The 141316-nt window shown below is 50.8% G+C and overlaps 2 protein-coding genes and 1 long non-coding RNA gene across 5 annotated transcripts; 2 read left to right on the forward strand and 1 right to left on the reverse strand.

Moving 5' to 3' along the window:
• The first annotated feature begins 19980 nt into the window (after positions 1-19980).
• On the forward strand, positions 19981-45544 carry LAPTM5 (lysosomal protein transmembrane 5). 2 transcript variants are annotated; one of them, XM_021528391.4, is made up of 8 exons: positions 19981-20189; positions 26683-26776; positions 33554-33630; positions 34739-34867; positions 36773-36898; positions 37550-37645; positions 41810-41902; positions 43953-45544. In XM_021528391.4, exons 1-8 carry the CDS (start codon positions 20103-20105, stop codon positions 44025-44027), a joined length of 777 nt encoding a protein of 258 aa, XP_021384066.1. In that variant the 5' UTR covers positions 19981-20102; the 3' UTR covers positions 44028-45544. The 2 variants fall into 2 exon arrangements, with proteins under 2 accessions (XP_021384066.1, XP_021384067.1); XM_021528392.4 differs by having other exon boundaries at positions 19994-20189; positions 36776-36898.
• A 3840-nt stretch (positions 45545-49384) lies between these two features.
• Positions 49385-54989, reverse strand: LOC146765575 (uncharacterized). Of its 2 annotated transcripts, none has more exons than XR_014949952.1 (3): positions 54853-54989; positions 52431-52511; positions 49385-49503 (listed from the first exon to the last, which is right to left on the reverse strand). It is a non-coding gene; the product is annotated as an uncharacterized LOC146765575 (long non-coding RNA). The 2 variants fall into 2 exon arrangements; XR_014949951.1 differs by lacking the exon at positions 49385-49503 and adding an exon at positions 51318-51451.
• Positions 54569-75462, forward strand: MATN1 (matrilin 1). Its single transcript, XM_085559894.1, has 8 exons — positions 54569-55197; positions 58719-59065; positions 63414-63636; positions 67252-67377; positions 67652-68065; positions 70458-70610; positions 73815-73893; positions 75278-75462. The coding sequence occupies exons 1-8, from the start codon at positions 54894-54896 to the stop codon at positions 75327-75329; spliced, it is 1698 nt and encodes a 565-aa protein (XP_085416020.1). The 5' UTR covers positions 54569-54893; the 3' UTR covers positions 75330-75462.
• Positions 75463-141316: the final 65854 nt, after the last annotated feature.

Consider the following 141316-nt stretch of genomic DNA (forward strand, 5'->3'; position numbering starts at 1 on the left):
GAACTGTCATTCCACAGCCACTTTTTATTAAGGTTCCCATTTTTTGTCCACAAAAGCAAACACACAAAGAGGAAAATGGGTGTTTGGGTGGAATTTTCCTTCTTCTGTGAGGCCTGGCTGCCCAGAGCAGCTGTGGCTGCCCCTGGATCCCTGGCAGTGCCCAAGGCCGGGCTGGACATTGGGGCTGGGAGCTCCTGGGATGGTGGAAGGTGTCCGTGCCATGGCAGGAGTGGGTGGATGGATTTAAGATCCCTTCCAACTCAAACCATTCCACCATTCCGGGATCTCCAGGACAACTCAGCTTCCCAAAGGGATCTCTCAGGGCCTCCCAGTGTCCCTCCAGAGGAGAAATGTCCTCCTGACATTCCCTCCCTCATTTTCCAGGCACTGTCCATGCCTTGGGTGCCCTCAGGGTGCTCCAGGTGAAATAAATTCTCAAGGAATTCAGTTGCACCCAGGATCTTTAGGGACTCTGATGGGAAGTTGGACACTTCTGGTGCCATAGGCCTTAAACCCCCTTAATCTGCAGGTAAATCCAATTCAAGTCCCATGGGATCAATGGGTTCTCTGTGGAGAGGGACATTTTGTGTCTCTTTGAAACCTCTGACCCCACAGTGGCAACTTTTTAGTTGAGGAGCTTCTTCCCAATTCCTCTTCCCAAATCCCTTGGGGAGGTATCACATCTGGGCATCACTGCTGTCATTCCTGGCACATGGAATCACGGAATGGTTGGAGTGGAGGGGACCTTAAAGCCCCTCCAGTGCCACCCCTGCCATGGCACTGTCCCAGGCTGCTCCAGGCCCCGTCCAGCCTGGCCTTGGACACTTCCAGAGGTGGGAATCCACAGCTTCTCCATGCCAGGGCCTCCCCATCCAGGTCTGGAGACTTTTCCTGGTCTCTGAAGTGTCCCCGGAGCTTGAACACTGCAGAAAACCAAACTGAGGCTTTCCAGAGCTGGCCTAAGGTGATTCCTGCTTCTTAGGGCTCCTCCTGATTTTCATCACCATTTCCAGAGAGTCTGAGAAGGATCTGCCCTTGCTGGGTGCAAAGGGAAGTGATTTTGGGCAGTTTTGGCTGTTCCCATCTGAGATCTCCATGTAGGATCCCAAATATCCCCCAAAAGTGGAATGTGCATCAGCCCGGGGTGAAGGCAAACTTGGGGTTCAGAACGGGTTTGAGCTCTTCTCGGAGCAGAACCAGCTCAGGATGAGACCTTGGCCCCAGGAGAAGCTCAGCAGACACGTGGGAGCAGCTGGGGAGGAGCAAGGAGCCAAAAGAAAAGGAATCTTTCCCTGGAAAATGAGGGGGTTGAACCTATCTTTGACCTTTCCCCAAATCAGGAACCTTCCCCTGGAAAAACAGGGGGATTGAGCCCTGTGTCTGACCTTTCCCTGGGAAATGAGGGGACTGAACCCATCTTTGACCTTTCCCTGGGAAAAAGAGGGGATTGAATCCAAACTCAAGTCTGAACCTGGCCTTTGACCCTTCCCAGATCAGGAACATCCCTCAGGGATTTAATCCAGCCACAAGTCCCTGTGAGGTGACAAATTCCACCCCTCCTTCATCATCCCAGCCCCCTGCACCGCCCCCAGCCCCAAACTGAGGGATTTGGGCTCTCCATATCCACAATCCAGAGGCAGCTGGATCCAAACTCTCCTGCTGTGGGTTCGGTGCTGGACAAGAGGCTCTTTTTTCCCTTTCCAGCCAAACCTGGATGAGCCTCACCTTCATTCCCTGGGAGTCATTCAGGATTTGTTTTCCCAGATGTGTCCCATCCCTGTCCACACTTCCCTCCATTCCCAAGGAGGGGCTGGAATGAGAGCCCAGGCTCTGGGAGTGAGGTGGGAGCCAGCCAGAGCTTGTCCTCCTGCAGATTCCCACAAAAACATCCCAGGGACAGCCTGTCCTCCCGGATCCAGGTATGCCATGTTTGCATTTAGTCTGGAATTAATTCAGTCCTGTCTTTCAAATGCAAATATTCAGGGAAGAAATAACCCCAGATTTTTGGGGAATGTGTATAAATAACAGATATAAATATATGTATATATTTTCCCCTTAAGAAATGGGTTGTGCTCAGACTGTTTTCAATCCCACAGCATTCCCAGGTGAACAGGACATGAAAATGTTTCTTTTTCTTATCTTTAATAAATATAAATAATTAAAAACTGGCACTAGCTGAAGCAAATTCTGCTTTAAAAGCTGCTGTTTACTCCTGTTTTGATTTTTCCTGGTGAGCCTCCCAAAAACCAGAAATGATGCGACAGAAGGATTCAGGAATCAGCAGTGTTTGGAAAACATCCCAAAAATAAGGCAGGATCTGCTAATTAGTAATTTTTGCACCAGGAGCTGGATGCTCTTGGCTCTTCCAACCGGAGATCACCTGGAATTCTTGGATGCTCATCATTGGATGTGATATTTCCTCTCCATTGGATGTGATATTCCATGATTATCCCATTGATACATGGAATTCCTGGAGCTACAACAGCGCTTCCTTTCCATTGGATATTCCATTGTGATATTTCATATCCTGCTTCTGCCTGAGGATGTTCATATCCATGGAGAAACCTCTCCTTTGACCCGGTAAAGTGGTTTTTAGGTGGATTTCTCATCCCCGAACTTGTCCATTTCTCCCTAAAAACTCATGGCATGGTGTGGCAGAAGTTTCACACCCTGATTCTATCCAAGGATGTTCATATCCATGGAGAAACCTCTCCTTTGCTCCTGTAAAGTGGATTTATGTGGGTTTCTCATCCCTGAACTTGTCCATCCTTCCCTACACACTCATGGCAGGAGTTTCATATCCCAGTTCTGCCTGAGGATGTTCATGTCCATGGAGAATCCTCTCCTTTGCTCCTTTCTCCCTTATTTCGATGCTCTCTGGATCTCCCTTTGGATCAGGCACCGATTGATCCATTCCTGGCAGTTTTCCCATGTTTTTTCCAATTCTCTGAGCAGCAGGAGGAATGTGCTTGGTGTGGAGGGGGCTCTGGTGTGGGAATGATGGGATCCAGGCCTGTCCCTGGCAAAGCCAGATGGTTCCGTGAGGGTCCAGCAGAAATTCTGGGGGTCTGGGGCTGGAATTGTCCCTGAGCCGTCTCGGGATGCCCAGAGCAGCAGGAACGTGCTCCCGCCCCGCAGGCAGCAGCAGGAGGTGTTAATTCCCTCCTCAAAGAGGTTTGTTATGGAACAAGATGTCCCAAAGCCCCTTCCGGCCATCCACAGGGACCGACACAAATCTCCCTTTGTGTGCCCTGGAGCTGCTTTTCCAAAATATCCACCCCAGGAGCCCCTAACCCTGGGAATGTGTTCTTGGACTTTTCTTTGTGTTTCTAGGACCTTTTCCTAGTGCCACAAATCCCTCTGGGGGCACAGCTGGGATCTGTTTGGATCAGAGTCAGAGGCACCACGGAGGAAAAGCCACACTGAGGTTCCATTCATCTGCTCCAGAGGCTGGGAATGGTCAGGATTTTTAGGGAAGGGCTCTTGTTCTCCTGCCAGAGGCTGCTGATAAACACTGGCAGCTCATCCGTGCCCAGGGCTGAACCAGCAAACAGCTGGCACCTCTGGATGTGGGGCAGGAAGGTTTTGGGGTTTGAGGGCAAAGGTTTGGGGGAAGCTGGGAAAGCCGGAGTGACTGGGAAGGGCAGGAATTCCATCCCCAGCAGGGATGGGACACAAGGAGAAGCCACTCAGGGGTTTGTGGTGGCCAGGAAGGTTTGGTTGGTACAGTCAGAGTACCAATAAAATCCAAACATTCCTGGGTCAGCCTGTTCTGTTTGGATCCGAGATGCTGATGGGGGAATTTTGCTGTGAGCCCAGGGGGTGAGAGCAGAAGGGAAAAACAAAACCCCAAAACCCTGCGGTGAGTTCAGGACCCTCTGCCTCATTCCTGGCTGTGCTTAACCACAAACAAACTCCTGTAAATCCATTTTCACCCGGCTCACTCCCACCCTTCGTGTCCTTGCTGGCTTCTGGGAATGCCAGGTGAGTTCCCAGCCTGAGGTGCAAAACCAAGAAAAGCTGTGAGAATTCATGGAGAGGCCAAGAGCTGATCTCCAACCCAAACCTCACTGCTCCAAGCCTGGCCCTGCAGCCAAGGTTCTCACCTCGGTGAAAAGCAGAATTTAGGACTGAAAATGAGGGGTTTTGGTGAAATGCCTGAGTGGGCTGGAAATTCAACCCTTTGCTGCCCTCTCCAGTGCATTTTCCTGTGTTTGTCCCAGCATGGGGGTGCTGCATTCCCATGGGATGCCACAGGACAAGGGGGTGACAGAGGAAATGTGAGAAAAACCCCAAAAATCGGCAGAGTTCCTGGCCTCAGCCTCGCCCCCACCCCTGAGACCTCAATTGCAGCTGGTTGGGAACCCAAAAATCTTGGGAACCAAAAAGTCCTGTGGCTGCCAGGCCTGGATGTGGAACTGATGGTGGGGAAGAGGGAGAGCTGGGAAGGAGCAGGGGAAAGGTGTTTTAAGGTGGTTTTACTTATCACTATTATTTTCTTAGCAATAAATCCAATAAAAATCCCTAATTCCAGCCTGGTTTCCCCATGATGGAGGGATCCCACTACATTTTGTTCCATTTTCTCTCCCTGTCCAGCTCCGAGAGAGGCTTTGGTGGAGGTTTGGTGTCGCCAGGGTCACAACAGAGAGGGAAGAACTGGCACAGGATTTGATTCACTCAATCCTCCAAAAAACCAGATTTGCTCTGGTTTTGTGCCAGGAAAACCTCAAACTCCATAGGAATTAGGAGGAAAAGTAATTGATATTCCAGGCTTTTCTTCCCAGAATAATTCCATATCTCCAGTTTTGCCCTGCAGCTGTGGGGGATAATGGAGGGACCTGGTCCGAGGTGAAAAACTTGGATCCTTCAATGAAGAAATTAAAGACTGGAACCCCTTTTTGGAATGGAAAGGAACCACTTGAACTCTCTCCAAAAATAAATTAGCTTGGTAAAAAAAATTGAGAAATAAATAGAGCTCAATTGCCCATGGAAAGGAAAATGAAATCAGATTTGTTTTCACTCAAGGGTTGTGGTTGTAGGGAAAATTCTTAAAAGGAAAACTCCAAATTAAGCCATAAAGAATGATTTTACCACTCCAGATCCTTGATTTTTTGTGGATATCTGGCTGTTTCCTTTTCCTCTCCCAGCAGAAAATTAAAGCAGATGAGACTTAGTTACGAAGGGAAATTTTGAGGTTCTAAATGGCCAAACCCAGCTTCATCAGAGGTGGAATTAATCACAATTAATTACATCTGCAGAGAATGGATTCAGCTGTCCTCGACAGCCCTTAACAGATCCTGCAGGGAGGCCTGGCAGTCACCTCTGCTCTGGGGAAAGGCACAAAATGTTGGGAATATTTCCCAGAGGGACACAGCTCCCTCTTTCCCAAGGATGGGAGGGCGCCGCAGGTCAGACCTCAGTGGGAAAAGATCCAATTTATTTAAAACCCCAGATTTCCCCATTTTCTTCAGTCATTTCCACCTCAGTCTTGCCTTTTTATCAGCGCTGTGTTGAACTACAGCCCCAGAAATGACCCAAGGCACCATGAAAGGCTTTAGGGAGAAATCTTAAATGGGAGAAATCTTAAATAGGAGAAATCCTAAATAGGATTCCCTACCGTGGGAGAACTGATTCCAGTGTGTTCCACATCAGTGAATATTTGCCCACCTCCTTTTGTTGAGTGGCCTGGTAAAGCTCTGGGGTTTGTGGCAGCCAGGCTGGAAATGGGATCGGTGCCTTTGGAATGTCACCATCAGAAATTTCCCTTTTGTAGGCAAATCTTTGAGTGGAGAGCTGGGCAAAGGAGGTGCCATGATCCAGGTTCCTATGGATCACAGGAGGTTCTTTTTGGGAAGAAGGGTGGGGAATTCTGTCACCTTTATGTTCTTGACTGAAAGAATGGGATTGAGGAAAATCCCTGAATCCAAGTGTGTGGTTCTGTTCCGGAGTGTCACAGCTGCTGGGGGGGGGCACAGACCAGTGAAACTCCACCTTTTCTTCAGAGCCACAGGAAAATCATTGGACCTGCTGGAATAAAAGCCAGGAAGAGCAGGCAGGCAGGACACAAGCTCAGAACCTGCTCTGCCCCAGGGCACAGGAATGTTCTGAGAGAGGAAAATCTCAGATTACTCCTGTTCCAGGCTGCTTTGGCAGCTCTTGGCCTTATCTTGGGTGCACAGCCCTGAGCACCTCCCAGATCCCTTTTATCTCCTCCAACTCCCCCAGTTTGCATCTCATTCCCCACCTGGGCACTCCTGCATCCCACAGATGTGCTCAGAGCCTGCATTCCCTGCTCCAGATCCCACTGGGATCACCTTGACTTTGGCAGGAACATCAGAACCACCCAAAGCATCCCCTCAGAAATCCCAAACCTGTTCCAAATTGCTGTGTCCATCCCAGCCTCGCTGCACTGGTGGGTCCTAAGGACACTCACTGCTAAAATCAGGAATTACTTCCTCTCTGCATGCTCTCCATTCCCTGGCTCCTACAATTCCACATTAATTCCTTCCACGACTCCATAATGTTCATTGAAGCAAACATGAAATTCTGATTTTTATTCCGTAGGTGCTGCTCGGGAATTTTACATTTGGAGAGGTCAGTGAAGATTTCCCCCGCTAATGCCGATGGCGCCGCCGCTTTTGTTTGGGAAAGGCTTCATCCAAACAAATCCTGTTCTGTGAACAGCACCATTAACACTGGGATTTAGGGAATTTTGGGGAGGTGAATGGCACTGGGGTCAGGCTCCACTCTGTTTTCCAGAGCAGAATCCTGGGCACTTCCGAGGCTCCGGATTTTGGGAGCGAGGCGCCAGAGGATGATTGAGCTCCAGCTGTGCCGGACACACTTGGTGTTCATTCCCAGTTAAAGCAGGACACGAGGAAGGGGAGAAAGACGGGATACAGGGTTCAGATGTCTGGGACAGGAGAAGGGGCGTTTGTGTTCCCAATCCTGGATTTGATGGAGCACCAATAAAAGAACTGGGAGGACAACAATGGAAAATAAACAGAATTCAAAAGCAGATTTTAGATAAATTGGAGCCCTAATTAATGGCTGTGACAGCAACACGGCTCATCTGGGATCAGCAAGACAGGACAGCTCCTATCGCCCTTCCAGGACCTTTTGTTTGTGGGGAATGTGATGTTGATTGGGAAGGTCAGATGAAGACTCCTCCCAGGATTCCTGTAATGTGGATTTGTGATCCTCCCTTGGACGTGTCAGTGGGGCTTTCCAAGAGTGTCCTCTTTGGGGTTTTGGCGCTCTCCAGAAATATCCTCTTTGGGGATTTCCAGGAGTGTCTTCTTTGGGCTTTGGGGGCTTTCCAGGTGTCTCCTCTTTGGGGTTTGGAGCTCTACAGGAGTCTCAACCTTGGAATTTTGGAGCTCTCCAGGTGTGCGGGGTTTTGGAGAGTGGCTTCTCCACGGGTGGCCTGGGAGTACGGAGAGGTCAGCTCAGGGATTCCCAGGATTCCCACCCCGACCCTTTGGCTTGGCAAGGGTGGAGCTCTCCCAGCAGAGGCTCCTCTGAGTGCAAATCAGGAATTCCTCAGGGAAAGCTGCCCCTGGCACCAAACCCTCCCTGCTGGAGCTGTGGAGCTGCTGCTGAGCCAGGTTAGGAAAATTTGGCTATCAAAATTTGGCTCAAATCCCAGAGAGAGCACAGAGTCCTCTCCCCTCTGTGTCCATAATTCCTACAGTCACTCCCTTGAGGGGATGGGGTTTTCCCTCAGCAGGAATTCCCTGTGCCCATGGGATGAATGGATGGATGGATTTGTGTCCAGGGACTGCATCACCAGAGCCAGCAGAGAACTTGTCCCATGGGCTCAGATCTCCAAGGTTCATCCCTGGAGACAAGAGAACCTAGGAATCCTGAGGCACTATCCCAAAAAAAGAGGCAGTTGGACACAGAGGTGACACTGGAATAATTTAGGGAGTTTTTTTGGTCTAAGAGATTTAACCATTGGGGCAAAAAAATCCCACCTATTCCCATTTTATTACAGCTGCTTTAGAGGAACAAAACTTTTCCCCATAAAAACTTCATCCTAGCATTTAAAAATTAAATTTGCCAAACTTTTAATTCAGTGGATCCAGCAGGGAAGGGAGCAGCCCCAAAGGCTGGATTGGGATTCCAAGGTTTGGTTAAACCCAGATCCTTCCTCGTGTTCAAAAGGCACCAGGAAAGGAGGAATTGCCAGAATTAAATTCTTCCCAGGCTCCTGGGCTGAGTTTCAACCTCTGAGGAGAAAACCTGGAAATCAAAGTAGGATTTTGGACAGGCATCAGCATCAGAGGACACTCCCAGCTGATAGGCCTCCTCCAGAGCTGCTCCCAAACCTGTAGAACATTGAAAATCCATGGGAACAGCCAATGGGTATGTAAAGAAGGGATATTTCTATTCGGAAAAACTTCCTATCAGCACCACCTCCAGGCCCTCCCACCTGGATCCATAAAAATAAATGAAGTCATCAGTGAATTTCATGGAATCTCCACTCCCTTCTCCTGCTGGGTTTATAAAAAACTCTGCTCAGATCATTTTTCTTGGAGTGCAGAAAGGAGAGAAAGTGCCAGCTCTGTGTTTTGTTCTGGCTCAGACTGTGCTGCTGCAGAAGAATGGATCAGTAATTGCCAAATGTTTCCAGCTATTTTTCCTCCTTTTCCTTCACTGAAATCTCAAAAAAGGTCCAATCAGCTCCACAGTCCCACAACTGCATTGAGAAGCTCTCAGAGAAATTCCTTTCAATCGTTTTGAAGAACTCCTGATCATGGTTTTAAAATTATTATTATTATAAATTCCAGTCCTGGGGATGAAACTGCCTCTGATCATTGAGGGGCTTCACCTAAGGTCCATTGCTGTGAAACTCCCTGTGATCACTGAGGTTTTTAAGCCAAGGTCCATTTTAATGAGGAATTCTTTAAATCTGAGGTAGTTCCAGCCCAAGCTGACATCTCCACTCTGCCTCACTCCAGCTGGAATTTATCTGAACAAGCCCCGTCCTAAAATTCACCATCAAATTAGATTTTATTCAGCATTCGTGTTTCTGCTTTAGGTTAAAGCACTAAAATGACTCAAATAAAGGTACCCATGTGAGGGCTGAGTGCTCCACTCCCAGAGAACCCTTTATTTTGCTGGAAAAACTCATATTGGAGTAAAATTTCTCCACAAAATTTCACCCAGATTGAGTTTTTCAGGCAGCAAAGCACCTTCAGAAATGAGTGTCAGAGTGGGCTTGGGGCTCTGGGTGAGCGGGAACCCTGAGGGTGTCCCTGCCATGGCAGGGGTGGCACTGGCAGGTCCCTTCCCACATCACCCATTCCACGATCCCATGAGGGATGAGGAACCTGCCCTGCATGGGGGCACCTCCAGCTGCTCCACTGAAATCCCCGCAGGATTTTGGGATGAGGATGTTTGGGATGAAGGAGGAGAGCAAAGGAGGGCTCTTTGTGCAAACCCCAGAGCTGCACCCACTTCATTAAAACCAAATCCAAATCCCACCCCAAGGCCTCGTTAGCCCAGCGGGAGCAGGAACGGGAATCTCAGCCCCTTCTCAAGGGGCTGCAGCATGAATTCCATTTGTTTCTACCCAAGGTGGAATTAATCTCTGGCCAGGAAATCATCCTAAGGCCTCTCCCCTGCTTCAATCCCTGCAAGGCCTCCGTGGCTCGCTCGAGTAATCATTGATTGGGTTCTGCAGAGAAGCTTGGCTAATTGCAGCTGGGAATGACTCAAGTGTGGGGCCTTGGGCAGCGCTGAAATTTGGAATTAAAAAAGAAAGAAAATCAACCCGAAAGGATTTAAAACTGTGGTGTCTTGAAAAACCAGGCTGTCAAAATCTGGTCAAGTGAAACATTTAGATTTGATTGCCGCAGGGTTTTTTCCCCATATATAACTCAGAGACATATTCCGAGGTCAAATGTTTTCTCAACCTGAGGAGGTGAAATGTTTCATTCGGAAAATGGCAAAACAAAATGTTCCCGTTCTTGTATTTGTGGGTGGATGATTTTTCTTTTTAAAAACTCTGCAAAGTTTTAATGCTTTTGTAGAGAGCTACAGCTTCTCCTCAGCTGAGTTTTGGGCTTCAAATATTTTGGTTTAGACTTCAGCATTTTTTGTGATCTATGGTAAAGGTGAGGCACCTGCACAGGGGCTCTGTCACCAATAACTGTGGGAATATTTGGAGAACATGGATTGTTCTTAACCCTGCAGAAAAGATGGACGTTGTGTGATCTGTGCACACAAACACTGAATTTAAACAAGAATTTGGGATTGGGAGTAGGACCGGGGACAGCGCAAGAACTTGCAGCCCCATATTCTTGATGTTTTCTTGTAGGAGTGGGTGAAAATGCTGGGAATGTTTCTCCCAGCCAGATCCAGAGGGTTGGGATCAGCTGGGACCAGCTGTGGGGACAGCCAGAGCCACTCTGTGCTGGGGACCCTGCCAGCTCTGGAAGCGGCAGGTGGGACAGCAGTGCCACACTCAGGGACATCCCCGTGGCCAAGACAGCCCAGGGTGACCCCGAGGTGCCACCTCCAACCCTGACCTGCCCAGCACCCCCTGCACTGAGGCAGAACAGAGCAGGGATGGGGCTGTGCTGAGAAAATCCCCCGAAAATGGGATTTACTGTGGAGGGGCAGCTGTGGGGAGGACCCTGCAGGGCAGGGATGAGCAGGGGCTGGAGCCCCGCAGAGCACATGGGGTTTCCTCTTGGAGAAGGATTTCACACCGAGCTTTCTGAGGGGAACAAAAAGGTGTTGCTTCTGCAAAGTGCTCAGCAGCCACCAGCTGGGTCCCTTCCCATTTCCTGGGAGAAAACAGTGCAGGGATCAAAGGCGAAGTCTCCTCCTCCTCCTGTATAATTTTATTCAGCTGCTCATGTTTAGCACAGAAAAACTTCCCTTTCAGGACAGGGTGGATTTACAATCCCATTTTCCTTCCTTCCCTACAACTCCTCCACCTGCACAACAGTTCCAGGAGCTCTTCACTTTTCTGAGCTCGGTGTAAAGCTCCCAGTGCTTGAAGGGGCTTCACTCTGCTGCCCAGAAATCCCTGTTGTCCTGCATTTCCTGGCTATTGCTGCTGGCCATGCCTAGTTTCTTATAAAAACATATCAGGAGTTTCTCTCCCTGCTGTGAATCCATTTGGGAATGGGACCAGGAGCAGGAGCAGCCTCCCTCCCCACAGGCTCGAGGAACGTGGAAACATTGGAGAGGTCACCGAGTTACCCACACAGCGTGTCCTGCCAAGCTTCATGCAGGAACTCTCACCTTTTCTGGTGCCTTCTAATAAATCTTTCGGGGTTTGCAGACAGAGCCACAGCCATGCTCCCTCTCCACCTGAATAGTCCAGTGGTTTCTTGTTTTCCCTTTTCCAGAGCAGACCAGGGGTGGAAAGGTGGGAATGGGAGGGAATTGCAGATGTGGCAGTGCGAGAGGAGGGCAGGCTGGGCACAGAGCTCAGGAAGGGATAAGGTTTTTCCCTGGTGATTAAATCCCAAAAATATCTTGTTTTCCCACTGTGGGAAAAACTAATGGAGCAAATGTCCTGTGGTTTGCAGCGGGCAGGGACCAGCCCTGGGCTCCTCTTTGCCCTCAGATGAGGTGAGTTTGGCTCTGGATGTGAACCCTCTTGTGGAGTTTTGTCTCCTGGCCTGAGCTGATCCCTGTGCTGGAACAGGACCAGCACACCCCAGCATTCCCAGTCCTCTGGAGCTCAGAGGATGCTCCCAGGGATGAGCTGCTGCTGCAGGAGCCTGGAGCTGTGTTCCAGCAGCACTTTTTGGGGTTGTGGCTGCCTGTGGGATCATGCCCCATGTCCCAGCCCCCTCCCAGGCACAGCCTGCCAGCCCTCGGGGGCTCCAACCCCTCCCTGTTTTGGGGTAATCTGCTCATGGTTTCTGGGGCATTGTAAAAGGGATCCCTCTCTTCCAGTAAGTTGTTTTGAGCTCCAGGCTCCTCACTCAGGCTCTTCCATGCAGGAAGAATCCCAAATATCTCAGACTGGACACTCAGAGTGGAAATCAGCTCCAGGCAAAGAGCAGTATTTTGGGACAACCTGGGATAGTGGAAAGTGTCCCTATCCATGGCACGGGATGGAACAGGATGAGCTTTCAAACCCGTTCCCATCCCAACCATCCCACGATCCTGTGTGGGAAGCTGAACCCAGCATTTAATTTTTAAGGCTTTATCAAGGTAGGAGGATAGATCCATGAATCCACCATTAATAAAAATAAAACAGCAGCAGTGGTTAATTGATTTATCCTTGCTGGGTGAATATTGCAGGGAAGCTGCTGCCTCCCTTCAAACCAGAGGATCGTACTGTCCTCGCAGAGCTGTGTGAGGGAAAGCCAAAGCTGCCTCCATCCAGCTGAATGAAAACAATGGACTTTCACCTCTGTGAGCACTTAAATATCCTCCAGATTATTATTTTTTATCTCTGAGTGAGGCAGGAGCCATGCAAGCTAATGGATAAATCCAGGAAGGTGGATCCACAGGGAAGCTGCGTGGACATCAAGCATGGCAAAGCTGCCATAAAATATAATGAAGGAATAAAGCAGGGAAGAGGCTGCCATAAATCCTAAAGCAGGGCCCAGCGTGAGGAGAAAAGGAATAATAAATGGCCAAACACACATCAGCACAGACATAAAGCATAATGAGCTGCTGGCTAAAAGTCACATTAATGGAGAGGTTCTGTTGTCACTCCTAATAAGCAAAATGATAATTTTGTCTTTGGAGCCCTCAGAGAGCCTCTGGCTGCTGCAGGAGGGGTTGGGATTTCTCACTCAGCAATGAATGATTTCTGACACCTGCAGATCCTTCTGCTGGATGTTAGGAGCAGCTCTAAACCCCTGCCAGGCTGGGAACATTTGGTGTGGGGCTCGGGGGGGTTGGACACAGCAGGACAGGCTGGGGACACAGGGCAGGGACAGGATGGCAGCTCCAGGTCCTGGGAGGGTAAATGTCAGATTATGCCCTTTTCTGACCTAGAGATGGGGTAACTGAGAGGTGTTTTAAAAACTTTTATTCTGTTTTCAGTCTCATGAGAAGGGTGAGAAAATACAGATGTTAAAATTCACACCATCACAATCAGAAGCCAACTATTTCCTGATGACAACACATTAGAAGCATTTCTTGGCCTATCAGCTTTAGCCGCACCATGCTGTAAATGCCCAGATAAAATATTTGGAATATTGGAACATCCAGGCCATGCACAGCCCCCTCCCCAGGGAAATCACTCGGGTTTAACAAGGCCAAGTCTGGTGCTGCCCCTGAGATGGAGAAACTCCTGGGATGGATCCAGTTGGAGCAGCCCTGGGAGAAGGATTTGGGGGTAGGAAGGGTGAAACTGGACATGACCCAGCCCAGAACCCCTCAGCCCTGGGCTGATCCCAGGGGGCAGCAGGAAAAGGGGATTGTGCCTCTGTGGCCCTCTCAGGTCAGACCCCACCTGCAGAGCTGCCCCAGCCCTGGCACCCCCAAAATGAAGGACCTGGAGCTGCTGGAGAGAGCCCAGAGGGATCCACGGAGCTGCTGCAGGGCTGGAGCCCCTCTGGAGCCAGGCTGGAGAGCTGGGGGTGCTCCCTGGAGAGGAGAAGCTCCAGGGAGAGCTCAGAGCCCCTGCAGGGCCTGGAGGGGCTCCAGGAGAGCTGGAGAGGGACTGGGGACAAGGATGGAGGGACAGGACCCAGGGAATGGCTCCCACTGCCAGAGGGCAGGTCTGGATGGGAGATTGGGAATTGGGAATTGTTCCCTGGCAGGGTGGGCAGGGGCTGGGCTGGAATTCCCAGAGCAGCTGTGGCTGCCCCTGGATCCCTGGCAGTGCCCAAGGCCAGGCTGGACACTGGGAGCACCTGGGACAGTGGGAGGGGTCCCTGGGGTGGGATGAGCTTTAAGGTCCCTTCTCACCCAAACCACTCCATGATCCCATAATTCTGTGACCTCTGTAGAAAACCCCACCTGCTCCCCTGTCCCCCAGCACTTCCAGCTGGGACCTGGCAGATCCTGTGATTCCATGACTGCACAGCTCCCCACCTCCATCCCACCCTTTGGGCCGAACTCCCTGTGCAAATCCATTTGGGGTTTTAAAAATCCGTTTCATTCCATCAGGGCACTCCAGGAGCAGAAGCCATTTCTCACGCAGCCTCTCCCTTTTCCCTGGCAGCAGCAGAGCCGGCGCCCGCCAGCTTTGCAGCAGGAATTTGAGGGGGCAGCCCCCGTGCCAAACTCTGGCCGGGATTTATCACACCGCTGGCAATAAATGCAATATTCCCCTCGCTGGGGCTCTCATGTTGTTTGGCTTCTCGTGGAGGGTAAATCTACTGAGAAAAACCTTGGGAGAAGCCAATTAGGAATGTTATAAATAATAAATATAGCAAATAGATTTATTGTAAATATACACATATAAATAAAAATAGAATATTAATAATTCTAAAAATATATAACTATATAATATTTATCTTGAAATTATTTTACTAATAAACACTTATATAATAATTATATATAATCTATAAAATATAGATATCTATATATAATATAAATATATATAACAAATAACAAATATACAATATAAATACAGCAATTGGCTTTCACATTTATAAATTTACTTTTGTTTTGCAAGGTATTATTGATGACAAAAATCCTGATATAGTACAATTTGTAATTACTGCTTTTGATAAAGTGTAATCTGTCAGTTTAAGTATACATTGTATAGCTTTTATAAATAGTAGTGTAATACAGTGTAATATATACTATTATGTGTTGCAGTACTATTATATAGTGTAAATAGAGTGTAATATTTACTATTATATGGTGCAATACTATTATATAGTGTAAATATAGTGTAATATTTACTATTTCAGACTATAGCATAATAGAGACTGTGAAATGTTGAAATGCTTTTTCATATAACTAACTCAGAAAATGGTGTAAAATAATTAGGTGATTTCCCACATTCGGGGACTATCTTATCTAAAAGACAAGATAACGGAAACAAAAACCACAGTACTGAAAAAAAAAAAAAAGAAGAAGAACTGGCCCTTGTTGTCAGGGAGTGAAAATACAACAGGATGGAACCACAAGAAGAAATAAAATATATTAGTTTAATCTACAAGATGTCATGAAGATGAGTCAAAGTTTAAAACTAAGCAAACGAACATCTAAACTCAAAAGAATGTTTGAATATGCACAAAGTTCATGAACATGCATGTACCCCTGTGATGTAAGAGTAAATAGAGAACAGGGTTTAAGTTAAGGTGTACTTTTGCAAAGAGCCAAGCACCCCAGCGCTGGATTTTACCCCTTTTACCCCTTAATAAACATCTATAAAAATTTCCAATAGTGAGCTGTGTTTGTCACAGGAAGGACAGAGGAAACTTTTCCAGGCCTGAGCAGGACTGGGAGCTGGGACAGGAGATTTGGGCAGGAGCCTCGCCTCGCCTGACTCTGGGACAAACTTGGGAATTTCCTCATGTGGCCAGCACGTTTCTCTCCCTCTCAGGATTTTTCATAGAGCAGCACAGAGGAAAGAAAGAGAAAACAATTTCTATTCCTGCTCCTTGATTTTTCGTATGTGGAATGTGTTTGGAGAATTGTTTACCTGGGGTGAGTGCTGGGTTGGATTCTGGTGAGGATTGTTTGAGCTGGTGGCCAATCCAACCCACCTGGGGCTGGGCTCACAGAGAGGGTCACGAGTTGTGTTAGAGAAAGTAGTGTGTAGTTTTAGTCTCTTCCTTTTAATATAGTATATTAATGTATTTTAGCCATAGTTATAATAAAGAAATCATTCAGCTGTCTGAATTGAGTCAGACATCAGCATTTCTTCCCACTGGGTTCGCCTGCGTTTACAATACCCTCGAGCTCTGCTGCCCACCTGTGAAGGTGGCGCAGACCCGGAGCTTTGTGTCCCCACCCCGCCTCTCGTCCCTTCCGCAGACCAGCGGCCGCCCAAACCCCTCCGAAATGGGCAGAAAGGGTTCGGCAGGGAAATTTCATGAGTCCCTGCCAAACCCTGACATTTCACCCCAAATCCCCCCCACAAATTCCCCAGTCACCCTCAATTCTCTGCCAACCCCACCCAAACCCCCTCTAAATTTCTCAAATCCCCCCAAATCCCCCCAAATTCCCCCACACCCCCTCAAGTCCCCTCTAAACCTCCCCATGCCCCCAAATCCCAATAACCCTCTCAGTTTCCCCAACCTCTCCAATCCTCCCCAAATCCCCCTAAACCCCCTCAGCCCCCCCAAAAGTTCACAAATCTTCCCAAACTTCCACAAATGCTCCCCAACCCCCCTCAAATCTCCATGACCCCCCCAATCCTCCCCAAATCTCCCCCAAATTCCCCCCCATGGATTTTATAGTTCTTTACTTTTTATTTAAGCATAGATATTTATTTGCATTTTTATATTTATGTATCTTAATTTAATATAATAAATAAATCTATCAAAATGCATTATTATATTATCTTAGGGTGACTTTATGATGCTTGTATCCCCAGCCTGTTCTGTTAACGCTGGATATGAAGTTTAACCTTTAAGCCTGGTTCCGAGAGCAAAGGGTGGAGAACCAGTTAGAGGAGGGGCAGCTTCAATTTATTTTCTAAAGAAAACCACTTCAAAAGTTTCCTCCCAAATTTGCCCTAAACCAGGACATATATTTACATTTATTTATATGTATTTTATTTCAGATGTTTATATTTATCTATATTTAGATAATATTATATCATATAATATGTATTATATCTATTATATCTATTATATCCATTATATTACATATATCTATATTTTTATTTGGTGTATTTAGATATTTATATTAATATTTTAATTTTATTTCTTTAGAAAATATTAAGTAATACATAGTCTATTATTTATATTTATATTTATATTTATATTTATATTTATAGGTATATTTATATTTATATTATTTATATTTATAGGTATATTTATAATTATAGTTATAGTTATAGTTATAGTTATAGTTAGTTATAGTTATAGTTATAGTTATAGTTATAGTTATAGTTATAGTTGTAGTTATAGTTATAGTTATAGTTATTTTTATTTTATTTAATTTTATATTATTTATTTATATTTATATTTTATTTTTATTTTTATTTTTATTTTTATTTTTATTTTTATTTTTATTTTTATTTTTATTTCTATTTCTATTTCTATTTTTATTTCTATTTCTATTTCTATTTCTATTTCTATTTCTATTTCTATTTCTATTTCTATTTCTATTTCTATTTTTATTTTTAAATTTCATTTATTATTGGCATGCTTGTATTTATTTGCCATATTGGATTTATTCCCAATGGCTGCTCCACCCTCCAGCCCAACTTTCCTTGAGGAGCAGCTCACACAGGGCTGGGAATTTTCCCTGTTTTGGGGACAGGGCACAGGGCCTGGTCCCAGCCTCTCCTGGTGGGAGATGCTCTGAAGACGTCTCCAAGGAGGAATTGCAGCTGGAATTGCTGCCAGGAAGGAGTCACGGACAAAGCAGCACGAAACACCCCGGATCCATGTCCAGCCAAGGCTGCGTCCCCTTGAGCAGAGCAGCCTGCCGAAACCTGGAGTGCCACGGGGACACGGGGGTGGCACCGCCAGGCCTCGGTGGCCTCCAGGCCCCGGAGCGCCCTGGGCCCAGCTCTTCCCGCTTTTGTCAGCCGTAAGAAGACTTCCGATCCCTGGAGATGCTCCCCACCCTGAGGAACATCAGCCAGGTCACTCAGGTCAAGGGGCCTCCGCAGCCTGGACTTCCCTCTCTCTCTGTGACTCCCTTGGACTGGCCTCTTGTTGTCATCGACGTGGAAGATTGCTTTTTCAACTTCCACTGCATCCAGGGGATGCTCCTGGATTTCCCTTCTTGGTTCCACCCATCAGTAGAGGAGAACCACTGCAAAGGTTTCACCACGAGGTTTTACCACTGGACAGCTTTGCCACAAGGGATGAAAAACTTGCCTGCTATTTGTCACTTTTTTGTGGCAAAAGCTTTGTCTCCAGCCCGACAAAACACCCATAATTTTACACTACACGGATGACTTGCTCGTTGCAGCACCAATTCGACAAGAAATGGAACAGACTTGTGTCTGTCTGTGTTTGTTTTTCCACAGCCGGAGCTCAGTTTGGGTCTGGAATGCTCGGGCACACAAGGAGAGCTCTGTGTGCCCTGAGGGGACAGGGGCCAGAGCAGAGGGCAGGGGCAGGCTCAGATCATAAACCCGCTTTCAGATCTGCAGGAAATCATCCTCCTGCATCTCCTTCCACAAACTGCCTTGGAGGGGAAGCAGCCCCTAGAGAAAATGCATTTCATGTGGCGGAGGCAAAGCCAAGCCTATTATAAATGAAAGATGCTCAAAATTATCTATTTTTAAAAATAAACCTTATTTTTAACCCTATTTATTGGGGGTGGAGGCAGCCCCTAAAGAAAACACATTTCATGTGGGGAAGGCAAAGCCAAGCCTGTGTTTGCATCTGGTTTGTAAAGGAGAGATGCTCAAAATGATCTATTTGTAAAAATAAACCTGATTTTTAAGCCTATTTCGCGTGAGTGGATGCAGCTCCAGGGGTGCTGGTGGATGTGGTGCCCTCAGTCCTCACCTGCAGTTTTGTGATTTCCCCTCTGGTGAAAAGATTTCACCTTCCTGCTCTACCAAGGATCCATCAAAGAATGTTTGCAGCTGGATTTATTTATGAAACACTCAGGTGAAATCTCTGCATTTAATTCCATAAAAACAGCCAAGAAGCCCCTCTGCTGCATCACTGCAGGGATGCTGTGCTGGAACACTGCTAGAGGCACCAAGCAGCAAATTCAGGGAGGGTTTTTGGGATGTGAAACCCACAAGAGCTCATGGGAATGTTTGCCCAATTCTCATTTTATTTACCTGCATTTCCCTCCTGGAGAGCTGTCCCCTGCTGGGACACATCAAGCCTTTGTCAGAAGGCCCAAAACTCAGAACAATCCACTCCACAGGGGTCTAAAGAGGGAATTTCTGTCCCATGGGGTGGGGGAAGAGGAAAAGAAAATTAAAAATGGGATTTTTTATGAGAATGGTAAAAAATCTCAGTCAAAGAGCACATTTTGGTTAGTTCAGGAGGAGGAACACCCCGATGTCCTGCACAGTGACAAAGCCACCACGCTCAGATCCCACTGGTTTCATTCCCAGCAGATGAGGCCACAAATCACATCCCCAGGAGCTGGGACCAGAGCTGCAGATCCCTCAGCCAACACTGATGCATTAGGATTTTAGCTGTTATATTTTTCATCTATTTGTAATCCTGCAGTTCTGCAGTGTATAACTCCAAACTCCACGTGCAGTGTGAGCTGCTGCTTCCCCATTTTGGGCAGACACAACAATTCCTCTCCAGGCCTGGCAATCAAGGACACATCACTGCCTCAGGGCCTGAGAGATGGAAACAAAAGTGAGTTTGGGGGGAGCAAATTTGGAGTGAATAACTTCATTACCTGAAACTGTAATTGGAAGATTAACCCCCAATATGCAAATGGCCCAAACCTGTGACCCATGGTCCATTTTTGGGTGTAGCCCCTGGGGAGCTTCATCTGCCCTAAATGTACCTGGAGGCCCTTCAATAAATATGACTGCTTTTTATTCCCTTAAGTCTGTCTGGCCTGTGGTTTTAGGTAGCTCCAAAAAGGCATTGACACCCTCTGCCCTCCTCCTCCTCCTCACAGAGCCCAAGGCTGCTCCAGCAGCACTTCCAGGGAATGATGCCTTTGCTGGTAGGGAACAGCTCCAAAGGGAGGAACTTGGAGGCTTCATTGCAAAAACAGCAGGGTGAGTTTGAGGTGAAATTCCTGGCCTCTGTTTTGTTCCTGAGGATTTCTGCAGGACAAAGCCCCGTGCTGCTCCTGATGGTCCTCTCCCGACACCCCGTGCTGGACACAGCACTGGGGCCCTGATTTCCCAGCTGGATGTGCTCAGAAAGCCCCCCAGTTTTGCTTTCTTTGTGATTGAGAAACCCAAAGGCCTCATGTGACTTTGTAGATGACTTCACACATTCAGAGAGCAGGAAGGAAGCCGAGCTGCTCTCACTTCTCTTTCTGTGGGGTGGCTGCAAATCCAACCTCATTAACTCAGGAGTGCTCAGAGGGACCCGAAAATGACTGCCCAAACCCCACCCGAGCCCCCCAGATGCTGTTGCTTCAACATCAAGACAGCGACAGTGGCCCTGGGCATCTTCCACATGGTGAGTCCTACAAGGGGGCAGGAACAGGGAGACAGGAAAAGAGGTGGGACCTCTCCAGGAGGTGCATTGTTGTGGGTTTGGTCACAGGGTTCCCTGCCACTGGAATGTTCTCTGTTCCCAGGAGGAAAACCCAGTGAGTTAAGAGGGATGAACAAAAGGTGGTGGGGGACAGGGAGAAGTGAAATTCACTGCACTGTGGGGGTTTGAATGATTTTTTCCGGGCTCTGCCAATTGGAGCCCAGGGAAACTCGCTCTGCTTCCTGATTTTCTGCTCAGTGCAGGGCTCCTACCTGAGAGAATCCAGAGCCTGCCGGGTGGGAAAGGGCAGCACTGGCAGTGGGAGTGTGGGAATGGGGCACTGGAGGGATTTGGGGGCTGGATGAGCAGAGGGTGATGGGCAGAGCTGCCTCCTCTGGGTCTCTTTTGGTTTCCATTGGGATCATGGCTGTGTCTAGAAGCTGCTCAGGGCAGGGATGGCAGAGCAGGAGAGCCTGGAGACCCCTCTCTCCCACGCTCCTGGCTGCACTGAGGGGCTTTAGGTGCTTTCAGCCACCCTGAGGATGTGGTTGCTTGCATGGCTGCTTTATTAAAATAATCCCTGTGCTGCTCTGGGTGTGCACAGTCAGCATTTGGGAGCCCTTGGGGAGGTAACGGGGCTCTCACAGGTCCCTGGGACAGCAGAGCGGGAGCTGGGGACCTGCAGCCTGCAGAAATCCCATGGGAATGGCAGCTGTGGCACAGGACGGTCCCCCCTCTTCCCTGGAGCAGCAGGAACTGTACCATCCCTCTTGCCCTTGGAAACCGGGGTAATTTTTGGATAAGTCTTGTCTTAGTTTCAGAGCGATCACACAATACCAATCATTTTTCCCCCCTTCCTCTTCTCTCCCTTTCTGATGGTGCAGCTGCAGCTGGGCAGGGGGAGGGGAAGGGAAAAGGGGATTTATACCTTCACTAATTTGTTCCATCAGTGCTGGGGCTTTGGATCAGGATAAATTCCTGCTGCAGGTGCCAGGGATGAATCCCAGCCGTGCTGGGTGAGAGCAGTGCCACCAAGGAGCTCTCAGTCTCTGTGGCAAGGTCTTCCCCTCCCACAAATCAGCTCTGCCTCGCTGCTGATCTCTTCAGAGACAACTGGAATAAATCCTGGGCGTTCTGGAGCAGACGGGGAGGAGGGGGGCAGTGAGGAGGGGACAGGGATGTGTGATCAGCAAACTCCACTGGCTGTGAGGAGGTGACCTGCAGGTGACTTTCAAAGACAGCACTGGGGAGTTTGTGCTGCTCTTCAGGCCTCAAGGTGTTTGACAGAGAGATTTAAGATCAGGGCTGGAAACCTGTTCCAGTGCAGGAACAGAATTCCCTTCCTGCTGCTCCTTGATTGGAGCCAGAGGAGCCTTGGGAAGCCTTGTCTGGCCTCAGCTGCACTCCAGCTCCTCTCTTTGGCAGCTCTGTAACTCACAGAGCAGAAATTCCCCTCTGGAACCCTCCCAGGTCCTGTCCTCACCTCTGGACACAACTCAGGTGAGCTCAGAGTGGCATTCACTGAGCTCTCACCAGGCTGGGGATGACCCAGGGGTCCCACAGAGCCTGAGCTGCTTCTCCTGGAACAAATCGACCAAGGAGGCAGCAGGAGAAGATGAAATGTTGTGAAAGGAAACCAAATGAGAACTCAAAGCACTCCTCACTTCATCCCCGGCTGCCACAAGAGCCACTTGGAAACTCAAGAGAGAAAAGGAGAAGCTCTGACAGGGCAGTGGTTTTGGGCGGTGTTTTTTGTGCTGGTGTCCCCAGAACAGCCCAGCACCCAGAGCACCCTGTCCCTGTCCCCATCCCTGTCCCCATCCCTGTTCCCATCCCTGTCCCTGTCCCCATCCCTGTCCCTGTCCCTGTCCCTGTCCCTGTCTCTGTCCCTGTCCCTGTCCCCATCCCCATCCCTGTCCCTGTCCCTGTCCCTGTCCCTGTCCCTGTCCCTGTCCCCTGTCCCTGTCCCTGTCTCTGTCCCTGTCCCTGTCCCTGTCCCTGTCCCCTGTCCCTGTCCTTGTCCCTGTCCCTGTCCCTGTCCCTGTCCCCTGTCCCTGTCCCCTGTCCCTGTCCCTGTCCCTGTCCCTGTCCCCATCCCTGTCCCTGTCCCCGTCCCCATCCCTGTCCCTGTCCCTGTCCCCTGTCCCTTGTCCCTGTCCCCAGTGGCTCCTGTTCCCCACGGTTTCAAGATCCTCTTGCAGAAACCCCTGCTGTGAAACAGAAGAGGAGCAGGGCCACGTGCAAAAAGATAAATCACCTGGAGATCAGTCAAGCTGCAAATATTTCAGGGAAAAAAACAACAAACCAAACATGGCCTCTAAGAGCAGTTTAACCCCTCTGCAGCTGCAGCAGGATTGTCCCCAGGGAATGGGGGCTCTGTGTGTCAGATTCTGCCTTCAAGTCACTCTAATTTATCTCCCTTGATTTAATGACTGGATTTATCTCAGTCCTACATTATTTCATAATATTCTGTATCATGGAATCCTGGAATGTCTCGAGCTGGAAGGGATCCACAAGGATTCTCAGGTCCAGCCCCTGGCCCTGCCCAGACCCCCACCAGCCCCACCCTGGGCATCCCTGGGGCTCTGGCAGCCTCGGGGCCGTGCCCATTCCCTGGGCAGCCTGGGCAGTGCCAGCACCTCTGGGGGAAGAACCTTTCCCTGAGCTCCAGCCTGCCCTGCCCTGGCCCAGCTCCAGCCGTCCATTTCTGGGGATTCAGATTTCTTCTACCAAGAACTGTGAAGTTTCCTTTGCAGACAGGCAGCAAGAAGATGGGGATTACTCCAGAAGTTCCAGCTCCACGAGATCAGGGATCAGAGATCAGGGGAGTTGAGTACCTGGAAGTGAAATCCTCTGATTTAAGGGAACTGGGTATTTTTCTGTGTGAAATGAGGTTTTGGTTTCTGTGGGAGCTGAGGGTGGATCTGCAGAGGGAGTAGCTGAGCAAGGAGTGCAGGGCAGGCACCACATCCATCCTCCTATTTCTTCCTCCCAAAAGGCCCCTCTGCAGAGGGTTTGTCCCCTTGGATGTGCATGCCCTGCAGGAATAAGGAAGGCTCCCCAGCGTGCCAAAGCCAGCTGCTGGAGGGTGTCCTGTGCTGGCCTGGCTCTCCATGCCAAGGGAAAGGCCTGGAGGTCTCTGCTGGCGGCTCACAGCTCAGTGCTTCTTTCTTTCTACACAAGATGGAAAACTTTAAACCAACTTCTGCCTTAAAAGTCTCCCGAGTCTCTGAGGCTGGGCTGGGGTTTCCTGCCATGTCCTTATCTTGTGTGACTGCACTTGGTCTGGGTTGTGTGGCTCATTTCCTCACCAGCAAGGAAACCAGGGCCTCGTTTTTCTCTGCAGACATCAGAGAGGGTTCCTCACGCTCAGCTTCAGCCTCTGGATCTGCTGGATGGGATGGGGGAGTTTGGGGTTTGCTGTCCTGCTCTCACCCACTCCTCTTTCAGAATAAAACTGATATTTAGGGCCCAGCTTATCCATTTTGCTCAGGCCTCCTTTTAAGTGGAACCTGAAAGATCAATTTCTGCCCGTATTTCCCAAGCTGGCAATTGAGGGGTTGGACCAACAGCAGAAATAAAGGCAGCAAAAAGTGTTTGGGAGCCTGAACATGAAACCTCTCAGCCACCTTGCAGTCAGGTGTGATCTCCATGCGTCTTCATTAAGAGATCCCTCTCCTCCCAAGGGGTGCCAGCAGCTGTAAAGACACTTTAGATCGATGCAATTTCATCCTTGACAGGGTTCAGAGCTGCCCTGGGAGCTGAAATACTGTTCCATTAAGCTGAACTCGTGTTAACTTTGTCGTGTCCTCGTGTAATGAGATCTGGATATTCCTCTTTTTCTTGCCAGCTCATGAGCAAATTGCAAAGTTCATTTACTTAATTGAAAAAAAAGGGAAGACAGCAGAGTGACTCTTGAACAAGCTGGTATCAGACAGGCCCAGGGAAAACCTGATACATCCTTCCTTCTCACTCAGACTCCGGACAGAATTTTAAATTCAGAGGGACGGGGTGGGCCGGGGCTCGCAGCCCCCTCACAGCCCAGCGTGGCTGGGAGCGCCACAGTTGCGGATGCTGCAGCTGGGGGCTCAGAAAGTTGGTGAATTTGGTTTGAAATTATTTCTAGGTCTTCTGCGGCTGACACAGAGGCAGAGGGAGGGGCTGTGCTCAGCTCCTGTCACCTCCCAGCCTCGCTTCCCCCTTTCTGGGACAGGGCAGAGCCTTCCCTCCCATAGCTCCTTTGCAAGGGCAGCACAGCTCCCCTGGCTGGGCATCCCCGCTGCCCAAAGCGTGTCTGGATCCCTCTGAAAACCCAGACCCACCCTCTGCCCAGCCCCAGCCCGTGCAGCAGCTGGCTCTGGGCTGTTCCAGCAGCCCCAGTTTGCAAACGCAAGCCCAGACCACAGCAGTGCCACTTCCTCCTCGCCCGCGGCGCTGCTCGGGCTGTGGTTGAGGTGAAAGGTTGGTGCAGCTCTGGTGGAAAAGTTGCTTCAGCTCTGCCTGAGCAGGTGCTGATGTGGGGGGCAGATAGGGCCAGAGGGCTCAGGGTCACGGAGAGGGGCAGCTGGAGGGACCCCAGGGACACTGGTGCCACTCCCTGCTCCTGCAGGGCCATCCCAGAGCTCAGGGCACAGCAGGGTGTCCCTGTGGCTCTGGAATGTCCCCGGGAGGAGACTCCAGCCCCTCTCTGGGCTCTGCTCAGGGCTGGCACTGCCCAGGGCAGCTCCTGGGCTCAGCCCCTGCCCGGGGCTCTGGGGCAGAGCTGGGCCTGGAGCAGAGCTGGGGCTGCTCTGCCCTCCTGCACACAGGGACGGACAGGGATGGACAGGGACAGACAGGGACGGACAGGGACACCCTCAGGAATAGACAGGGACAGCCAGGGACATCCTCAGGGATGGACAGGGACACACAGGGACAGACAGGGATGGACAGGAATGGACAGGGATGGACAGGGACAGACAGGGACAGACAGGGATGGACAGGGATGGACAGGGACAGACAGGGACACACAGGGACAGACAGGGATGGACAGGGATGGACAGGGACATCCTCAGGGATGGACAGGGACACACAGGGATGGACAGGGACAGACAGGGACACACAGGGACGGACAGGGATAGACAGGGACATCCTCAGGGATGGACAGGGACAGCCAGGGACAGCCAGGGACAGACAGGGGGACATGGGGACAGGCAGGGACAGACAGGGACACGCAGGGACATCCTCAGTGATGGACAGGGACACCCTCAGGGATGGACAGGGACACACAGAGACACACAGGGACAGACAGGGACATCCTCAGGGATGGACAGGGACAGCCAGGGACAGCCAGGGATAGCCAGGGACAGACAGGGGGACATGGGGACAGGCAAGGACGGACAGGGACACGCAGGGACATCCTCAGGGATGGACAGGGACAAACAGGGACACACAGGGACAGACAGGGACATCCTCAGGGATGACAGGGACAGCCAGGGACACCCTCAGGGATGGACAGAGCAGCTGTGGCTGCCCCTGAATCCCTGGCAGTGCCCAAGGCCAGGTTGGACTTTGGGGCTTGGAGCAGCCTGGGACAATGGGAGGTGTCCCTGCACATGGCAGGAGTGGGATGGGATGAGCTTTCCAATCCCTTCCTACCCATGGGCAAATCCCTTCCAAATGTGGGCAATGGTTCCCACATTTCCCATGGAGCAATATTCCCAAATATTTCCCGTGGATGGGTTGGAGGCTGCTCTGCTCAGCTCAGCCCCCAGTGCAGGGTGCAAACCCCTTCCTGCAGAGATTTCCCAGGACGGCAGCAGGGAATGACCCAGCAGGGAATGACCCAGCATGTTCCATCCTTTCTGGGATTCCCTGATTCCATGGCAATCTCCTAAGCTGGATGCAGACATCCCTGGGTGAGTGCAGAAGTTCAGGGCCAGGACTGAGCCTGCAGCTCTGGACCTCCCTCCATCTCCCAGCTCATTAAGGTCCAGACAGAATGAGACCTGGAGGCTTGAGGTTTGATGGTCCACTTGGAAAACCTGGGGAAAATCATTCCAGTTCAATGTGAAAAAGAACATTTTGAGATTTTCCTCAAATAAGGGAAAGAAAATGATGGTTTTGTCAATGGAGTGGCACAGCTGCTCTTACAGGGAGATCTTTCATCTTTTTTGTGTTTCTTTTTACTCTTTGGAATACTGGTATTGCATTTTCCTAGACTCTGGAGCAAAAGGCAATTTCAAAACATGAAACCAGGATAAAAACCATTGAAACAAAACTCGCTGCCTTTGTCATTTCTCCATCTTCCTTCTGCTGGCAGTTATATCCAAAATATTAATAAACTAATAGCTGTTGTCTCAGAATTTCCTGGGATTTAAACGCTTTGTGTTCGGCTCACTTGGAGACGCATCCATCCAGCATTCCCTGGAAATAAATTGACTGCTGGGAATTGGGTCCAAGGTCCCTGAATTGTGTTTTTTGCTTTGTTCTCCAGGTCATGAGCATCCTGCTGCTGATCGAGTATTCCCTGGAGGTGGCCAATGGGAAGGGCTTCTGCAAAGACCTGGACAACAATTACTACAGAATTGGTGGGTCCTGGGAATATTGGGAAGCAGCTGTGGGGCAGGGAAGGGTCCCTCAGTCTTGCATTGCTTTCTCTGCCTTTCCCATCAAGGAATTTGGAATTCTGGGTCAACAGCTCAGGAAGGAATTTAGGCTCTCTTAGGGTTTGCTTTAGGCCGAGGCTGTGTTGGAGATCAATGTGGAGCCCAGAGAAATTTTTATTTCAGAGGAGCAGCCCAAACTCTGCAGCACCTGCAGAGTCCTTCAGCTCCCCTGGAATCTCCTGTGGGTTCCCCTGGCAATCCTGGTTTCCCTTCCTCTCCCTTTTCCCCAGCTGTGGATCATTCCAGCCTCACACATACTCCTGACCTCCTTCACGTTCTGGGCATTTCCAGGGAAACACTGAAGTGTCCCAGAATTCCTCAATGGACAGAGAGGACAACTCCCACCCCACACTGATCTCATGGATGTGTGGGCTGTGGGACACTGCCACCAACACACCAACACCCCTCCATGCCATGGAGCCATTGCCATGGAGCCATCCCTGTGGAACCATTCCCATGGAGCCATTGCCATGGAGCCATTCCTCTGGAATCATTCCCATGGAACCATTCCCATGAAGCCATTGCCATGGGACCATTCCCATAGAGCCATTCCCATGGAGCCATTCCCATGGAGCCATTGCCATGGAGCCATTTCCAAGGAGCCATTCCTCTGGAACCATTGCCATGGAGCCATTCATGTGGAGCCATTCCCATGAGACCATTTCCATGGGACCATTTCCATGGAGCTATTGCCATGGAGCCATTTCTGTGGAACCATTCCCGTGGAACCACTGCCATTGAGCCATTCCCATGGAGCCATTCCCAAGGAACCATTCCCAAGGAACCATTCCCAAGGAACCATTCCCATGGAGCCATTCCCATGGGACCATTTCCATGGAGCCATTCCCATGGAGGCATTTCCATGAAGCCATTTCCATGGAGTCATTTCCATGAAGCCATTCCCATGGAGGCATTTCCTTGAAGCCATTTCCATGGAGCCATTTCCATGGAGCCATTTCCATGGGACCATTTCCATAGAGCCATTCCCATGGAGCCATTTCCAAGGAACCATTCCCATGGAGCCATTCTCATGGAGCCATTCCCATGCAGCCATTCCCATGGAGCCATTCCCATGGAGCCATTTCCATGGAGCCATTCCCATGGAGCCATTGCCAAGGAGGCATTCCCATGGAGCCATCCCTGTGGAACCATTCCCATGAGACCATTCCCATGGGGCCATTTCCATGGAGCCATTCCCATGGAGCCATTCCCATGGAGCCAGTCCTGTGGCTCTCCTGCCTCTCAACTGGACAGACTCACACCACCCCTCCCTCCCCATGGCCCCCATTCCCAGATTTTCCCAGCCCCTGGTGTATTTTTCCAGAGCATTGGTGGCTGGAAGAGGCAGCCAAGCTATCCCATAGCTGACAGTTCCTGAAGAATTTAATTCCTCCAGGAGGAAGCAGCTCAGATCCTTGCAAAGACATGGAGCAGCCTCATGAGCTGCCATCTAAGAAAACAAATCCCTCAAATATTGCCTAACCAGGATGTTCTGCCGGAACTGTTTGGAAAAAAATGTTCAGGTGGATTTTCCTTTCTTGAGTTCTTTTTCCCCGTGAAAAACCACGATCTGAGAGAACGCTGGGAGCAAAAGAAGGAACCCAGGCCCCCTCCCTGCCCCATCCATGCCCATGGAGAGAAAACACAACCCCTGGCAGCCAGGAATTGCTATTCCCTGATTCTCCAGAGCTGAAAATTCCCTGTATGTGGAGGAAAAGGAGGCTGAGTATGGGTTCCTGCACATTCCAAACCCTCCTGTCCCCAGGACAGGAGTCAGAAATAGGGAAAAGCACCACACCAGCAATAGGCACTGCCTGGTGAAGTAATAAAAGCTGGATTCACGTTTTTCCAAGGAAAGAGGCAGCACTGGGATCCCCAGGGTGTTTGACATCAGCACTCAAAGGTTTGGTTCATCCAAGAGAATCATGGAATGTTCAGAGTGGAAGGGATTTTAATCACCCAGTTCCAAGGGGAAGGGTATCAGTGAGCAAAAAACGGGAATTTAGGTGAGTCCTGCTGAGAGGAACCCAAGCAAGGGGAAGTGCAATGCTTCTCACATTTCCCATGGAGCAATATTCCCAAATATTCCTGTGGATGGGTTGGAGGCTGCTGTGCTCAGCTCAGCCCCCAGTGCAAGGTGCAAACCCCTTCTGCAGAGCTTTCCAAGGAAATAACACAGCAGGAAATGATCCAGCAGGGAATAACACAGCAGGGAATAACACAGCAGGCTCCAGAGCCATCTCTGGGATCAGCACAAGGATTCAGGGAGCATCCATCCATCCATCCATCCATTCATCCATCATCCATCCATCCATCATTCATCCATCCATCCATCCATCCATCCATCCATCCATCCATCATCCATCCATCCATCCATCCATCCATCCATCCATCCATCATCCATCCATCCATCCATCCATCCATCCATCATCCATCCATCCATCCATCCATCCATCATTCATCCATCCATCCATCCATCCATCCATCCATCCATCATCCATCCATCCATCATCCATCCATCCATCCATCCATCCATCCATCCATCCATCCATCATCCATCCCTCCATCATCCATCCATCATCCATCCCTCCATCATCCATCCATCCATCCATCCATCCATCCATCCATCCATCCATCCATCATCCATCCATCCATCATCCATTCATCATTCATCGATCATCCATCCATCCATCCATCCATCCATCCATCCATCATCCATCATCCATCCATCCATCCATCCATCATCCATCCATCCATCCATCCATCCATCCATCCATCATCCATCCATCCATCCATCCATTCATTCATCCATCCATCCATCCATCCATCCATCCATCCATCATCCATCCATCCATCCATCCATCCATCCATCCATCCATCCATCATCCATCCATCCATCCATCCATCCATCCATCCATCCATCCATCCATCATCCATCATCCATCCATCCCTGTAAAACGTGTTCCCACTTCCAATTTTTATGGGAATTGAGGAACATGATGCACGTGTGACCTCAAGTGTTTCCTTCCTCTTTCAGGGTTTGTTTGTTTTGCTGTTTCATGGCAGTTTTTGGGTTGGGTTGGCTTGGTGTTTGTTTTGTTTTTGCTTGTAGTTTTGGGAGTTTTGTTTGTTTGGTTGGTTTTTTTGGTTTTGTTTGATCGTTTTTGTTTGGTTTTTTTTTTGTTTGTTTGTTTGTGTATTTTGGTTTTCTGTTGGGGTTTTGTTTGGTTTTTTGTTTGTTGGTTTGGATTCTTGTTTGCTTGGGGGTTTTGTTTGTGTTTTTGTTTGGCTTTTTGGTTTTTGTTTGTTTGGGGGTTTTTGTTTGTTTGTTTGTTTGGGGGGTTGGAATTGAGGATTTTTTTTTGGTTGTGTTTTTTTGGGTTTTTGTCCATGGCACCAAGACACCCCTGGTGCCAGCAGGGAGGATGACTCTGTTTCCTGGGAACAAACGGGAGGCAGCCAGCCCATGGAAAGTTGTTTTCCCTTGGTTTTTCTTTTCTTCCCATTGCTTTGTGTTTGCGGGGTTGTGGAAGTTTTGTTTCTTTGTTATTTTGTTTGAGGGGGGGTTTGATCCAGGTTCTGCTTGGAAAATCCAGCTGGGCAATTAGCTGGCAATGGCTGCTTCCCAATTAATTAGGGATCCTGCCAGAGAGCTGGAGCAGGAGCCCATGGAGAGAGAAAGGCAGGAAAATGTGTCTGTGCTGGACCTCAGAAAATCCTGGGATAAGGAGAGAAACCCTCTCTGGGCAAATTCCTGAGTGCTGGTGCTGGACAAAACCCAGGGGAAAAGGCCTTGGGAGATTGGGTTTTAGTGGGATTGGAATTGGCTCCTTTAGGAAAAAGGCTTTGGGAATTTGGGATTTAATGGGATTGGGATTGGCTCCTTTAGGGAAAAGGCTTTGGGAGTCTGGTTTTTAATGGGATTGGGATTGGCTCCTTTAGGGAAAAGATTTTGGAAGCCTGGTTTTTAATGGGATTGGGATTGGCTCCTTTAGGGCTGATCCCACAAAGGCTGAGTCTGGCTCCTTTTTTAAGATCTGTTTTGGGTTTAGGCTGTTCCCTGTTAATCTTTGGCTCTTCGTGTGCCACATCCCAGCCTTGGTTCTACTCCCCTGTTCCTCAAAGGTGGGGTTGTTGTTCTGCCTTGGAATTCCAATTGGAATGCTCTTTCCCACACCTGTGGGAGCAGCAGTGGCTGCCTTTGGAGGGAGCTGCCACAGAGCTGCTTTTTGTGCTCCTGATTTTCTCCAGGAAAATGCCTTTTCCCCCTCTCCCTCGGGGTTTGCTGGGTTTGGGGGCTCTCTCTTCACTGTTCATGGAGATTTCTTCCTCCTCTGGGTCTCGATTCCCACAGGCTGGGGAGGAGCAGCCATCAAAGAGCAGTCATCAAATCCATGATTTCCTTTCCTACCTGCGGATATTGTGATCTCAGAGCTCTCAGTGTTGTGTTTGAATGGATTTTATCTTTAGTAATTTGATATTTACTGGATTACTGATTCCAGTCCCATCCCAGTGTTGTTCTGAATTCATGGAATCCAGACCTGCTCTGGAAAATGACATCAAGGCCACAGTTTCCTTTCCTGCTCAGGATATTGTGCTCTCAGAGCTCTCAGTGCTGTGTTTAATGGGGTTTGTGTTTAATCACTTCATATTTACTGAATTATTGATCCCAGTCCCACCTCAGTGCTGTTCTCAACTCACTGGGGTTTTATCAGGTTATGAAGAAAAGCTGATTCCTTGCTTTGCACCATCACAGCCCTCCTTTCCTGGTACAGGGTGAGTGGATAATTCAGATCATTCCCTGTATCCCACCCCTCCAGATGGCCCCAGTCCCCTCAAAATCAGCTTTTTTGGTTCCCTGGGGGGTTGCAGCCTCCCCAGAGGGTTTTTCCCCAAAGCCTGAGGAAGGAAGAGGCTCCTTGTGCTGGGGAGAGGAAGTTCTGGCCAGAGCTTCTTTGCACACTGAAAGTTTCCCATCAGCAAAGCTCATTTCTGAGGAGATTTAAAGAACAGACAGCAGGGGAATTGAAAATCCCTTTTATATCAATTTAAATGAATTTAAATTGCATTTAAATGAACTCTGTCAGCAGAGGGAGGATGGGAGGGGCGGTGCTGCTGCTGCCACCTGCCCAGATGTGGCTCAGGAAGGTTTTCAACAAACCTGGAATTGTTCCAGAGCTTCTCAGTGACATTTTTAGTCCTTTCTGGAGCTGGGGGTAGATTTGTGTCCCTTTAGCCTGGGGGGAATCTTTGCATTTCCCCCTAAACACAGCAAATGTCCAAATTCTGATAAAGTTACCATTGTCAGGGTCACCTGCCTGAAAAACAGGGACAGGTTTCTCTGCCTTGACTTCTTTAGGAATCATTTTATCCTTTTGGCAACAACTCCCCCCTCCACCAAAGAAAAAACAAAACAAAAAGCCAAAAAATCCCAAAACAAACAAAAAGCAAAACAAAAAAATAGATTTAATTAATAAATATTTACTGTAATAAAGAATATCCCCTTATAGAAAGGGAATAAAGAATGATTTGGGTCTGCCCAAGCACTGAAATCTTCCCTCACCAAAGGGGCACCAAAGCTCCAGGTGAACACCCAGAGCTGGGGGAGATGGAGATGCATTTTCCTGGGGAAAAAAGGGTGATATGGAGCAGTTAAGGATTTCAGAGCAGCTGGAATGTGACTGGGATTCTACAGGCACGATTCCCAGAGTTCTTGAGAAAACAGTGGGGGAGTGGTGTATAAAACAATTAGGCACTGGATTTATTCATAGTTGCATGGAATATCCTCAGTTGGAAGGGACCCCAAGGACCATCAGTGCTATGCACCTATGGGAAGGATCAGCTGTTTAAAAAAAAAGACAGAAAAATTAAAACTTTGGGTTTTTTCTAGCAGAATTAAACCCTTTCTTGAAGCACTCAGAAAATGAAGAACCCAAACTGGCCAGTGCTGATTTAAACTCAGGTGAAACAGAAGGAAAGGAGCTGGAGGGAGCTCTGGGAAAGGTTGTGCAGAGACTGATAAAAAAAAAGCAGCAGAGTTTTGCCTCTGGAGAGGTGAATCAGCAGCAGGGCAGGCTGTGATTGCAGGAGGGAAAATTGCTTCCAGGCAAAGGTAGAGCAGGAACTCTGTGGGTATGAAACATCACCCTCAAAACAAAAGCAGCTGCCAAAAATCACCTTAAACCCCCTCACATGGCATTTTGAGGTGTCACTTGCATCCCACAGCTGCAGGGTGGGGGAAGAGATCCCCCCCAACCTTCCCTGGGGTGAAAATTCCTGCTCTTCTCTGAGAGGTTCTGAAGATCCTTCAGCATTTCACTGCTTGTTCCTTCATCTGCCTTCCAGCCTCTAAATAATTTCCAGCTCAGGGAAATTTTGATATGAAATTTGGCTCAGAGCTAAGAGCCAAAAGCCCTCTGGGTTTTTTAATACTTCATTTTGTAGCCTGGGATATTAAACATTTCAGGCCTTGGTTCCCTCAAGCTCACAACCTACAGCACCTGGTGGATACAGGAACTTCAAAGAGAGATGAAAAATGGGTGTAAAAAGAGAAAAGAGGGTTAATTCCAGCTGCATGGCAGTAATTCCTGCACAGACACAATTCTTTGTGCCAGGTTGAACCCTCTCTTAGGGGTGTGATGGAGCTGGGACATCTTTTGGTGACGTGGTGATTCCTTTTATTTTTTTTATCCTTTTCAGCTGATATCACCACCAGTTTCATGCTGATCCTCATGTTGTTCGTCATCAGCTTCCACCTCCTGCTCGGGGTGCTCAAGGTATGTTTCCCACAAATGACCCTCAGGGTCTGGATGGTGCTCACTGGAATGGTGGTCAAAAAAAGCAGGAAAACCACCCAGAATCACACAGGAAAAAAGGCAGATAAAAATCACAGAACCACAGAATCACACAGGAAAAAAGGCAAATTAAAAATGTCTCCTGGTCCCAGAGGGAGAGAGGGACTGGTTTGAAGCCTCAGGTTCCTGTGAAAAGCTTCAAACACCCAGATTTACCAAATCTGGGCATAATTTCCATCGGAGTTGCATTTGAAGCTGCTAAATAAAGGAGATTTTATGATTTAGAAAGGTTTTCTTGCCTCATTTCCTTGCCCTGTTGCAACTCAGGTCCCATGAGAGAACTGTCACTGCCGTGCTGCAGCTGGGACTCATCTCCCAGTGCAGGAGGAGGAATGACCAGGCCTGGGGCTGGAGACCCCAGGAATCTGATGGCAGAGCTCTAAGCATTAAACCCCACCCAAATAACCCAGTTCTCCCTCTGCAGAGGTGAATTTCAGGGACAGCTGGATGTCACCTCTGATAGGAAGTGCTAATGTCACAGAGTGAGAATTCACAGAAATTTTCCAAAGGGGTGAAAAAAGTCAGCATTGATGCCCTGTTTTCTCTGGATCAGTGGTCATTGAAATCAGAAATTCCAGGGAAGTGTTAATTCTTGGAGCACCATCGAAGGCGCTCCATTCCAGGTGTTGCCAGCTGGTCTCATTTCCCACTTGGAATGGAAATAACCATTAAATATTGTCGCACTACGACACGAAATAACTCACACACCCTCTCTAAGATCAAAAGAGTAAATGGAAGTAACTTTTATTTCTGATTTCATAATACATAGAATTATAAAAGTGACAGTGGATTGGAAGAAGAAATTGCCACTTCTCCAACCACACTGGTCAAACCAACAGTCTATCAATTCTCTTCTCCCACACAGAAGAATGCAAAACAATCATTATTTACATGAACAGTGTGTGAGAACTCCAGTAGAAATATGTAAACATCAGAAGGCTTTTAAAATAACTTTAAAACTTTTAAAAGTACAGGGTGACGAAATACAATGGTTATATAATAAATAACCATCACTGCTTTTCCTTCTCAGAAGAGGGAGCGGTTCCTGATCCCCTTCTTGGCTCTGCAAGTCATCGATTTCCTCCTGAGCCTCCTGACCATGTTCAGCTCCTACATCCAGGTGCCAGCGATCATCTCGGTGTCCTCCCTGGGCCACACGGTGGGTGACAGCTCCTCCTCCTTGTTGGAACCCTCACTGAGAAATTCAGACTCTGTGCTGCCAGGCACTGACCCCCAGGAGAACTCTGCACTGACCTGAGGCCGTGGAGAGGCTTCCAAAATGGAATGGCAGAACTGGGATTGTGGGGATGGAGTTTGAACAGTAGTGTGTGATATCACAGGGTGGGAAACTCAGAGTTTGAGGGTTTAGAATGTGGTAATATTTATATGAAGCAAAATAGAGGTTGTGGGGTGGAGGCTGGTCTTCCTTCTCCTTCTCCTTCTCCTTCTCCTTCTCCTTCTCCTTCTCCTTCTCCTTCTCCTTCTCCTTCTCCTTCTCCTTCTCCTTCTCCTTCTCCTTCTCCTTCTCCTTCTCCTTCTCCTTCTCCTTCTCCTTCTCCTTCTCCTTCTCCTTCTCCTTCTCCTTCTCCTTCTCCTTCTCCTTCTCCTTCTCCTTCTCCTTCTCCTTCTCCTTCTCCTTCTCCTTCTCCTTCTCCTTCTTCTCCTTCTCCTTCTCCTTCTTCTCCTCCATGGGTTTGGGCAGTTTTCTGCCATTGGATAAAAAAGTCCTCATGTGGGCACGGGTGGTTGGTTATTGGGTTAAAAGTGAAAGTAATTTAGGTGTCATTTCTTGGTTGGACAGTTTCTCCTTAAAAGGCCTTGTAGAAAGAGAGGCACAGCTCCATTTCCAGTGTGTCAGAGTGAAGTGCTGCAGAACTCAGGGTTTGTGGGACTGTGACAGAGATAAGAACTAACAAACACCTGAGTCCAAATGAGAAATAACATCTCACGATTTAAGCCTGACCCTGGCAGAAAAGAAGCAAAGATTCTGCACCTCCCAAGGGCTCTTGGCTTTCCTGAGATGAGGAATGCATGGAATGGAGGATCATTCCTTTGGGGTGGTTCTTCATGGAATCATCTAGGTTGGAATGAAGGATCTTTACCCTGGGCTGTGGTTTGTCATGGAATCCTTTAGGTTGGAAAATTCATTTAGGGTCCTGGAAGGGTGGAATGAAGGATCTTTACCCTGGGCCGTGGTTCTTCATGGGATCCTTTAGGATGAAAAAGACTTGTAGGATCTGGAAGGTTGGAATAAAGGATTGTTACCTTGGGCTGTGGTTCTACATGGAATCCTTTCGTTTGGAATAAAGGATCATTATCATAGGCTGCAATTCTTCACGGAATCATTCAGGGTGCAAAACACCTTTAGGATCCTGGAAGGTTGGAGTAAAGGATCATTGTGGTTTGTTATGGAATCCTTTAGGTTGGAAAATGCACTTAGGGTCCTGGAAGGTTGGAATAAAGGATGGCTACCTTAGACTGTGGTTCTTCATGGAATCCTTTAGGTTGGAGTAAAGGATCAATATCTTGAGCTGCAATTCTTCATGGAATCATTCAGTATAGAAAAGGCCTTTAGGATCCTGGAAGGTTGGAATGAAGGATCATAACCTTGGGCTGTGGTTTGTCATGAAATCCTTTCATTTGGAAAAGACTTAGGATCCTGAATCCAGATGTGAGGTGGTTTCTCCTGGCTAGACAGGATGCAATCCTTGGAGGCAGAAGGAAACCAGTGGCAGCTGGGATGTTTATCTTCCCCTGTCTTGAAATGTTGATTTTCTCCTGGCTTTGAGGGAGGTGGCTCTGGGTGTGCCCCCGACAGGAGGGGTTTGCTGGAGATAAACTGAGATTGTCACTGCTCTGGCCAGGGGCTTCTGTGGAGCTCAGATGAAGCCCCAGAAACAGTTTGGTCACTCTTTGGGCCAGCAGAAGGGAAGGTTTGGGTTGAGTTTAAGGGAATTTAGTGGCTTAGACTCCATGTGAAGCAAATACAGGCTCTGTGTAAAGTGTGAATAATCTGCAGAAGTGACCCAATCCTGTGATTGTAACCCAGTTCCTGTCCCCTCAGCAGGGCCACGCCAGGACTCCCCTGCTGGCGCTGCAGCTGCTGGATTTCTGCCTGAGCATCCTCACCCTGTGCAGCTCCTACATGGAGGTGCCCACCTACCTCAGCCTCAAGCCTGTGGACAGTGGGGTAGGTCTGGAGCCAGCTCTGCTCATTTCCCACACTGGGAACTCCTATAAATTCCCATTCCATGGCTGTGCAGCTTCTCTGGAGCACCCCAAGCTGCTCAGTTTGACAACAAAGATCGTTTTCCATGTTCTCCCCAGCACTGCTCCTGACTGACAGCTCCTGTGTTCCTTAAAAATAAACCTTGTTTCTCCTTATAGGGGTCTGATGGATGCAAATTGTGGAGCTGCCTGCATGGAAAATGCCTCAAATTTCATCTTTATTAAACAATCTTATTTAATAAGTCCTACCTCAGTGTTGTTTTCAACAGATGGAATCATCTCATTCCTAGGGAAGGATGGAGACACTGATTTAAGGCCCTGGTATCACAGTCCCAAGTTTCCCCCTCCAGAGAAAAGAGCAGGAAAATCCCAGTCTGGTGGCAAAAGTGGAAATTAAATTTTTAAAAGTTAATTTAAACAGTGCTTTGCCCAAGGAGTGGAAGCAGCAAGAAGAAAACAATACCCCTGTGACGCTGCTGCCAGTGAAAATTCCTCATTCCTTGTTCTGTCTGAACCTTGGACCCCTCTCTGTGGGTGCCCCTGGCAGAGGGAATGAGTGTTTTGGGCTGACACCTGAGTGTTTTGGGCTGAGACCTTCTCCCTTTTCCCCCAGGGCTCTTTGCCAGCCCTGGAGAAGCTGCCAGCAGAGGAGTATGCCAAAGTGATGATCACCTTCACCATCGCCTTCGTGGCTGTGCTCATCCTCAAGGTAAGGACTTCCTCCTCTGAAGTGGGGCTTCTCCAGGAAAATTCAGCTTTAATTCTCTCCCAAATCTGCCTTGCTGGGTGTCCTAGATTAGAGGAAATTTGGGAGAAAACCTCTGGAAGGAGCCCCCAGAAAACAAACCCCCACAGTCCCTCCTGACTCACCTGGTTTGGGAAAAATTTTCTCTGAGAGAAGTGGAAAAGAACCTGTTTATTTAACAAACAAAGCACTCCCCAGCAATGAACAACACCAGATGACAAAAAAACCCTTTCACCACTCTGCAGAGATGAACAAATCCAGAAAGTCTTTCCTGGGAGTGGCCGCCGGGTCTGGGCGCTGGGGATTGCTCTGGGCACTGGGGATGGCTGCTGCAGATCACAGAGCGCAGGCTCTGGGTGCTCCTCGGGGTTCCCAGGTCCTGTCTGGAGCAGGTTGGATGGTATTCAGGAAAGGGAAAGGGAAAAGAAACAGTCCAGGGAAAGAATTGGACTGCTGAGCTAAACTAACAAGCAAAAGCAAAGGCAAAAACAGCAGCAAGAGCAAGCAAAGCAAAGCAAAGCAAAGCCAGCACCAGCCTCTTCTAGACAACAGACCATGAGGGAGGTGAGCCGGCTGATAACAAGACAAAACAAACCTTCACTTTCTGAGTCGGTTCTGAAAGCACAGAACAGAATTATCAAACACACACAGAACACACGACTGGGGATACAAACACCATAACGTCACCCCATGACACTGGGCTCTCCTCAGGTGTGGGAAACTTTGAGATAAGAAATGCTGACTTAGAAATGCCATAGAATAGACTTTGTTGAGAGAGAAGTGGAGCTAGAAACAAGTTTCAAAAGACAGCCTTGCAAATAAAACTAGATGCTTTGGAGAGGCAGAACTATGAAAGATGCAGTGCAGTAGGGCCCAGGAGGGATAATTTTAGGTGATTGGCTTGAAGGCATTTACAGCACGGTGTGGCTAAAGCTGATAGGCCAAGAAATGCTTCTAATAGTTGGCTTTTGATTGTGATAGTGTGAATTTTAACATTGTATTGTCTCACCCTTCTCATGAGACTGAAAATGGAATAAAAGTTTTTAAAACACCTCTCAGTTACCCCACCTCTGGGTCAGAAAAAGCTTAATCCAACACTTGGGCACAGTGGGAGCTGTGCCTCCATACGGTTTATCCAAATCTCTGTCTTTACTCTTCTGTGTGAGTTACGAAGCAAAATCCCTCTTACATCCCCAAATCATCACTGTCCATTCCTGTCAAGGAGGAGAAAAAGGTCGAAAAAACCACAGCAAAGTCCCCTGCTGTAAAGTGCCCAAATAAATGAGATTATTGAGCAGCAGGTGAGATCCTTCAGTGGGTGAGTGGCTGTGCCCTCTCTGATGGGAGCAGGGTTCTGCACCCTGATACTCCCAAAGTTCATTAAAGCCAGGAGCTAAGCCCTGCTGGTGCCTCAGGAAGCTCCACTAGAGACGGGTCTTATTCTTCTGTTGCTTCAGTGCCTCAGAGAACTGATTTTTCACCTTCAGGCCCACGAAGAAAACCAGAGTCTTGCAGGTACTTGGGCAGAAAGTGCTGCTCGTGAGCTGGAAACCATTTTCTCCTCTGAGCCCTCCAGGTGGGCCAGATAAGCCAGTGGGGAGTGGAGAGTTTTGTATGGATGCACTCCAGGCATGGCTTTAAAATCTCTTTTAACATTTGCACGGAATGTGCAGCCGGAACAAAGATAACCCGGAGCCCCAGCTGGCAGGAATCTCCCTGCCCTGGCAAATGGATTAATTGGAATTTTCCACAGCTTTACCCACAAAATGCTGGACTTGCAGTGGGTTTTTGTGTTGGGGTTGTAAGAGGAGGGGTGGGGTGTGAAAATAAAACCCCAAAAAGCCACCAGGACTCCCATCCTTTAATCCCAGTGCCAATCCCTCTCCTCTTCCATGGGTAAAATCCCATGGAATTCTCTCCCTGCAGCCTCCCAGCTCAGGGCAGCAGAGGGCTGGCTCTGCTTTACCTGTGGCGGCAGAATCAGTTCAGAATTCCATGGAAAAATATTCCAAGGGCAGGGTGATGCTGCCATTGCACCATTAGGGCAATTCCACTCTGCATCCGTGAGTGATCCTAAATCCATGGGCTGAGGGGGTTGGAGGCACCTTTAGGTTCTTCTCACTTCCACTGTGCCAGGGGCTCCAGCCTGGCCTTGGACACTTCCAGGGATGGCAGGTGGGCAAGTATTCCAATTTATTTCCCTTTGGAATGACAAAGGCCTCCAGTACCACAGGGATAAGAAAGCAGAAATTAAGGGGAATAAAACATCCCCTGTGATTTTGATTTATTTCAAAACCAAAATCGGGAAGTGCATTCCTTTTTGTACTATTTAAATTTATTTCAAAATCAAAATGGGGGAATGCATTCCTTTGTTGCATGATTTTGAGGTATTTCAAAACAAAAATCAAGGAATGCAGTCCTTTGTTGAGTGATTTTTATTTATTTCCAAACCAAAATTGAGGAATGCATTCCTTTGTTGTATGATTTTATTTCAAAACCAAAATCAGGGAATGAAGTAGTTTGTATGATTTAATATCGAAACTAAACTCAGGGAGTGCATTCCTTTTCTGTGTGGATTTTATTTATTTCTTAGATTTATTTTTTTAAAGACTTTTTATATTTCTAGGATTTTTTTCATGCATAAGTGGAGGTTTTTACCCAGTTTCTATGACAGCTCCAGATTTGCTCTCTGGATGAGGAGGCTTTGGAAGCAGGAAGGGTTTTGCAACATTCCCAAAAGATGCTCAAAGTTTGGATTTACCTCCGATCTCTGGAATGCTGAGATTGATTTTTTTCAGCTCAGATATTTCATTCATTTTTTTCTCTTTCTCTTGGCTTGGCGGCAGCACAGACAGCCCCCATTGTCCTGGGCATGCTTAGCTGCACAGCCCAGGTTTGGGATCTGTGGCTCCCTGTGTTCCCTGAAAATCCCAACTGCTCCCGAGCACCTTCCCAGGCCAACACAAACACCAGGCACACGACTCGTGCTGCTCGGAGCAGGGAAAATATTGATTTAACAGGGCCAGCCCCACAGACCCCGCTTATTTCCCTGGGCCACAACCCCTCAATCAACCCTTTTTCCTCAGAAAATGGATAAATATCCATTTATTGCATGGATAAATCCATGGGGTGCCAGAAGGTCCTGTCAGGGAAGTGTGAAAATGGGATTTTGCTGAATGAAGGGATTTTTGGGGCAGTCCTTGTATCTCTGTGGAGCCTCTGGTGCTTTCCTGAGGCAGCCAGACTTTGTAACCTGCTCTGAAAAACGACATCAAGGCCATGATTTCCTTTCCTACCTCGGGATATTGTGATCTCAGAGGTCTCAATGGATTTTATGTTTAATCATTTTATATTTCCTGGATTATTGATCCCAGTTCCACCCCAGAGTTGTGATGAGATTATTTTATGTTTACTGGATTTTCAGTCCCACCTCAGTGTTTTGAATTAATGGAATCCAGAAATTATAATGTGCTCTGAAAAATGATATCAAATCCACTATTTCCTTTCCTACCTGTGGATATTGTGATCTCAGAGCTCTCAGTGTTGTGTTTTAATGGATTTTATGTTTAACCATTTGATATTTACTGAATTACTGATCCCAGTCCCATCCCATTCTGAATTCATGGGCTCCAGACTTTGCAACCTGCTCCGAAAAATGACATCAAGGCCATGATTTCCTTTCCTACCTGCGGATATTGTGATCTCAGAGCTCTCAGTGTTGTGTTTGAATGGATTTTATCTTTAATCATTTGATATTTACTGGATTACTGATCCCAGTCCCATCCCAGCGTTGTTCTGAATTCATGGAATCCAGACCTGCTCTGGAAAATGACATCAAGGCCACAGTTTCCTTTCCTGCCCAGGATATTGTGCTCTCAGAGCTCTCCGTGCTGTGTTTAATTTGTGATTAATCACTTCATATTTACTAAATTATTGATCCCAGTCCCATCACATTCCCAGGGAAAGGTGTAGACACTGATTTAAGGCCCTGGGATCGTGGTCCCAAATTTCTCCATCCAGAGAAAAGAGCAGGAGAATCCCGGGCTGGTGGCAAAAGGGGAAATTCCCTTTCTGCCCTGCAGTGCCATGGGAAAATGTCCTTTTCCTTCCCTTTTCCCTCTTTTCCAGGCCTACATGTTCAAGTGTGTCCTGAGCTGCTTTAAGTTCATCAAGGCCAGCAGGAGGGATGAGGAGAAAGTGGAGCCACACACAGTGGAAAAGGTGAGGAAAAGTGAATTTACCCCGAAAGTGGAGCCAAAACACTGGAAAAGGTGAGGAAAAGTGAATTTACCCCGAAAATGGAGCCAAAACACTGGAAAAGGTGAGGAAAAGTGAATTTACCCCGAAAGTGGAGCCACGCACAGTGGAAAAGGTGAGGAAAAGGTGAATTTGTTCCTGGAAGTGGAGTCACAAGCAGTGGAAAAGTGAATTTTCTCTGGAATAACTCAGCCCTGCAGCTCCACCAGCAGAATTCCTACAGCAAAGGGATCAGCCAAAAATCCCCCAGGAATTGCACTACCATTTCCACAAGAAGTGGAAAAGGGGTGTAAAAATGAATTTATTCCTGAAAATGGGCTCAAAAGCAGTGGGAAAGATGAGGAAAAGTTTATTTATTCCATGAACAGGAATCCTTTAGACTGGTGATCCTTATCTCTCCTTTTTTTGGGATCTGATAGAATTTCCAACCCTTCAAATCCCCAGTAGCAAGTGGCAATAATCAGCTTTTAATCACAATATATTAATTTAATTTTACTTCTGCATAAAACCTTTAAAGTCAATGTGCAAGAAGGTGAAAGACAGGCATGGCAGATAAATTCCTGATCCAGGAATTTGGGGTTAATTCCAGCGGGACTTTGGTTTCCATTGCTAAAAGTGTTTAAAAACAGCTTTTTCTTCATTTTTTCCGTCAGAGAGTTTGGGATTTTCAGTGTTGGAAGGATGGGTGGGAAGGAAAGAGGGAGGGACACGGAATGCTGAGGGGTTGGGAATGCTGAGGGATTGGGAATGCTGAGGAGATGGAATGCTGAGGGGATGGAATGCTGAGGGGATGGAATGCTGAGGGATTGGGAATGCTGAGGGTATGGAATGCTGAGGGATTGGGAATGCTGAGGGGATTGGGAATGCTGAGGGTATGGAATGCTGAGGGATTGGGAATTCTGAGGGATGTGGAATGCTGAGGGATGGGGAATGCTGAGGGATTGGGAATACTGAGGGATTGGGAATGCTGAGAGATTGGGAATGCTGAGGGGATGGAATTCTGAGGGATGTGGAATGCTGAGGGATAGGGAAAGCTGAGGGATGGGGAATGCTGAGGGATGGGGAATGCTGAGGGATTGGGAATGCTGAGGGATTGGGAATGCTGAGGGATTGGGAATGCTGAGGGATTGGGAATTCTGAGGGATGTGGAATGCTGAGGGATGGGGAATGCTGAGGGATTGGGAATGCTGAGGGATGTGGAATGCTGAGGGATTGGGAAATCTGTGCCCCTCTGCACAATTCCTCAGCTTCCCCCGGGAATGAGGCTGGGGTTCCGCACAGTCAGGAGCCTTGAGCCATCCATTGTGCCGGGAACGGGGGCAGCACTGGCACACGGGGGATCCAAGCCCCGCAGGCCCCAGCTCTGCTGGATTTCTGCCCCTCGTGCCCCAGATCCCAAGCGGTTCCCTGTCCCTGCTTGGAACCAGGCAGAGGAGCCCTGGTGTGTGGAAGAAAACAACTCTACACTTGTCCAAGTTGTGAAGTTGGTCTGATTTATTTCAGTGTTGGACACATGCGGGATCGCTCCCCCAAAGGACAGTGCACCTCTGAAATTCTTGAGTCTATTTTATCCCCTAACCTCTTGCATATGCATAAAGTTTCACGACAGGTTCATGCATATTTATTTCCTAGCCCCGTTTCATATTAAAACTGTCTCATCAGTTTTTATGAGCCTGTGCAGTTCTCTAGTAACGTCGTTGTAACATTGCTGTGTCTCCAACTTAGCTTTAGTTTTCTTTTTAAGGCTGGTGGGGCCCCTCCTTATCTCTCTTTAATTTAGAAACTTGTGGGTTTTATAAGTAACTTTAATTTTTTTTGTTTGTTCTGTAGGTTTTCTGTGAGCACAGTAAGTTAGTACATGAAATAAGCTTAGCAAGCTATAGACAAAACAAGTTAAAACAGCACTCTTGAGCTAAATCTGAATTAGTTTCTCCTTCAAGTTGGATTTCTAACTCTCTGTCTCAGCCCCCCAGGATGAAATCCCTGTGATGCCATGACCTTTGGTCTCTTGCAGGCCGTGCTGCCGTCCTATGAGGAAGCCCTGGAACTGCCTTCCAAGGACTGTCCCCCTCCCTACGTGACCATCTGAGCCCGGCCTGGGGGAGAGCTGCACCAGGCACTGCTGCTGCCCCTCCCCGCGGAGCCCAGAGCTCACCCAGAGCCGCTCCCAGCTTTATCCAGCCACGTCCTGCCAGGGAACTGCGGGGCCTTGTCCCCCAAAACTTCCTGACCCTGGCACCCCAAGTTCCTGACCCTGGCACCTCAGTTTATTGACCCTGTCACCTCCATTTCCTGTACCTGGCACCCCAAGTTCCTGACCCTGGCACCTCCATTTCCTGACCCTGGCACCCCAAGTTCCTGACCCTGGCACCTCCATTTCCTGACCCTGGCACCCCAAATTCCTGACCCTGGCACCCCAGGTTCCTGACCCTGGCACCCCAAGTTCCTGACCCTGGCACCTCCATTTCCTGACCCTGGCACCTTCATTTCCTGACCCTGGCACCCCAAGTTCCTGACCCTGGCACCTCAGTTTATTGACCCTGGCACCTCCATTTCCTGACCCTGGCACCTTCATTTCCTGACCCTGGCACCCCAGGTTCCTGACCCTGGCACCCCAAGTTCCTGACCCTGGCACCTCCATTTCCTGACCCTGGCACCCCAAAGTCCTGACCCTGGCACCCCAGGTTCCTGACCCTGGCATCCCAAGTTCCTGACCCTGGCATCCCAAGTTCCTGACCCTGGCACCTTCATTTCCTGACCCTGGCACCCCAAATTCCTGACCCTGGCACCCCAAATTCCTGACCCTGGCACCTTCATTTCCTGACCCTGGCACCCCAGGTTCCTGACCCTGGCTCTGGTTGCCGTCCCTGGAATCTGGGATTTGGCTGCCGTGGGTGCAGGGCTGGCCTGAGCCCTGCCAGCTTTGCTCTGTGCCACGAGGATGGTGGATCTCCTCTGGCTCAGTCTGACCTTTAGGAAGTGGGATTAAGGGATTGTCCTGGTGTAGGGCAATCCTGGGAGAAAAGCTTCTAAAAGGGTTTCTTCTAGAAAACCAAATTCAAGTGGTTCCTCCCCTAACTGGCTAAAGAAAAACATTTTCTTGGAGAAAAGTGGAAAAAACTGCTTATTTAATAGGCAAAGCATTCATCAGCACAAAAAAATGAACAATATTAAACAATAAAACCTCTTGCCACTCCAAAAAAGGATGAAAACCCAGAAAGTCTCTCTGTGGGCTGTAGTTCAGCTCACTCAGTCCCTTATCAGTCTCTTATCAGTCTCTTATCAGTCCCTCTGGTGAAAATGGAAAATGGAAATGCTCCATGGGACATGGAAATCCCATGTCAAACTATGACAGGGATGCACAGGGAAGGAATTTTCTCTGGGATAACCCAGCCCTGCAGCTCAAGCTGCAGAATTCCTACAGCAAAGGGAGCAGCCAAAAATCCCTGGGAATTGCAGCCCTCACCCTGTCTGCTTGTGGTGATTGACAGCCACCCAGAATATCCAGCTCTGCCTTTTCATACCTGACTGCATGCATTTTTCTGTGCTTTTATATCACTTGGAAAACGAGTTCCAATTAAAATAAAAATGTTAATGGCTTACAAACTGTGAGTCTGGTTTCTGAGGGTATCTGATTGCTGAGTGAAGGAAGAAATAATTTGATTTTTAAAAAATATTAGTGAGCAAAAAATGGTGCTTTGACCTTGGCCTGATCTTTCTCATGATTGTGCTGCTGGCAAAGGAAAAGCTGATATTTCTGTTTTGATTTCCTCTCAAAACCTGCCTCTCTGCCTTATCAGCAGGGATAAGGATCCGTGGCCTGACTCTGCTCAGCTCAGGCCCTGCAGATGCTGCTGATGGTGCTGCTATGTCCCTGGAATTCCACACCTGCTCCCCTCTGGGGATCATTTCCTGCTCTTTTCAAACATCCCAGTGGGAAAAAAGTGGGGTTTTCTCCGTCTTAAATAAAGTCTCCATTCCAGCCTCATCCAGAGCTTGGACCACAGCCCGGGGGCTGCTCCACTCTGAACCACCACAAACCAGGCTTCAATGGAATATTTAACAGCAAACTTCAGTGGAATGCTTGCAGAGGATGAATAAGAAATGTGCTGCTGCCGCTGCTCTCTGCACTCGATGTGCATTTCTGTAATGGGGATGAAGAGGATGATGTTGGTTGTGTATTTTCCAGGTGATTTTCTCATTAAGGGGGGATAAATCCATTTTTCTGTGCTCCATCACCTTGTTCTGGGCCCCAGGAGACTCCTCAGCAGACCTGGAGTCTGGAAGGGTTCCCCAAATGACATCTCAGTGGCTCCAGTGCTTTTAAACATGCTCAGAAATCACCCCAAAATGCTCAAACCTGTCCAGTCCTCCCAGCAGAAAATCAGTTTTCTGCCCCTATGTCTGCCAGTTGTTTAACTGCACCCAAAGAGTGAGAGAGCAACTCAAAATTCAACCAGAAAACTTTGCAGGAGAGCCCAGATTGTTGCAGCAAGGCCCATCCCAGTCTCCTGCTTTATTCTGTGGAAAGATTGCATGTGATCTTTGGATTATTAATTGATTACTGAGCCCTCCACACATCTCGGGTCCCAGCAAGGACCAGGCTGGGTGCTGGAGCTGTTCTCATTTCCCTCCTCGGCTGCTCCAAGCCAGGCCTGGAGGGGGCCTGGGGATGGGCTGCCAGGGTGGAGATTCCCTTTGGAAAAGCACAGCCTGCCCTAAACATTCCTCAACAGTGTTTTTTAAATTAGAAGGTTTTGGGTATGTTGTAAAAGGTAAGTTTTAGAGACAGAAATAAATTCACAGAGAGTTCTCAAAATCTTACTGAGATAGTAGATGAAGGTATAGAGACAGAAGAAGGTTTTAAATTAAGACCTTAAAAACAATGAGACTTTTTAAAACAATGACTTATAATTGCTATGAATTATGACTTATGCACTTTAAATTGACTAGACCTTCACAACATTAACATTGCTGTATTGTAATATAACTATGCTTAATACAAGCAAAAATGATGCTTTAAACAAGTAATAAGCAGATATATTATAGAAAAGCTATGAATTAAAAAGTAGATAATAAACAACAAAGTTATGGAAGTTTCTTTTTAGTTGAACCAAGAGACGGTATTGTGGGAATCCTTAAAATCAGAGGGTTTTGGGCACGTTGCAAAAGGCAGGCCTCAGAGACGGCAGGATGGTGATTAGAGCTAAGCAGTAGCTATAAGATTCATCAGCAGAAAAATAATACAAGTAGAAAGAAAGGACAAATAGAACAATGGTCTGTGTATCAACATTTGGGTAGAATAACTCCCTAAGCTGCAGAAAAGTGTATCTGGTGAGATATTAGGAATTTTTAAACTTAATGACGGTGCTCAGTGCATTGTACCTTAAGGTTTACAAGCAAGTATTGTGTTCAAAATAAGCGAGCATTGTTTTAACCAAAGGTACGTGTGGTTATAGTGGTTGTATAAAACTACTGTCAATATACTTTTGCTCTGTGTGACTGGTCAAAGAGTTTATAAAGTAAGTTGTAACATTAAGTTCTTGGTCTGCTGCCTGGGATGTGAGCTGCTGGCATCTTCCCATTGTCATAACCCTGTAATGAGACTGATGCTAAAAAGTAAACAGCTCGAGACGTGTTCCTCAGCAGTCCCATCCCATCTGTGACTTGTACACAGACCCCCAGCCAGCGATAATCAGAGCCTGGGGTGGTGTGGGACAGCTCGGGGACATCCAGCCAGGCTCCTCCCACCAAAACCCCATTAACTGGCGCTGCCCAAACGTGAAATGTTGGCAATTCTCTTGGTTTCCAAACCAGAGGAGGGCTCCCCAATGTGACCCTACTAAATCCTGTTAAAACCTCTCCTCCACCTCTTTCAGTGGTTCAGATTCCCCCTCTAATTAAATTCCTGTTCATAATGGGGGATGCTCCTGGCTGGTGAGTGGCTGCAGCAGGGTAAATCAGCCCCTGGGCCTCTTGCTTTAACTGGCTTTGATAATAGAGCTGCAGTAGCTAAAATATGGCCAGGACGTGTCTGGCAGAGCTGGGCGCAGTTTCAGTGTGGGTTCACACCTGGTCTCACTGAGCCGGGCCATCTCCTGCCCAGGGCCGAGCTTTCTCTCCAGAGCTCAGCATTCCAGTATTCCAGTTCCTGTGAGAGCCTCCGAGCCCCCAAACCTGATAAAATGCATGGATTTATTGTCAGTTCCCAGCCAGGCCAGGGCTCGAGACAGGACGTGGGCTTGGGTTTCTGAAATGCCACAGGGCTCAGCCAACACAAACTGAGCCCAGCCTGGCCCAGGCTGCTCCCAAGCCCCATCAGGGTTGGGCTTGATACTGAGAAAAGACACTTTTAAATACCCCTGTTATTCTGCTTTGGCTTCTCCAAACTGATTTATGGATGTGCCCCCAGCCCAGGCTGAGACCCAGCTCATGCAAAGATCTCAGCGCTGCTCCAAGCTGGATTTTGGTCAGGGCAGAGGAGAAATGAGCAGCAGTTCTCTGGAGCAGGGTAAGATTGAGCTGATGATTGAGCTGAGGATCTCAGCACTGGCAGCACAGATAAATGAGATGGTCTTGACTGAGCCAACAACATCTGGAGTTTGGTCATCTCCAGGGATGACCAAATTAAATTCCCTGGCTGCCTGTGGCTTTTTCCACCCAACAAAAGCTCCAGCAGAAAAGGGGATTTTGTGGAACATTCCTGCCAATGGAAGTATTTTACAGCGATTTTGGATGGGCTTGGAGCAACCTGGGAGAGTGGAAGATGACCCTGCCCATGGCAGGAGGTGGCTCTGGATGGGCTTTAAGATCCCTTCCAGCCCAAACTACCCCAGGATTCTGGGATTCTCTGATTCCTGGGATTTTTGTGTGCCTTTCCTTGATCCATCAGATGTTTTGGGTCAATCCCCTTGGAGAAAAGGAGCTGCCTACACAGTGACCACATTTGCAACTGGTAAATCTTATCCTGCTGTTCTTTCACAGAATCATCAAATCGTGGAACATCCTCAGCTGGAAGGATCTACAGAGACCATGGATCCAACCCTGGCCCTGCCCAGACCCCCAGCAACCCCTCCTGGGCATCCCTGGGGCTCTGGCAGCCTCGGGGCCGTGCCCATTCCCTGGGCAGCCTGGGCAGTGCCAGCACCTCTGGGGGAAGAACCTTTCCCTGAGCTCCAGCCTGCCCTGCCCTGGCCCAGCTCCAGCCGTGCCCTGGTGCTGTCCCTGGCCCAGGAGCTGCCCCTCGGGAGGAACTGCAGGTCCCTGAGCTCTTTGCTCCATCTGGACACTCTAAGTGCCCTCAGCTGCTCCAAACCCTTCCCCATCTCCATGTCCCTTCTTGGCTGCTCTCTTGTGGGTCTCAGGTTCAGTCAAAGAAAGAAACAGAGAGTTTCTAGCCAGGCAGAGGCCTGGGAAAGTGCCGGGAAAGAATGTAAATAATTCTTTATCTCTCTTGTTGTTCACATTGTTTATAGCTAAGTTCTATCACTGTGCGTCAAGCACTCTGCACCAGTGCTGTGGGTTGTTTTCACTTCAGGTCCAATGGATTTGGTCCTTGAGTAGCTCTGTAAAAAAGAGAGGGGTATTTGAATAAACTGGAATTTTACTCTCACAGCCTTCTGAATCAGAGTTCTCTTCATTTCCGTCCTGCCTTGACAGCGACACTCTCCAACACCTTTAGACCTTTTTTCTATTGTGACACCCAAAACTGCACAAAGTTCTGGTGCCATCCCAGCCGTTTCTAGCACAGAAACAACCTCAGGGCCTCCTGGTCCAGGCCGGAACTGAGGAGTGGCGCAGGTGGAGAGCTCCAGGTGTGGATGGAGGAGCAGAGCCCTGCAGGTGGCCAGCAGGAGAGGCAGGAGCCGTGCCCAGGAGGCAGCTCAGTCCCAGGGGAAGCTGTGGGCACGGGGAACAAACAAAAATGATCCCTGTGAAATAAGTGTGACCCATAAAACACACAAACAAGGCCCAGCCATAAACAGTGTTTGCTATTTCCAGCAGCAGCCCCAGGGATATTTGCCAGCTCTTTGCAGCTGGAAGGATAAACAGAAATTCCTTTGATCCTGACTCGGTGCAGGGGTTATTTTCAAAGCCACTCCTGCCTCCCCAGCCTTTCCTTTGCATCATTTGTTGGATGCTTTGCTCTGCCCCCACTGCTAAAATTCCACATTGCCAGGGTGGGAAATGGGGATGCAGGAGGTTGGGAGGGGTCCCTCCATCCCTCAAACCAAAACAGAAACATTATGAGGGTAGACCACAAGAATTGGAGCTTTTGTCATCATTTCTCCACAGGTGAAAAGTGGAGCTGGAAATCCAGCTCAGAACATTCACCCGGAACATCAAAGAAAGCCAGGAATAGGCAGAAATTAGGGAGCATTTTGTAAAACCTTGGAGCTTTCTGGAGGTTGGAGGGCAGCAGAACTGTGTTTACTACAACTCCTGGGTTTGTTTGGGATGAAAGAAAAACCAGCAGCAAACAACTCAGAGTTTGGCTGCTGCTCCCTTCCCAGCCTTTTCATTCTGCCTCATCTGTGGGACTTGGGCACCCTCCAGATCCCTTTGGAGAAGAATTTCTTGTCCAGGGCTAAATTAAAAAAAAAAAAAAAAAAAAAAAAAAAAAATCTAGTATTTAACTCATGGCATTTTTAAGGTTGGAAAAAGCCTTTAAGACCCTCATGTCCAGCCACAGTCACCACTAAACCACACCCTAAAGTGACCAATCCACAGATTTTTTTGAGCAGTTCCAGGGATTTGACTCCACCACTGCCCTGGGCAGACTGTGCCAATTCCTGACCACCCTTTCCATGATGAATTTTTTTATTAATATCCATTCAAAACCTCTCCCAGCCCAACCTCAGGTGATTTCCTTATCCTGCCTTCTGCTGGAACTCCACTGGAAGTTTGGGAACATCTTGAGATCCCTGATTTCCCTTTTCCCCCCACCTCAGAAAACCTTCTAATTTTTCTGGGTCATTTCCATGTCCTCAGGGACTGCTGCTGCATTTTGATTTTAACACTTGGGCTCACTCCAGGGTGAAATTCACAGCGAGATATTAAATGCAATCAGGGGGTGTCTATTGGAAATAGGGAAATACAAAGCTAAAGTGCAGTTTTGAACTAAAATTTGAGCAGAACTAATGGCATGAGTGCAATGCTGCTTCTAAACAAGAATTGTCAGTCCCATGGAAAATCCAGTGCTGTTTTTCCTGGCTCTTCTCAGCTGATCAGCATTCCTGGGAAGGGCTGTGATGGTGGAAGATCTTCATTTACATCGTTTATTCCATCGGAGTTATTTGTGTGATGACAAATGAGGAGCTGCCACCTCTCCCAGCTTTAATTTTGCCTTAATGTTTTTATTGTAGTACTTTCAGGACTTATCCTTAAGCTGGGCTTTACTTTCCCTGCCCCAAGACTGGCAGATTTGGCACTTTAAAGGTGAAGGGGTCCAGCAGAGTGGAATTCTGTCACTGGGAACTGGCAAACCAGGGATTTGCAATTCAGGAAATTCGTCTGGAAAACAACAGAGGAACTGAAGGACAACAAGAACCATGAGGAAACCATGAGGAATTTGGGGAATCTTGCAGAGCTTTCAAAGTGAGGGAAACCCACAGCTCTCTCCTGCCTGGTGCAGGTGATAATTCCCTGTGCTGGGGAGGACAAACTGCAGCTCCTGAGCTCACGTTGGAGTCTTGGAATCACAGAATTCCTTGGGCTGGAAAGGACCTCTGGGACCACCAAGTCCTTCTGTCCCCCAGCACACCAGGGCCACCACTGAGCGTGTCCCCAAGGGCCACCTCCAAGCCCTCCTAGGACGTACCAGGGATGGGAACTCCACCACTCCTTGATTCCACCCGAGCCAATGCTTCACAACCCTTCCCTGAGAAAATGTTCCCAAATACCCTGAGCCTGCCCTGGCCCAGCCTGAGGCCGTTCCCTCTCCTCCTGTCCCTGTTCCTGGAGCAGAGCCCGACCCCCCGGCTGTCCCCTCCTGTCAGGAGCTGTGCAGAGCCACAAGGTCCCCCTGAGCCTCCTTTTCTCCAGGCTGAGCCCCTTCCCAGCTCCCTCAGGGATTCTCCAGCCCCTTCCCAGCTCCCTCAGGGATTCTCCAGCCCTTTCCCAGCTCCCTCAGCCCCTCCTGGGGCTCCAGCCCCTTCCCAGCTCTGTTCCCTTCCCTGGACATGCTCCAGCCCCTCCAAGTTCTTCTTTTCCAAAATTGCCCCCAAAATTTGAGGTGTGACCGCATGAATGCCCAGCTCTGAACCTTTTGCCTTCAGCAGGAGCAAGGTGGGACCAAAATTTTCTGGTTCTCCACCAGTAGAAGGAAAGGGAGTATTTGGTGTTTTAGAGCATCACTTTTGGAGTCAGGAGCCATGGATTTGAGGGTGTTGGAGGAGAGGCAAAGCCTCCCCGTGCCAGGACATGTGAAGGCCACAAGAGCAGCAGGGCCATGCTGGGGCCAGCACGAGCCATTCACAGTTCGTGTGTTTACCTTGCAGGCAGGCTGGGGAAGAGCTCGAAATGCATATTTTCCTCCTGAAATATTGACTCCAGTGTTCTCCTTCTCAGGGGCCTGGGGAGAAATGATGTTTCATATTTTAAAAATAAACACTGCTTTTCCAGAGGCATCAATGCAGCCCCAGAGCTCCCAGCACACCTTTGCCTCTCGCCCTCTTTTCAAAGCTTTAATGCTGCTTGTGTGCCACAAGCTCTGCTGGTGAAAAAATCCACCTGAAATGTATTTATCTTTGCTAATTAACAGCAGAATGACACAGAGCAACTTTATATTTTCCCCGCAAGAACAGCCATAGAGGCTTCATTTACGGAGGGCTCTGAATGATCCCCATTCATGGGGAGCAAGTGCTGTCTGCACCAAGAGATCCTTGTATGCAGGGCAGGAAAACAGGAGAAACCCCAGGCCAGACAGGTCCAGGGCAAAATCTCCCAAATTTCAGGATTTTATTTCACTCTGGGCCCTGACAGTCATAAATGGATGGTGGCAGTTTTATGTATTTGGGGAGCAAACTCTGTGTGTGTGAACATGGGAGGGGAATGTTGTGTTTGCACTGCCCTAAATCTGTGATTTTATAAATATATCCATGAAAGCATCCACAGAGGAAGGGAAGGGGGTGGAAGGGGCCTTAAACCCCACCCAGTGCCACCCCTGCCATGGCAGGGACCCCTCCCACTGTCCCAGGTGCTCCAGCCCCAGTGTCCAGCCTGGCCCTGGGCACTGCCAGGGATCCAGGGGCAGCCACAGCTGCTCTGGGAATTCCAGCCCAGCCCCTCGTCACCTCACAAGGAAGATATTCCATCACAATATCCCACCTAATCCTACTCTTTTTCAGTTTGAAGCCATTCCCTGTCCCTCCATCCCTTGCCCAAAGTCTTTCTCCAACTTTCCTGCAGCTCCTTCAGGCACCAGAAGGTCTCAGTGAGGTCAGCCCAAACCTTCTCCTCTCCAGGCTGAGCAATCCCAATCCTGCCATCCTTTCCTCATGGCACAGATGCTCCGTGGAGCATTTCCTCCTCCTGACTGAAAATCCCCAGATTTGTCAGCTCCAGAGCTGGCTGAAATCCTAGGACTGATGCTGTGGGAGACAGTGGGACAAATCCGTGCTGATTTTGCATGAGAACATTGCCAGATTTTGATATTTTAATTAACATTTTTAATGTTAAAGAGTTAAGAGGAGCCTGGGAGCTTCAGTGAGGACAGGGCCTTCTTTGCCCTCATCAAAGAGCCTTTCTCCCCAGGAGCTCCCAGGCTGCTGAAGAGCTTTTGGAGGAAAGAGAGAGTCTGGATAAGGGAAGAGAAAGTGTGCTTTGAGTTAAAGGTACTTTGCATGGCCCTGCACTCACACAATGCAGATTAAATGGATAAGGGATCCAAGGATGGGCTGCAGGAAAAGGTGAGCAGAACCTAATCCATGCGAGGAGCAGGGCTTTAATCAAGTGACAGCAGTGTAAAACAGTCGTTAAAAAAGAAAAAAAAAAAACAGAAAAAGATGCAGTGCTTTGTGGCAAAGCCATCATTAAATCTCTCTTTCCCTGCTACCAAATCGCCCTGCTGCTCCTCCACAAAGGACGCATCGATTTCGCCTCATTTGCAGCACCCTCAGCCTTGGTGGCCGGTTGAGGCTGTCGGGTTTTCTGGCAGGAGCTGCATCTCCCTCGTGTGTGCGGAGCTGAGCGCTGCACTGCCAGCTCAGACAACCCCCCAGCTGTCTGTCCGTCTGTCTGTCCGTCTGTCTGTCCGTGCCCAGCCTCTCCTGTCTGTCTGCTCTGGGCTCTGGAGCCCGCTCTGCTCACAGGGGCTCAGCCACACCGAGGAGCGCCTGTTCCTGCAGGAAAATTCTTCTGCATCCCGGATCGTCACCCGTGCTCCCGAACCCTCCCCTGCTCTCCTGAGCCTCTGTCCGCCGCTGCTGCTCTGAGCAAAGCCCCGGATCCCACGGGATGCTGCCCTTGGCACAGCGGGGACCGAGAGGGGACCCGTGTGCCGCCGTCCCTCCCTGGGCTCTGCAGGAGGGACACACGCCTGCCACCCCATCCCTCTGCCTGTCTGCGCCGCTGCTCTGAGCCTTCCCCCACGGCAGGGATCCCAAAGTGATCCCCAGCCCTGCCCTTGGCACAGCGGGGAGCGGGAGGGGACCCGCGTGTCGCTGTCGCCTTTCTCCGGGCTCTGGCGGGGGAAGGACGCGAGCCGGGACCCCCTTTGCTTTCCTGCGCCTGTCTCCGCCGCTGCTCTGAGCCAAGCCCCGGATCCCCAGGACGCCGTCCGCCCTTGGCACAGCGGGGACAGCGCGGGGAGCCGTGTGCCGCTGTCCCCTGGCTGTCCCCCGGCCCCGCGCAGCTCCGGCGGCCCCACCCCGGCTGCTCTCAGTGCTGCCACTGTTCCGCGCCGCGCTCCCCACCTTCCCCCGCTCCGGCGGAGCTCCCGGTGCCCTCAGCAGCAATGGGGCCATTGTGGGGGCCCCGGGGGCAGGGCAGGGCTGGGCATCGCCCCCTCCCCACCCCGGAGCAGCATCTCTTCCTGCTCCTTCTTCCTGCCCCTCTCGCCTCGCTGCCCCCCCGGCCCCGCCGTGTCAGGGGCTGGCTCGGAGCCTCCGCAGAAGGGCAGGTTAATACCCGGGGCCAGCGCTCTGCCCCGCACTCCCAGCCCGGCTCCGCCATGGCCAGGATTTGCTGTGCCCTGCTGCTCTCGCTGCTGCTGCTCCTGCACGGCCCGGGCGCCGGCGGGGCCCCTCCGCAGCCCCGCGGTGAGTGGGGACCGGGCTGGGGGGCTGCGGTTCGGGGGTCCCTCTGTGCCTCCGGCCGGGCGCTGGGCACGGGGGAGGCAATGCCCAGCAAGAGCCGGGCCAGTGCAGGAGCTGTGTCCAGCGTGTGCCCAAGGCAGCGGGACCTGGGGCTGGGGTGGCTCCTGTGGGACAGCCCGGCTGGCCCCGGGTCACCCCGTGGGGCTGGAGGAGGCCCAGGTGGGACAAGGGCTCTGCCTTCCCTCCCCTCTCCAGCTCCAGAGGGGCTGGAGCAGGACCTGGCCCGGCACCCAGGGCCACCTCCCGAGCAGGAGGTCTGGGTCGGGTTGCTGGGAACGGGACTTTCCTGGGGTTTCCTTCGTCTGTTCCTGAGCGAATTCCTGCTCTGCTTGGCTTCCCAGGTGGGCAGTAGGGCAGCCAGGAGCAGGTGAGCTGCCTGCTCTGCAGCTTGCATGGGCTCCAAACTCCATCCTGGAATGAGTGCAGCAGGGGCCGGACACCCAGGAAAGGATGGACATGCACGGCAGGGACAGACACCCAGGGAAAGACGGACACCCAGGGAAGGATGGACACCTGGGGCAGGGATGGACACCCAGGACAGGGATGGACACCCAGGACAGGGATGGACACCCAGGAAGGGATGGACACCCGGGACAGGGATGGACACTCAGGACAGGGATGGACACCCGGGACAGGGATGGACACCCGGGACAGGGATGGACACCCAGGAAGGGATGGACACCCGGGACAGGGATGGACACCCAGGACAGGGATGGACACCCAGGAAGGGATGGACACCCGGGACAGGGATGGACACTCAGGACAGGGATGGACACCCGGGACAGGGATGGACACCCGGGACAGGGATGGACACCCAGGAAGGGATGGACACCTGGGGCAGGGATGGACACCCAGGGCAGGGATGGACACCTGGGGCAGGGATGGACATGCAGGGAAGGGAGGGTCTGGTCCTCAAGAGCATCTCTGTTCTTCCCCGGGCTCCAGGCAGCCCAGGAATTTTTGGATTTCCCCAGAAATCATTGCAGGAGAGGCAAATTCAGCTGCAAGGCCAGACTTGTGGGAATTGAAAATGTTTGGACAGGGTGATGATGATGATGGCCCGGCCACAGCCATGGGCAGCCTGAGCTGTGCAGGTGTGAGTGACTGCAGAGGTATCTGGGGCTGAGGGAGGGGGGATTCAGATAAACTGAGCCCTTTCTCCTCGGGAATTTGGGAAAGGAGGGTTCTCTTTGCTGTGCAAAGCTGGGAGACAGAGCAGTGACTGAGCTCAGCCTTGCTGTGAGCAGTCAGCTCTCTAAAATAAACCCTTTTTAGTCCTGGGCTACTGCACTGTTCTCCCAGGGTTTAATGGATATGGCAAAGATGGCCTGAGAGGAATTTTCTGCTGAAGTCAGCATTAATTAAGCTATTCCTGAGTAATTTCTAGTGTGGATATTGAAAATATAGAGGAAGATTTTATTTCTAGTTTAATCCCAGTTTTAACTAAACTATGCTGAGTCAAGGTGTCAATCAGAGCAAGTGACTGTCACCTCCTGGAGAGAATGGGCCTGTCCTGCAGACCCTGACTGTGGCTGAAATCCCAAAAAACTCCCACCTGGTATCCCTTCTTTACTCTTTCCTTCTCTAAAATAAACTCCACTCTCATAAAAAGAGCTTAAAAATGTTATTTAGGGCCAAATCACAGAGCAGAAATAAATAAAATAGATTGACTTAAAAATTTTCTATTGGCTCCAGCTGTTCTTAGGGAAATAAAATAACTTTTCCTGCTTAGTTTGTCACTAAATCCAGGGATGATTCATCAGCACAAAGGGGGATTTGTGTTTTATTTCTGGAGGAATTAATTGAGCCTTTCCCTTGACCTTCATTTCTCACCTGTAAACTGGGCACAGGCAACCTCTGGAAGAGGGATTTCCAGTGCTGCAGATGGATCTCCCTGGGAGCTTTCCTCCTCTGCAGTGAATTATGGGGGGAAAATTAAATTCTTCCATATGGGAAAATGTTAAATTGGATTTTAGCGGGAATTAGAGCTCCTGACAAAGTGACCATTGCCTGCTTTGCTCCCACCTTCCCAGACCTTCCTCGATGTCTCTCAGGAAACAAACCTGATTATTTCTTCTGTGAATCCATCACTGAGTATTTATTTTTATCTGCCTCAAAGACTGAAAGCCCCATTAGATCTCACACTGAGGACCAGCTGTAATATTTATGTCATCATTTGGTGCAGATTTGTTGGCCCAAAAGCTCACACTTAAAAATCTGTCCACAGAAATCTCCTTTATGACAGGAACTCCCTGAGCCCTGCAGAAATCAAATATTAACAGAGCACTTGACAGAGACAGGCTAAATGAGGAGAAAAAAATTTAAAATAACAGCATGGCATAGATCTTCTGGGGGAAATGGGGACATTCATTTAGGAAATCATAAAAAAACACCAGGCCTTTTTTTTATGTCTTGCCACAGCTGAAAATGAAGATGGAAAATGTCATGAAAGCGAGAAATTAAAATAATAATAATAATAACAATCATTCCGTTTGTTGCATTGCTGATGCCTCCTGTTTATAGCCTCTCCTTTACACTGTGGGTATTCATGGGGCTGTAGAGATTAATTATCTATTATTAACTATCAGTTATGGGTTCCAGATTTCTCTGCTGTTTCCCCGTGACGGATGTGAACCAGCTCTGTGCTGTTACTGGGGTTTGTTATTGGTGCCATCACTGGGGAACAGGGGTCTGGCTCCTGCTGTGCTGGGAATGTTAACCCTTAACCTGGGAATGTTGTTCCCAATCCCGGCTGATTTCTGAGTGTTGTGCTTGGTTCTGGGCCCATTCCCATTAACAGATATCTGTGGGGATTGTTTATCCAGCTCTGAGGTGCAGTAATCCCTTTCCAGCCTTTTTTGGGTGCAGAAATGCAGCACAGGTTTCAGTCCACAGCTTTATCCCTCCTTCCCTTTCTTCCCTTCCCTCCTTCCCTCAGTGCGGCCATTCAACTCCCTTCCTTCCTTCCTTCCTTCCTTCCTTCCTTCCTTCCTTCCTTCCTTCCTTCCTTCCTTCCTTCCTTCCTTCCTTCCTTCCTCCCTCCCTCCCTCCCTCCCTCCCTCCCTCCCTCCCTCCCTCCTTTCCTTCTTTCACAGCTTTTTCCCTCCCTCCTTTCCTCTGTCTTTCCCTCCTTCCCTCTCTCCGTGCTGTCATTCCGCACATTTATCCCTCCCTCCCTGCCCCAGGCAGATGAAGTTTCCTGCAGCCCTCAGAGGCACCCTGGGGTGACACGGGACACCCTGCTCTCCACAAGTCCGTGTCACTCCCCGGGAACTCTGCTTTCCTAAAGGTGCTTCCCTAGAAAAGCACAAAGAACGTTTTAAATATCCAGCTCAAGCTGTGAAACAGAGAAAGGACAAACCCACAGCTCCTCTCCGCTTTACCAGCACCGACCTCTCCCTCCCAGGACACTCTGACACTTTTCCTTCTTTCCCTTTGATTTCCGCTGTCCCTGCGGCCCCCAGGCACCCTGTGCAGGACCAAGCCCACGGACCTGGTGTTCATCATCGACAGCTCGCGCAGCGTGCGGCCGCACGAGTTTGAGAAGATCAAGGTGTTCGTGTCGCGCGTGATCGAGGCGCTGGACGTGGGCCCCAACGCCACCCGCGTGGGCGTCATCAACTACGGCAGCGCCGTGCGCAGCGAGCTGCCCCTGCAGGGTCCCCAGAGCAAGGCGGCCCTGCTGCAGGCCGTGCGCAGGATCCAGCCCCTCTCCACGGGCACCATGACCGGCCTGGCCATCCAGTTTGCCATCAGCCGCGCCTTCAGCGCCGCCGAGGGCGGCAGGGCCAGCGCGCCCAACTTCAGAAAGGTAAAAAGGGTCTGGTTCCTCCAGCTCCTTGCTTGAGACTCATCGTGGGAGTGGTTGGGAAAAGCAGAAAGAGGATTTTCTTTCCGGGCTTTGGTTGTCTGTAGACACCTGGGGGTTGATTGTTGCAGGTGGAGAAACTCTGGGAGGTGCAAACCAGAGGTTTGGAAACCTCCAGGAAGTTCACGCCTCTCAATCCTTCTTGGAAACCTCTGGGAGGTACAAACCCCTCAGTTCTTGGAAGCCACCGAGAGGTTCAAACCTCTCAATTCTTGAAGATCTCTGGGAGGTTCAAATATCTCCACTCTTCTTGGAAACCTCTGGGAGGGTCAAACCTCTAAATTCTTGGAAACCTCCAAGAGGTTCAAACCTCTCAACTCTTCTTGAAGTCCTGAGCGGTTCAAACCTCTCAACTCTGCTTGGAATCCTCTGGGAGATTCAAACCACCTCTCAACTTTTCTTGGAATCCTCTGGGAAGTTCCAACCTCTCAATTCTTGAAAACTTCTGGGAGCTTCAAATCTCTCAGTTCCTGAAAAATCTCTGGGAGGTTCAAGCCTCTCAATTCTTCTTGAAAAAGAAGCTCATCTTTGGGGCTTAGTGAAAGAAAACACAAAACTCATTGTAACGTGTTCAGTCTTAGTCTCAGTTTTTGTTCTAAATGCAGTCTGACAGTTACACACAACATTGGCCACCCCTGCAGACTGGAGAGACATTTCCACTGAGCTGTCCATGACAGCGCTGGATCCTCATCTCGGGAATCTCTTCCACCCCATTCACCATCCCTCTCCCCATGCACTCCTTTCCTGCCAGACAGCTCCCCAAGCCTTGCTGCTCCCTGTCACCTCTGGTGTGTGGAACAAACTGTCCTGGATTTCCAGTGTCTCCTTGACACCTCCTTTCCTGGACAGCTGGAAGAGCTGGGAGCAGTGAGCTTTGGGGTGATTTATCTAAGGCATTAAAGAAAAGGGGAAAAAAAAGGGAAATCACTCGTTTTCCCTCTCGCCTTCCACTCCGGAGCTGATCCAAGAGGCAGAATCACAGAAGGAGGTTGGGAGGGGTCTCTGGAGCTGACCCTGAGCTCCAGAGGGGCTGCCCAGGACCATGCCCAGGTGGCTTTTCAATGTCTGCAAGGTGGAAAACTCCACAACCCTTCGTGCTCTTGGTTCCCTGGTTGTTTTTTCTCTCTTTGCCCTGCCCTGAAGTCCACCCAGCTTCTCCCTTCTGCTCAGGGTGATCCCATCCCTTGCCTGGGAGGAGGAACAGTTCATACAGGGATTTAGGGAGGTGAAGCTCCCAGAAACACCGGACACGGTCCTTTCTCCTTCCCACAGCAGAAATCCAACAAATCCTCGTGCAAATCTGGTTGTCAACATCCCAAAACATCACATGGTGCTTTGCTCTTGCTTTGTGCAGTAAATGTCACCCCCGGAAATGCAGTAAATGTCACCTGCAGGGAAAAGCACCATTTGTTTCTGGAGGAGCTCCGAGAAAAACCTGCTCCCACCTTCCTCAAAACCCACAGGGAGCCCAATTACTTTCACCTTATTTTTTTAGGGAAGAACAAATAAATTGGCAAATTGCTGAGCAAATCCAGGGCTTTATGCAGCTTCCTGCCTGATGCTCCTTGGAGCGCTGCTGGAACATCACGTTCCCAGGGCATAATGAGCCATCACTCCCTCATTAGCTGTGGGATCGCCGGGAAACGCCTGCCCGGGCTGGGAGTACCTGGGAATGCCAAGGAATGCTCAGGAATCTGAATTAACCAGGAATAAATTGTATCAGACCACGTGGGATTTCTGTCTGACAGAAGGATGAGGATCCAGAATGTCAGGAATTGACAGGGAAAGCTGCTGGTTAAATGAGCAAAAGGTTTGACCTTGAAAAGCAAAGTTTCTGAATTTTATCAGGGTAAAATTGAGGATCGGGGCAAAATTCAGCTGTTGGAGGCAGCAGAAGGTTCACCTTTTCATAATTCCCCTCACAAGGCTGAGCAGTGCCAGCCTCCCCAGGATCCAGAGGCTGCTCCTTCCCTCCAAGCCTTTCCCAAACCAGGCCCACACCAGGACTCAGCTTTTCCACTGGCAGGGAATTACAGAGATCCTCAGACTGCAAATAATTTGGAGGTCGGCTTGAAAATAATTTTTTCACATTGACTCAGGCTGGATGTAGGGGAAATATCTATGGCAGGAATCCTAGGAACAAAACAGTATTTCCTGATGATTGGGTTAACCAAATGTGATATTAACAGATATTTTTGCACTCTTTCTGTCAGGCTGTCAGAGAGAGGACCCCGAGCTTCCTCTCACTGTTACATTCATTTTCCCCATGGGTTCTCTGATTAATTCCTAATCCTGACTCCGTATCCAGAAATTTTGTTTTTCTCCAAGAGCAGAGTAGGAAGCAATGTAAATTTTGAGTCTTTTATGGCAGATTTCCACACAGAGGCATTATGAGGATCTTTCCACCACAACCAGGTGTGGACACTGCAGCCCCATCCTATTTGGGGTTTATCTGGGCTCGGGCTTATCTGGGCTTGGGTTTAGCTGGACTCGGGTTTAGCTGAAGATGGAGAGGAGCTGATAAAACCTGGAGAATTTCTTGATTTAGGAAGAGAATTGCAGAAGGACATACGGCTGCTGCCAGGATCTGCTGGCAGGGTTTGGTCTCTGATTTGATAACACCTCTGATCCCTGATTTGATAACTCCTCTCATTCTGTGATTTGGTAACTCCTCTGGTCCCTGATTTGATAACTCCCCTTGTTCCCTGATTTGATAACGCCTCTGGTCCCTGATTTGATGGCTCCTCTTGTCCCTGATTTGATGACTCCCCTGATCCCCGATTTGATGACTCCCTCATTCCCTGATTTGATGGCTCCTCTTGTCCCTGATTTGGTGGCTCCTCTCATTCCCTGATTTGATGACTCCCTCGTTCCCCGATTTGATGACTCCCCTGATCTCCGATTTGATTACTCCCCTCATTCCCTGATTTGATAACGCCTCTGATCCCTGATTTGATGACTCCTCTCATTCCCTGATTTGATGACTCCTCTTGTCCCTGATTTGATGACTCCCCGGATCCCCCATTTGATGACTCCCTCGTTCTGCCAGCCGGGCTTTGCGGGCTCTCCTCGTCCCCTCGCAGCTGGAGCCGCAGCTGGAGCCGCAGCTGGAGCCGCAGCTGGAGCCGAGGCTGAGCCGAGGGCTCTCTCTCCTGGCAAAAGGCTCCACTGCACGGATGGATCCGCTCCCGCCCCAGGAAAACCCCGGGGCTCCTCGGGCACACCCATTCCCCCCACAGCTGCCACAGCTGCCTTTGCCTTTCTTTTGCCACGCTAGAAGAGCAAGGACTGAATTTATTTATATTTTCCCCCGTGGAAGAACCAGTTACGGAATTATGATGCTCCTGGGAACTTTTAATTGTGCATCCTTTAGGAAGTGCAGATAAACAGCTGAAATGAGATTGTAAAGCCCCACATTTTCCCTGTTCCTCCTGGTTTTTCCAGAGGGGAAGCTCTTTCCCCATTCTGTATTCCAGCCCAAGCCATCCCTTTGGAGTTGGCAGTGGTGTCACTATAAATCAGTTGTAAGGAAAAGTGGCAGGGGCAGAAGAATTGGCAAAGAGCAAGAATTCAGGTCTTGTGACATAGTCTCCTTCAGAAGAAAAATAAAGAGGAAAAGGGACAAACAAGGAGCAGGACTCTGAGAGGCTTTTAACTGGTTCAGGGCACCGTTTAATCCAAGCTGAAATCCAATGCCCATTTAAACCAGATGCCACTTTAATGCTGGGGTTAGCAGGGGTGGGGTTTAATCCCTGCTGTTTATTTTGGAACAGAGAATCACAAATCCTGGCAGGCCCTGACACGCAGCGTGATCTCAGGCCTCTTCTCCTCTCTCCCCATGGAGATGGCTTCAGTTCCATCCTTCAGCTCCTTCACCTATAAATGGGATGAAGCCTTCATCTCACATTTCCATGGCATTTCCTGAGATGCTGTGAAGTCCCACACTCAGCTGGGCTTGTCCTGAGTGTCCCTGAAGATCTTTAGTTTGGCTTGAGCTCAAGTTTGTTTAAATTAAAACATACATTTTAATTTCGTTTCCTTAGAGGGGGATGCAGCAGCTGTCCCTTGGTGAAACAATCAATCCCTGGCAGTTTAACTTTTCCAGCTCAGAAAGAAACTAATTCCACCTCAAAAAAAGACATTGGTGTGATCTCCAAAGTATGGGAAAAGCTGGTGGGATTCCCTTTTCCCTTCATTTTAGAAATGCAAACCCCACCCTGGCCAGTTCCACCGGCACTGTGGAAATATGAACATGGACAGCAGTGCCCAGCAGCCCGTCCCTCCCCTGCAGGTGGCCATCGTGGTGACCGACGGCCGGCCCCAGGACGGGGTGCAGGACGTGTCCGCCCGCGCCAGGGCCGCGGGCATCGAGATCTTCGCCATCGGCGTGGGCAGGGTGGACATGGGCACGCTGAGGCAGATGGCCAGCGAGCCCCTGGACGAGCACGTGGACTACGTGGAGAGCTACAGCGTCATCGAGAAGCTGACCCACAAGTTCCAGGAGGCTTTCTGCGGTGAGTCCTGGCGTGCCCAGCCCAGAGCTGCGGGTCTGCAGCCAGGAGTGGGGAATGGTTTGGGTGGGTGGGACCTTAAAGCTTTGCAGAGAATCCTGGAATGCTTTGGGGGGGAAGGGATTGGAAAGCTCATCCCATCCCACCCCTGCCATGGCAGGGACACTTTCCATGGGCAGGGACCCCTCCCACTGTCCCAGGTGCTCCAGCCCCAGTGTCCAGCCTGGCTTTGGGCACTGCCAGGGATCCAGGGGCAGCCACAGCTGCTCTGGGAATTCCAGTCCAGCCCCTGCCCACCCTGCCAGGGAACAATTCCCAATTCCCAATCTCCCATCCAGCCCTGCCCTCTGGCAGTGGGAACCATTCCCTGGGTCCTGTCCCTCCAGACCCTTTTCCAAAGTCCTCCTCCAGCCTTTCCTATGGAAGTTGTACCTATGACCACCCTTCATCCCCGTGGAAATCAGGGGTTCTTTGAAGTTGCCTTTCCAGAACTGCAGGGTTTTGTCCAGGGAATTTCAGCTTTTTTTTAAAGAAATCTCCAGATTTCACCAGGACCGGAAAGTTTGTAAACACGATCCACTGAAGGCACTGAAAAACAACCTGGAAAAGAGGATTTTAGCACAGCTGAAATCACACCCTTTTTGGGGCAGTTGAGAGAATTTGTTTTGTAATTCCCCCCACCAGCGTTGTCTCCAGAATTCCCAGTTCAGCTGGGATGGTCCCAGTTCCTGCCAGAGGCTGAGCTGCCTTTGCCTGATGCTGCTTTTGGGGTTGGGAACCTCATGGGGCAGGAATATCTCCTGGCTGGAGCAGGATCTAATTCCTCTCTGCATATCAAAGGAGCCCGAGCATCCTAAAACACCATCCTACAAACACCACCCTATAAACACCATCCTACAAACACCACCCTATCAACACCATTCTATAAACACCACCCTATAAACACCATCCTATAAAAACAGCATCCTCCAAACACCATTCTACAAACAGCATCCAATAAAGCCACCATGCTCCAAACCCAATCCTCCAAAACCCATCCTACAAAAAGAGTATCCTACAAAACAGCATCCTACAAATGCAGCTTTGCTCCTACAGGACCCACTGAAGGACTGGATGTGTTTTATTGCTTCCAAATGTGCCCCAAGGTAGCAGGAATGGCCATAAATCCCCTTTTCCTGTCAGCAAGAGAGGCCCAGGGGCTTCTCCCTGCCACTCCCTGGAAGCCAAAACGTGTGGCAACACTTCCTGAAAGGTGTGATCCACCTGGAACCCCAAACAGACACGGCTGGGCCTGAAGAACTCCCAGTTTCTGAGAGGTGTAAAATCTCCTGGTCCAGCTCCCAGGCTGAAAGTGATGAAGGGGAGCAGCTTTTTGTCATGGAAGATTGGCTCCTCTGTGGAAAAGAGGGAAATTTTGGATAGTGGATTATCTTCAGGTGATAACACAGAATGAGTCAGGTGTTATCAGGTGTCACTGCAGCAGCAGCTTCTGGGAGAGGGAATAAACACTTCAGCCAAAAGGAGGGAGAGAGACGGAATTTGAGGAGTGGAATCCAGGCCATGAATATTTGTGGAGTTTGAATTGGCTGCCCTGGAATCAGGAGGCAGCAGTGGTGCCAAGGTGTCACCATGTGGTTTGAAGCTGTGGGGGAAATCCTTTCTGTGCCTCCCTGTGCAGATGGCAAAGCTCTTCCCATGCAAAGGCCTGGCAGAATGAGGGGAGCACTCAGATTGCTGCAGGGAGCAGAGGACAGCCCTGGGGGAATCCCAAGCCCCTGCTACCATGTTCTTCATGTGCAGCTGCCCTAAACCACCCCAGAGATGAGCCCAAAGCCCCTGCTCGGGCACAGCACAGGATTTGTGGGATTGGCAGCAGGGATTGTGCTTCCCACAGCGCTCAGCAAACTCATGGGGAAACAGGAAACCCTTGGTGCTCCAGCCAGGAGTGAGATTAGCCAGAGCTGAACTACAGGCAGCTCCAGGGGCAGGAACATTCCCAAGGCTCTGGGCTGGAAGAACCTACCAGTGCTGGCACAGCCACGGGAAGTGGAAAAGCCAAAAACCGTACAAAATCTGAGTAGAGCAGAACACAAATAGCTCAAAATAACAAACCTCAACTCGGAAAGACTCTGCTCCACTTTCCATTTGTTTGCTCCAGCCCAGTGCCTGGATTTCTGCACATTTTTCCCTGGCATTTGGCACTGAATTTGCCTCCCCAGCCCTGTTTGCTCTGCAGTTTGTTCACCGCTCTGGTGGCTGTGACAGCGCTGGCACCCCCAGCGCCGCTGGCTCCTGCTGCTGCCACTCAGCAAACGCTGTTTGCTCAGCATCCCCGGAGCCACCGCCAGGGCAGGAGGGCAGCAGGAATGTTTGGAGAGCAGAAATCTGAGAGCTGCACACGCAGGGAGAGCTCTGAGGCGAATTCCAGGTGTGTTCACACAGGAGTGCTGTCCAGGACGGGCAGCTGAGCTCCCTGCTCAGAACTGTACTGCAGAGCTGCAAAAGTGGGACCCAGCTGCAGCTGGGACCCACACCTCACACAGAGACTTTCAGAGTGAGGTGTGCTGTGATTTGCCCCCCACCCAGCAGGGTTTGCCCTCAGGATGGGGAGGATTTCCAGTCCTGGCTGTGCCGTGGAGCAGGGAGACTTGAGGGGATTTCTTACTTGTCTTTATGCCTGTCCTGGTTTGAACAGCCAGGTGTCTGCTAAGGAAGGCAGGAGCCTCCCCAGAAATGGGAAATGTAAAGCCCCTTCCTCTGAATTATTATAATTTTGAAATTAAGGGGCTCTCAGGCAGAGATATGGAAATTGCAATAACAGTTCTTTACTAGGAAAATTAAAAATACCAATGCAATGGTACAACCAAAGCCGTGCCAGAGTCAGAGCAGCCCTGTCCCCTGTGGGTCAGGGAGTGGCTCAGCCCCATCCCAGGGGGGCTCAGCCCTCCTGCAGTGCCAGCTGTGCTTCTGCTGGAGCAGGATCTGCACAAGGGGGGAGTTTTCCTTGGAGCTCCAGGGCTGGGGGAGATGGGCCTGGGCTCCTCTGGGAATGCAGGGGGATAAAGCTGCTCCTCTGGGAATGCAGGGGAAGGAAGCTGCTCCTCTGGGAATGCAGGGGAAGAAAGCTGCTCCTCTGGGAATGCAGGGGAAGAAAGCTGCTCCTCTGGGAATGCAGGGGAAGGAAGCTGCTCCTCTGGGAATGCAGGGGGCAAAGGCTGCTGTGCTGTTCCCAGGTCAGATTGGATCCAGGTAGGAATGCTTGGCTCCTCCCCTGGGCGCAGCATCTCCCCATGGATGATGGAATTTTCTCAGCCATGCAGGGACACTCAGTGGCCATGGACAGCAGAGATCTCCTGGAGGGAGGATTGGCTGTGGGAGAGAGAAAGAAAAGTGCCCAAAGAGCAGCAGAGCCCTGTCCCAGCTCTCACAGATGGGACAGAACATACTCCCCCATTTCCAACCTGAGACATTTCCTCAGCCACTGTTCAGGACCAATGAGCTGTGTCCCACTACAAAGCAGATTTAATTTTGGGGTTAATGTGGGGCTGTGCAGAGCTGGCTGTGGGTGGGGAGTCCTCGGGCTGGCCCTGCTTGAAGCCCCCCATCCTCTCCTTGCAGTGGTGTCTGACCTGTGTGCCACGGGGGACCACGACTGCGAGCAGGTGTGTGTCAGCACCCCGGGGGCCTACAGGTGTGCCTGCAGGGATGGTTTCAGCCTCAACAGTGATGGCAAGACCTGCACCGGTACGTGAGGTGTCCCGGAGGGGAGGGTGGTGACAGCACTGGGATGTTCTGCTTGGGGAAGGCAGAAAGGGAAGCCCTGCTCATACCAGCCAGAATCACTTTCAAAATATTGCTGTCACTTCCGGTTGGGTTTTAATTGATTAACCCCACAACAATATTAATTAACAAATTAATTCCCACAACAGTAAATGGCATTAGGGTTCTATTTTTCTACGTCATTTATTGAGGCCTTTGCTGCTGTTTGCTTCTCCCCTCTTCTCGTGTTTTTCCTCAGCTTGCAATGGTGGCTTGGGCTCTGCTCTGGATCTTGTGTTCCTCATCGATGGCTCCAAGAGTGTGAGGCCTGAGAACTTCGAGCTGGTGAAGAAATTCATCAACCAAATCGTGGATTCGCTGGAGGTGTCGGACAAGCAGGCCCAGGTCGGGCTGGTGCAGTACTCCAGCTCCGTCCGGCAGGAGTTCCCCCTGGGGCAGTTCAAGAGCAAGAAGGACATCAAAGCAGCAGTGAAGAAAATGTCCTACATGGAGAAGGGGACCATGACAGGCCAGGCTCTGAAGTACCTCGTTGACAGCTCCTTCTCCGTCATCAACGGAGCCCGGCCGGGGGTCCCCAAGGTGGGGATTGTCTTCACTGATGGACGCTCACAGGATTATATCTCAGATGCTGCCAAGAAAGCCAAGGACTCAGGTAGGGCTCCTGAATCCCCAGGGGCTTCTTTCTCCCTTGGCCCAGGCAGGACTTCTTCCCTGGATCTGTCCCTTAGGATATAAACAGGTCATAGTGAGCAATTCTGGGGAGATATTCCCTGACTATCCTCGCTCAGAGAGAACTTGGAACTCCTCAGTCTTGGTGTCAGGTGCACCTTGGCTTGCCAGGAACTGGTTTTAATTCCCTTCTGTGTCTTTGGAGGAGTTTCTGCTGGCCAGGATAGAGTTCCATGCCTTTGGAATGGGATGGGCAGGGTGGAGTTCCATCTCCTGGAGTGGGATGGACAGGGTGGAGTTTTGCCCTGTGGAATGGGATGGACTGGATGGAGTTCCATCTCCTGGAGTGGGATGGACAGGGTGAAGTTTTTCCCTGTGAAATGGGATGGGCAGGGTGTAGTTTTACCCTGTGGAATGGGATGGACAGGCTGAAGTTTTTCCCTGTGGAATGGGTTGGACTGGATGGAGTTCCATCTCCTGGAGTGGGATGGACAGGGTGAAGTTTTTCCCTGTGAAATGGGATGGGCAGGGTGTAGTTTTACCCTGTGGAATGGGATGGACAGGCTGAAGTTTTGCCCTGTGGAATGGGTTGGACTGGATGGAGTTCCATCTCCTGGAGTGGGATGGACAGGGTGAAGTTTTTCCCTGTGAAATGGGATGGGCAGGGTGGAGTTTTACCCTGTGGAATGGGATGCACCCAAGTCTAGTTGCTCCACACAAATATGGAAGGAAGCTGCAGAGGGAATTTAGAATTAGGAGGTTCCAGCACCTTTAATGTTGGACAGGGCTTGGAGCAACCTGGGATGGTGGAAGGTGGTGGAGCAGGAGGAGCTCTAATGTCCCTCCTAACCCCAGCCAGCCTGGGATTTGCCGGGGTTGCTCAGGAAGCCCAGCCCAGCAGCAGCGGCACACGGGGGCAAAGACAACGAACACCAGGATTTGCAGGGCCAAGCATGGCTTGGCTGCATCAGCCTCAAGGCCTGGAGAAGGCAAAGAAAAAGCAATAAAACAACAAACAAAGCACAGACATGGGTTAAGGAGGAACCCAGGCACATTAATAAGGAACTTTTCTCAGCTGCTGTTGTAGGAAAAGCGCTCAGTGGCCACTCGCTGATGAATTCCTGTGTCTGAGCCCCATGAAATATTAATGCCTTGAGAGCTGCCCCTTTGCTGACCCGCTGAGCACGTTCCCAGTCTCTGACACCCCTGTGTTAAATGGATCCAGCCCTGGGAATTCATTCAGGAATTGCTGAATCCTTCCCTTCCTTTTAACTTCACTCTCCACCACTAGATGGGACTCGGGGCCAGCACATAACCAGAAAGGTCAGGGAGCTGGTGAAAAAACAATGTTTACAAAGCACTCTGACATCTTACAGGGCTGTTCAGCTCTTATAAAACAAAAGGTTCTTATAAAGTGTATTTATAGAATTTATTCCTCCCTGGTGATAAAACTTTGTGCCTTGTCTCTCCCTCCTCTTTTGTCCCTGCAAGGAAATCTCTTATCTCTCCATGAGTTATTGCTGTGGGATAAACAAGTGCTTAAAATGAGACTGCAGAATTGTTCAGTGATCTGAGCCTTGGAAAAACAGCACATATTTGATATATCCAGAGAAAGAAAGGCAGAAAGGGGAGCAGGGAAATGTTTCCAGTGCCTGAGCATGGACAGTAGAGACAAAGTAGAGACAAATATTTTTAATCAGGGCTAATTAATACCACCAAAAATGGGAAAATTGCATTTCAGTTCAACAGAAACAGGTTTAATGCAGATCAATCAATAGAGCAGGACAATCCCTGGGCAAGTTCTGAACTCCCAGGGGAGGCTGCAATTTTAGACAGAGACTCAGCTCAGTTCTGCTGACCCCAGGTCTCCACTGCAAGGGGACTTTGCCACTCAGGGCTCGTTAACAGGGGTTGATTAACAGTGGCTGAGCCTGTTCTGGAAACTCCCACTGTTTCCTTTGGCTACATTATCACTTCCAAATCAGTGGGATGGTGTTTCCATCACATGTCCTTTCTTGCATCTCCAAAACCTCGTTCTTGTTGTCATTACCTGGGAAATTCTGCTTAAACTCTGCCTGTAAAAATATTTTGGTCCCTGTTTGACCTGGCTGAAAGGAGCATCTCCAAAACCTTGTTCTTGTGGCCACAGTGCCCACGGTCTGGTAAATTTTAATAAAATCTCTGCTTGTAAAATTATTTTCACCCTATTTGACCTGGCTGAAAGGAGTCTGGAATAGAGGGGGTGAAGGGTAATTGTCAGCTAGGATCTGGAGCTGTGTGGGGCCTGGGGTGCAGGGGGTGGATGAGGGTGCCCAGCCTGGCAGGGGTGGCACCGTGCCAGCTCCGTGCTGCTGACAGGATCCCGTTCCCGGCAGGATTTCGGATGTTTGCCGTGGGAGTGGGCAACGCCGTGGAGGACGAGCTGAGGGAGATCGCCTCAGAACCCGTGGCTGAGCATTATTTCTACACTGCCGACTTCAGGACCATCAGCAAGATCGGGAAGAAGCTGCAGATGAAGATCTGTGTTGGTGAGAGGGGACTGGGGTTCAGCCACAGAATCTGAACAGCTGAGGAACGGCTGAGGGAGCTGGGGGTGCCCAGCCTGGAGAAAAGGAGACTCAGGGTGACCTCAGCGCTCTCTGCAGCTCCTGAAAGGTGCCTGTGCCCAGCTGGGCTGGGCTCTTTCTCCAGGAGCTGACAGAACCAGAGGACACAGCCTCAGCTGCCCCAGGGAAATCCAGGCTGGGTGTCAGGAGAAAGTTTTTCATGGCAAGAGTGACAAAGTTCTGGAATGGCTGCCCGGGGAGGTGGTGCAGTCACCATCCCTGGGTGTGTTTGAAACAAGCCTGGATGTGGCACTGGGTGCCAGGGCTGAGTTGAGGGGCTGGGCTGGGCTGGACTCGATGGTCTGGAAGGTCTCTGCCAACCCAGTGACTCTGTGAATTCTGAAGGGTGGAGCAGAGGGGTGAAAATGCCCCTCCAGAAACTGCCAGGTGAAGATCTGCGTTGGTGAGAGGGAATTGGGATGGAGGGGTTTTGCCCCAGTGTTTGAAGGCTGGAGTGGAGAGAGGAAAATGCCCTTGGAGAAGCTGCAGATCACCAGTCTGTGTTGGTGAGAGGGGATTGGGAGGGAGAAGAGGGATGGAAATGCCCTTGGAGAAACTGTAGATGGAGATCTGTGCTGGTGAGAGGGGGACTGGGGATGGAGGGGTTCAGTCAAGGCTGGAGAGAAGGGATGAAAATGCCCTTGGAGAAGCTGCAGATCCTCGATATGTGTTAGTGAGAGGACTGGTGTGAGAAATGCTACTCACTTCCAAGAATTAAAAAGGTTTATTAAAACCTGATCAAAAATACAGCAGAAGACTGAATAGAGAAAATATCACAGCACAGGAGCAGAGGGTTTCCCCACCATGTGCTCACCACACAGTGCAGGTTTCACCTTTTAACCCTTCGGCCCCTCCCAAAGTTCTGTCCATCGACTCCTCCTTCGCTGTCCAGGGCTGGGATCACTTCTGACATCCTGACTGGGGGTCAGCTGCTGCCATGGTAACGAGCCCCCCTCCCAAATGTCCTAGCTTCCCCGGCTATCCCATGAGAACGATGCAAAAAGGGGGAGGACATAATTATCAATCCATAAAACTTCTCTTAGCCTATACATAATATTTGCCCTTTAATTCTGAGAGTCAACCATTTTATTACTCATTGGTCACAGCTGGGATGGAGGGCTTCAGTCAGTGTTTGAGGCTGGACTGGAGGGGTGAAAACGGCCCTGGAGAAGCTGCAGGTGAAGATCTGTGCTGGTGGGAGGGGGATTGAGGATGGAGGGGTTCAGTGATGTCGGAATCTGAGGTACTGGTGATTCTGAGATTGTAAAAGTCTCTGTCCTTCAGCCCCGCTGCCAAAGCAGAAGCCATAATTGGTCTGTGCTGGTTTCCAGGTTGTTTATTCTGTTTATCTCTCACATGTTCTGCTGCCCTGCCCAGCTCTGTCCTGCAGGGCAGCGTGTGGGGCTCTGCCCTCAGTGGGATGTGACAAACATTAAATACCAGAAACTCCCTGGGCTGGATTTACAAGAACGTGCCAATATCTGTCACCTACGTTGGACAGTGTGTCCCCAGCCTGAACCAACAGAAAAATGCCAACACCACAGTGAGACATGGAGGGCATGAAGAAGGAGAAAAAGGACAAGGCACACCCAATTTCCTCCATCTTGTGTCCTTTGGACCCCTCATCTAGAATCCTAAAATTTTACTTTTGCACCCATGCCACACTTAATTATTACTTCTATCAAACACTCAGAGCTTGTAATTGATCCTGTAAGATTGAAAACTCTTTTCCATGGACAGAGATCACAGCCAGTGTCTCTGGGGGCTCTGTCCAGGGGGTTCTTGACCCCTGCCAGGGTCCCAGGGCAGCCAGAGGGATGCCCTGGACTCACACACAGTGACAGCATTTGCAGTCTGGAGTAGAAAGATGAAAATGCCCTTTTAGGTGACTGTGATAAAAATCTCCCAGTTCTCAGTGTGTGGAGCTGACAGAATGCACGGGAGCATCAGGAGACATCAATATTTTGGGTGGTTACCTGAGATGAAGCAACCCCCACACCTCAACCTCCCAAATCCCCTTCTCCTTCCTTTTCCCTCCGCCTTTCTGCCCTTCTTTTTCTCCAGAAAGGATGAATTTGTCTCCAGGTTTCTAAAGATGGGATTTCCTTTCTCCTGGAGAAGCTGGAGAGGGATAATACCCGTGTCTGCAGAGCAAGGATTGCAAGGCAGAGACTCTTTGACAAGTCTCATTAAAAAATTAGGATCAATCCAAAAACAAGAGGATGGGATCTATATGAAACCCCCAACAAATTGTACTTTAAAGTCATTCAAATACATTTAAGCTTCAGCCTTCCAAAAAAAAAAAAAAAGTAATAAAAACTGTCTTTTTAAAATATCAATTTGGGTAAATATGTTTACATTTGATTATTAAAAATAAAAGGAAGGCAAGGAGATATTTGCTTTTTTTTTTTTTTTTTCATTCCCAGTGCCAGCTTGTATTTCTCAACAGCTGCCTTGAAATCTTCTGTTAATCTCCAGCTTTAGGTTACACCTGGCTGGTTTAAACCTGTTGTGTTTTGGTGCAAGTGATTAATGTCCTTTAAAAATTCTGTCTTTTATTGACTCCTTCTTTTGCTCAGCTCAGAGTGGCCTTGTAACCCCTCCCTTTCCTTCCCAGCCATCTTTTTCCTCCTGTTCCAGTCTAAGTTAATTTTCCTTGAAGAACAGATGTAAATTAGTGACATAAATTAGCAAAGTGATTAACGCTCATGGACTGGAGTCCCCTCAAGGACTGGAGCTACTGAAGCAAAGCTCAAACCAGTCTTGATAGCAGCAGTGTCTCCAATTTTTATTGGATCTTGTTGGGGAGACAGAGGTTGGTTTTATTTGGTCAGACTCTAATTTTAGGGCAAACTTGAAGCACCAGGAGCAGAGCTTAGTGGGTTTCCAGAGAGATGGGAACCCAGGAAAGACTTCTTATGGCTGAAATAACAGAAAAATGTGACATTCTCTGTTCATCTGAGGTTAAAGCCAGAAGAGATCAATCAGATAATTAGAAATAATTATATTTGATTTCCTTCCTATTTCTGACATAGAAAATAAGAATTGTTCTGTTTCACTGGGCTCAAGGATTTTGATTAAGTCAATTTTTGGTGCCACTCATCCTCTTGCTGTTGTGACCCACAGAGGAAGATCCATGTGAGTGCAAATCCATCGTGAAGTTCCAGACCAAAGTAGAAGACCTCATCAATTCCTTGCAGCAGAAACATATCCTTTGGAAGTTTGGGAAGTTTGGGTCCAGAGGGACCATGGGGAAGGTCTGCTCCTGGGGGAAGGAGGTGGGATGGGCTCAGGAAGGTGGGAATGAGGCACCTGGGGGACTCTGGGCTGGTGACAAGGTGGGGGTTGGTCAAAAGTTGGACTTGATGTTCCTGGAGGGCTTCTCCAAGCTCTGGGATTCTGGGACTGTGGGGAGATGGGGCTGCAGGTCCTGAGGCAGCTGGAATGGGAGGCAGGGAACTCCTTCAGAGCGAACATCCACCACTGCCCGAACTCCGTCATGGACTGCAGGGACAGAGGGACATCAGAACACCTCAGACTGTAGGTGGGTGGTGTGGATAGTCCAGAAGGACACATCCACCCATCCCAGGTTCTCCCAGCCGGCTGAAACTCAGCACTGGGAGATAAATCCTCATGGAACTGTTCCCTGGAAGCATCTCCAGCCAGGTGAGTTGGATCCCATCAGAACCCACCTGGTGGGACTGAGTTCTGCTCTGCTGGGCCTTTCATTAAGTGGTAGAAAGAGATAAAAATCCACCAAAAAATTGTGAGTAGGATTAAAACTTCTTCTGAAAAAAGGAATTCATGGAGCCTCGGGGTGGCTCACAGGGGCAGGGGAGATGTCTCACCACTGAGGATCAGGAGAGGATCTAATTTTAAAAGCCACATTCTGACTTCTTCACACATTTCTGGGCCCTGCTGTGGCACATTTCTGTTCCTCCTCCCGGAGCCAAGCTGGGTGAGATCCGTGACCTGTGTGGTGCAGAGGTGACGGGAAGTCACAGCTCCCACCCGGTGGGCGACCTCTCCCAGGCACACCACCAACAGCAGTTAGTGAGAAGAGCAGAAAATTCCTCTGGAACGCCAAGAAAAGCTCTTGCTGCTCTCCTCAGGGTCAGAGGCTCTGTCAGCCCCTCCTTTCCCTCCTCCTCTGGGAGTGAGCCCGTGGCAGTGGGAGGATGTGTGAGCACAGACAGCTCCTTCCTGCGGGGAGCTCCAGCAGCCCAGCAGCTCTGGGAGCGCCAGAGGGGATGGGCACAGATCCCCCTGCTCCCTCCTTACCTGGGATCGGGGAATTATTGAGTGGTTTGGGTGGGAGGGGCTTTAAAATTCCTCCCATCCCACCCTGCCATGGCAGGGACCCCTCCCACTGTCCCAGGAGCTCCAGCCCCAGTGTCCAGCCTGGCCTTGGGCACTGCCAGGGATCCAGGGGCAGCCACAGCTGCTCTGGGAATTCCAGCCCAGCCCCTCCTCACCTAATCTCTTCTCCTTTAGTTAAAACCTTGGCCCATCACTCTGTGCCCGCACAAAAAGTCTCTCTCCCAACATTCCCAGAAAAAAATGCCATTTTTCCTCCTTAACTCCTCCTCACTGGAAGCTGTGGCCAAAAGAATCGAGGCCCTGGAGAACAAGATCATCTAAAACCCCACCCCAGCAGTTTTTCACCTCCTTCCAAAGTAACAGAACCAGAACTGCTCCATTTTTCAGGGAGAGCAGCTCAGCCCCAGGGCTCTGGGCAGATTTTATTAAGGTCTAGGCTACCTGCATTTGTTTAAAAGGAAGAATTATTACAGTAGAGCAGACTTTGTATAAAGGGCAGAGCACAGGGTGTGACTGACAGTTAGACCAGGCTCAAGTTTCCTGCATCCTATAGAGTGCATATATTCAAAAAAAAAAAAACCAAAACAAAAAAAACCTTGAAAGATTTTTTTATTTAAAGCTTAATATATATACACTGTGTTACTGAGTACTTGATTATGAGTTCTGTGAATCCTCTGCTGCAGCTTTTGTTTCTATGCATGAGATAATTTAATTTAAAATCGGAGTGACTTAGAATCACCCTCAGCTGCTGGGTGCAAAGGCCAAAGCTGAGCTCCGGGCTGTTGTCAGTAATTAGGTGAGGTTTAGTCCTGATCCTGAGCGTGCTCTGCAGGCTGGGCCAGGCTCTCCTGCCGGGTTCATCCCGAGCTGTGGGACTAGAACGGGAGCAGCTTTCCCAGAGGGAATGGTGGCAGTGTCCCAGCGCTGGGCTGAGCTGCTCTGGGTGACTCAGGGGCCCTGGGTGCCACCAGCCAGGGGACATCCCCTGCTCTGGGTGACCCTGCCCTTGTGCCAGGCCTGTGGCCCCGAGTGCCACCAGCCTGGAGATGTGCTCTGTCCCGGGTGATCCTGGCAAAGTTCAGGGACCCTCTGTGGCTCTGCCACCAGCCAGACGTGCCCTGCTGTGTCCCCACACCCTCAGCTGCAGCTCCAAATCCACGCCCCGCCCCGGGAATGCTGCTGGAGCTGCCCTGGGATCAGAGGCTCACCCCACACCTCAGACCCTGCCGACTGCTGCTCCCGGATTCCCTGGGAATGTGGGCTGGGAGCACCTCGGGCTGCCTGTCCCTGCAGCTGTACCTGGCCATGGATCCCCACGGCGCCTCGGAGCGCCCGGGGGAGCTTCATGGCGTTTATGGGTTTCTTACGGGGTTTTATTTTTTTGTATCAAAATATTTATACTTGTGACTACATGAGAAAAGCTTCTCGGGGTGACTTGGCCTGTTCAGAAGTGTCACCAGAGCAGATATGTTTTGGTTTTGGGGGAATATTAAAATTTTGCTGGAAATCTGGGAAGCCAAGCGTCATCCTTTGTGTGAGTGCTGAGGAGGTTGCCTGACAACAGCACCTCTCCAAAGGCTCCTTAGTGGGAGGAAATCACCTCATGTCACATCCTCGTATCTCTGTGAAAGGGAAGAAATGGGTCCAGAGAGAAAGGCAGACCCTTCTCTCCAAACAGAGCCTCTTTTACAATAAAAATAATTTCTTTCATTCCTGGAGACGTGGGGATGAGTTGAGCCCTGAATCAAGGGCTGCAGGCAGCTCTTGATGGCCAAACCTCATCCTCAAAGGCAAATCCTGAATATCCCAGATCCAGGGAAACCCCTCCAGCTCCCGAACTTTCTGGGATGAGCTCCTGTCTATTTTTCCACATAAGTTGCAGATGTTTCATATTTGTCTCGACAGGAGCAGACCCTGTTACAATAATTTGTGGGATTATTCCAAGTGCACCTTTGAGAGCCCCTGAGCCACTTCTCTTTATAAATTAGAACAAATTCAGATGTGCAGGTGCCTCCTGAACCCCTCTCCAAGGGAGGCAAGTCACCCCTGCTGCCACCCAAGGAATCCTTTGCCTCATGTGGAATCACTTTCCAAATATATTTAAAAAGGGAGCAAAAAAACCCCTGCAGGAAAGTAGAAGTTGTTTCTGCATGTTCTGGCTCTCAGCTTTTTTCCTACCCTTCACTCTGTTTTTCTCCTCTTCCATTTTCCCCTCCCTTCAATCAGCTGATCAGAATTCATCCCCATCTGATAAGGGTAATTATTGATTAATTTTATTTTATTTCCAGCTATAATCCCTTTGCCCATCATGAAATAAGCTCTCATGGGTAATTTCTTTATGTGCTTATTTATTTATTCTTTAAATGCCTTAAAAGTAAAAATGTAATGGCCTCAGGATCTGGAAGATGGATTTGATTTTAGTTCCTGCCATGGCACCATGGAAGTGCTCACATTAGAGGGTTTCACTGTTGCCATCCTGCAGTTGAAGTTATTTCCCTGTTTTTTTCAGGAAATGGGAAAAATTCCTGGCTGGATCGTTGCCTCAGCACTCAGCCCACTTTGAACCCAACAACTTCCATTAAACTTGTTTTTTGGGGAAAGAAAACAATTCCAGGCCTTTCTGGGGAGGCTGAGCCAGGCAGGGCCATTCCTGGGGCAGGGATTCCAATCCCCGTCCTCGGGATGGGGAGGGCTGATCCAAACATTGTTCCTTCACGGCACCTCCAGGAGGACCTGGGGGGTTGGATCCTCCCTCAGTCCTGGAGTTCCTTGTTTCAGGAGTGCAGACACAGCAGATCTCCTTCCCTGTGGTTTTTTACAGAGAGAAGTCCATCACATCCATGTTTTGCTCTGCATTTTTCCCAGAGTTTCTCTGTCCATCCATCCCCTCCATCAATCAAGGAGCAATCTCCAGATTTCTCTGGTTATTACTCATTTAAACCCCAATCCCAGCTAAACTCTGGATCACCCCTCACCCAGGAAAATCCCCCTCAAGGAGCCCAGCTTCAGAATTGGCCATAAAAAAAAACAAAACAAAAGGAATTTTTCCTCCCAGTGCTCCAGGACCAAAATCCATTGTCAGGCCCAGAATAGTTTCTGTGAGGAATATTCGAGGCTGTGGTTCAGATAAAGCAGAACTAAACTAATTAGCAATCCTTCTTCCTCCCTTCTCCCTTTCCCTTAAAACAACAAAAGCCAGCCCCGAAGTCAATTAGTCCCCAGGTTCTGATGTCCTAATTAGCTTCATTAATGGATTGCCCAGGGCATCCGGATGCAGAGGAAAATCCCTCAGCTCAGTGCAGCTGACCTGGGAAACAAAGGCTGCTGCACAGCCAAACACAGCTCTGATATCCCTGTGAAAAATATGTTCACTGTGCTGTGAAAATTTGAAAAATTTAAAGTTTAAAAGTTTTTAAAGTTTTTAAGTTAAAACTAAACTAAGTAAAAGAAAATTTAAAAGTTTAAAAGTTTAATAAAGGACAGTAGGAGACAAAGACAATAAAGCAAGGATTACAGCCAAGAGTCCCTGTGCTATTTTGGAAACACCCTTTATTTACCATTTCTATTGCATCAGCCTGTTACAAATTCATAAATAATTATGCATAGTAAACTTTTCCCCAAGCTAGTTTACATGCTCCAAGAGTTGTTTAGCCTGGCTCCTCCTCGGTTCCACCTTTCAGAGCGTGCCCATTCCTGGGCTGTGCTTTTTGTCCTTTTTATCACCCCCAGTTTGGCCCGGGCCCACACTGCCTTCAGAGGTGAGTGCTGATGGGGGCAGATCTGCCCAGGTGTGCTCATCCTGTGTCCATCGGGTGTTATCCCAGCCCAGCAGGCATTTTAACACAAGCACACTGAGAGCAGCTATTGCACTGAGCTTAATTAACAACAGCAATGAAAACTATCTTTATAACAAAGCTATTTAATACCACACGTAAAAAATCCATTTTAGTATTTGCGAACAGCCAATATTATAATATGTATGTTACATCCCAAATCCCACAGGGATGGGCTGGGAGAGGTCTGGGTGCAGGAGGCTGAGATGATCTCGGTACACACAGGGAGCTCCCTTCCCTTCCCTTCCCTTCCCTTCCCTTCCCTTCCCTTCCCTTCCCTTCCCTTCCCTTCCCTTCCCTTCCCTTCCCTTCCCTTCCCTTCCCTTCCCTTCCCTTCCCTTCCCTTCCCTTCCCTTCCCTTCCCTTCCCTTCCCTTCCCTTCCCTTCCCTTCCCTTCCCTTCCCTTCCCTTCCCTTCCCTTCCCTTCCCTTCCCTCATCCCTAAAGGAGATTTTTCCAGAGAGGTGCTGGTGCCACATGCCTGGAAATATTCCAGGCCGTTTTGGATGGCGTTGGAAGCAAACTGATCTCCTTGAGGAGGTCCCTGCTCACTGCCCAGATGACCTTTAAAGGCACTTTCCAATCCAAACCATTCCATAACTTCATGATCTTTCACATGCCCCTCTCCTTCTTCTCACTTTTTCCACCATGTCCAAGTTCCTTTAGATTTTCAGACCAAATGATTTATAAAATGTCATCCCCAAAATCCCAAGTTCCTTTACATCTCCTGGCCAAATGATTTATAAAATATTGTCCCATTTCCTTTGAGGCTTCAAGTTCCTAAACTAGTTGTCCCTAGTTCCTTTAGGTCTTCAGGTAAAATAATTTATAACTTATTGTTCTTTGGGCATGGAAAAACGGAACTTTTCCCTTGACTCTCGTTGGTGCTGAAGCCACGGGAAGCCTGAAGCTTGCCAAGGCAGAGGGAAGCTCTTTTCCCTCTGAGGAAGCTGTTTTCTCCTGCAGGGCACGGATATCATAACACAGGGACATTAGTAATCAAATTAAAAAGTGTTTTCAATTAAGCCCAGGGCTGGGAGCTCGCTGACATCTTTCAGAGGCAATTTGTAACACTCAGACCCCGTAATTGCTGCTAATGAACGGGCAGGGAGCACCAGGCACTGCTGTGGTTTTCCTCCAGGCCCTGGAAGCAGGCTGGGATCCCAAGAAACGGGAGCAGTTCCCTGCCCTCGCAGGTTCCGCAGGAGGAACACATTGGTTTTCCACTTTCCTGGGTGGAGGAAGTGAATCCTAAGAATTCAGAGCATCAGGAAGTGCTGGGAGCATCCAGATTTTTCTCCAGGGCCTGGAATCTGTCTGAGGCTGGAGGAATTTCCTGTTCTTTGGGAACAGCAGTGAAGTTCCTTTCCTCCTTCTTCTGAGGTAATTCAGTGATCAGGCAGCTAAAGGTGTTCTGGATTTATATTGTGCTGTCTTGGTTTGAACAGCCAGGTGTCTGCTGAGGAGGGCAGGAGCCTCCCTTGAAATGGAAAATGCAAACCCCCTCTCTCTGAATTATTGTAATTCTGAAATTAAGGGGCTCTCAGGCAAAGATATGGGAATAGAAATAACAGTTCTTTAGTAGGAAAACTAAAAATACCAATGCAATGGTACAACCAAAGCCGTGCCAGGGTCAGAGCAGCCCTGTCCCCTGTGGGTCAGGGAGTGGCTCAGCCCCATCCCAGGGGGGCTCAGCCCTCCTGCAGTGCCAGCTGTGCTTCTGCTGGAGCAGGATCTGCACAAGGGGGGAGTTTTCCTTGGAGCTCCAGGGCTGGGGGAGATGGGCCTGGGCTCCTCTGGGAATGCAGGGGAAGGAAGCTGCTCCTCTGGGAATGCAGGGGAAGGAAGCTGCTCCCCTGGGAATGCAGGGGAAGGAAGCTGCTCCTCTGGGAATGCAGGGGGAAGGAAGCTGCTCCTCTGGGAATACAGGGGGAAGGAAGCTGCTCCTCTGGGAATGCAGGGGGAAGGAAGCTGCTCCTCTGGGAATGCAGGGGAAGGAAGCTGCTCCTCTGGGAATGCAGGGGGCAAAGGCTGCTGTGCTGTTCCCAGGTCAGATTGGATCCAGGTAGGAATGCTTGGCTCCTCCCCTGGCGCAGCATCTCCCCATGGATGATGGAATTTTCTCAGCCATGCAGGGACACTCAGTGGCCATGGACAGCAGAGATCTCCTGGAGGGAGGATTGGCTGTGGGAGAGAGAAAGAAAAGTGCCCCAAGAGCAGCAGAGCCCTGCCCCAGCTCTGACAGATGGGACAGAACATACAGCCCAGCCTCATCTTGTGTTTCCAACCCAAGACATGTTTGCAAATTATTATTTCTCACTTAGACTCAGGGAGAAGCTTCACCAGAGCCAAGAACACTCCCCTGGAATTCCTTCAGTGAGGAACCTCCTGAGGATCATTGCTCTGGCCAGAAATTGGAAGTGTCTCTGTATTGCAAGCAGTCTTTGGGATTTATTGATGTTTTAATCATTGCTCAGGGCAGGAGCTGTTCTGTGGGGTTTGCACTGGTTGTGGTGTTTGGCTGCTCCCACCATCCTTCATGGATCAGGCTGGGATCCCAATAACCAGAGCACTTCCCTGCCCCCAGGGCTTCCTGGGGAGGATCACGTTGGTTTCCCCCATCCTGGCTGGAGGAAATGAATCCCAAGAATTCAGAGCGTGTGGGGAAGTGCTGGGAGCATCCTCAAAGGGCTGTGGGGATGGGAAGGAAGGGGGAATTCCTGCCCTGGAGACCAAGGGCTGTCCTGAGTCAGGTCCTGAGCACCTTCATCCCCGGTGGTTCTCCACCCTGGGACCTGACCATGATGCTGGGGGCAGCTCTTGGCATGGCCTGTGGTGGCAGGGATGTCCCTGGGGTCACAGCAGGGTTTCCCTGAGGTCACAGCTGGGATGTCCCTGGGGTCACACCTGGGATGTCCCTCAGGTCACAGCAGGGATGTCCCTGGGGTACAGCAGGGTGTCCCTGTGGTCACACCTGGGATGTCCCTGAGGTCACACCTGGGATGTCCCTAGGGTCACACCTGGGATGTCCCTGGGGTCACACCTGGGATGTCCCTGAGGTCACAGCAGGGATGTCCCTGAGGTCACAGCTGGGATGTCCCTAGGGTCACACCTGGGATGTCCCTGGGGTCACAGCAGGGATGTCCCTGAGGTCACAGCTGGGATGTCCCTGAGGTCACAGCTGGGATGTCCCTGGGGTCACACCTGGGATGTCCCTGAGGTCACACCTGGGATGTCCCTAGGGTCACACCTGGGATGTCCCTGGGGTCACAGCAGGGATGTCCCCCTCCCTGTGCCCCCCCGCCCATGCAGGGCCCCTGGTGTGACCTTACCCTGGTGAAGCAGTTCTCATTTGGAGAGAGGGAAAAGCAGGATAAAAGCTGTTCCTGCCTTCCAGGGAAGAAGCCCCAGACCCAGGTGGTGCCAGGGCTGTAAACTGGGAACTCCAGACTCCTCATGAATTGGGAACAGGGAATTTGGCACCTCAGCACAGCCTGGCAGGGCTCAGGTGGCACAGGGAGCTCCTGGCCCAGGACGCTGGGGAATCCCAGTGCTTCCACCTGGATCCTGGGCCAGGGCTCCCTGGAATCTCAGGCATTCTGTTGTTGGACCTTCCAAAACAGCACAAAATTAAAATTCCCATGGAAAATCACTTCCTGCCCTTCCCTGCACCTCCAGTGCAATCACCTGGATTTGGGATTTTATCACTGTGTCCATAAATTAGCCACTGTGTCTCAGCAGCTAATTGGAAAAAAAGTTAATTACTGATAGCAAGGTCTGCTTTGGGAAATAAAGGATTAATTTCAGACCTCTGTGGAGGAGATGTTGATAGCAGCAGGTGGAAGCAAAAAATTTAAGGTGGATGTAAATTGGGGCAGGGAGATAAAGTGGTAAACGTGGAAGTGGTTTTGGAGCTCAGTGCAGCCCTTGGGGCAGAGATGGAAAATCCTCAGCCCCACTGAGCCTTTCCTGCTGGAAATGGGGAGTGAAGTGAGAGCTCCCAGAGGGAGGGAGAGTGACAGGGACAATGGTTTGTCACAGCCCCAGGTGCTGCTCCAGATGGGCACTGGGGCTTGGAGGGCAGCCCTGGTCCCACCTCTCACTCTGTGGGGCCATGTGGGGCATTCATTTCACCAAACCCTCCAGTTTGTCCATACACCTGCTCTGGAAAGAGCCATAAACTTATTTCTTATAAGGGATAAGAATTTTTTTACCCTGGCACATTTTGCTCTGTTTCTCTGGTCCTGGCACAAGTGCCCAGAGCAGCTGTGGCTGCCCCTGGATCCCTGGCAGTGCCCAAGGCCAGGCTGGACACTGGGAGCTCCTGGGACAGTGGGAGGGGTCCCTGCCAGGGCAGGGTGGCACTGGGTGGGATTTTAGTCCCTTCCCACCCAAACCTTTCTGGGATAGCAGGAGATGCCCAGAGCACAGAGAGCTGGGGCTGTGACAGGGACAGTGACAGATCCAGGGGGGAAAATTCCAGCCCTGGAGCAGCAAAAAATGAAACAAGAGCTGGGCGTGTCCTCTGCAGGTGAGTCCATGTGAGCAGGGGACATTTGGGACAGCAAGGACGGGGGGAGCCCCCCCAGCAGCAGCTGCAGGGTCAGAGGTGCCCACAGAACACCGGGTTCCAGGGACACTCAGCTCCAGGTGACACTCAGCTCCAGGTGACACCCAGCTCCAGGTGACACCCAGCTCCAGGTGACATTCAGCTCCAGGTGACACTCAGCTCCAGGTGACACCTGGCTCCAGGGGACACTCAGCTCCAGGGACACTCGGCTCCAGGTGACACCCAGCTCCAGGTGACACCTGGCTCCAGGGGACACTCAGCTCCAGGGACACTCGGCTCCAGGTGACACCCAGCTCCAGGTGACATTCAGCTCCAGGTGACACTCAGCTCCAGGTGACACTGGCTCCAGGTGACACTGGCTCCAGGTGACAGCCAGCTCCAGGTGGCACTCAGCTCCAGGTGACCCTGGCTCCAGGTGACACCCGGCTCCAGATAACACTCAGTTACAGGTTACACTCAGCTCCAGGTGACACCCAGCTCCAGGTGACACCCAGCTCCAGGTGACACTCAGCTCCAGGTGGCACTCAGCTCCAGGTGACCCTGGCTCCAGGTGACACCCGGCTCCAGATAACACTCAGTTACAGTTGACACCCAGCTCCAGGTGACACTCAGCTCCAGGTGACACTGGCTCCAGGTGACACCCAGCTCCAGGTGGCACCCGACTCCAGGTGACACCCGGCTCCAGGTGACACCCGGCTCCAGGTGACAGCACAGCCCAGGCCGTGCCCAGGATGGAACCAGCCCTGAGGGAGGCCCACAGGAACAGAGCCAGGCTGACTCTACCGGTGGTTGGGATTTACCCGGAGGTGAGGGGGACGAGACACCCAAAACCCCGCGACAAAATCCATTTGGGGACACGGCCCGCGGGATGGCGGGCAGGGGGAGCAGCAGGAATTCCAGAGCGGGAATGCAGGAGGCCAGAGCGGCTGGGATCCAGGCTTCCCATCGCCGGGATGCCTGCGCTTGTCACCGTTGTCACTAGATGTCCCCACGCGAACACAAATCACGGCTGGCGTCCCCCAGAGCCCGCGCCCGGCTCCTGTCCTTGACACTGGCGCTAATTAATGACAGCACCAATTAGCCGCTCCTCGGCGGCACCGCAGCGGCGAGCTTTGATTTGTTTAACCTCCGCAGCAAACGAAGTGGAATGGATAGATAAATAAATAAATAACGAAATAAATAAATACGGAAATAAGCAGCTCCGCGGGGCGTGCGGCGCCAGGAGGCTGCGGGAGGCTGGAGCCGCTCCCGGGATCCCGGCTGATGCTCCCGGTCCATCCTCCGGGCACCGCCGGGCCCGGGAGTCCTGCCCTGGGCTGCCTCCTCTGCCCTGCCCGTGCGTCTGGAAATGGCACTGGTTCCTCCCCGGAACGAGCCGAACGGGATGGGATGGGATGGGATGGGATGGCATGGCATGGCATGGCATGGCATGGCATGGCATGGCATGGCATGGCATGGCATGGCAACACTGGGCACGGGAATGCGAACATTGGGCATTGGAATGGGAACTGGGGAACTGGGATGGGAACATTGGGCACTGGAATGGGAACATCAGGAACATTGGGATGGGAACATTGGGAACTGGGATGGGAATATTGGGAACTGGGATGGTAACTGGAATGGGAACACTGGCCATTGGAATGGGAACATTGGGCACTGGAATGGGAACATTGGGCATTGCAATGGGAACACTGGGCATTGGAATGGGAACGTTGGGCACTGGGATGGGAACATTGGGCACTGGAATGGGAACACAGGGAACTGGGATGGGAACATTGGGCATTGCAATGGGAGCACTGGGCATTGGAATGGGAACGTTGGGCACTGGGATGGGAAGGTTGGGCACTGGGATGGGAGCACTGGGCATTGGAATGGGAACGTTGGGCACTGGGATGGGAACACTGGGCAGTGAGTGGGAGGTGTGGAGTCCCCGTGCCTGGAGGTGTTTGAGGAAAGCCTGGATGGGGCACTCGGTGCCATGAGCTAGTGACAAGGGGGTGTTTGGTCTCAGGTGGGACTCCATGATCCCAAAGATCTTTTCTGGCCCAGCTGATTCCATGATCCTGTGATAACCCACGGCCCTGCCCGTGCCTGGAGCACTCAGGAATCCCGAGGTGGTCAGGGCAGGCCAGGCAGCTCCGGGTGTGGGGAAGGAAGATATGTGAATTCCCCAGGGATAGGGACTGCCCTGGGGGCAGGGAACAAGGATGGCAGAGGGACAGGCTGGGAGGGATGGAGGGAGAGGGACCCAGCTGCATGAACTGGGCACAGGTGAGGGCTGGATGGGAGAACTCCAGAGCTCAGAGGTCCAGCTTTTCCCGGGTGTGACAATTCCAGGGTTCAGGGGATCCGTTTTGGCTGGTTGGAGATTTCCATGTTCAGGGTCCAGCAATGGGATATTATTAATTCCCAGCTCATTAAAGCGGCCTTATTTCCTTGAGGAGAGGGCAGTGGAGATTGTGAGTGGAGCTGATCAATCTTCAGGCTTTGCCCTCCCCATTTCTCTGCTGGGGCTGCTGCTCTCATTTCTCCAGGCTGGGATTTAAGTTTTCCTGGTAAAATGAGGATGATCCCATGGGAGATATCCCCCTGTCCTGCCCTCCTTGGGGTTGCTGGTCTTTAGGCTTGCTGATCCTTGGGCTCAGGGCTCCAGGTTTTTCCCTCTCCAGTGCCTGATTTTGCCACACTCAATGTCCCCAGGGCACATTTTGCTTCCTCCTCCCTCCAAAGAGAGCTCACAGATGTTGCCCTGATTTTTAAAAATGTTAAGTTTTCTTTTACAGTTCTTTTGAAAGTTTTAAAGTTCTCATAAAACTTCTTTAGCTTTCTGATAATGTTTACATATTTGGAAGTCAGAGTTCCCACACAATTTCATGTACAAATAAAATAGTTTACATATTTCTCTGTGGGTGGAGACAAATGATTGATTGGTCTTTGGACCAGTGTGGTTGGAGAGGTGGTAATTCCATCCTCCAATCCACGGTCACCTTTGGAATTCTATAAATACCAGATGTTTGAATAAAACTGTGTCTCTTTGTCTTTTGAACTTACCAAGATTCCGTGCACTCATTCTTGCCCAATAGCAACACATGGAAGTGCTTGGGCTGTGTGACAAGGCTGCTCCCATAAAATGTCCAGGAATTGCATGACATGGAAAATGTTCCACAGCCATCAGAGGGGAAAAAATAAAAATAGAACTCCACGCTGCTGTAAGAGCAGCCAGCAGTTTTGGTAACACCCGGAGCCTTCAGATCGGCGCAGAAATCCCAGACACGAAGCCAGGGGGCCAAGGGGAGCTTGTGCTCAGTGCTTCTGCCCAAGCGGAGAATTGGGAAGTGGGATTGGTGCTGCAGGCTCAGAGGAGAGATTGAAAAATGTGTTTGGAGAGCGGGAATGGCCCCAGCCATGCTGCAGGTGGGCTCATCTGGGATTCCAGGCAGGCTGGGCAGGATTTCACTTGCCAATCAACATCTGATTTATTTCCTGGGAATGTGAGATCTTCATTCCGTGGCTGCCTCTGCCCCGGCATCTCTGGAGACTGTAAAATGAAGCTGTCTGCTCTTTTTTTTGTTGTTTTGTTTTGTCCAGAGCAGCAGGAGAAAGAGGAAAACATGGATCCAAGGAGAGCTCCTGAGCAGGGTGGGATGAGAGCAGTCAGCTCCGGGTCACCCCTGTGTGCTGGGATCACCAGGATGAGGCTGGAGCGCAGATCCCAGGGATCATCTGCTTGATCCTGCCTGGAAACCTCCACTCGGGAGGAGGACAAAGGCTGGGAAAGCAAATCCTCTTTTCCTTCCATTCTCTGCCCACGTCAAGGATCCCAGGTGGTTCATCCTGGGATGACATCCTGTGACACGAGTGACCTTGTGCTCCTGCAGGGATCTGCTCTAACCAGGAAAAATCCCTTGGGAAAGGCTGGGGCTGCAGAACCAGAGCCTGGGGTCTGTCTAAAGCCCAGCCCCTGCCCCGCAAGAAGTGTGGGATCCAAGGAAACATGATATCCAAGAGAATGTGGTGTCCAAGGGATCATGGCATCCAAGGAAACACAAAATCCAAGGGACTGTGGAGTCCAAGAGATCAAGGTATCCAAGGGAACACAATATCCAAGGAAATGTGGTGTCCAATAGTGGCGGCACCCAAGGGAACACAAAATCCAAGGAAATGTGGTGTCCATGTGATGGTGGCACCCAAGGGATGTCCCCATCCAGCCCCTGGAGCTGGAATAACTGTATCCCTTCAGGGCCACTTGGATAACGTTATGGAGCATCCCAAGGCCTTCCTGGATCCATGGAGCTCCCAAAAGTCAGAGCCAGCCCTGGTGTGCTGCAAAGGCAAGGGCGGGATGAGGAGAACAGGCTCAGGTTGTGCCTGGGGAGGTCCAGGCTGGACATCAGCAGGAATTTGGTCATGGAAAGAGGAGTTAGTCACAGGAAGGGACTGCCCAGGGCAGTGCTGGAGTCACATCCCTGGAAGTGCCCAAAAAATGTGCAGATGTGGCACTTGGAGATTCGGTTCAGTGGGATTAAGTCAAAGTTTGGCCTTGATGCTCTTGGAGGTTTTTCCAGCCATAACTGCTCTCTAACTCCATGATTTCCCCAACAGCCTGGGCATCCAGAGGCTCGGAATTGTTTCAGGGAAGAACAAACCAAACCATTTCTAACAGAAACAACTGTTTGAGGTCGTCTGGGTTATTTTTGTTTTATTTTGGTTTTGTGGTTTTTAAAGCTCCTCCACAAGTCCCAGTGTGCAAGAGAGCATTCAGATCCTCATTTTCATTCTGCTCAAGACAGAAGCCTTTTCCTGCAGTTGTTTCATCAGAAAAGAATCAGATTTTCTTTCCCCCCACTCACCCTCCCCGAATCAAATAAAGAAAAAAGGTCATTTAAATGAAAGCCGGTGCTCAGAAGGTTTAATACATTAAATTACATGCAGGGAAATAAAACCACACCAGAGCTGTTTCCTCATTGAAGGATTTGGACAAAAGAGCTCCCTATTAAAAATGTTTAGCCACTGTTTTGCTCTGAAAATATTTGAACTCCAATACAAAAGAGACAAAAAAATAAAACACTTTCCAGAAAGAACAATCAGAAAATAACTCAGAATTCAAATTAATGTAGCATGTTTTGGTTGGGATTTGGGGACTGAAAAAATGTTACTTGGGAAAAAGAAGCTGGGTTTCCAGACAATGGGAAAGATGGGCACAGACAGAGACATTAAAAACCGCTTTTGCTTCAAACAAAAAATCAAAACGCACAGATTTGGGTGAAAACAAACAACCAGCACCATTCGAAGTGTTGGAAGAGCCAAAGGATTTCATTGTGTTTGGTTTTCCCTGTTCCTCACCCTTTAAAAAGGTGCTGTAGGTTAACAAAATATTCCCCTCACCTGGAGCTCACCCAGCCAGAGGTTTTCCTGCCTCATTTCCTTGGGAAGCTCTGGGATGGACTCTGGGGCTCTGTCTTCCACAGATCCAGACCTTCTCACCCTACAAAGATCAGCACCAGGAATGGGAATTTCTACTCCCTTAAGGTCTCTGTGGCAGGACCTGGGAATTGCTGGTTTCCATCCTCTCTCCTCATTCCAGCCCCGTTCCAGTGCAGCTCCATCCCCACTGGCACCAGCTCTGCCTCCAGCCCTGCTCTGCTGCAGGTCCCAAAGTGCTGGAGATGCCAACCCACGGCACCATCCCTTTAATGGGATCATGGAATCCCAGGATCTCTGAGATCTTCAAATCCCAGCTCTGAGTGCCACTGCCTGAGCTGTTCCTTGGACACCTCCAGGGATGGGCACTCCAAACCTCCCTGGGAGTTCCAAGGCCTGACCCCCTTTCCATGGGGAAATTCCTGCTGCTGCCACCCTGAGCCTGCCCTGGCCCAGCCTGAGCCCGTTCCTTCTCCTCCTGTCCCTGTTCCTGGAGCAGAGCCCGACCCCCCAGCTGTCCCCTCCTGGCAGGAGCTGTGCAGAGCCACAAGGTCCCCCTGAGCCTCCTCTTCTCCAGATAAAGGAGGATTGGAGGATATTTCCTTTCAGCCAGGCCTTGGCAGGGGCTGCCCAGGGAGGTTTGGAGTCCTCATCCCTGCAGGTGTCCCAGAAATTCCTGGATGTGGCACTCAGAGCTCTGGGCTGGGGACAAGGTGGGCATCGGGCACAGCTCGGACTCGATGCTCCCGGTTTTTCCCCACCTCAGTAATCCTGGGATCTCGAAGCTACTGTCACCATGGAGGAGCAATGAAAACCAACTCACAGGAAATTCTGAAGGAAAAAAATGCTCCATCCTTTTATTGGGAGCGCAAAATCCAGCCCAGACCCACCCCAGCTCCATCCACGCTCCAGAAGTTGCCTGGCAAATCTTCAGTGGAACCGGTGTGACCCAGAATTCCCATTCATCGGGAGCCGGTCCCACCCAGAGCGGCTGCTTTCCCTTTCTTCCCTTTCACTCCTTTCTTTCATCCTTCTGGGAAGAAACCCAAGATGAAATCTCAGCCCCTTTAGAGCGCGGGGCAGGAGGGAAGGAGCCTCAATGCGGATCGCGAGTGCTGATGAGGAGGAAGCACATCTGCAGAGGAGACTTGCAATGGAGCATTGTCTGGGGGTGTCGCCGGCCCATTTCCTCCCATCGGAATTCTGCTGCTGGAAGCACTCCCGGGGAGCGGCCCCGCTCCACATCTGCAGCAGCCCCCGAGCTGCCAGCTCTCAATCCTGCCTTTCAAACGCCAGGCATGAGGGAGGAGAGCGGGGGAGGCAAAATCGCGGCTTTTCTTGATGAAATTCCCCCTCCCTTCCGCAGCCACCGCCATCCCGCACCCCGGAGAGGCCGGGCAGCGCCGGGCACCGCTCCCCTCGCTCCGCAATCTGTTGGAGGAGCAGCCCAGGACCAGGACTCAATTTGGCAATGCCAGGGCTCCGGCAGCTCCTGCAGAGCTCTGCCCGGCTGCCCGCAGGGATGATCCATGAGCGGGACAGGGGAAGAGGAGCTGAGCTGCCGGAGCATCAGCGATGCCGGAGCCGCCCGCGCTCCCACCGAAGCGGAGCTGCCCGCGGGCACCGCGCAGCCCCGGGCGGAGCAGGCTGGAGAAGAGGCAGCGCTCAGGGAGTACAAGGGAAGAGCAAATCGGGCGGGCAGGGGCAAGGTCAGCAATCAAACTCTCCTAATGCTCCCTGGCAGCGCTGGGAAAGCAGCCGCAGCTCCCTGCCAGGGAATGGATAAAATGAGGATCACGGCAGCGATGCTGCTCTCAGAGCTGGGGCAGGGATCAGCCGTTCCCAGGAGCTCAGAGCACCAGGAACTCCTCGTGCGGTGTAGCTGGCACCAGTAAGGACCAGTCTGAAAGGTCCTGGTCACAGCCAAGGGTGGCAGGTGCAGCAAGGCAGGAGGAGTGACCGGGCGGCTTTGGCACCACCCAAAATCATCAGCACCGAGATGGAGATGGGTTTGACCCAGGGGATTCCTCAGCCTGCACTGCGCTGGCTCCCCAGTGACCCTGGAGATGACACTGGGGACAGTGTCCCCCACAACCCCTCGGTGACCCCAGACCCTGAGCTCATTCCACAGGTGTGAGAACTGCTCAGCACACTGCTCCCAGGCTGCCATCCCTCATCATTCCCACCCTTTTTTACTTTTTTCCCCACTTTTTTCCTTTTTCTCTTGAGATTCCTTTGACAAGCCAGCAGGCTCAGCTGCAGAGCAGCAGCTTCTCCCTGGCCTGCCAGGGAGGAAATTCATCCCCTCAGAAAGGAGGCAGCTGGGAGGCGATCCAGGGATCAGGATGGGGATTTCTGCACTGCAGGGAGCAGCAGGAACAGACACAGGAGCACCCAGGATCCTGGGAGGGGACAAAGAGCAGGAGTTGAGGTCCTGCTGCTCCTCAGAGCTGGAGGTGCTGGCGAGCCCCAGACCTGCACCAGGGACTGCTCAAATCATTCTGAAGGGCAAGAAGGAGAAGGGGTCATGGAAAGTGGGTTTGAGCACTTCTAATCTGCAGTGCAAAGGGCCAGACTCACCCTAAACCCCCCCAGGGCTCCGTGGCACGATTCCCTCCAGCATCCTTCCAGACTCCTCAGGCTGAGGCACCACATCCACTCTGTTATTGAGGACAGAGCCATTTGCAGCTGGGCTCGAGGGTAAAAGGATTTGTGGAGCTCTCTGGTGCCAGCCAGGGCCTGGGATTCCCAGCAGCAGCAGCAGCACAAGTGATGAACCTGCAGCCCCAGGGGGATAAAGCCCAGCACATCCCCTGGATAAAAGTGCCCCCGTGTCAGGGGTAAAACAGCAAAGCTTTTAATCAATCCCATTAGGCAGAAGTGGAATCAAGCCTGCCCCTCTGCCAGGCTGCCTCAGAGCAGCTCGTTCCTCCCAGCAGCTTCTGCAGGTGCAGAGATTGCCCTGTGCTGAGGTGAGATTGAATTGAGCCAAAACAAATCCAAGGATGTTTCAGGCATTAAAGTTCCTCGGGAAGGTCGGTGGTTATGTGGTACAAGCATCTCCTTTTCAATCTCCCCTCGAGTTTCAATTTAGAGGAAGATGGAGTTCTCTGATTGCTGCCTTCGGAGGGAAGTGGAACAAATGAGCCCAGGCAGGAGGGTTTGGATTTGCTGGAGCAGCTCCTGGGGCTGTGGTTGGAGCTTGGATCTCCAGGCTCAAAGCTCATTCCTGGGTGGAGAGAGCTGAAAGAAAACACAAAACCAAAGAAATTGTGCTGCACTTGGGTCCTTGACAGAGAATCTGCTGCTGCTCCTCACCCCGGGGGCCTTGTGAAGACCAGTGGGGGAAGGAGTGGGGAGAGAGGGAAAGGTGGAGACTGCAGGTGAGGCCTGAGAGACTGCAAACTCTTTCATGAGGTGCTGTAAAAAAGGTCCTACACTGACCCTGACCCCTCTGAGGAGCTGCTGGATGGGAACGTGGCAGGGAATGATCCCCGGCGTGGCACAACCAGGAGGAGCCCCAGGGAGTCCTGGCAGAGGCTGGAATTCTCCTGGAGGAGGACGGATGAGATGGAGGCACTGCAGGGGAACTCGGAGCGCTGGTCTGAGAATTCCATGGGGAAGGGGTTTACCTGGAGAGGGAACAGCTCCTGTCAGAGCAATTGGTGTCACTGGGGGGAAATGAGCAGCTGGGAGCACCCAGAGCTGAAGGACAGAAACGGGAGAAGGATTGGAGCAGTGGAGAGAGAAGCTGAGGCCGGCAGGGGCCGTTCCCATGGTGGGAGTGTGTTCTGTTACCATGTCAGAGCTGGGGCAGGGCTCTGCTGCTCTTTGGGCACTTTTCTTTCTCTCTCCCACAGCCAATCCTCCCTCCAGGAGATCTCTGCTGTCCATGGCCACTGAGTGTCCCTGCATGGCTGAGAAAATTCCATCATCCATGGGGAGATGCTGCGCCCAGGGGAGGAGCCAAGCATTCCTACCTGGATCCAATCTGACCTGGGAACAGCACAGCAGCCTCTGCCCCCTGCATTCCCAGAGGAGCAGCTTCCTTCCCCCTGCATTCCCAGAGGAGCAGCTTCCTTCCCCCTGCATTCCCAGAGGAGCAGCTTCCTTCCCCTGCATTCCCAGAGGAGCAGCTTCCTTCCCCCTGCATTCCCAGAGGAGCAGCTTCCTTCCCCCTGCATTCCCAGAGGAGCAGCTTCCTTCCCCTGCATTCCCAGAGGAGCAGCTTCCTTCCCCCTGCATTCCCAGAGGAGCAGCTTCCTGCCCCCTGCATTCCCAGAGGAGCAGCTTCCTTCCCCCTGCATTCCCAGAGGAGCCCAGGCCCATCTCCCCCAGCCCTGGAGCTCCAAGGAAAACTCCCCCCTTGTGCAGATCCTGCTCCAGCAGAAGCACAGCTGGCACTGCAGGAGGGCTGAGCCCCCCTGGGATGGGGCTGAGCCACCTCCCTGACCCACAGGGGACAGGGCTGCTCTGACCCTGACACTGCTTTGGTTGTACTATTGCATTGGTATTTTTAGTTTTCCTACTAAAGAACTGCCATTCCTGCTCCCAAATCTTTGCCTGAGAGCCCCTTCATTTCAGAATTACAATAATTCAGAGGGAGGGGGTTTGCATTTTCCATTTCAGGGGAGGCTCCTGCCTTCCTTAGCAGACACCTGGCTGTTCAAACCAAGACAGTGTAGAGCTCCCGATTCCCTCTGGAATGACTCACATTCCCTCGCTCTCCTCCTTTGGAAATCGTGATGGCTCAGCCAGATGGAGCTGGATCCCTGCTCCCACTCCCGATACATTTTCCAGGATCAGCACTCTGGAATGTCGCAGGGCAGAGAGGGGTTGACATCAGCCCAGACATCCTCAGAGGGAAGCCACTGCTCTGTGTCTATGAGCAAAGGGGAAATTCCCTTCACAGGACACAAACTGGAGGAGCAGCTCCTGGAGGGAGGCATTGCCACACTGGGGCTGCCACATTTCACAGTCATGGGATTAATTAATTAATTAAGCCCTCCCAGGGATTGTGACTCCACCACTGCCCATGGCAGCCTCTTCCAAGGCTTAACCAACCTTTCAGTGCAGAAATTTACCCTAAAATCCAACCAGAGCCTCCCCTGGAGCAGATTGAGGACATCTCTCCTCCTGTCCCTGTTCCTGGAGCAGAGCCCGACCCCCCGGCTGTCCCCTCCTGTCAGGAGCTGTGCAGAGCCACAAGGTCCCCCTGAGCCTCCTTTGCTCCAGGCTGAGCCCCTTCCCAGCTCCCTCAGGGATTCTCCAGCCCCTTCCCAGCCCCCTCAGCCCCTCCTGGGGCTCCAGCCCTTTCCCAGCTGTCTCAGCTGAATTTGCAGCAATTTGTCCCCGATTTCTCTCCCAAAATCAGCATCAGGAGAAAAGACTGCCATGTGCACTGCATCCCTGGTGGTCCCTCGCCCCCTCCACTGCTCCAGCAGCCACAGATTCCTCTGGGAATCCTGACCAGCCTCTCATTTTCCAATTCAGGGATCCCCCTTCCCTCTTGGCCCCATTATAGGGATGGTTCACCCCCGATGACACATTTCTGTCTTTGGTGGCTTTTTGGTTCCCCCGCCATCCTTTTGGTCTTTCCTGTCCGATTTTCCAGCTTGTTTCAAACTGAATCATGGCTTTCATGTCCCAGACCTGTCTGAGCTGGGGCAGTCAGGGAGGGCTCATTTCTCTGCAGGTTATTTCACATTTCAGTGCTGGCTCAGGATGTAAAACAGCACCAACACTCCTTTATTCACCTGCATTCCTTAATTTGGCTTGATTGTTTCCAACAGCCTTTTTCCCTTTTTTTTCCCCCCTCCATTTACCCCTTTATGTTTTAAATTTATGTTCTATAAAATTTAGCACGTTTTTTTTAACCGATTTCCTGTGCTTTGATAACAACATGTTACCTAAGAAAAATTATTTTAGTTACATTTCACGAAGCCCCGATTCCACAGCGGATTCCAGCTCCTCTGGCCACCCATGGCTGGGTTCAGGTGCGAGTGGAAACGCTTTGCCCTCTCTTCATCAGGACAGGAAGGAATTGTAAATTTGATGGGAATACTCGAGTTTGAGAGCAGACACAGCCAATTCTCCTCACCTCACTTGTCCTTGGAGAGAGCCAGGACATGAATCAGATAAAAATTGTTTTAATTGTTGTCGTGGTTTGACACGGAAAGAGAATTTTTTCTGGAAGGAAGAGGTCAATTTAGATATTGACCAATTGAAGGTGGACACGCCTCTGAGAACACAGAGGGGTTGAAAGCAGAATTCCCAGGGGAGCTCGCTCTCTTTGGCTCCGGTCAGCGTGCAGTGCTGTGCTCTCCCCTGCCCAGCAACGAGCTGGGTGGGGAGGGGAAGCCCCATGGCCTGAGAAAGGTAGGCCGAAAGCCCCAAGGGTGGTGGAAGGACTGGAACCGGGCTGGCCCCTGCAGATGGAAGGGTAGAAGAAATCTGGGATGTCTCCATTTCCCCCCCAGAGTTCCTCTCCCGAGAGGGAGAGAGAAAGCCGCAAGGAAGGAGAAGCGGGGGGAGCTCCAAGGTGCCCAGCTGTGTGGGAGTTGCTGGATGTCCGGGCATCGAGCCATCCCTGGGGAGATTGGACTTTTAACCCTTCCTTGAGAAATGAAAGCTTTGTGAATTTTCCTTTCCCCTCCTCGGTTTGAAAGAGAGGAAGAGGGACACCTTGGACCCTGGGATGTTGGAAGGAGGAATTCTGGATGGGAGGGGGACAAGGAGTGGCTTTTGGCTGGACTTTTCCATGTTAGCCACAACCTGAACCAAATCTTCTCCTTCAAGAGGGACTGTGTTTTGGGAGGATGCCAGTGAGTCAAGAGACCTGCTTCAGCTGGGAAAAAGACAAAAGTGGAGTGAACAGAGAAAAGGTTAGGGGGTTTGTGGTGGCACCCCCTTGTCCTGGAAAGGAAAGCGAAGAGAAGAAGATCTCTGTTCTTGAGCCCTCGGCCCCAGGGGAAAATGGGGGGGACTGTGGTCCCAAACAATGAAAAACTGAACTGTTGTTTTCTCCCCTCTTGGCAGGGCATCCTTGAAAGGAAAAATCCTAAAAGCAGTCTGTCCATCCATGCATTGGTGGTGAGAGCACTGTGCATGGAAAGGAGAAGGGTCACCATGGCAAACTTTTTCTCCGGGCGGTGCCATGTGTGACATGGAAACACAGGATATGGAGCTGTGTTTCTCGGGGGGTCTGTGACACAGGAGAGACTCTGTTCCCTCGATGGACTGAGTATCGGTTGTTTGAAGGGTGGAAACCTGATTGGGGTCCAGATTGTGTCTCACTGTGGTTTGTTGGAGTTGGGTGGTGGGGGGAGGAATGTTTTGCAAGGTTTTCATTTGATCTTTGTGGGTTTTTTTTCCTTTTTTTTTCCCTTTCTTTTTTTCCTTTTGTAGTAGTAGCTTAATAAAGTTTTTTTCTGTTATTAAGCTTGGGCCTGCTTTGCTCTGTTCTAGATTCCACTTAACAGCATTCAAGGGAGGGATCACATTTTCATGGGACCCTGGCATTGTGCCAGTGTCAAACCATGACAATTGTGTTGGGGTTAATATTGTGAGGGGAACACGGCCCTCCCCTGCCTCCTGCTCTGTCCATCATTTATCCCCAGCCAATTAACTCCTGCAGGATTAATAGCCTATGATATTATCCATGCCTCTTCCCAGACAGAATTTCCAAATTTCTGCTCTCTCACTGGAAAAAATCAACGCCATAAAACAAATAACTCACTACTGAGCCAGCCAAATGCCCCTCCCTGCTGCCCAAAACAGGAAAAAAAGACCCAAATGTTGAAATCTTTTCTGAGTTTCTGCAGCAACCAAACTCCTCCTGGCTCTGCCATGGGCTCAGTCCATGGCTGGGGTGAAGTTTTGTCTAAAACTGGAAAATCCATGGAAAGCACGTGGAGGTGCCACTGTCTCCCAGGGCTTTCTCTGTGGTGACCTGGCAGGAGAAACTTCGGGGCTGTCCCTGTCCTGTGTGGGTCACCTGCAGCCACAGTCCCTCAGAGCTGTCCCATCAGGGTCACCAAAAGCCACAGGGCAGAGGGACGTCCCTGTGTGTGTCACCCACTGCCACAGGGCAGAGGGACGTCCCTGTGTGTGTCACCCACTGCCGCAGTCCCCAAGGTTGTCCCTGCCCTGCATGGGTTACCCCCAGCCACAACGTCCCTGTCCCAGAGTGGCCACAGTCCCCAGAGCTATCCCTGACCCTGTGTGTGTCACCCGCAGTCCCCAGGGCTGTCCCCTGTCCCCTGTCCCCTGTCCCTGTCCCTGTCCCTGTCCCTGTCCCTGTCCCTGTCCCATGTCCCATGTCCCTGTCCTGTCCCTGTCCCTGTCCCTGTCCCTGTCCCTGTCCCCTGTCCCTGTGTCCCTGTCCCTGTCCCCTGTCCCTGTCCCTGTCCCCTGTCCCTGCCCCTGCCCCTGTCCCTGTCCCTGTCCCCTGTCCCTGTCCCTGTCCCTGTCCCCTGTCCCCTGTCCCCTGTCCCTGTCCCTGTCCCTGTCCCCTGTCCCCTGTCCCTGTCCCTGTCCCTGTCCCTGTCCCTGTCCCTGATCCCTGTCCCTGTCCCTGTCCCCTGTCCCCTGTCCCCTGTCCCTGTCCCCTGTCCCCTGTCCCTGTCCCTGTCCCTGTCCCCTGTCCCTGTCCCCTGTCCCCTGTCCCCTGTCCCCTGTCCCTGTCCCTGTCCCTGATCCCCGTCCCTGTCCCTGTCCCTGTCCCTGTCCCTGTCCCCTGTCCCCTTGTCCCCTGTCCCTGTCCCTGTCCCTGTCCCTGTCCCTGCCCCTGTCCCCTGTCCCCTGTCCCCTGTCCCCCCAGGCCCAGCCCTGCCCTCCCCTGTGTTCACGCTGCCCCAGGGCAGGGGTGCTGTCCCAAATCCCAGCGGAATGTTTCCCACTCCCGGCGGGACCCTGGGAGGGAATCAGGGCCACTGCCACCCTTCCGCTGTCACCTCAGCGGTGACAAGCGGCTGACTGCATTTAACACCCCTCAGCTCCTCATTAAGTGCCTGATTGAAGCTGTCAGTGATGAGGTTTCCCTTAATTAAGGCAGGATGTGGAGCGGGAGGCTCCGGGTCCCTGCGGGGCTGGGGGACCCTGCCCTGTCCCCTCTGTCCCCTCTGATTCTGACTTGGCGGAGAGTCTTAATTAAGCATGGTGTCCAAGGTCCATCTGCTGAGGCTCCTGTCCCAATTAGCACAGTCCTGAGCAGTAACGCTGTCCCACAGACGGGGTGTGACATCTCCCACCCCTCCCAGCCTGGCTGCGGCCAGAACGGGACAGGGACGGGCCCAGGCGTGTTCAGCTGAACAGGAGCCAAATTTTGGGGCAGTCCTTCCTGCCTGAGTGTCCCCAGCGTGTGGATGGGGACATTCCATGGGTGCCAGCGACCCTGACATCTGCTGGGCACAGAACCACGAGGAAAAGCCTTTCCAGAGGGAGCCCAAAAGCCCAGAGCAGCAGAGAAAAGAAGAAATGCAGTCAGTCAGAGAGATGGACGTGCTGGGGCTGAAATCTGTGGTCTCTGCACTCTTCACCTCCAGGGGACAGCCAGGACCCCGCTGGAATCAGGGCACATTTGGGTGTTCCAGCAGGGATTTGAGACAGGAACATGGAATTAGGCTTGGAAAATGCTCCCAGGGACAGGGTGGAATTTAGGGGTGCCTGTGCAGGGCCAGGAGCTGGATTCCATGATCCCTGTGGGTCCTTTTCCATCTCAGGATGCCTGTGGATCCCTTTCTATCTCAGGATATTCTGTGACTCTGTGATCCCTGTCTGGCTCTGCAGGGCCAGGGGATGGATTCCATGATCCCTGTGGGTCCTTTTCCAGCCTGGAATATTCTGATATCTGAATATCCTGTGACCTTTGCCCCCCTGTGCAGGGCCAGGAGCTGGATTCTATGATCCCTGTAGGTCTAGCTTGGGATATTCTGATATTCTGGGATACTCCACCCCACCGTGCAGAGCCAGGGGTTGGACTGGAAGGTCCTGGTGAGTCCTTTCCCAGCCTGGAATATTCTGATATCCTGTGACCTGTGTGTGTCACTCCCAGCCACAGTCCCCAAGGTTGTCCCTGTCCTGTGTGCAGGGCCAGGGATTAGATTCCATGATCCCTGTAAATCCAGTTCGGGATATTCTGATATTCTGGGATAATCCACCCCACTGTGCAGGGCCAGGAGCTGGACAGGATTATCCCTGTGGGTCCTTTTCCAGCCTGGAATATTCTGATATCCTGTGACCTTTGCCCTCCTGTGCAGGGCCAGAAGCTGGATTCCACGATCCCCATGGGTCCCTTCCAGCCTGGAATATTCTGCTATTCCATGATGTCTGCCCCAGTGGGGAGAGACTCTGTGTCCTTCGCTAGCTGGGTCCCCAGGATGTCCCCAGGATGTCCCCAGGGTGTCCCCAGGATGTCCCCAGGATGTCCCCAGGATATCCCCAGGGTGTCCCCAGGATGTCCCCAGGATGTCCCCAGGGTGTCTCCAGGGTGTCCCCAGGATGTCCCCAGGATGTCCCCAGGGTGTCCCCAGGGTGTCCCCAGGATGTCCCCAGGGTGTCCCCAGGATGTCCCCAGGATGTCCCCAGGATGTCCCCAGGGTGTCCCCAGGGTGTCCCCAGGGTGTCCCCAGGATGTCCCCAGGATGTCCCCAGGGTGTCCCCAGGATGTCCCCAGGGTGTCTCCAGGATGTCCCCAGGATGTCCCCAGGATGTCCCCAGGATGTCCCCAGGGTGTCCCCAGGGTGTCCCCAGGATGTCCCCAGGGTGTCCCCAGGGTGTCCCCAGGGTGTCCCCAGGGTGTCCCCACCCCTGCAGACTCCTGTGCTGGCAGCTCCACCTCATCCCAGGGCTGCGGATTCCCGGGCAGTGCCTGTGGCTGGGAATGATGGAGGGTGGCAATTCCCGAGCTCTCCACAGGAATGCAGAGCCCTGATATGATATTCCAGCACAGAGCCACCAAGCCCCTATTAAGAGGTTCCTCTTCATTATTCTTTCATTTGCATGGTGCTGTCTGAACGCAGCCTAAATGTGATTATTCCTCGGTGCTGCCTGTGTTAGAGGGAGCCAATGCCACAGGGCCTTGTTCAAAAACCGCCTGGATAAATATTGTTAAAAATAAATGCATAACATTAATTCTCCATCGTTCATGTCGCTGTTTATTTAATGCTCTAAAAAGCTAATTACCACTAATTTTATTCTACATCTTCTTCAGGTCTCCCAGACTCGGCGCTGGAAGATAAAAGAATTAATTGTTAATTAGCATCCCTTTCTGGGAGAACACTTTTTTCTTTATCAAAGATTACAAGAGGAGGGAGAGAGGGAGGGAGGGGGGAGGAATGAAGCTCTCAATATTTCCGCCAGCCACAGTGCCAAAATGGGATTTTTTTTTCTTAAACAGCAACACCGAGCTCTTATCTGGCCCTGGGGAGGAGAGGGCCGAGCTCTGGGGTGTGAAGGCAATAAAATCATCCCTGTCAGAAGAGTTCTGCTGCCCCTGGGTGGCTGCACACGCTGCACTCGCTGCTCTCTGCAGCCAGGGAATGGAAAAGGACCCTGAGACAACCTCGAAAATGGGCCAGGGCAGGGCAGGCTGGAGCTCAGGGAAAGGTTCTTCCCCCAGAGGTGCTGGCACTGCCCAGGCTGCCCAGGGAATGGGCACGGCCCCGAGGCTGCCAGAGCCCCAGGGATGCCCAGGGTGGGGCTGGTGGGGGTCTGGGCAGGGTTTGGATTTGGGATTGATCATCCCTGTGGGTCCCTTCCCACTCAGGACACTCCAAGATTTGACAAGGGGCAATGCTGAGCTGGGTTTAACCCTGACAGAAGTTTCCTTGCCCTTTTTCACAAGTTTTCAGCCACCCTTTGGCTTCCCTGAATGGGAATGCTCCCTTTGCTCCAGCCTCGCTGGCTTTGGGATGTTTTTAGAGGTGCTTTTCTCTCCAGCTAATTGGAAATGTTGGGGAACTTTTAATTTGGAACAGTGAAGTGAAAACTCTACCGCCTTCCTATTTACATAAATTAGGGAGACTTTGCACACAAACATTTCCTAGAAGAGAAGACAAAAAGGAAACAATTTCAGGATGAGTTTCCAGCTCAGAATATTCATGAAGTGAGGCATAAAAATATGGAAAGTGACTGGAGAGTGTTGTCAAAACACAGAATTAGGGACACAGGGGCAGGGATGGTTCATAAAGGTGTCCTGGGCAAGGCTGGGAGGGCTGGGGGTGCTCCCTGGAGAGGAGAAGCTCCAGGGAGAGCTCAGAGCCCCTGCAGGGCCTGGAGGGGCTCCAGGAGAGCTGGAGAGGGACTGGGGACAAGGATGGAGGGACAGGACCCAGGGAATGGCTCCTACTGCCAGAGGGCAGGGCTGGGTGGGAGATTGGGAATTGGGAATTGTTCCCTGGCAGGGTGGGCAGGGGCTGGGCTGGAATTCCCAGAGCAGCTGTGGCTGCCCCTGGATCCCTGGCAGTGCCCAAGGCCAGGCTGGACACTGGGAGCTCCTGGGACAGTGGGAGGGGTCCCTGCCATGGAACTGGAATTTAAATTCCTCTCCAACCCCAACAATTCCAGGATTGTTGTTGCCCTTCCCACTCCTTTGGGGCGGGCTCTGCCTGCCCAGGGTCCCTGCCCCTGTCCCTGCCCAGCCCCAGGCAGGGCCAAGGACTGGAGGAGCCGGCGGAGCTGAGGCTGGAAAATGGGAATTTGTTCCACAGCAGGATCCAGTGGATTCTGCTCCTCCTCAGAAGGATGGGACAGCCTAGAATATTCAGTGCTCAGGGCTTGTCCTGGCTTCATCTGCTCACATCCACGCCCTCCAACGTACTCCCAGTGAATGCTGAAATCTCTCCCTGTTAGGTCTCGGCTCCTGGGGCTGTTTTTGTGGCAGAGCCCAGCCAGGGGCAGGGATTCAGCTGCTGGCAGAGCTCACACCCAGCACTCTCCAGCACGATCCCATCAATCTCCCATCAACCTGAATAATTCCATTAATTCAATATTTATCTCTGCCGCTGCTAATGGAGTGTTTGATTTAACAGTACATGAATATTGCATCCAGCAGACGGCAGGGAAAGAGGGAAAAAAACAAGAGTGAAATTGGAATTTAAACCCAGAACGGGGTGATTGCCAACCTAACACACTTGCAAAATTGTTAAACAAAAATGGTGCCAAGCCTCTCCCCACCATGGGGCTGACATTTCAATCCAGGTGCAGCATTTTGGGATTCCTTCAGAGGGGCACGGCCCACCAGGGCTGCTGGAACCCCCAGACCTTCACATCGACTCCACTTCTCCTGGGATTTGCTGCAGCTCCAACAAAAAACCCAAAAAAACCCCAACCAAACCAAAACAAAATGAAAAAAAAATTCAAATCCGAGGCTAAAAGTAAAAAAAAAACCTGTCTTTGAGGAGCAAATAGAGTCAGTCTGGAGGCTTTGTCACCTGGCAGCTGTGGTGGCACAGGACACAAGGACACGAGGGACAGCCCAGAGGGAGGAGCAGGGCTGGGGGAACAGCTCCATTCCCTTTTTTAGGTTTTCCTGGGCTGGGAGAACAGCTCCATTCCCTTTTTTAGGTTTTTTTGGGCTGGGAGAACAGCTCCATTCCCTTTTTTAGGTTTTTTTTGGGCTGGGAGAACAGCTCCATTCCCTTTTTTAGTTTTTTTTTGGGCTGGGGGAACAGCTCCATTCCCTTTTTTAGGTTTTTTTTGGGCTGGGGGAACAGCTCCATTTCCTTTTTTAGGCTTTTCTGGGCTGGGGGAACAGCTCCATTCCCTTTTTTAGGTTTTCCTGGGCTGGGGGAACAGCTCCATTCCCTTTTTTAGGTGCTCCTGTCTCCAAAATCACTCAGAATTTCCTTTTTGCACCCCTTGGGAGTTCCCTGCTAGACTGAACTGAAGCAGGAAAATGGGGAGAAAAGAGAGGAGAACTTGTGAGGGAAAGGAAAAACAGGGGGAGAAGAGGAAAAATTAAGGAAAAAGTGAGAAATGGGGAGAAAGGGAGGAAAATGGGAAATGTATAGTTATAAATGTGGGGTTTGTGACTCTGCCTGTAGAACAGTGGCTTTTGCAGGGATTTGGGAGGTTCTGGGGGGTTTGGGGGATTTTTGGGAGCAGCAGGGTGAGGGCATGGCCCTGCCTTGTAAAGCACAAATATTTATTAACACTCCAGGCTTGGAGAGAGCTCTGAGCTTTGATTTGGGGCAAAAAAATGGGTACCCAGCAGATGTTTGACCAACAACCTCCAGATGTGCCATATTTTTATTGGAAACTGCTAAAAATTGATCTGCTTACAGTGGATGGCGTGGCAGGATGAGGGGGATGGTTTTAAACTGACAGGAAGTGGATTTATAGGAAAAGCTGGATGATTTTTAGGAAAAACTGTTCCCTGTGAGGGTGGGGAGGCCTTGGCAGAGGGGATTCCATGGGATTCCATTCCATCCCATCCCTGGGAGTGTTCAAGGCCAGGGTGGAGCAACCTGGAAGAGTCTGACATCAACTCACCTCAAGATTTTCACATTTATCTCCTGGTTCAATTTTAGAACCAGGCCGAAATGTTTGCAGGAAAGAAAAAGAAGAGAAAAAGAACAAAAAGTGCAAACTGCCCCGAAGTGCTGCCCTCTGCCCCTTTGTTCCATGGCTCAGATCCAAACCCTGCAGAGCTTCAGGGTCACCCCACATACACTGGGACCCCAAAAGCTGCCTGGAAACCCTGTCCTGCCCCTCTGCTCCATCCCTGAGGGGCTTGGCTGTCACAGTGAGCTCATGGGCACTCTGTGCCCCCTTCCCCGGGACCCTGTGACTGTGATCAGATAACCCTGGACCCTCCTTCCTGCCCCAACGGGGTTGGGGAGAGCCAGGGAAGCCCACCCTGCCCAAAGTCTGCACAGACCCCTGACATTTCCTGTTCTATCTCTCTTTGTCCTGCTCTCCCCTGGACACCACAGAATAAAGAGAGTTGAACCAACATATCTGGGGTAAGAGCCTCTTTTGGGAATCTTTGCCATCTCCTGATATTCCTCCCCTCACAGCCTGCATACCTCTGAGCTAGCCCAGGATATTTTGGGGGGCTGTGCAGGGGGGGGATCGTCAGTTGGCCACCTCTGCTTCCTTTAATTGCAAATATTCCTGCAGATCCCTGGCTGGGGTTCACCAAGGTGTCTGCAGGGAAGTCCTGCTGAGCTTTGACTTCATTCCACACCTGGGGACGGGACTGGAGCTCTGTGGGCACAGCTGGGTGAAGGGGGCTCATCCACCCCTCAGCACCCTGGCCCTGGCTCCAGCCCGCAGAGAACACCTCAGACAGCTGAGTTTGGGGCAGGAGGGGACCTGTCCCTCCCCTCTCTGCTCCGTGCTCAGGATTTGATCCCAATTAGCGCCGTGCCCCCGTTAATTACTTGGCTGATGAGCAGCCAGGCCAATCTCGCTCTTCTGCCACTTGCCGGAATATCCATGAAGAGTTTTTGCTGTGTTCCCGGAGCTGCTCGGGCGTGCAATGAGGCAAGGTTGGGGTGTGGTTTTTTTTTTTTTTGTGGAAGTTGAGATTCTCATCCATCAGACCCTCGTGCTGCTTCCAGAGCCACATTCCTGCATCCCAGGGGAAGAAGAGGAAGGGATGGTCCTGTTCTCCAGAGGTGGGAGGTGTTTCCAGGCGAACACCCCAGAGGATGCACCTCTGAGGGAAGGTCTGGTTCCCTGGAGCTGAAGGGAAACCTGCCCCAGCTCTCATTGATGCCATTTCCCTCTTCTCCTGCTTTGCTGTTATCACTCCCTAGAAAATCAGTCTTGAGGTCAAATTCAGGGGTTTTGGGGTATTTGTTATTGGATGTGCACTCAGCCCTTCCCCCCTCAGTGAGGGGTGACTCCACTCAATATCCCCAGGGAAAACAATTCCCGTCTCTTGTTTTCATTCTCACGAGAACTCTCTGAAGGGCATTAATGGTTAATTTTTTATTTGAGGTGGTGGGAGCCAGGCAGAACCTGGGAGTCTCCCTGGAGGTTCAATGAATGCCAGCCTCACTTGGAAAAAGTGACAGTAATCGAGGGTTTGGCTCCTTGGTCAGCCCTGAGGAATCCTCCCCTCACCCAAAGCACCCCTGGAATTCCAGGTTTGAGAATTCCAGGTTTGGTGCTCCCCTCCCAGGATGAGAAAAGCATCAAGACCCAGCTGGGAGATCACAGAGAACTCCAGGTTTAAACTGAGAGGAATCAGTTCAGGGTTGAGGTTTCTTTGAACCTTTAGAGAAGTTAAATTTAGGTCACTATCAAAGCCAAACTTCCTTGCACCATGCCAAGGCCAAGCACTCATTTTGCCAGGGCAGAAAGGGACTTTTCACATTTCTATGTGTTATTGTCTCTCTTTGCCTCTTTCTCTCCTTTCTGCTTGGAAACCTCAGACTCATAAATAGCTATTTATAACCTGGCCAGGAATAGAAAGAGCAGAGCTGCCCCTGATCCTCCATCTCCCCCAGATTCCAGGAAGGGCTCAGAGCCACACGGAATTCTGAGCCTTGGAACAGCAGCAGGACGGACACAGGGTGGTTCAAAAGGAGAGTTTTCCTCCCAGTTTGCCCCTCTCAGCTGCTTGAGCTCCTGGCACAGTGAAAGGCGATGGTTGAAGTGTCACAGGTGATTCCTCTGCCTGTTCATTCATCTCGCTGCTCCAGGAGAGCAGCCAGAGCTCATCCCTCCCCTCCCTGCAGTGAGGAACTCCCAGAGCACCCCCCTTCCCACCAGGAATTCATCTCCACGTGCCCCTGGCTGTAATTAGCACAGCAATTAGCACAGCCCTGGCCAGGCCCTGCTCTCCATGGCTCATTTTTCATCCCTCTGATGATTCCCTGCTGCTGGCAGGGGTCGTTTTCCACCTCACCCAGTGACAGGAGCCTTGTCACCACCTATTGTAAATGCAGGCAAACCCAGTGCAAAGAAATGATGATGTCTGACTCCAGTTCTGAAGGCTGAATGATTTCTTTATTATAAATATGCTATAATACATTAATATGCTATTTAAAGGAGATACTAAAACTACATACCTACTTTTCCTCACTACTGTATCTAACTCCCAACTCGTGACTCTGAGAGCCCAGCCCCAGGTGGGTTGGATTGGCCACCAGGCTCAAACAATCCTCACCAGAATCCAACCCAGCACTCACCCCAGGGAAACAATTCTCCAGACACATTCCACATGGGAAAAACGAGGAGCAGAAATAGAAATTGTTTTCTCTTTCTTTCCTCTGTGCTGCTCTATGAAAAATCCTGAAAGAAAGAAGGATGTCCCTGTGACAAGCACCGGGGATGTTTTACATGGAAAAGGAGCCCCAGGTGAGCTGGGAACAAGGGAAGGGAAGCACAGTTTGTGTGGGTGTCATGGGTTGGCACTGGCGCAGGGCCAGGGCACCCATGAAAATGTATTTTCCTCAAATGACTGCTGTGAAATGTGACCAGAGACAGAGCAGAGCAGGCTCAAGCTTAGAAATAAAGGAAAAAACTTTATTATCCTACACTGTAATAAAAGGAACACAGAATTAATAACTTCCAAAACATTCCTCCTCCCCCCACCCAATTTCCACAAAACACAGTGAGACAAAACCTTGGATTCTCAATCAAGTTACCACCCCTCAGATAATCAATTCTCAGTCCATCAGGGGAGAGAGGAGTCTCCCTTGCACCATAGCTGCCACCTCTTGTGTTTCCATGTCACACATGGCACTGCCCAGAGAAAATCTGCCATGGTGACATCCTCCTTCCATGTACAGTGCTCTCACCACCGTGCACGGACAGACTTCTCGTAGGGCTCCTTTAAGGATGCTTTGCCAAGGACCAAAGAACAACAGCTTCTCATTTTGGGACAACAATTCCCCCCATTTTCTCATCCTCTGGGGTCGAGGGTCTTGAGAACAGAGATCTTCTTCTTCCCTGAAGACAAGGGCACCACCACAGCTTTCTCTGTTCACTCCTGCACGTGGTGTCACTGCAGCAGGTCACTCTCACTCCGGCCCTGGCAGTCACTAAATGCAGTCTCTGTTACAGGAGAATTGGTTCAGTCTGTGGATACACAAGTAAAGTCCATCCAAAAGCCACTCCATCATCTCCTCCCACCTAGGATTCTTTCTCATCTTCTTCTGACACCTCTCAGGCCCCAGGCTGTCTCTCTTCTCTTTCAGATCAAGGAGGATTAGTGTTTCCCAAGGCTTTCTTTGTCCAAGAAGGGGTTAAAGTGTGGGGCTCTGCTGCCCTCAGGGTGGCTGAGGTCTCACAGCAGCCTGCACCTTCCCGACCCCCTCTTTCTCTGCCAGCACACTGCCTGCACATGCTCTCAAATTGCCAGGTGGCCCAGGCTCTCTGTCTCTCTCCCCTCTGGGAGGGGGAACAAAGACATCTCTGTTTTCTCCACCTTCTGTCCTGCAGGGACCCGCCTGGTTCAGTCCTTCACCCCGGTCTACCTCTCCAGGCCTCATGGCTTCCCCTCCCCAACCCAGCCCGGGCTGGGCAGGGCAGCTCCGAACTCTCCACTGAGTGGAACTAAAGAGAGAATTCCCCTGGGAGTTCTCTGCTTTTAGCCCCTGTGATCTCAGAGCCGTGTCCATGTCCTCAGTGGTCACACCAGGTGTCAATATTCAAATCTGACCATTGATTGGTTTGGCTATAACTTCCGAGAAAACTTCCTTCCTCGTCAACCCACGAGGATGGGATAATTGTTCACAGGGATTCTCCCTCATGGATGTGGCCCCACAGGGGATGTGGAGAGGTGATAAATCCACTGTGAGGCCCGGGAGTCAGGAACGTCCTTCTCCTTCAAACAGCACCATCCCAGAATTGCTATTTCTGCAGCAGAATCAGCAGCTGGATTTTCCAGGGGCTCAGCGGGATCCGAGGGCTCCCACAGGGACAAACCCTGTCCAGATGTGCAGCTCCAGCAGGATCGAGACTCCTGGAATAACCACTGGAATAACTGGGGCTGGTGGAATGTATTCCCCGTTCCTGACAAATGTGGAGCTGAACAATGGATGCTCATGCAGGGAATGTCTCCAGTTCTCCTGTCCAGGGGTTTTATTGGCTCATCCCTTGCTCTGTCCTGGCCTGGTTATGGACAAACCTTCAGAACACACTGAGATTGTTCCTCTCAGTGTCCCCTCAGCCTCACCCCCACCATGCCTTTGTCTCCATCACCATTCCCATCAGGAAATTCCAGAGCAGGAACCATCCCAGTGCTTTGCCAAATGCTGCCCAGGTATTGACCCTGCAATGGCAGGAGCTGTGAGGATGGAAAATGTTCCCACACTGGGAACACCCTGCTGAGCTCCCCAGGGAAAACACAGAAACCACATTTCCCTGAATCCCACCCAAATCCCCCTCCCTCCCTCTGACAGAACTCCCTGCAAAGGCATTGTGGGTTTGCCCTGTCCTCATTTTCGTGAGCACATTTAGCAGGTCCAAGCCCTGAGCTGGTAATTAACGCCTGTCTAATTAGATGGAGAGACACCGGAGGGTGATCAGCACCTTGCTCTGTCCCCTTCCTTCCCTGGGTGAGCAGTGACCCTGTAAAACCACACAAACAAACAGGAGCAAAAAAAACAAAGGAGAAAGTTTCAGGTCTTCATAAAATCATTTTTTTCCCATGGTTCAGATCAGAATGAGCCCAGCTCAGCTCGGCTCTGGATCAGCGGCATCATCCAGGGAAGATCACAGCTCTGTCCTCTCTGCTGTGGAAAAAAATGACAAAATATCCTCTTGTCCCTGTGTTCCTTCAGTTTTTGGGAGAGATGGAGGGAATCTCAAGGAGGCCCTGCCCGCATTCCCACTGCCAGCCCCCTGCAGCATCCAGCTCCCTCCAAACTGTGGGGATTTGGTGATTTAACACCAAGGTCGAGCTGCCCTTTGCTGCTCCTCACCCACAGCCCATTCCCTGCGTCCAGAGCCTGGGACAGCACTGGGAAAATATCAAAAAATGTTAAAGTTATGAAAATAAGGCACTGGCAGTCTGTTACCTTCACAAAGTGGTAAAGCAGTGAAATATTTTTATTCCAGATTTTCCTGCTAGCTGTGCACTTGTCTGAACCCACCAGCCTGCTTTAGTGCTCGGTTTTATTTCCCCACTCCTGTTTGAAATGTTACAGGTTCAGAATTGGAGGCAATTTTGGGGAATTGATAGTTGGGAGGTGCTGGAGGTGGGGGGCTGTGCACGTGCCAGCCAAGGAAACCCTTGGCTGTCCCAGCACGGGGACAATAAACACGGCCATAAACGTCAATAAAGACAAAACGCTCCGTTTTTCCTGGAGATAGATCCCAGGGAAGGACTCGGTGAGGATGGGGGTGATTGGTCCCCCTGGATATTCCAGGCAATTGTAGAAACACATCAGGAGTTGCACTCTGGGTGCGTTCCAGGGAGAGAGAAATAAATAAATGCATTTTGATAGGATTTGTTTTGTCCATGGTAAATGCAGGCTAGGAGAGAAAATCTATGGCTCTTCCTTTTATTGCTGTCATTCCCAATAGCTGGGAGATAGGAACGGGGAAATATATCCAGGGAGTGATGGGCTCTGCTCTGCCAGAGGTTTCAGAGGTAAATAAACAAGTTTTATTGGCTGCTCTTACATCTCGATGTAGCATTTAATGGATATATTAAACACTGATCCAGCTGCCAGATATCCCAAGGAAATATTGTGTGCATCTCGGCTCAGCCTGACAGTGCCACAACAAATCTGGATTTTCCTAATGAGAGCAAGGTTTGCTCATATAAACCACTCTGAGCTTTCAGAGCTGATTTCCTGCCAGTCATTTCTCCCCCCATCATGCCAAGGTTTTGCAATCCACCCAAATGACCTTCATTCCCCCCCAGCTGAGGGAAAGCAGGGATTGGGATGGAAATTTGGGATGAGAAAGCACTTGACTGAAGAAATCCAAACAGAAGAACTCTTGAGGGGATGCAGGACCAGCCCTGTACCAAAAACAAGATTTAACAACTAGAGCCAGACCCCTGTGGATGCAGAGCTGATGTCTGAACACAGAAATAAGAAAGAAACAGGAATAAAGCGAGGCAGAGTCACCTCATCTCTGTGCCTGAGGAGGAAGAGCCAGCAGTGTTGAATCCTGTCAGGAGCTGAGGAGCAGCGCTGGGCTCCCGACGCCTCGGGCACTGCCCCGTTTACATCCTCCGGCAGGAACAGCTCAGCAGGCCGGCCGTGCCTTTGGAATACATGCTTTCCAAAGAAGAATAAATCCCATCCGTTCTTTCTTCCTCTCCCCAGGGGCTGCCCTGTGCAGGAGGGTTCAGGTCACGAGTCCCCAGCGTCCCAGGGTTTGTTCTGTGTGCCCGAGTCAGCCCCAGGGGCTGGACCCAGGCCCTGGGTGACCTCTGGGGCTGGGCTTGGTGCTGGGCTCCTCTGCTTCCCTCTCAGTCCTGGGAGTGCTGCAGCCTCCTCTGCTTCCCTGCCAATTCTGGGAATGCTGCAGCTGGATCAGGAACAGCCACGGGCCTGAGCACCTCCTGCTCCAGAGGATCCATGGAAACCCTCCAGGGGTGCCTGGTCCAGCAGTCTGAGGCTCCTCTGCAGGGAAAACCCTGGGGACGGAGGGAGGCCATCAGCTGGTCACACTCATTAACAGTGTTAATTGTTAACAAACCACTCAGCCCCCAGATAGTTCAGCCTCTGCTCCTTCCCAGACCTGCTCTGGAGCTGGCTCAGGCTGGGGAGCCCCGGGAAGGAGCTTGGGCAGGGCAGAGCGAGGCCACTCAAAGGTGCTGCTTGTGCATTCCTGCCAGGCTCAGCACAGGAAGGAAAGACCCAGACCATCCCCAGGAGATCCAGGCTGGACTTTCCCAAACTGAACACAAGAAATTCAGTCCCAGACCATCCCCAGGAGATCCAGGCTGGACTTTCCCGAACTGAACACAAGAAATTCAGTCCCAGACCATCCCCAGGAGATCCAGGCTGGACTTTTCCAAACCTGAGCACAATAAATTCAGTCCCAGACCATCCCCAGATGATCCAGGTGGATTTCTCCTGGCATGTCCAGACTCTCTCACAGACTCTGGAGTAACTTGGATAAAGACTTTGGCTGCTTCATCATGAAGATTTTTTTGTTTGTGTTGAATTGTTGTGGTATTTTAACATCTCCAAATCTCTGGCTATCCATGGCAGAAGAAAAAACAACTCCAGGGTGCTCAGCTCTCCATGGCCAACCCAGCCTGAACTGGAGATGCTGCTCCAAAACCCAGGGATCAAGAGGCCTCCACAGCCTCGGGATAAAATACAAACAGGGCTCAGCAGGTGCCTGTGCTCCCTAAAAGTGCCTGGAGTGAAGGGAAATAACCACAATTTCTGGGGGTTTCCCAACACAGCCACAGAACTCACTCTAAAAGGACCCATCCTAAAGCCCAAATGTTTCCTCTGCCGTCCTGGGGATCCTGGGGAGGAATGGCTGGACCTGGCTTGAGTTCTGCTGCAGCTGAGCTCCCCTCGTGTCTTCACTGCTTCTTCGTCTTCATGGAACCAGTGTCTGGAGTTTCCATGGAGCTCTGGGCTGGGTGGAGCTGGTCTCTCATGTAAATGCAGCTCAAGGTGCACCCCCAGAGTCCTATTGGTTTGCTGTGGGAGGAATTCCTGATGAGGAATCTTCCCAAGAAAAGCCCCCGTGAGAACCCCAAATTCCTGGGACCACACCCACACAGGAAAACTTTGGGAAAGAGTGAGAGAGGCAAAGCCCAGTGAAGGCAGAGGATGAAAAATGCATCAAACATTGAGGAGAGATGAACAGATGAGAGAAACAAAATAAAAACAAGGAGCAAAGGGAGGATCTGATGAAAATTCTTTCTGATACAGCACTCGGTAATAAATAAAATATGTTCCAGCACAATATGCTCCAGCAACTAGCTCTGGGCAGTTCCTTCTGTCTCACACAAAGTTCCCACTGCTGATTAAATTCATCAGAGCCGGGCCTGTGCTGCCTCGAGCTGCTTGCTCTCCTCAAATGCTCGCACTCCAGAACTGCTGCGGGGATTTCATTTGGAGTTGTTCTCTGCTCGGTTTTATCGGGGTTCACATCTGATCACCATGCTAATGAAACACTGTCCTGATGCACATGGCGCTCCGCTCACAGCCACGAGCTGTTTTCTCCCCCAGAAATACTCCAGGAGTGAAGTTTTCCAGGATGAAATAAGGAATAAATATTACCAGTACCACAGCCAGCAGGTGTTTCCATCGGTGGTGGGTCGCTGAGTTTCCCTGATCTGCCAGTCCCATCCCAGAGGTCTGAAATCCCTGGGGGAGGTTTCCTGCAGGTGAGCCTGGGTGTGGCTCAGCCTCGCCCACCTGTGCCACGCAGGGATGCCACACTCACCTCGGAGCAGCAGAACTGTTGAATTTTTGGGCTCAGGGGATTCATTCCCACTTTTCCTTCAGCAGCGGGGCTGGAGAGCTCCTCAGGGAGCTGGGAAAGAGGCTTATCCTAGAGAAAAGGAGGCTCGGGTTGGATACTGGGGAAGATTCCTTCACTGAAAGGTTGATCCAGCCCTGGCACAGCTGCTCAGGGCAGTTGGAGTCCCCATCCCTGGCTCTGGGGACGTGGCCAGAGGTGGCCCTGGCAGTGCTGGGGGTGGTTGCACTCCCTGATCTCAGAGGCATTTCCAGCCCGAGTGGGATTTAATTGACAGGACAGCAGCTGATCCTTTCCTTTTCCTGATGGCCTCAGAGCCCACCTGGGCCCTGGCCGTGGGAGCCTCTCTGGTCAGCTGGATATCAGCACAGTGTCCAGAGCCCTGGAATGACCCCTCTGGTCAGCTGGATATCAGCACAGTGTCCAGAGCCCTGGGATGACCCCTGTGGTCAGTTGGATATCAGCACAGTGTCCAAGGCTGTGGGATGACCCCTCTGGTCAGCTGGATATCAGCACAGTGTCCAGAGCCCTGGGATGACCCCTGTGGTCAGTTGGATATCAGCACAGTGTCCAGAGCCCTGGGATGACCCCTCTGGTCAGCTGGATATCAGCACAGTGTCCAGAGCCCTGGAATGACCCCTCTGGTCAGCTGGATATCAGCACAGTGTCCAGAGCCCTGGAATGACCCCTCTGGTCAGTTGGATATCAGCACAGCGTCCAAGGCTGTGGGATGACCCCTCTGGTCAGTCTGATCCCAGCACAGTGTCCAGGAACCTGGGATGACCCCTCTGGTCCATCCCCAGGTGGATCCCAGCCCAATGTCCAGCCCTGCCCAGCCTGTGGCCACCGATGTGTCGCCCCCAGGGCACAGGAGCAGCCCGGGCTCTGCTGTCCCCTTGCAGCCCTGGCTGGGCTCTCCCCGCTCCTTCCTCTGCTCCCAAATGTCCCTCTGGGTGTGGGATGAAGGCTCTGAGTGGCAGGAGCTGCAGGAATGCTGGCAGGGCTCGGGAAGAGCCTGGGGACACCAGTGCAGGGCTTGGTGACATTTGGCTCCAGCTGTGCCCAGGGCAGGGCAGTGGCACAGCTGTGCCAGGGCAGGGACAGCTGCCAGAACAGCTGCAGAAAAACCCTGAGAGTGACCTTAAATCAAACGGAAGGCAGAGCTCTGGATCAAACCAGGCTGGGTTTTCCACAGGAGAAAAATCCTAATGAGGACGCTGAGTCAGGCCCAGGAATGAGTCACAGGGAGGGAATAAAGATGATTTAAATTCCCAGGGACTCCTGGTATTATTAGATCAGAACTGCAAGGCTCAGATCTGGTTTGAACTGTCTGATTTTCAGTTTTTCTCAACCTGCAGATTGGCATGGTCAGAAGGAAACTCCAGCTGCAGAGGTGTGGGAGTAGAGGGAAGCAAACCCTGGGTCTGTCACCCCTTGCCAGGATCAGGGCAAAAAGGGACCCCCTTGAATCTCTGGTTTTAATTCTTTATTGAATCTCTGGTTTTAATTCTTTATTGAATCTCTTTTTGCCATTCTTTATGGAATCTCTTTATTTTGATAAGAATTGCATTTTCATGCAGAACAGCCATTTTTCTGAAGCACCCTTAGTCCTGAAAAAAACAAACCAAAAAACTTTTCTTTCACTACTCAAAACATTTTTTTTTCCTTTTTTAGTAGAAGAGCTCTTTGAAACAGAAAAATCCATTTTTTCCCTCTTATAAACCCAAACCTTTCTGCCCCAAATTCTGTTTGCAGTTTTCAAGAGAGGCTGAAGGCACAAATAGAGAAATTCACGTAACCAAGAAAACCCACCTGGGGAATATCTCACTTGTGGGCTCATGTTCTGTTTCTTAGGTAATTTGGGGTTTAATTTTCCTCTCACGTGCAGATACAGTTCAGTGGAGATGGTGGAGGAGTTCTGATGTAAAAAATGATGTCAGACTTGCAGAATCAGGTATTTTTTTTTGTTGAATCCATTAAAACCAGGTCTCTTCTTGTTAAAAAATTCTTCAGACTCGGGGTTTTTGCAATATTCAACCACTTCTCCTCCTCCAGATCATTGCAACACCCAGCCCCTGGTGAGCCCTCCCAGCCTGAGCAAACAGCTCCACCAAGACCTCCAAAGATCAAAAGCAGAAGGGAAAGAATAATTCAAAATTATTTCATCCTCAAAAAAAATACATGAGGAACAGAGGCAGAGCAAACTCCACGCTCTCCATGTGCAGATCCCATGGGGGTGCTGAGATTTGGGGGTATCATGTCCCAGGTGGGGAGAAAACTCCAAACCTCCCCTTGAACGTGCGAGGGGGGCTCAGGGCTTTGCTCTCAGGTCAGCTCCTGGATGAATTTTTAGACAGAATCTCAGAGAACTCCATCTCCCTTCACACTCTCCTTGCACTCACATATTTTTACTGTTTCCCTGAATTTTCTTCCCATTTGCAGCTGAAAGCAGGAATGGGTTTGGTGCTCCCATGGAACTCCTCGAATTCCCACCCAAATGATTCCAGAGCTGGGCTGCTGATGCAGAGGGGCTCTGCTGGCTGTGATTCCGCCATTTGGAACATCATTCCCATTCCCACCGAGTTCAGGGACAAAGCTCTGCCAGCTGCAGGGCTGAGGTCAGCACAGAACATCCCCAGGTGGCTTCCCGAGGTGTTTCCATGTTTGGAAGCCACTCTCATTCAGACATTCTCATTTTCCTGGTTAATGAAACAAACTATTTTTATTTTCTTCTTCCTTTTTTGAAGTTTTTTTCCCAAATGATCCAGAATTACGCACAGAATGGCAGTGTGGCTGCAGCTGCAGTGGGATCCTGGTGCTGGTTTTGTTATTTTGTTCGTGGTCACACCTTGGAAAGCAGCAGAGCAGGGAAGAGCAGCTCAGCGAGGCAGGAAAGGTTGGATTTGGTGGTCACAGCTCAGCTTCTGCTCTCTGGGAAAGGTGGGAGAATATTCCACCCAAACCAGTGCATCCCACCCAAAACCAGTGTAACCCACCTAAAACCAGTGCATCCCACCCAAAACCAGTGTAACCCACCCAAAACCAGTGCATCCCACCCAAAACCAGTGTAACTCACCTAAAACCAATGCATCCCATCCAAAACCAGTGCATCCCACCCAAAACCAGTGCATCCCACCCAAAACCAGTGCATCCCACCCAAAATCAGTATATCCCACCCAAAACCAGTGCATCCCACCCCAAACCAGTGCATCCCAGACAAACCCCAGTGCTGGTCCCCTCCTTGTGCAGAGAACATTTTCTTCTTTTGGAGCCAGGAAAATCCAGGTTGTTCATTGAGCACCAGCAGCTCTTCCCAGCAGGTGTTGAACACAAATTCCTCCCAGGGCTGCAGGATTGGAAGGGAAAACGGGGCTGCCATTCCCAGGAAATCCCACCAGCTGAGCTCAAACCTCCAAAGGGACGAGAGGTTTCACCAGTGTTGTGGTTTGACACGGAAGAGAATTTTCTCAGGAAGCTGGTAGTCAAACCAGTCGGTGGTCAGGCTTGGATATTGGCACCGGGAGTGGCCGGTGAAGGCTGGACACGCCTGAGAACACAGAGGGTTAAAAGCAGAGCTCCCAGGAGAACTCGCTCTCTTTGGCTCCGGTCAGAGTGCAGAGCAGACCTCCCCTGCCCGGCCACGGAATGGCTGGGGACGGGAAGCCATGCGGCCTGGGGAGGTAGGCCAGGGTGAAGGACTGGAACCGGGCCGGCTCCTGCGGATGGAAGGGTGGAGGAAGGCTGAGATGTCTTTGCTTCCCCCCCGACACAGAGGGAAAGAGACAGAGTGCCTGAAGACACCTGGAAATTCTCCAGCTGAGGAGAAGGAGAAAGGGGGTATGGGGGGGAAGGTACCCAGTGTGGGAGCTGAAGTCTGGGCCGAGATTTCAGCCATCCGGGGAGTCAGGACTTTTAACCCATCCTTGGGAAATGGAAGCTTTGTAAAATATTACTCCTCCTAGGTTTGAAGGAGGAGAGAGTCTGGGACCTGAGATGTTAGAAAGAGACATTCTAGGTGGGAGGAGATGATGGAGTGGCTGTTGGCTGGACTTTTCTTGTTAGCCATAGACTGAACCGAATTCTCCTGCAACAGAAGCTGCATTTTAGGGGGATGCAGTGGTGAGCCAAGAGTCCTGCTTCAGCAGCTGAGAGTTACCAGAGTGGTGTGAGCAGAGAAAAGGTTGAGGAGGTTTGTGGTGATGCCCTCTGTCTTCAGAGAAGAAGAAGAGAAGATCTCTGTTCTTGGACCCTCGGCCCCAGGGGGAAATGGGGGGGACTGTCGTCCCAAAAAGGAGAAACTGAACTGTTGTTTTTCTTTGGTCCTTGGCAAAGCATCCTTGAAAAGAAACCCTATGAGTGGTCTGTCCATGCACGGTGGTGAGTGCACTGTGCATGGAGAGTTGTCACCATGGCAGATTCTCTCTGTGTGTGACATGGAAACACCAGAGGTCACAGCTCTGTGTCTTGGGGGTCTGTGGCACAGGAGAGACTCCTCTCTGCCTTGATGGACTGAGTATTGATTATCTGAAGGGTGGGAACCTCACTGAGGGTCCAAGGTGAATCCCTTCCATGTGAAGGGATTTCCTGTGTTCCACAGGAGTTCCTGCCTGGGCATCTCCTCCTTCTCCAGCCCAGAGCAATCCTACATGGAGGATTTTTGGTGGGAAGGTGTCCAAGAGTGAAATTGCTCCACCCAAGGGCGCCAAATCCAGGACAATTTAGAGCCTGGGACAGGTTCCCTGGTCAATTATCCTGTGATTTTAATGGCTTGGGATCACACAGATCATGGGTTGGGAGGGACCTCAAAGCCCATCCAGTGCCATCCCCAGGGACACCTCCACTGTCCCATCCTGCTCCAAGCCCCATTCCGCCTGGCCTGGGCACTGCCAGGGATCCAGGGGCACCACAGCTGCTCTGGGAATTCCAGCCCAGCCCCTCCCCCCGTCTCAGGCAGGAATTCCTTCTTGTCCTTGGACCAACAAAATCCCTGGACTGCCAAATTCATGGAACCTCACCCTCCTCTGGCTTCCTTTACCACCCTCCCTGCAAATTTCAAGTCCCAGAATTCTTCCAAGATTATTTCATCCCCATCTTCTTCCCTTTCTCTCCAGGGAACTTGAAACTTCTTCATTCAGCCTTGGCTGAAATATTGATAAATGTTTGGATTCATTTCCTATTTCAGCTGGGCATATTTTTATTTTTTTTTCCCAGTTAATTGCGTGGCAACTTAATTTATCCTTTGTCAATTTGTTTTCCCTCAATAAATGATCTGCCAACAATACATTGGTTTTAATTAGCCTGCAGCAAGTGTCTCCATGACTGTAAATCAAATGCTTGTTTGAGCCATGAATTGTAAAAGAGAAATCATTGGAATTCATATTGTGCTTTCCTGGGGGTTTTTTGGTGGTTTTTATTCTGAAGGGATTATGACAAAACTGTGTTTGCAGCCAGGAACTGACAGCACACTCAGATAATCAGCAAGACAGAGAAATGTATAAAAAATTTAAGTAGTTTTTCTGGGTTTGGGGGGTGTTTTTGTTAGATGAAAAGAGTTAGGCACATAAAGCAAAAAGGGAACTACAAAAATTCATTTCTTTACAGTTTTAAAAAAACACAAACCCATCTCTCTCTACCCCCTCTCCCATAATTATATATACAAAATTTTTAATTAATTAATGATTTAGTTAATAATTTTTACATTTAAAACAGCCATTCTGGATATATTCACATGAGGAGGTGCAGACACCCAAAACCCCTTCTACTGAAGAGCTCTCAGCTCAGGGGAGAGCAAGGAAATACTCAGGAATGAAGGACTGAGGGATGGGCATCACCTGCTCACTGTCCCAGACTGTTTCCACCTGAACTTGTGCCTCTCTCCTTGGATTTTGCTTCAAGGCTTTATTGCCCCTATGGATATGATGATATTTCCTTACATTTCTTCATTATGGAAAACCCTCTCTTGACCCCTCTCACCCCTTGGTGGAGCAGAACTCCCTCCCCTCCATTTCTCGTGCTCTGCTTTAATTCAGGCTGCACAAGCTTCGGATCCTTCACAAAATTTCTGCAGGGTCCTTGTGTTTGATTCCCTCTGTGGTTCATTACAGCAATTAATTCATCAGGCCTGAGATATCACCTCCACAAACCCCTCACTGACCCATTCCCTCCAAGCTCTTTGGGGATTCTTGTGCATTTCCCCTCAAAATTCCCTCAGACCCTCCAATGGCCCAATGTCTGAGGTTGGAAACGGGGCTGTGTGCTCTGTCCCACCTGTCAGAGCTGGGGCAGGGCTCTGCTGCTCTTTGGGCACTTTTCTTTCTCTCTCCCACAGCCAATCCTCCCTCCAGGAGATCTCTGCTGTTCATGGCCACTGAGTGTCCCTGCATGGCTGAGAAAATTCCATCATCCATGGGGAGATGCTGCACCCAGGGGAGGAGCCAAGCATTCCTACCTGGATCCAATCTGACCTGGGAACAGCACAGCAGCCTCTGCCCCCTGCATTCCCAGAGGAGCAGCTTCCTTCCCCTGCATTCCCAGAGGAGCAGCTTTCTTCCCCCTGCATTCCCAGAGGAGCAGCTTCCTTCCCCTGCATTCCCAGAGGAGCAGCTTCCTTCCCCCTGCATTCCCAGAGGAGCAGCTTTCTTCCCCCTGCATTCCCAGAGGAGCAGCTTCCTTCCCCCTGCATTCCCAGAGGAGCCCAGGCCCATCTCCCCCAGCCCTGGAGCTCCAAGGAAAACTCCCCCCTTGTGCAGATCCTGCTCCAGCAGAAGCACAGCTGGCACTGCAGGAGGGCTGAGCCCCCCTGGGATGGGGCTGAGCCACTCCCTGACCCACAGGGGACAGGGCTGCTCGGACCCTGGCACGGCTTTGGTTGTACCATTGCATTGGTATTTTTAATTTTCCTACTTAAGAACTGCTATTCCTGCTCCCATATCTTTGCCTGAGAGCCCCTTCATTTCAGAATTATAATAATTCACAGGGAGGGGGGTTTGCATTTTCCGTTTCAGGGGAGGCTCCTGTCCTCCTCAGCAGACACCTGGCTGTTCAAATCAAGACACCCAGATGGTGTGAGAAGCCAGTGCTCTACAGAAAACCATTGTCTTCAATACTGAGGAGGAAATGTTTTCAGATTGATGTTCTGGAGGGGGAGAACTTCTCATGGAGACAGCTCTGCTGGAACAGGTTTGGGAAGCTCTGAGCACACACGACAGGAGCCTCATCTTCATCATCATCATGCTCTCATTCTTGGTGGCCTGGGCCAGGTGTCACCTGCTCCACCTGGAGCATCCTTGACAGACACAATTATTTAGGGGAAACTTTCCTTAATGGGTTTTCCTAAGGAAATCCAAAGGAATTGTGGGGTTTGGATCACCCCTTCTGCTCTCCTGGGCTGCAGCAGCTTTGTCACCCTCTGTTACCCTTTGTCATTGTTTTTCACCCTCTGCTTTCTGCAGTTCCACCGTGGTGCTGCAGAATGGGATCTGCTGTGGTCACCCATGGTTTGATTTGGGATTTGCTGTCACTGACTGGACAGAGGTTCCTCATCCCAAAGGGCAGCAGGATTGGGGCCTGGTAAACCAGGGATGAAAAATAGGAGAAGAAACAATGAAAATTTCTGTTGGAGAAATGCTGAGTAAGTATATTGGGGAAATCTCAGAATTGCTCTTTGCCATTTCTGTGTCATTTCTGTGCCATCCATTCCTTCAACCTCTTCAGAGCTGCCTGGGACTGGCCCAAAGAGGCAACAGGAGATGGAAAAGAGCAGAAATATTTTCATGGAAAAAATCAGCTTTTCCCTGTCAGCCTCTGCTCTGGGGAGACTCACAGGGATCAGTGGATGCTGGTGGTGTCACCAGTGCCAAACTCAGCCAGGTCTTTGGGATTTTGGGAAGATGTTTCTTCAATGAATTAATGGAAACATTAATTCCTTGAAGAATTAAAGGCAAGAGCAATTCAAGGTAAGAAAAAGGACAGATTCCTACCAGGAATACAGAAGTTGTTTCCCCTTTCAGTCCAAGGTGAGGGGTAGTTTGGAAATTGCTCTCCTTTCTTTTGCAAGTACAATTTTTATAAAGAACTAAATTGGATTAAAGTTTAATTTTAAGAATGTCCTCTGTTTTCAAATTCTTGATTGAATTACCCTTTAAAAATTAAATTGTAATCCTTTAGGAGTTATTGATTACAAAGGAGGGAAATGCCAATAGGACCATTCGGGCCTGAAACACTGCCCATCAATTTGACATAATGCTTTCAATTTGCCTAAATAACTCCTGGGAGCTGACTGATTCCCGAGGCTCTCCCAGCACCCAGCAGCCACTTTGGCAGGCACGAGGACGTGAGGGGCCTCATCCTCAGTCCTGCACAGGGACAGAGGCACAGGACAATTCCTGGGCACCCTGGTTTTGGAAATGCCCTCACAACAGTGTAGAAATGTTTATTTATGGCACTGCACGAGCTGCACAACCTTGGGGTCAGCAGCGGCCCAGGAATCCTTTTGGATGCTCTCTGGGCATGGAACAGCCTTTATTCAGTGTTTCCTGCAGCTGCAGAGGGCACAGGAATTGAGGAAGTGCCTCGGTGCAGCCTGGAGCTGTGGAGAGCCTCCAGCCCAAGCCAGCACCACCAGGAGCTCCTGGTGCTCCTTGGCTTCCCTCCCATCCCACGTCTGGGATCTGCCTGCCTCCAAACCAGCCTCCAAACACCCCTCTGCCTGTCTCCCCGGTTAAATCACACTTCTAGCATCACTGAAGGCAGCACAAAAGGAGAAATAAACCTTCCATTATGTTATGCAGAAGTCTCGGCTGGGTTTTTTGAGTTAAAACAGCACCAGGACAAAAAAGCCGGAGTGAATAGAGCTCCCAAGATATAAACACGGGCTGGATAATTCCCATTCCCCCCGGGAACAAAAGGTTGCAGCTCCTGAATAGAGGCACTGTTGAGAAAGCACTTGAAAAGGGGGGTGAATCAATTAATGCCTTTGATAGTTTGAATGTCCCACTATCTAAAAACAAGCCCGGCTTTAATGGGGAGATAATTCAGTTTACTGAATCCAATTACATGTAATTGGCTTTTTCCCTTTCTTCTCCCCCTTTTTAACTGCTGCTGGAACCAGGGCTCTGCTGCACTCGTGGCTCTGCCAGATGTGGCTGTTCTTGGTGCTGCCAGGGCAGGGCAGGGCAGGGACCAGAGGATCCCACCACAGCCTCCAGCCACAAACATCACCCTGGGGGGCTTTGTAGCCCTGGAGGAAAAAGTGTTCATGAAACCCAGCCAAAAACCACTCGGCAGAGTTCCCAAGAGGCAGAAACTCAGTTACACATTTTGGTTTTCCTCTGGGCAAAACCCTCAGTGCTGTGTGCTGCTTGGGGACACGGGCTTGGAACCAGCCCAGAGAGGATGAGCTGGGCTACACAAAGCCACTGGGCTGGAGGAGTCTTACGAGCTCGGAGGGACATTTTTGGTGACATTTCCATGCTTGCCCAGCACCTCTGCACAGCAGGGTTGTGTCTTCCTTCCCCGGGATCCCAAATCCAGAGCTCCCACCCAGCCTGAGGCAACATCAGAACCGGGACAGCTCCAGCTCGGGAGCACTTCGGGAATGTTCCCTCCACTGCTGCTGGCTGGCACTGGAGTGCAAGGGTATTTCAGCTTTTCCCCAAAAAATTTAGCAAATCTTTTAGCTTTTCTGGGTGCCTCGAAGTGCTATTATCAGATCAAAAACCAGCAGGCAAGGAACGTGAATCCCTGCTAGCTGGGGGCACTGGAACCTCCTGGCCAGGGAGGGCTGCAGCTCCTCCAGAATAATTTCCAAGATTCACTGCTGCCTCTTTCACTGCAAACCAGCCTTCCAGAACTTGTTGGTTTTCTTTTTTTTTTTTTTTTTAATTGAAACGAGGATGAAATACACAAACCCATTTTCCAAGTAAGAGGATCACGCTAATGAAGAACAAATCCCTGTCATCCCCAGCCGGGGAGCTCCCCCCTTCTCACTCTGGGAGCCCTGGGACAGGGGACTGAGGGATGGGAGGGAGGGATGGGACTGAGGGGAGGCTCTGGCAGGGACTGTCACAGCCTGGCAGTGAGTGACACGGTCACACAGAGCTGTTGGGAGATGCCCAGGGAAGGGAGGTGCTCCGGGTGCTCCCCATCAGCATCACAGCAGCGCCCAGGTCATCACTAAATCCTGAATTTACTCCCAGACAAGCCCAGCCCCGGGCCAGGGGAGCGCAGGCTGGAGGCTGGGGCAGGTGCTGCACCACAAATAAAGCTAATTAAAGCCTTCCCCTCGGCCCTTTCCTGCTTTCTCCTCCCTGTCCTGCACATCCCCAGCGCTGTCACCCCGAGGCTGCAGCGGGGAGCTGATGTAATTAGCCACTAATGGAGTTCAGGAACTGGTGCATCCCAGTCAATCTGTGCTCGGCTGAACCGACTCTGAGCCTGAGTTCCTCAGAATCTGAGCTGCAGGGATGTGGGGGGCTGGAATAACATCCATGGACAGTCCCAGCCCTTCCAGCAGGCAGCAGGCACTGCTCCCAGCCCCATCCTTTGCCAGGCCTTCACCTTCCTGTGGGATGCAGAAGGAAAGGGAGCAGGGGCTCCTCTTCCCTTATCCCGATCCCTTGGCCTGGATTATCACAGTGCTCTGCAGCCCTGCGCGGGGGCAGGAGCTCCCCATCTGCTCCGAGCTGCAGGATGGGGATGATGGGGCCTCCCTGCAGCTTCCAGGGACACTTCTCCATATGGGAAAGGGGGATCTCCCCTGGCACTGCCAGGACAGGACAATCCCCAGACAGATGAGGAAGTGCTGCTGCTTCCAACCACAATCAGGAAAGTTCTCACTCTGACAGGGCTTGGCTGGCATTGTCTGGGCATAAATGTCACCTTCAGTGGAGCCTGGAGTGACACAGCCCTGCCCAGAGGTGTGACACGGCCCTGCCCAGAGCTGTGACACAGTCCTGCCCAGAGGTGTGACACAGTCCTGCCCAGAGGTGTGACACAGCCCTGCCCAGAGCTGTGACACAGCCCTGCCCAGAGGTGTGACACAGCTGTGCCCAGAGGTGTGACAGTCCTGCCCAGAGATGTGACACAGTCCTGCCCAGAGGTGTGACACAGTCCTGCCCATCCTGGAGTGACACAGCCCTGCCCAGAGGTGTGACACAGCCCTGCCCAGAGGTGTGACACAGTCCTGCCCAGAGGTGTGACACAGCCCTGCCCAGAGGTGTGACACAGCTGTGCCCAGAGCTGTGACACAGCCCTGCCCATCCTGGAGTGACACAGTCCTGCCCAGAGGTGTGACACAGTCCTGCCCAGAGCTGTGACACAGTCCTGCCCATCCTGGAGTGACACAGTCCTGCCCAGAGCTGTGACACAGCCCTGCCCAGAGGTGTGACACAGCCCTGCCCAGAGATGTGACACAGCCCTGCCCAGAGCTGTGACACAGTCCTGCCCATCCTGGAGTGACACAGTCCTGCCCAGAGCTGTGACACAGCCCTGCCCAGAGGTGTGACACAGCCCTGGCCAGAGGTGTGACACAGTCCTGCCCAGAGCTGTGACACAGTCCTGCCCATCCTGGAGTGACACAGTCCTGCCCAGAGCTGTGACACAGCCCTGCCCAGAGGTGTGACACAGCCCTGCCCAGAGGTGTGACACAGCCCTGCCCAGAGCTGTGACACAGCCCTGCCCAGAGGTGTGACACAGCTGTGCCCAGAGGTTTGACACAGCCCTGCCCAGAGATGTGACACAGCCCTGCCCAGAGGTGTGACACAGCTGTGCCCAGAGGTGTGACACAGCCCTGCCCAGAGGTGTGACACAGCCCTGCCCATCCTGGAGTGACACAGCCCTGGCCAGAGGTGTGACACAGCCCTGGCCAGAGATTTGACACAGCTGTGCCCAGAGGTGTGACACAGCTGTGACACAGCCCTGGCCAGCCTGGTGGGACAGCAGGATCTCCTGGCTCAGGGTGATTCCTGAACACCAGGAAGGCAGTGAACCCTCTGGGGGCTGTAGGAGCTCCCCAGGGCAGGAGCAGAGCCCTCATCCCATCTTTAGCCAGGTATCCATGACCTGTATTTTTGTCCCACTGAGTTTCCCCGGGAGTGTTTTCCAGGAGGCCTTGGCAGGATCCTTGGAGAGCACAGCAGGTGGATGATGCCTCTTTCCCCAAGCCTGTTCCTCTCTGAACTGGGGCTGCAGCTCCCTTCACGAAGTCACTGAGATTATCCTGAGCACTTCCCAGGTCTCTCTCTGCCCTGGCCCTTATTCCATTTCCATTCAGCCTGGAGAACTTTCAGTTTTTCCCCAATGGACTGACATGCTCCTTCCTCTCCATTTTTAATTCCAGCCACGCTCCTCACAGGTGCTTTGTACACAGGAATGTCCTCTTTAAGATCCCACTGTCCTCTCCACCCTCCAGGTGGGGATTATTCAGGCCCAGGGTATAAATGCAGAGAGAATCTGGCACAGGGCAGCTTTGATCCTGGCTGGGTCCTCGTGTCATGTCAATTCTAACCCTGGTACAGCACAGGAGATGGAATGTGGCTGAATCCTGAGCCCACAGTCTGGAGGTGGCTGTGCAGCAGCCCCCGGGGACAGCCCAGCGCTGACCCGAGCCCGTGAGCTGGAGATGCTCAGGCTGGACATCCCTGTGCTGCTGCAGGAGCCCCCACGGCCGGGGGCAGGAGCAGCACGGCCCCAGCAGCCATCACTCACCCCAAATACTCCTCCTGCATCCGCAGCATCCCTCCCGCAGCCCGGCTCTGCTGCCAGGGAGATGAATCACCACCCGCCACCTCAGCCGAGGGAGAGCAATTAGAGGAGACTGAAATGGGCAGCGGTTTAATTTATTGCCTTTTCACTTGTGTCTGGCAGCTTCCCGGAGGAGGATGGAGAGTGCTGGCAGCTCTGCAGAGCCCTGAGGGTGGCACAGCCCTGGAGGTGGCACAGCCCTGGAGGTGGCACAGCCCATGGTGGTGGCACAGCCCACGGTGGTGGCACAGCTCCGAGTGGCAGCAGAGCCCTGGGTGGTGGCACAGCCCAGGGTGGTGGCACAGCCCCGGGTGGTGGCACAGCCCTGGGTGGTGGCACAGCCCCGGGTGGTGGCACAGCCCTGGGTGGTGGCACAGCCCTGGATGGTGGCACAGCCCAGGGTGGTGGCACAGCCCTGGGTGGCAGCAGAGCCGAGGGTGGTGGCACAGCCCCGGATGGCAGCAGGCCACAGCACTCCCAGGGCACAGCAGCCCCTGGGGTTGGTGGCCCTGGGCGGGTGTGGCTGTGACCACTCAGACCCTGCCCGAGAGTGGGTCCTGCACAGCTCCCTCCTCTCAGCCTCACTCCTGGGACACCCGTGTCACCTCGTGCTCTGCTCCCAGGGGTGTCTGGGGTCCCCACATCCCTCCTCTCGCTCCTGGGACACCCGTGTCACCTCGTGCTCTGCTCCCAGGGGTGTCTGGGGTCCCCACATCCCTCCTCTTGCTCCTGGGACACCTGTGCTGGGCACGCAGGGACATCTGGGGTCCCTGGCATCAATCCAGTTCACTGGGGGGGTCACCCTCGGCAGGACATTTGAGCTCAGCCCCGAGTCACCCTCTGCGGGCAGGGAGACCACGGGCACTGCCCCGTCAGGGCTGCAGGCTGGAGTCAGAGGTGGCCTCAAGGGAAAGGTGGACAGAGCCTTTCTTCCCACTCTTTGTGTCAGCAAGAACTCCCACTGGGAATGGAAAACCCCTCAGATGCTCAGCACTGAGGAGACACGAGAGAACATGTATTTCACAGAGGTGAAGAGTAAAATACCATAGTTTTACATAAGAAACATTTAAGGAGGTAATACAAAGCTTCCAACCACTAAAAAACTAGAAATACATCTGTGAAAAAACACAGGTTAAAGGCAAAAAACACCCAAAAACTTCCTCTTTTTCCTTCCAACCTAAAAAGAGACAACAAAACCAACCCAGCCCATCTTGGCTGGGCCAAACCAAACAAACCCCTCTCCTCAAATCCCACCAAACTCACCCCAACTAAACCAGTGACTCTCCCTCTGTTTCTGCGCCTGTTCCAAACCCTCCCTGTGCCTGGCACCTGCCCTTGGGCATTCTGGGGCTGAGATGCTGCCTGTGAACCCCCAGACCCCTCTGTTGTCCCGGGAAAGCCCAGCCTGGAGTGCCAGGGGCTGACCCAAGTGCTGAGCTGAGCTTTGGGTGCCCTGAGCGCTTTGGCTGCAGCGTTGGTGGGGCTGGAGCTCCCTTTATTCAGGGTCTGGAGAGCCTCGTGCCCCTCAGAGCCCGCGATGAACCGGGATGGTCACAGCAGGAGACCCAGGAGAAAGCAGCCTTGGCTGTGGATCAAACCTACATTAGGGGAAAAATCCTCCAAAGCCAGTTTGGGTCTGGCTCTGCCCATGCCAGTGTCCAGAACCAGCCTAGGGATTATTACCAAGGTTTCCTCAAGTATTTTAGGACTTTTTTTTCCCCACCTAAACAACCTGTGAGCATTGGTGTCACACCCCAGGGCCACCGGGTGTTTCACCTGAGTCATGCCTGGGCTGCAGCCTGAAATAATGTCCCCAGGAACGGGAACTGGATCAGTAAAGCCTGAAAATTCAGGTAGCAAAAATCAGAATTAGCTGCATGAGGCTCTGGGAAAGCCACACCAGCACTTTGTGGGTGTGGAGGAAAGAAGAATTCAGAGGTTTCCATCGGGTGTGGAGGAAAGAAGAATCCAGAGGTTTCCATCAGCTCTGGCCAGGGAGCTGGGCTGGGACAGCGGCATTTGAATTTTCTGCTGCTTTTCTGGGTTTTATAAGAGAAACCCCTGGTTCTGTGGGAGGTTAAACCCCCGTGCAGCTGGAGGATAAAGGGGCATTAGCAGTCAGCTCTGGGGGAAATCTGGCTGCTGGAAGAGCTGGACTGGTGAGGAACTATTAATTGAAATCTCCAATTTTAATGCACAGCTGCCAATAACAGCTGCATAACGGAGAGAATCCAGGTAATTGTGAATGATTCCCTTCCAAACCAATGGGGGTGTGAAATGTGTCACCTCCAGCAGGCAGAGGGCCGTGACGGAGGGGCTCATTTCGGGAACAGCCACGGAAAAATCCCAGCCCTGAGAGATCTCTGCACGGGAAATCCCACCATGATAAGGATTGTGATGTTGTGATAATGATTCTCCCACAGGGAATAAGATTATAATGAACATGATAGTACTCGTAAGGTATATTATATTAATGTTATAATACTAGAGAACATATTAGAATTATAATAAAATATTTATTCTAACATAATATTATAAATATATCATAATTATTGATATGATATGAGTAATATCTATTAATTATTGTTACTATTATTATGTAATAATAATAACAATTCCTCTACATTGAATAATTATTATATGGATTGTGATTGTGTAATAATGATTATGATGTCATGATAATGATTCTCCAGATGGCATAATCATGGTAATTATTTTGATATAGTGATAATGATGATGAAATCATGATAATGATTCCCTCACATGGAAAAATCTTGATAATTATTATGATGTCATGATAATGATTACGAGATCATGACAATGGTTTTGATATCTTGATAATTATTCCTTCACATGGAATAATCATTAAAATGAATCATCATCAGAACGATTAAGGCATCATGGTAATGATTATGATATTGTGATAATGATTCCCTCGCATGGAATAATCATGGTAACAGTTATGACATCCTGATAATAACTATGACATCATGATAACAATTATTAAATAATTGCAATGATTCCTCCCTATGGAACAATCATGATTGTGTCATCATGATAATGAATCTTCCATGTGGAGTAATCATGGCAATGATCATGATATCATGGCAATGATTCCCTCACATGGGATAATCATTATAATAATTATGATATCATGATAATAATTATGATGTCATGATAATGATTATGACTCATGACAACAATTATGACATCATGGCAATGATTCCTTCATATGGAATAATCAGGATTATGATATAATAATTATGACATATTGATAACGAATATGATTGGACAATGATTCCCTCACATGCAATAATCATGATGATTATGGCATCATGGTAATGATTATGACATCATGATAATGATTCCCTCACATGGAATAATCATGCTAAGATTATTGACATAATGACAACAATTATGACATCATGGCACTGATTTCTCCATATGGAGTAATACTGATTATGATATAATGATAATGATATTATGATAATGATTCCCTCAAATAGAATAATCACAACAATGGTTATGAGATCATGATTATGTGGCCATGATAACGATTATGAGATCATGATAATGATTCCCTCACGTGGAATAATCACGGCAATGGTTATGACATTATGACAGTGATTATGACCCCATGATAACAATTTCCCCCCAGAATGATCCTGATCCTGACCAGCTCTGTGGGGAACAATTCGCTTTCCTCTCGTTCAGCCCAGGCCCGGCGCTGCCAAGCCCGGGCTGGTGAGCCAGGGCAGCCCATGGGAGCTGGCTCCGGCCCCGGCTCCTGCCCGGCACTGCGGAGAGGATCCTGCTCTGACTCACGGGGACTGGCAGAGGCTGGAGCTCGGGTGGCTGCGAGGGAGGGTTTGTGGCTCTGAAAAGTCACCTTCTCTCTACGCTTGTCCCAAACGTGTCTCCATACTTCCTATTTTTAGAGCCCTGCTCTCCAATGATTTTGCCCAGGGAGAGCCTTGTGGGGATTCAATTAAACTCCAGAATAAAATAAACAGTCTCCCTCAGCCAGGGCTGGAATACTAAGCAGAGCCATTATTTGAACAAATCAGGGCTGTGAGTTTGTTGTTTCTTTGCCCTTTATTTTTATCAGGGGGTCAGAGATGAGTGAAAACAGGAAAAACCCTTCATTAACTCAACCCATCCTCTCCCAGTCTTTTCCTCACTTCTCTGAGTGCTCCAAACACCTCCAGGGCACATTTCCTTTGCAGATTTTGGGAACTGAAATCTCTGAAGAGCTCCTTTTCTTTTTGGGAATGATGAACCAGCTGTGTCAATCTGGGCAGAGCAGCAGCACCCAGAGCTTCCAGCAGTGCCAGGGGTCCCTGCAGCTCATTTAAACCAGCTCAGGTTTTCCTTTATTCCTTACCTAAATACTTGATCAGGGCAGTCTGACGCATGGCCAAATCCCTCAGGTGTTTCCATCCAGATTTGTGGGTTTTCCCTGGAAAAGGGAAATGGTGACCCCAGGAGGTTGGGTGAACTCTGGCTGTGCTTCCATAAGCAGAGAAATCCCAAAATTCCCATCCCAACCCAGAGATTCTCTGTTTGAAGCACCAGATTAGCCTGGGAAAGGAGAATTTCCCAGAGGTGTTGGACAGGATCTGATGCAGAGCAGCCACAGCTTGTGGGAGGCCTCTTATCAAACTCTTATCAGCAATTCTGCTCTGGTCCCAGTCCTGGACGGTTCTGGCTCTCCAAGACTGGGTTTGGAGCTGAGCAGTGGCTGCTAGCACAGCCCAAGAGCTCTACTGCAGTCTAACCCAGATTTCAGAGTTTTGGTCCAGTCTAACTTGGATGTACCCAAGAGGTTCGGGGTCAGCTCTGGGAGACCCCAGCTCTGTCAGGGTTCGGCCTGGGGCACTGAATGATCTCCAGGAGTGGAGGAGAACAGTGAGGGGAGGGACAGTGCAGAGGAGGGCTGGGGGCAGGATCAGAGCTCTGCAGAGCAGGAATAATGGGTTTGTGTAACTTCGGGAGGAGAAGAGGAAGGGATGACAGCAGCAACGCCCCAAAGGAGGGTGGAGGAATGGGAATGTGCCTTCTGCACCTCTGCTGTGGGCAGAAAATCCAGGCAAAGCCTGCAGCAAGGAAAATTCAAGTGAAACCCATCAAACCCCTGTGGAAAAGGCATAAAAGGGCTGGGAAAGGAGGAGCAGGTGTTACTAGGTGCTGAGAAAAGGAAGAGATGAAGCACATCTGGTACCTTTATCTTGTGGCTTAACATCCTAAGCTGCTGCTAAGTTATTTGCGATCCATTTTTACTGCTTTTCAAAGTGTCACATCCAAGAGTCTTATATTTGCCTTTGCAAGCATGTAATATTATCCCCAACATGTTAATAAGGAAATGCACTTTTAAGTGACTTTTGCCACTATCATAAAGCAAATCAGTGTAACAAATCAGATAGGACCCAATATTCTCTTCATTTAAAGTACCTCTTTAATATAATATCATCAAAGTATTTTTTAAAGTTCAATTTGGCAACACTTGACCCATTTGCCAGTGAACAGAAACTTAGGGCACTATTTTGTCATCATTGTATTCTTTTGAAATGTGCTATGAGTGTTGCAGTGGTGTATATTCTATGTGGACTTAGAGCTGCTGCAAGATGACCACAAAAATAGCTTTGTGCTCCAGTAAGACTTGAGGGCTCTGGATACTCCAGGCCAGGAGGATTACCTGGATTGCTCCATCCCATCTCCTTTCCATCGCACATGGATAAAGCCTCTGTCTTGGTTTGAACAGACAGGTGTCTGCTGAGGAAGGCAGGAGCTTCCCTTAAAATGGAAAATATAAATCCCCTCACTCTGAATTATTGTAATTTTGAAATTAAGGGGCTCTCAAGTAAATATATGGGAATAGAAATAACAGTTCTTTAGTAGGAAAATTAAAAATACCAATGCAATGGTGCAACCAAAGCCGTGGCAGGGTCCGAGCAGCCCTGTCCCCTGTGGGTCAGGGAGTGGCTCAGCCCCATCCCAGGGGGGCTCAGCCCTCCTGCAGTGCCAGCTGTGCTTCTGCTGGAGCAGGATCTGCACAAGGGGGGAGTTTTCCTTGGAGCTCCAGGGCTGGGGGAGATGGGCCTGGGCTCCTCTGGGAATGCAGGGGGAAGGAAGCTGCTCCTCTGGGAATGCAGGGGGAAGGAAGCTGCTCCTCTGGGAATGCAGGGGAAGGAAGCTGCTCCTCTGGGAATGCAGGGGGAAGGAAGCTGCTCCTCTGGGAATGCAGGGGGCAGAGGCTGTTGTGCTGTTCCCAGGTCAGAGTGGATCCAGGTAGGAATGCTTGGCTCCTCCCCTGGGCGCAGCATCTCCCCATGGATGATGGAATTTTCTCAGCCATGCAGGGACACTCAGTGGCCATGGACAGCAGAGATCTCCTGGAGGGAGGATTGGCTGTGGGAGAGAGAAAGAAAAGTGCCCCAAGAGCAGCAGAGCCCTGCCCCAGCTCTGACAGGTGGGACAGAGCACACACCCTGTCACTGTTGAGTCAGGGATGGATGAAAAGACTCCCAGTCACAGAAGGTGAAAAAGAACTTCTAATCAAAGTAGCGTGTCTCTTTTATAATGGGACTTGCTAAGGTGAAATATGATTGGTCTCAAAAACCCTTCACACCATTGGTGTGCTATGAATAGCACACTGTGGTAGAATATATCTATAAACAACATGAACAGAAAGAGAGATAATAATTGTTTTCATTCTTTTACCTAACTTTCCCAGGCTAGGCCTGGGAGAAATCTCTCTTCTCTCTCTGACTGAACTGACATTTTCCACAATTCCCCATTTTTTTTTAAGGAGGAGGCAGCATTTGTTTCCCTCCTGCAGGGAGGAGAACAAACACAGCTCAGGGGTTTATCTGCTGTCAGTCAAAACCTCAATCAGGTATTGGCTCAGAACAGTCGAGATCTCATACTATAAATTCTCTACCATTACATTCCCTTTATAAACTCAATTATTAATTCTAAGAAATCAGTCACCAACCCTAGTATAGTAACAAAACCTTGTTAGTCTGCTTGTAACACAGGCAGTCTAACTCCTCAACAATCTGTTTCCAGAAACACAGAAAGATAAAATGTTCATTCCCCCCTCACAGAGGGGCCGGCTAGTCTATGGTTGGTGTCTTGATCTTCGTTCAAACACTGTGATTGATGGTCGGCTAAACCTGAGACACCCCCAAGCACAGCTGGCTGCCCACGTGCCTGGCACTTTCCCTGTGGATCTGCACATGGATGCCTCTGGAAGCAGGGATCTGTCACTGGCTATCCCTGTCAGCTTTGCCCTCGGTAATTAATGCTCATTGTAACAGCACAAGTGTCTTAGGGCAGCTCTTCCATGAGCCAATTCCCAGCATGCAGCCGCAGGACAGCCTCAGAAACTCCCTTTTGTTGTGATGCTGCTTTTTATTTCGTTCTCTTCATCTAAAAGGAGCTGAAATCCAAATTGCCAGAATTTTTTAATCCAGCTTTGCTGCCACTGCTGCTCCACAAAACCTTGGGAGCATTCATTCCTTGCTCCAGATGATCCTAATCCCTTTTTCCTCGCTGCTGAGGGAAAAGCAGCTTAGGAAAGTTTGGAGTTGGAAGGGAAGAGTCAGGAGTTGAAGGAGGTGTCCCCAAAGTGCCCTGGGGCCTGTGGAACCTGCTCTCTCCTTGGGTAGAGGAATCTGTCCTGTTTGTTCAATAAATTCAGGAGTGTCCAGCAGGAATTTTAGGGAAAGATGCACTAGAGGGATTTCTGGACTCCAGAGCCAGTCTGGCCAAACAGAACTCTGAGCCTGGATTGTCTGATAAATTGTAATTTCAGCTTTTTATTTCAGAGCCTCACAAAATCACAGGATCCCAGTCTGGGCTGGGATTTTAAAGCCCCTCCAGTTCCAACCTTGCCATGGGGACAAAGGACACTTTCTCCAGAGTCTCAGCAGTGCCAGGAGTTTGTCCATTCCATACTGGGCGTCAGGCACTGAACTCTAGCTTAATTTGGAATTTGGCTGTGGCCATGGAGAAAATCCAAGGAGGGAGAACAGACAAATTGAATATTCAGGAATTGGGCTTAAGGACCAGTCCTGGAACTGATCTGAACATGGATGTGGAGTTTAATTCCAAGCCTGTGCCCTCCTCACCCACAGGGACAGGGCTGGGATGGGGAATTGGAACCCACAGGGGCAGGGCTGGGATGGGGGATTGGAACCCACAGGGGCAGGGCAGGGCTGTGATGGGGGATTGGAACCCACAGGGGCAGGGCTGGGATGGGATGGGGGATTGGAACCCACAGGGGCAGGGCTGGGATGGGATGGGGGATTGGAATCCACAGGGGCAGGGCTGGGATGGGGGATTGGAACCCACAGGGGCAGGGCTGAGATGGGATGGGGGATTGGAACCCACAGGGGTAGGGCTGGGATGGGGGCATTTGGAACCCACAGGGGCAGGGCTGGGATGGGGGATTGGAACCCACAGGGGCAGGGCTGGGATGGGGGCATTTGTAACCCACAGGGGCAGGGCTGGGATGGGATGGGATGGGGGCATTTGGAACCCACAGGGGCAGGGCTGGGATGGGGGCATTTGGAACCCACAGGGGCAGGGCTGGGCGTTTCCCATCCCCTGGTGCCAGCTGAGGTCTCCACTCCCTGTGGGAAGGGGCAGATCAGGTCCAGCTCTTCCAGAACTGACCCAAGCCCAGCCCAGCCCCAAATCCCTGGCCTGCCTCACCCCGTGTCCCTGCAAGGGACACAAGGAGCCTTTCCTTCTCACATAAACACAGAAATAAAGCAAAGCAAAGCAAAGCTCCATCGCCCCGTTAAACAGTGCCATTCCCACCCAGTCTGATGGGTGATTATGGTGTGACCACAACAAAAATACTTCTCTGGGGTCTCTGGCCAGGCCTCTCTTCAGATGCTTTTGCAGTTCCAACCTGATTAAAACTGAAATTTTATTGCACATCTCCAAAGAGACCCCACCCATTGAACAGCAACTTCAAGGGGGTGCTGCCAGTTGTGAGGCAGAAACACCCACAGCTCCAGCCACAAATGCTTCCCGTTTCATTCTGATTTTATTTTTTTGCAGGACAAACTTATAAATTAGAAGGATGTGCATGATGAGGAGCCTGGCCAAAAAACTAAAAATAATAAAATAAAAAGCTGGTACTGGATGAAGAAGTTGCAGGGCTGGACTATGAAAGTGCCAGAGTGTGGGGAAGCAGAAGCTTTTTAAAAATCAATAAGCAATGTCACTGGCAGCGAGTGTGAGATTCAGTGCCAGGGTGGGCAGGCCAGGAGGGGCTGGGGGAGGATTGCAGGAGTGTGGGAGGGATGGGGATGTGCAGGAATCACCCCTGGCTGGGGACACTGCTCTGGGTGTGCCACTGCTGCTCAGGCTGAGCCTCAGCTCCCTCACTCCCAGGCTCTGACATTGCCTCAGCCTCAGGAACCCAAATCCATGGAATTCCAGTGGGATCTGGGTGCTTGGCTGTAGATTCTTTAAAAAAACCCAAAGTGCCTAAAATCCTGCAGTACCCGACACGCACGCAGCACTCTGCATGCCCCAGAGGAGAGAAGAGCTCGGTGCTTTGAGCTCCTTAAAACCATTTGTCTCGCAAATTAATTGCTTTTAATTCATCAGTAATGTTCAGTAACCCCTCCAAAAAAGAGCAGCTGGTGAGACGGAGGGAGGAGGTTGTGCAGGATAGGGGCAGGAAAGCATCACAGGAAAAGGAAGCAAAGGGGAAGCAGAGAAGGTAAATTTAAAAACCAGGGAAAACAGGTGGGAAATGATTTCAGTAAATACTGTCCAGGACCTGCAGTGCTCCTGGATGGGGTTATTTCTGTGTTTATGGAAAACCTGGGCAATCCCTGGGTTATGGAGGTGACAGAGGTCTGGACGGATGCAGTGGGGGGGCTGAAGTGGCCCAGCTGTGACACTTGGGGGCCCAGCCAGGATCCCCCTCTCCTCCCAAAACTCCTTTCTCTCCCTAATTAGGCTCAGGAGCCTTCCTGGAGAGGGAAGAGCTGCCTGCTCAGGCTGCAGGAAGGAGTTCTTCAAATTCCCAGAGCTGACATGAGACTCCTGATGAGCTCCTGGTGCTTCATGTTCCTTCCCAAGAAGGCCCCAATTTGTTCCAGATAGGCTTTGGCTGATTTTCTCACCTGTGGAGAAGAGTTAAATATCGAATGAGGTGATTTAAATAGCTCCGATTTTCAGGAAGTTTGGAATTTCCATCTGGGCAGAGATTTAAGTGAAACTTCAGCAGTGCTGGGAAATGTTTGGGTATATTTTCTTTTTTTTCCCCTTGTCATTTCTTCTCTTTAAGCAGCTCTGTTCTCTCATCAAACCAGGCTCAGGAATGTCAATAAGGAATCATTTCCCCTTGGGATTTCTGCCCCATTTTTACAGACCTGCAAAGTCTCCCTGGGTTGATTAGGCAGCCAAACATTGGTTTGCATCATTACAGACCTGGGGAGACTCAGGAAATGCACAAAACTGCATTTTCCCCTATTTGCCACCATTATCTGTTTCTTTAGAAAATTCAGGTCTCTCTTCTTTAACAGACATTTTAATTTACAAATCAGATGCTCTGGAAATAGAGCTCACATCTTAAATAAATACCCAGAATATCCTGAACTGCATCTCCATGTGCCGAAAATAATATAAGAAAGCAGAAAAAAGCCTGAAATTGTAAGAAAATCCTTTGAAAATTTAAGGAATTGCACACAAATATTGAACAATAAGCAGCCAGGGCAATTTATTACCATGTAAAGTTTCATGGAAAATTGAATTATTCCCTGAAAGTCTAAGCAGTGTCTTTGCCTTCATAAATTCAGCATTTCCTTGGTCAGAAAGGATCTCCCAGATATACCTGCCTGGTTTTTACATGACACTACCCTAATTTTCCATGGGAACAGCAAAGGATTTTCTTATGATGGGGCTGAAATCACTGTCCCTATTGGAATGAGGGCTGTGCTTGGTTTGCATTGTGAAAATGTCCTGCTCTGGAGAGGAATCCTGTCTCCTGGAAATCTGTGGGAGGCTTGGCATTCCCTCCAGGAATTCCCCACAGGAAATCTCCTGATTTTAGGAATAGGAAAGGAAGAATCACCCCTTAAAATCTGCAGAGTGAGGTTTTGAGAGCTCAAGCCAGGAATTGGTGGGGATTTTAATGCTCTTTATTTTGATGCTCCTGTAAAGGGCAGCTCACAGAGTTTGGGCTGCAGGAAATAAGAAACCCCAAGAGGCTCTGGGAGCACTGAGATCTCCAGCAGCTCCTTAGCCCTTCCCATCACCACCTCATCCCTTGGGCTCCCCTCCTGGTGCTCCATAATTTGGGCTCCTTTTGGTGGAATTTGATTGCTAAGGAGCTGCAGAAGGAGGGAAAAGCCCGGCCTGGTGTCTTGGTTTGAACAGCCAGGTGTCTGCTGAGGAAGGCAGAAGCCACCCCAAAAATGGAAAATGCAAACACCCTCCCTCTGAATTATTGTAATTTTGAAATTAATGAGCTCTCAGGCCAAGATATGGGAATAGAAATAACAGTTCTTTAGTAGGAAAATTAAAAATACAAATGCAATAGTACAACCAAAGCCGTGCCAGGGTCAGAGCAGCCCTGTCCCCTGTGGGTCAGGGAGTGGCTCAGCCCCATCCCAGGGGGGCTCAGCCCTCCTGCAGTGCCAGCTGTGCTTCTGCTGGAGCAGGATCTGCACAAGGGGGGAGTTTTCCTTGGAGCTCCAGGGCTGGGGGAGATGGGCCTGGGCTCCTCTGGGAATGCAGGGGGAAGGAAGCTGCTCCTCTGGGAATGCATGGGGAAGAAAGCTGCTCCTCTGGGAATGCAGGGGAAGGAAGCTGCTCCTCTGGGAATGCAGGGGGAAGGAAGCTGCTCCTCTGGGAATGCAGGGGGAAGGAAGCTGCTCCTCTGGGAATGCAGGGGAAGGAAGCTGCTCCTCTGGGAATGCAGGGGAAGGAAGCTGCTCCTCTGGGAATGCAGGGGAAGGAAGCTGCTCCTCTGGGAATGCAGGGGAAGGAAGCTGCTCCTCTGGGAATGCAGGGGGAAGGAAGCTGCTCCTCTGGGAATGCAGGGGGAAGGAAGCTGCTCCTCTGGGAATGCAGGGGGCAAAGGCTGCTGTGCTGTTCCCAGGTCAGATTGGATCCAGGTAGGAATGCTTGGCTCCTCCCCTGGGCGCAGCATCTCCCCATGGATGATGGAATTTTCTCAGCCATGCAGGGACACTCAGTGGCCATGGACAGCAGAGATCTCCTGGAGGGAGGATTGGCTGTGGGAGAGAGAAAGAAAAGTGCCCAAAGAGCAGCAGAGCCCTGCCCCAGCTCTGACAGATGGGACAGAACACACTCCCCCATTTCCAGCCTGAGACACCTGACTTGGACAGCACCCCAGGCACAGGGTGGGGTTGTTGGGGTGTCTGGGCAGGGCCGGGGGTTGGATTCCTGATCCTCCCACTCAGGATATTCAGGATTCTGGGATTCTCAGGTATTAAGAGCCACTTTTCAGTCATGGACTCATGGGTGCAGTAAAATTCTCCTGACCTGTCTCTGCACTCCCTCTCCTAAGGGGGGTACCCAGCAGTTCTGACGTTGAATCAGAAACCAGCTCTGGTCCCAGGGAGAGCAAAACCCAGGTTCTTTATCTGGGGACAGATTTTGATTAAAAGCCCAGCACATGTTCTCCCTGCTTTCCCTCCCCTTGTTCTCATGGCCGTGCAGCCGATTTGCAATTAAATTGAGTCTCGTTACCCTCCAAAGTGAGAGAAGACGCTCTGAAAATTATGAGTAGGAGTCTCTCTACCTTTTGACAAATTATTTTCTAATGAAAAACATCTGCTCAGGCTACGAAGGTTCACCCGTTTTTATTTCTGCCTGATGCAAATGGATTTTGTTTCGCAAATTGCAAAGCGGGGCTTTGGTCCTGCAGCCAAAAGGGACAAGCTGGGATTGATAAAATGCAGCAAAGCTGGGAGTGCAATCCCACCCCCCCCTTTAATTATCCTGCTTCCTAACAGGTGTAACAGGCACAGCTCCTGATGGCTGCTGATGATCCAGATGGCCTGGAATTGTCTCTCCATATGCTGCGGGATGGGATGTGTGGGGAGGCTCAGGTTAACTCTGTGTGGGCTGGAGGAACAGATCCATGCCTTGTTCAGGAAGTTTGGAAAACAAGATAAAAATCCAAAGAGACACCCAGGGGTGTTTGGGTAACAGAGGGAGATGGAAGGCACAGAATAATTTATTGAATCATTTGTTATTATGAAATTATTTAAGCTGGGAAAGAGCTCCAGGATCATCAAGTCCAAGCTGGGACCGATCCAGCCCAGAGGTCTGAGTGCTACATCCAGGAATTCCTTGGACACCTCCAGGGATGGGCACTCCAAACCCCCCTGGGCAGTTCCAAGGCCTGACCCCCTTTCCATGGGGAAATTCCTGCTGCTGCCCACCCTGAGCCTGCCCTGGCCCAGCCTGAGGCCATTTCCCCTTGTCCTGGCCCTGTTCCCTGGGACCCATTCCCCTCTTCAGCCCAAATCCTGTGAAAAGAGGAATGTGCTCCTGCAGGGATCTGCCCAGCCTGGCCAGCGTGCCACCCCTCCCCAGAGCTGGGTTTGCTCCTGGCAGAGCTGTGACACACCCAAGCCCAAATCCCAAAGGCAGCTCCAAGCCCAAATCTCAAATCCAGATCTGTCTGGAGCAGTTTGGTGGTTCCCATTGATTTCCAGGAATGCTGGCTCCGTGTTCTCCCCTTCCTGAGGACAGCTGGGATTTTGGCTAATGGACTCTTGACCAGCACTAATGGGACCAAGCCTGTGCACAGTGTTTTGGGGTTTTCGCTGCTCCCAGAGCTTTGAAGGCACCTCCTCTGATCTCTGCCTGGGACTGGAATCGGGCTGCCAGGACAGGCAGGAATATTTCTGCAGTTCCACCTTTCCATTTGAAGTAATCCCAGCCGGAGCCAGGCTGGCAGGAATGCTTTATCCTTAGGGAAGGGTTGATCTGGAAGTGCTGAGGATTCCTGGAGCAGGGAGGTGGCACCACTGTCCCTGTGCTGTGAGGGGGGAACTGCAGCAGAGGGGCTGTGCTTGACCCCAACACAAAACTCTCCAGGACAGGAGCAAGGATTTTGTGTTCTGCCAAACTGGGACTGCAGGATCTGCCCAGCATCACCCGGGGAGCTTCAAGCAGGAATCAGGAGCTCTTTGGACAATGGCTACAGCTCTTTTTGTGTGACAGGTTTTCAGAGGAAAACAAAGATTTTTCTTTGTGAGAAAGGAACAGAGATGCCTCAGTAAGTGTTGTGGAATTTGGGCAAACAGGTTTGCAGCCTTTGCTGGAAGGGCAGGAATTGCTCCTTTTAGATCAGCAGCAGCAGCTGGCTGTAGGAAATTTGGGGGAAGTTCCCCTTGAGGATGTTTTGTGCTGCTGGTGTTGGACCCCAGGCTTGGCACAGATAACCTGCTCAGGAAGGATTCCTGGTGCATTACAAGCAGGGATTCCTCTCTTTCCTAGGATATGGAGGAATTTCTGGGTTGAGAAGGGAAATAAACTCCTTTCCTTCACTGCCACCCACGCTGGGCCTGCTGCTGGGCTGGGGCTGTGAAGGCAGAGCAAGCACTGCCTCTCCAGCCTGAGGAATGACACAGGGCCCAGGGATGTGCCAAGGGGAAATGTCAGCCTTGTCTGTGCATTCCTGCCCTTCCCCTGCAGCCAGGAGATCCTCGGGGGCAGCCAGGAGCAGGAATCCCAGGCTCCCAGGCAGTTCCTGCCCTTCTGGAAGCCGTCCCTGCCAGCAGGGAAGGAGGGCGGCCGCGGCGTGGAGCATCCCCGGGGAATGGCTCCAGGGAAGGGAGCAGGAAAATTCACCCTGCACAGAGCCCTGGTCCAGCCTTTGTGGGGCTGCATCCTGTCCTTCCACAGTGCCCAGCAAAGCTGGGAAGTGCAGCCAGGCTCCCCTGCCCTCCTGCACGGCCCACCGGAGTCTGAGCAGCTCCTGGCCTTGGGACACCAGGAGAATTCGTCTTCATTCAGGGCAGCAATGATGTGAGGCTGAGCTGGAGGGGAATTTTTAGCTCCCTGTTCCTGTGATTGCCAGGCACTGGTTCAGAAGGTCCTTTCTGGTTATTTTTGTTGAAGGATGGGGGTAATTCACCTCGGGAAAAGGACCCTGCACACGTTCTCATTTCACACCTGCCAGAGAGCCAGGCAAGATGAACAACTCCCACCAGTGCTAACAGTCACCACGAGGTGAGAAAGCTTTGGCTCTGTCTCCTGAGCAGCTGATGATGCTGTTAGAGGACAAATGTCTCTCCAGCAGAGGCTTTACACAAAGGATTATGGATTTAAAGCCTCCCCTTGGCTCCAGGGAGCACGGGCACTGCAGAGCTCAGGAGCTGGGGAAGAGCAAATCCCACATCTGGGTTTGCCTGCAGCTCCTGCAGTGCTGGGCTGATCCCCTGGCCCTTGGTGGTGGTGGTGGAGCTCTGCTGAGCTCCCAGAGCTCCAGTGATTTATTCCTGAGGGGATCTGGCCCCTCTCTGCAGCCTGGATGGGGTTACCAGCCCCTTGTTGCCACAGGAAAACCTCCCCTGGAGCCTGGAGGGGCAGGATATTCCCAGACATGGCACCCTGGTGATAATCCCCCATGATCTAAAGCCATGGGAAGGAGCTAATGAGGAAAAGGAGTGTCTGCTGCTGTAGAAACAAACATTTTAAAAAGGAAATTAAAGGTATTTGAGAACCGTAGCTCATACAGGCAGGAAATGGGATATTCAGGGCCACATTTCCCAAAGCATTTGGGGCACTGAATTCCCACCTCAGGCCTGGCACTGAGCTCCTCTGTGGAGTCAAAAGATGAGTGGTGAAGGAATCAACCCCTAAAGATCCTGTAACAGGACGGGCATTCCAGGAGCTGGGACAGGCCTCAGCAGGAGCTGCCCCTGGATTTTGGAAGGAATGTTCTGTGGCCTTGTCCTGCTGTGGAGATGAGGGCTGGGAGGTGCTTTTGCATCCCTTCACTTGCCAGGATGAGAGAATCCCTGGGACCGGGAATGTCTGCAGCCTTGGGGTGGCAGCAGTCAGCTTTGCCTGCACTCCTGGGAAACTGCTCCTGCCAGGACTGCTCCGGAATTCCTGCCTGGAGAGGCAAATCCCGGGGAAAAGGGAATTCTGAGCACTCCGAGCAGGCAGGGACGCTGAGGGAAGGAGCAGGCAGAGCATAACCCAGGCAAGGGGAGGGGAGATGGAGCTGAGCAGGGCTGGGGAGGCGGCTGAGCTCGATAGAAACCGCAGGCACCACTCGTGGGTAACCCAGCTGCTGCCCCTGCTCTGGATCTCCTCTCCTCTCCTCTCCTCTCCCTCTCCCTCTCCCTCTCCCTCTCCCTC

This window comes from Lonchura striata, chromosome 23 (assembly GCF_050655825.1).
Source record: "Lonchura striata isolate lonStrDom1 chromosome 23, ASM5065582v1, whole genome shotgun sequence".
In the NCBI taxonomy this organism is placed as follows: Eukaryota; Metazoa; Chordata; class Aves; order Passeriformes; family Estrildidae; genus Lonchura; species Lonchura striata.

Excerpts from the sequence above, each read along its gene's own strand:
- LAPTM5 (XM_021528391.4), top strand. The coding sequence starts at position 20,103 with ATGACTGCCCAAACCCCACCCGAGCCCCCCAGATGCTGTTGCTTCAAC. Across the intron at positions 34,868-36,772 it reads TGTCCTCCCTGGGCCACACG|CAGGGCCACGCCAGGACTCC; the intron begins GTGGGTGACAGC and ends CTGTCCCCTCAG. Across the intron at positions 41,903-43,952 it reads AGCCACACACAGTGGAAAAG|GCCGTGCTGCCGTCCTATGA; the intron begins GTGAGGAAAAGT and ends GGTCTCTTGCAG.
- MATN1 (XM_085559894.1), top strand. The coding sequence starts at position 54,894 with ATGGGGCCATTGTGGGGGCCCCGGGGGCAGGGCAGGGCTGGGCATCGC. Across the intron at positions 63,637-67,251 it reads GTTCCAGGAGGCTTTCTGCG|TGGTGTCTGACCTGTGTGCC; the intron begins GTGAGTCCTGGC and ends CTCTCCTTGCAG. Across the intron at positions 67,378-67,651 it reads TGATGGCAAGACCTGCACCG|CTTGCAATGGTGGCTTGGGC; the intron begins GTACGTGAGGTG and ends GTTTTTCCTCAG.